The following is a 144,179-nucleotide window of genomic DNA, read 5'->3' on the forward strand; positions in this document are numbered from 1 at the left end:
GTTTCCACCTACACCTCCATCTTGGTGGAAGCTAAGTCTCAGTTCTATAGTCATAGATTCACTGCTCATTATGAGTCCTATTGCCACAATTTATGCAATTATCTCTGGCTAGCTGAACTTTTATACCTCAGAATAGCAGTCATAAGATAATGCATGATTGGATTTCTTACCTGAAACACCTTTTTTTTTTTCACAATAATTGACATACAACAAAGCATATATTTATAAGTATGTGATTTGACAACTTTGGACAGTGTGTGTGCACTGTGAAACTACTCTCACAATTATGATGGTGAACATACCCATCATCCCTAGCAGTTCCCCAGTTTCCTTTTTAATCTGTCTCTACTGCTCATACCCTCTTTTTTCTCCTAGATGATCAATGCTTTTGATTTCATCACTGTGTGATCTGGAACAGCGAAACCAGGGAAGGCCACCTGGACTTCTAACCTACAGAACTGTGACCTAACAAGTTTCTGTCGTTTTAATCCTCTATGTTTGTGATGATTTGCTTGGAAGCAATAGAAAATGAATTTAATATATATCATGCTTTAATATAATTTATTTTAAATTCACAGATCAAAGTAATACATTGCTTAGAAACAAATAAATGAGTGCAGCTTTTGAACTAATGCCTCTTACTATGTATCTCTTCCTTTCCATTCCAGTGTTAACATATTGCACATTTTATTATCATTGTCCAGAATTTCCACTAAAATATGTGGTTATTTACTTGTTTGGAAGTTTTGATTTTCTTTATATTTAGGTGTCTAACTATAAAAGATACAGTAAAAGTGTGTAAATATGAGAGAATCAAGATTGCAGCACTGATCGAAAAGGTGTATAAAAATTTATAAACAGAATACCTCAGGACATGGATACAACTAAGTATTATGTTGCAATCATTACAGTGTATAATTTCATCATGTATAATGGTAGAAATATTAATTAATTCATTAAAGCTATGGTATTTTAGGTAAGTCACTAGTAAAGGAAGCAAAGTTTAAAAGGAAAATCAAAAGCAGAGTCTGGCAGACTTGGTGAGATGAAGAGACAGAGGTCTGAGTCCAGGGAGGTAAGATGACTAGAATTTGTTGAACAGAGTTCTGAAGAAAAGGGACCAATGCATGAAAAAGAAATCTGCATATTGATCCCTTTTATTCTCTGCTTAATAGTAAGCCATGAAGCATAGAGTGAAACTACACAAGCAACGAATACTTGGGGAACTGCAAGATGAACAATTTCCAGGGATGGAAATCACTTAGGAGTGGGATATATTTGAGTTATGTTAAGAAAGATTGGAGACTTCCGCCAAAATGGAGGCACAGGTGGAGACGCCGTGCTTTCTCACACAACCAAGTTTAGAGACAACAATATATTAGCAACAGAAAACACAGCCAGAACACAGAAAATTGAACTTTTCGGAAGTCTGATAACAACAAATGTTTCGGCCTGACCGGTAAGAGGGGCGAAACCAGCAGCTGGCGGAGCAGGGTTGCACAGGAAAACTCAGTCAGATGGACTCAGGCACACAGATCCCAGGCATGGGGTTGCAAAGGGCCGACCCAGTGAGCGACCTAGTGAGCGTGAACCAGTGAGCGACCAGCGGATCCAGTGAGGGTGAAGGGCGGCGGGTTGACTGTGCTGGCGCATTCCTGCGCACATAGACCAGAGAGGGAGTGGGCAGTGAGATGGGACTGAGTGGGTCCCAGCCACCAGAGGCAGCAGAAGGGGCCACCATTTCCCAGCTCTGACCCCGCCCCCACATACAGCATCACAACCCAGCGACCTGAGCGACCCTGCCCTGGTGAACACCTCTGGCTTCGCTCCTCACCCAGCGGCGGGAAACAGGAGAGGGGGATGCCATTTCCCCACTCTGACCACGCCACCACATACTGCGTCACAACCAACGACCCTGCCCTGGAGGCCCCGCCCCGCCCCTAAGGCTCTGCTCCTCATACTTAATGGTTGCGAACAGACCAAAAATGGCTCAAGAAGATCTCAAAGCCCCAGAGCCCATAAATCTAAGTGACAAAGAAATAGCAAAACTTTCAGATGCACAGTTCAAAACACTAGTGATCAGGATGGTCACAGAACTGGTTGATTTTAGTCACAAATTAGAGGAACATATGAAGGCTAAACTAATTGAAATGAATGGCAATGCACAGGAAACCAATAATTAATGGAAAGGAAACTGGGACTCAAATCAAAGGAGTGTACCAGAAGGAGGATAAAAATGACCAACCAGAAAAGAATGAAGAAACAAGAATTCAAAAAAATGAGAAGAGACTTAGGAACCTCCAGGACACCTTTAAATGCTCCAACATCTGAATTATAGGGGTACCAGAAGGGGGAAAGAAACAGCCACCAGTGGAAAACTTATTTGAACAAATAATAAAGGAGAATTTCCCCAATCTGGCAAAGGAAATTGACTTCCAGGAAATCCAGGAAGCTCAGAGTCCCAAAGAAGTTGGACCCAAGAAGGAACACACCAAGGCACATCATCATTACATTACCCAAGATTCAAATGAAAGAGAGAATCCCAGAATCAGCAAGAGCTAAGGGGACAGTCACCTACAAAGGAGTTCCCATCAGACTGTCAGCGGATTTCTCAAAAGAGACCTTGCAGGCAAGAAGGGGCTGGAAAGAAGTATTCCAAGTCATGAAATCCAAAGATCTACATCCAAGATTGACCTATCCAGCAAAGCTTTCATTTAGAATGGAAGGGCAGATAAAGTGCTTCTCAGATAAGATCAAATTCAAGGTGTTCATCATCACCAAGCCCTTATTATATGAAATGTTAAAGGGACTTACCTAAGAAAAAGAAGATAAAAAATATGAACAGTGAAAGGACAGCAAATGCACAGTTATTAACAACCACATCTAAAACAAAAGCAAGCTAAAAGGACAGCTAGATCAGGAGCAGAAACATACAAATCAAAATCTCATGGAGGGTTAGCAACAGGGGAGTGGGAGGAGAAGGGGGGAGAAGGTACAGAAAATAAGTAGCATAGGTGGTAGGTAGAAAATAGATAGGGGGAGGGCAAGAATAGTAGAAATATAGAATCCAAAGAACTTGAGACACATGGTCATAAACTAAAGGAGGGGAATGGTAGGGGTGGGGGGTGGACGGTGGAGGGGAATGAAGGGGGGAATAGAATAACTGTAATGGCATAATCAATAAAATAAAAATTCAAAAAAAAAAAAAGAAAGAAAGATTGGAGTATTCTCACTGAATTCCTCAGGAGAGACTCCAGAAAAGTCATGACTTTGTAGTGTAGATCGAAATTGTCCCCATAGTAAAAAATATGTAAGACTAATGATGTCCAATATAATTGCTATTAGTCATGTCTAGCTCTTGAGTACTTGATATGTATCTAGTGTGGTTGAGGAACTGGATAGGTGTAGCAGCCATTTGTATATTGCAGAGGAAAAGATGTGTGAACTTGAAGACAAAGCAATAGAATACATTTAAAGCGAAGTAGAAAGAGAAAAATGGTGAAAAAATGAACAGACCCTCAGTGACCTATGGGGATGTTATCAAAAAGTCGAACATATATATAATTGGAGTCCTAGAAAGAAGGCAGAGAGGGAAGGACAGAGGAAATCATTAAAGAAATAATTCCTGTGAAGAAAAGTTTCTCATATTGATGAAAATATCCATGCTTACAAAATACTAAAAAAAAAAACAAAAAACCACAAGCAGGCAAAACATGAAGAAAATCATACTAAGGCACATTGTACTCAAATGGCAAAACACAAAGCAATGATTAAGAGAAAAATTTTAAAGCAGCAACCAAAAAAGACATTTATAGACAAGATACAACAGACTTCTTATTGCAAACTATGAAAGGCAGAAAATACTGGTATCTTTTTCAAGTGCTGAAAGTATAAGTCAACTTAAAATTTGTGTATCCAGTGAACATTTCCTTCAAAGAATACATTACAGAATACATCATCATTCAAAATACCAACACCATAACAGGTACTGTTTAGTGCCAGAGACTATGCTACACACTTTACATATATTACCTCAATTGAGCTTCATTGCAACCTTATGAGTGAAGTATCACTATTAGCATCATTTACTGATGAGGAATCTAAAGCTTAAATACATTGAGTAGCTTGGGCAAGGTTACAGAAGACTCATAGAAGAGTTAGGGTGTATGTATGTATTCAGTCATTCAGTAAAATATTCTTTTTTTTATATACTTTTTTTTATTGATTATGCTGTTACAGTTGTTCTATTTCCCCCTTCATTCCCCTCCACCCTGCCCCCCCATCCCCACCATTACCCCCCCCTTTAGTTTATGACCATGTGTCTCAAGTCCTTTAAATTCTATATTTCCCATGCTATTCTTGCCCCCCCCATCTATTTTCTACCTACCACCTATGCTACTTATTTTCTGTACCTTCTCCCCCCATCTCCTCCTCCCACTCCCCTGTTGCTAACCCTCCTTGAGATCTTCATTTCTATGTTTCCACTCCTGATCTAGCTGTCCTTTTAGTTTGCTTTTGTTTTAGGTGTGGTTGTTAATAACTGTGAGTTTGTTGTCCTTTCACTGTTCATGTTTCTTTAACTTCTTTTTCTTAGATAAGTCCCTTTAACATTTCATATAATAAGGGCTTGGTGATGATGAACTCCTTGAATTTGATCTTATCTGAGAAGCACCTTATCTGTCCTTCCATTCTAAATGAAAGTTTTGCTGGATAGAGCAATCTTGGTTGTAGGTCTTTGGATTTCATGACTTGGAATACCTCTTTCCAGCTCCTTCTTGCCTGCAAGGTCTCTTTTGAGAAATCTGCTGACAGTCTGATGGGGACTCCTTTGTAGGTGACTGTCCCCTTAGCTCTTGCTGCTTCTAGGATTCTCTCCTTCATTTTAATTTTGGCTAATGTAATTATGATGTGCCTTGGTGTGTTCCTTCTTGGGTCCAACTTCTTTGGTACTCTCTGAGCTTCCTGGATTTCCTGGAAGTCAATTTCCCTTTGCCAGATTGGGGAAATTCTCCTTTATTATTTGTTCAAATAAGTTTTCCACTGGTGGCTGTGCCTTTCCCCCTTCTGGTACCCCTATAATTCGGATGTTGGAGCATTTAAAGATGTCCTGGAGGTTCCTAAGACTCTCCTCATTTCTTTGAATTCTTGCTTCTTGACTCTTTTCTGTTTGGCCATTATTTGCTTTCTTCTGGTCCACTCCATTGATTTGAGTCCCAGTTTCCTTTTCATTGCTATTGGTGTCCTGTGCAATTCCATTCATTTCAATTAGTTTTGCCTTCATATATTTGTCTAATTTGTGGCTATGATCAACCAGTTCTGTGAGGATCCTGATGACCAGTGTTTTAAACTGTGCGTCTGAGAGTTTTGCTATTTCTTCATCGCTTAGATCTATGGGCTCTGGGGCTTTGAGATCTTGCGACATTTTTGGTCTGTTCTGGCCCTTTAAGTGTGAGAAGCAGTGCCTTGGACTCCCAGGTCGCTGGGTTGTGACGCTATATGTGGGGGTGTGGTCAGAGCGGGGTAAATGACGGCGCCCTCCACTGCCGCTTGCTGCGGGGACCTGATGGGCCCCGGTCCAACTGCCCACTCCCTCACCTGTCCGCTTGCACACAAATGGGGGACCACAGTCAACACACAGTACCGCTTCCCCGCTGTCTCCTCCACGGTCACTCACCTGGTAGCTCGCTCGGTCGCTCACTAGGTCCAACCCTGTGCCTGGATTCCGCGCGTCTGGATTCCGCGCGCCTGAGTCCGACCAACCGAGTCCTCCTGTGCAACCCCTCACCAGCTGCTGGTTTTGCCCCTTACGGGTCAGGCTGAAGAATTTGTTGTTAACGGACTTCCGAAAAGTTCAATTTTCCGTGTTCTGGCTGTGTTTTCTGTTGCTAATGTTTAGTTGTCTCTAAACTTGGTTGTGCGAGAAGGCACGGCATATCCACCTATGCCTCCATCTTGGCGGAAATTCCTTCAGTAAAATATTCTTTGAGCATTAAGTGCCAGGCATGATTTCGGGTCCAGACCACTGCAGTTGAGAAGTCAGACAAGGCCTCTTTTTTGTAGCTTACTCTCTCACTGGTGACATAGATAATTTTGAAGTGAATGATTGACATAACTTCAGCCAGAAACAAGTGCCATGAAGAAAACAGAAGGCCTGGAGGTTGGGGATCGAGACTCACTTAGGGGGCATGGATAGCCTCAGTCTGGAGAAAGCTCTCTGAGATACAGACATCTGAACTACGACTTAAAGGAGATGCCTTGTAACACCAGAAATTTGGCATGCTCGAAGATCAGAGTGCACCCACACAAACCTGTGTGGTCTAGCCTCTTGCTCCTGAGCCACACACCTGTACAGCATGTTACTGTTGTGGCTACCCTAAGCAACCGTAACACAGTAAGAAGTATTTGTGTATTTAAACAAATAAAAGGTACAGTATAAAAGATAAAAAATGGTGCACCTGTGTAGGCCACTTGTCACAGGCTGGAGCTTGCAGGACTGGGAGTGGCTCTGGGGAGTCTGAGTGAGTGGTGAGTGAATTTTGTGAAGGTTCAAGATGTGACTGTGGACTTTTTGTAAACACTGTCCACAAGCCCTTCCACTGCTTCTTTCAGACTCATAAATGGACCATCAAAGCTGTGGTCGATGGACTGTTGATGCTGCTCCATGAACAGGGATGTGGGTTGATTAGACATATTGAGAAACTGGGTGGGCCAGGCAGAGATCACAGTTAACAGTGATGATTGGGAGGGAGTGAAAGGCAGCCTGAGGATGAGTGGGAAGAAGAAATCAAGGTGGAGAGACAGAACAACATGGTATAGCTGTGGTGATGTGGTTTTGGCTGTAGGGCGTTGGAGCTGTGGTGAGGCTACTGGATTTTGTGTTATTCACAAGAAAAGGGGGAGGTGCCATGTACAGGGTGTAGAACTCGGTCCTCAATAGTTTAATGTTGGAAATTTGTTTTTGATTCCATTGATACTATCTGGCACAAAGGGCTCTGACACTGAATTAACAAAAATAAAACTTATCTATGCTTTACATCATTACTACCTGAAAGTACTTCCAAAGTACAGGGACAGGCTTGCCCCACACGACCACAGAAAGCTATTACTTTGTGGCAGTGGCACTTAATACTTATTAGGTAGCTCCTGTGGACCTGTATCCTTGCACAGGATCTTAGGTTGTCAAGAAAGAATCTACAACCATGTGTTCTGAAGACCATCAAGCTAGATTTGGGTGGGAGGCAGGGCTGTAGTGACCTGTGGATGTCGTGCTGCAGGGACAGGGGACAGGCTCCTCTGTGCTGAACCTGGTCAGTGGTGACAGACTGGCATGGATGTAGTCTGTGCACTCAAAGTTGAGATGCTATGAGGACTCTACTGCCAAGCTCCACAGATATTGCTTCCGTCAAAGAAAAAAAAATTCTCCTGAACCACATCTTTCCACTTCTTACACGTTCCATTATAATTTTATGGGACCACTGTCATATGCACAGTCCTTCATGGACTGAAGTGTCATTACATAGCACATGACTATATCATTACTTTGGAAGATTTTGCAATTGAAGCATAAAAGTGAAATAAGAATTACATAATTGAAAAATAAACATTTTGGACACAACATAACTATATAAAACACCAAAGAGTCAACTGGCATACTAACTAGAATGACTCAATGCTCTAATGGCTGAATTTAAAATATCATGAACAGCTCTCATGTAATCATTAATAGAAATGAAAATGGCCTGGCTGGTGTAGCTCAGTGGATTGAGTGCGGACTGCAAACCAAAGGGTCACTGGTTCTATTCCCAGTCAGAGCACATGCCTGGGTGGCAGGCCAGGTCCTCAGTGGGGGCCATGTGAGAAGCAGCCACACATTGATGTTTCTTTCTTTCCCCCTCCCTTCCCCTCTCTAAAAATAAATAAAATCTTTAAAAAAAATGAAGATGAAGTGAAAAAATAAAATGATTCATAATAAAAGCATTAAATGTAGAAAATGAGAATAAAATGCCTGTTTTCATTTTAGGTTGGAGGACTTCCTGACCATAAAATAATTTTTTGGTGGTAGTACCAAACAGTATTTTGTTACACTAGCCTCACAAGACTAAGACAAAAGTTTAGAAAACAATGCTCCTAGCCCTGGCTGGGGAGCTCAGTTGGTTAGAATGTTGTTTTGATTCACCAAGGTGGTAGGTTTGAGCTCCAGTCAGGGCACATACAGGAATTAACCAATGAATGCAAGAATAAGTGGAACTCTTTCTCCTTCCCTCTCTCTTTCTAAAATCAACGAATTAAAAAAATAATGCTCCTAAATTTGACAGCTTAGATGAAATGGACAACTTACTTGAAAGACTGTCAAATCTCACTCAGGAAGAAATAGATAATATACACTATTCTCTACCTATTGAAAAAAATTGATTCCAGATAAAAATTTTCCAGTAGAGGCCCAAATGGCATAACTAGTGAGTTCTACCTACTAAGGAAGGAATTATAGAAATTCTACCCACATTCTTTCATAATACAGGAAACTTCATTTTGAGGTATTATACTGATCAGACAATGGCATTAAAAGATAAAGAAACTACAGATCAGTATCCCTCGTGAACACTGATGCAAAATACTCAACAAAATACTAGCAAAAGAATCCCAGCAATATTCTAGGAATACAATGTGATTCACCGTATCGACATTATAAAGAAAAACCACATGATCATTTCAACAGATGCAGAAATAACATCTGACAAAATCCAACATCCATTCATCATTATCTCAGAAAACTAGGAATATAAGAATTTTCTCATCTTGACAAAGGCCATCTACAAAAATCCTGCAACAAACACACTTAGTGGTAAAATGCTGAATGTTGTCCCCTAATATTGGTGACAAGGGAGGGATGTGTCTGACCTCACGGCTCCTTTCCCCACCAATGGAAGCTCCAACACGAGAAGCAGGACAAGAAAAAGAAAGAAAAGACACTGGAAAGGGGAATTGGCAGGAATGGAAAGAAATAAAACATTTATTATAACAATAACCTGCAAATAATATGACTAAGCAGAAAAAATAAAAAGCCTATGTGAGGGAATTTGGTGTCGGGATACAAGGTCAATATTTAAAAACCTATTGCATTTCTAGTTATTATAAATGAACTGGAAATTGAAAATCTGAAGTAACACACAATAGCACACACAAACTTTGAGGTACTAATAATATACGAGCAAGATCAGAACACTAAAAGAACATTGATGGAAGAAATTAGAGACCTGTATTAGCAGAGTCATATGCTGCAGTCCTGGGTCGCAGGACAAGTATTAAAATGTCCACCCTCTCTGAACTGGCTTATGGATTCAAGGCAATAATCACAAAATCTAAACCGTGTTTGTTAACGAGCTGTTTCTAAAACATCTACAGAAAGGCAAAGGAACTGAAATAGCAAGACAGTTTTAAAAAGAACAACAAAAAAGTTGGATTACTTGCTTACGCAGTTGAGGTAATGCAGTATGGATGAAAGCAGACATAAACTAATGGAAGAGTTGAGAGAGACACTAGCGCTGTTAGCGTCAACTGATTTTTTGACAAAGGTGCAAGGACAATGATTCATATGTAATTTTATATGTATCACACACACTTATTCAAATGGATCAAACCTAAACGTAAACATTGAAAACTATTAAATTTCTATTGTCACTTTAAGTTGGGTGGATTCCTTTGATTATGATACCAGAAGCATAACACATTTAAAGTTGGTAAAGTGGACTTTGTGAAAATTAAGAACTTCTGTTCTTCGAAAAGCTGTTAGTAGATAAGCCTCAGACTGGGAGAAAATATTTGTAAAGCATATGTCTGGTAAAGGTTTTGTATCAGATTATACATATTAAGATCTGGTTAGAAGTAGGAAAAAGGCCCTGGCTGGTGTAGCTCAGTGGATTGAGCGCGGGCCTGCGAACCAGACAATCACAGTTCGATTCCCAGTCAGGGCACATGCCAGGGTTGCAGGCAGGTTCCCTGCTGGCCAATTCCCAGCAGGGGATGCACGAAAGGCAACCATACATTGATGTTTCTCTCCCTCTCTCCTTCCCTTCCCCTCTAAAGATAAATAAATAAAATCTTTAAAAAAAAAAAAAAAAGAAGTATGAAAAAAAAACAAATTGGGTTACTATTTTTTACTTTTTCAAATAGACAAGGATAAAACATGAGATTTTGTCCATTAGTGAGCATGAATATATGACTAATACCATGTACCTTAACACCACACTTGTGTTGTCAATAGGTTCTTGGAACCATAAATAAACAATGTGTAACAAAGCCATTTTTACTGAGGCTAATTGATAAAAACGAGCAAAGTTTCTATGGCATCTCAACCTTATAATGAAATGACATTAGTAAAAAAACTGCTGCACTTGTGATGGAATTTCCATTTTTTGAAGGGGAATCTGACAATGTATTTCTAGGAATATCCTAAAAATCTTACATATCATGGCTGGAATGTATATGCACTGTTCCAATATATAAACTTGTAAAAAAAAAATCGCTCTTAACAACAGGGACTGATTAAAATACTGGATCATCCATAAATTTTAGGCTATGAAGATATGAAAATCTTTCTTAAAGAAAGTATTTGATATAGGAAACTGCTCAAGACACTGTGTAGAGAAACATGACACTATACAGTTGCATTTACTGCAAAAAAAAAAAAAAAGGAAAAAAGTATACCCACAAGAGTATAAAAAGAAATACATACAAATGTGAATTTTTTTTCTGAGATTACTGGTGGGGTATTTTTTTTTGAACATGTATCCAGACTTCAGTAGTTTTAAAAGTAATTTAGACATCAAATAGCATAAATCTGCAACATGAAACTCCTGGTCTCCTCATAAGGAGCAACCTAGCATGGCATGTGAAGACCTGACTTTGCAATGGGGTAGGCAGACTGAGTAACCTGGCTGAAAAGGGCAGCTCAGAACTCTCTCCCATTCTATTAAACAGACATCCTAGTTAGCATTTGGGTTCTCCCTCCATTACTGGCCCTAGAGGTATCTCTCCAGGGTTATGTTGAATAGTGGTTTTACTTGGGCATAAATGTTTTGGGTTTTTCATTTATTCAGATCCCAATTTTGTTTTTAATTATGAAGCTCTTCCAGTAAAGAATGAATACCTGGTAAATGCTGTTGACTTAACTGCCGCCCCCTGGTGGCAGAGTACTCAAATAACTTGTTACTGTTCACATACTAATGAACAAGACACATAGCCAACAGGCTAGAACATTAAAGACACCTGATTTTCCCATTAAGCCCATGAAGTTTGCTCACCAAATGCCTTTTGGTGAGCAAAACAAATCTTGGCAGTGCTTTCTGTTTGCTAGGGACTATGTTAGGAGGAGCTTTTTTATATTGTTACTGCAAGCCTATAAAGTGTTTTGAATTCTTTATAGAAATTGTTGGTTATAAAGTCTAATTAATACCCAATGAAATGTTGAGAAGAAAAAACTCAACATCATTCCACCAAATACCTTCAGCATTTGAGAACACCCCATGACTTTGTAAATTCACTAAGAATCTGAGTAATACTAAATTGAGTTGTAATGTTTGGCCACATAAGCATAATTTCAGTGAAGCAGGGTTAGTTTCCTAAACTTTAGGGTTGGGGGGGGTGCGTAAAATACCATTTTAACAATGGTAAGACACAGCTAAATCAAGATCAGAACAGATACCTGAAATAGTATGTTCTTAAATATTAAAGGAAAATGACTTAGTTCTGGATTACCTAGCATATATTTTTCTTTTTGGGGGTGGGGTGGGGGAAGCTTGGTTTTGTTCTTTCTGAAGTGAACATTACTATCTCCACTTGGATTTACATGTGGTAGGAAAAAACCACACTGAAGCAGCGCACCCTAAGCAGGTAATGGGTTATATTTCACTAAAAATACTTTCATCAGTACTGTTTTAGCTCTCACATATAACTTTACAATATAAACACATTCCTCATATACATACTGTTACACGCTGAGAGAACCTGTTGTCATTTCTAGTTTCCTGAAGAAGTAACTGCAACCAGAAAGATCCTTACTTAATATGAAAGGAAAAAATGTGCATCTTTTATTACAAGACTAACAGCTTCACAGAAGCTTAATATCCACTAGTTATATAAATACGTATTGATACTTTTAACTACTGCCCAGCCACTAAATAAAAGATAAAAGATGAACAAAATGACTTTTTCATATTGTAATATTTTAAAAAGATTTCTTTTTAGAGAAAAGTGAAGGGAGGGGATAAGAGAGGAAGAGAAAAATCACTGTGTGGTTGACTCTCATGCACCCCCTACTGGGACCTGGCCTGCAACCTAGGCATGCACCCGGGACTGGGAATTGAACCAGCGACCCTTTGATTCACAGTCTGGCTCTCAATCCACTGAACCATGCCAGCGAGGGCACGTACTGTAATAAAAAATAAAAAAAAAGTTAAGAAAAGAGTGGTGGAATATACATGTTTGTAGGTGTCAAGAGAATAGGAGAATACAAGCAACTTGACAAGACTTTATTCTAAGTGTAATTTTTATTAATAAACAGATTAATCATGACCATAAGTGGCTGGGCTTAGTTTGCTACACCAAAGAAATTAAAAACTGATACTTGAGAACAGTTACAATTTATAATAGCATTCCTTTATAGAGGCATTTTAATTTTAGCAGTGTTTCTCTTAAATATAGAAAACTAAACTTCAGTGTCATGAGTGAGAATCATTATAGCTACTGCTGAATTAAAAAAGAATTTCCAAGAGCTGTTTTGGTGATGTTGCCTCAAGACCCACACCCCAACTTTATGGAAACAGTCTCCCAAAGAAATCAGAGAGAGAGTGCCCGATCAGAGACAGAGTATCAGTGTTTGATGCTTGTGGCAGGAGAACAGCCCACTTCCAAGTGTGAAGAACAAACACAAATTACGAATGCACCCAAGATCCCCAAATAAATTAGAAGTGCCATTATTTTAAGAATTATCAGACATATAATCAATGTGTTTAAATACAAATTCCAATTTAAGTCCAAAAGATACAGTAATTTTATTACATAAAATTTCTCCTGTGTGCTAAAAAATGTTTACAAGACATAATATTTGTATAAGTGTAGAGGGCGCTATGGTCGAATTGCTTCATCATTTCTCATTGAGGAGAATAGAACAGTAGGTAATGGACATATATAGAAGCACTCAGAATCCTCTAAAATTCAATGCTGTTGTATTACTGCTCAAGCAAAGCATACTACCATTCTTTAATAATATAAATGCCTACTCAATTTATATTTTAAAAATAAAGTCCATTTGTTCTCCATTAAAGCTTCTGCAAGACTGACGAAGGTACATTCTACCTATATAAAATAAGGGTTCTCGTCTTCTTTGGATAAGGTATCACCACGCAGGGAAATGTAGTCCTATACAGATTTACTCAATTTTATTTGAGGCAGCTATTGGAGTCCATTTAAGCACTTTTCAAACACTGTATCTTTAAAGTTTGTCTTTAATAGTAATAGCTTTGGAAAACCAAAAATAGAGAAAAATCATCTGTGGCAAAGTACATTTCATTTAGATTTGATAGCAATAAAATACAAAAAAAATATTTAGTGCAGTGTCAGTTTTATCTACGTATATCACTTGAGGATAGTTTTGTGTAATGTTTTATGATTGAATGACAAAAAAAGTTCTAATTTGTTAAAAAAAAGTTTTCAAAGTCTGACTTAGTATTTAGTAATGCAAAAATGAAATTAAGTACTGTAAAAAGTCTTTTAAAATGAAGCTCCATAAATTTGGCTCCCATTTACAATTTTATTAACAGATGGGTTAAGGGTAGATACAATGTATCCAAATACCCTTGTAACTATAGTTAAAAAAAAAATCCCTCTAAGTAGCATTTATAGGTTGTGAAATCCAATATATAAAACCAAACATGTTCAGAACCAATACCTCTCCTTCACCATGTAAAAGAACACTTGTTAAAAATAACAAAAACACCAATAAGACAATGGAAATTCATGTCATTTTGCCCAAAGTTATGACACAAAATATTGGCAATAAAGAGGTAGATTAAAAACAAAAAGAAAACCAGATTCTCCATTCTTTGTCACTTTTATTCAGTAGTAGTTTTTTTTTCCCTTATTTTCAGTGCCAGACATGGCAAGGAGTGATTACAGCCAACTGTTACTAAAACATTTGTTCGCAACATAGACTCCCCTTTACCACTGACCCCAAACTGACTCCTTTTGTGTGCTTTCGTTCCTTCTTGAATATACCACCACCAAGACTGGGTGGAGGGGCAAGGGTGAGAGACGTGAAGGGAAGAGTCCAGGAGGCCAGAGAGGAGGAATGCTACAAGCCACAGTAAGAATGAGCTGTATTTAATTTAAAAAAGGGGGGAGGGGTGTACCCCACAAATGATACAGTAATGAGGATACACAATTAAATCCCATAAGCATGACTGACAGCTTTCACTGTGTTTGACGTCATCACAATGCAAGGCATAGAAAGTGGAGTAAATCAATGTTGATACAGTCCAATCTAGTCCATTAGGCAAGATGGTGCAAGAAGTCATTTAAATTAAAAGTGCCCTAACCTTACCTAAATGGCTAGCAGACATGGAGAACACCACAGTGAGGAATCCACAGAGCTTTCTCCATGTAGCTATACACGTGTTGTCGAATGGCACATTGTCAAACACTGGAAAGGGGCACCACAATGGACCTCTCTCTGTTTTAGGTACATATGCTAGATTCAACTATCAACTAAGCAGGAAGTGGGCTCTTCTGCTGGGAATGCCAACCTAATTCACTTTGTCTTGAAATATATACAGATTGTTTGTAGTAGCTACAGCAATGATGTTCTCCTTGGGGTGCCAGGCTGTATGAAGTATTTTCTTGTTGAAGTCTAGGCTGTCAACACTTATTTCATCCTTCTTTCTCTTGCCACTTGCACAGACTTTCCGTGGCTTCAGAACTGTGCGGGGTTTATTGTTTTCCCGTGATGCTTCTAGGGTTATGTCTCGCTTTGTGTTCCTGTCAAACATTCTGAAGAAATTATTGTAAGATCCAGTCATGACAACACTGTAAAAGTAGACAGAACATTTAGTCAAATGAGTGAGTTTGTTTTCAGTAAAATGATTCTGTGACGAACCCGGCCTAGTGCTCCACTGGAAACAGCTATTTTAAGCAGATTTGGATTTCAGGGTGAGGCTGGTGACACCAGCCCAGAAATACAGTATGAGTTAGCTTGGTTGTTAAAAATTCTTCCTTTTCATGACTACCCAAACTATCACTAAAGTGGAAAGCAGCCTCAAGTAAAGATCTGAGCAGTACTGAGTTACCCTTGTTGAGTATCTTTACAACTACAGATTATGCGATCAACAAGACCAGCCAACTTCTAGAAATACCAACCAACAGTGGTACTCCCAGGCTCTAAAACCGCTTCCCCTCCCCAAAAGGAAGGCATGGTACAGAACTGTTCACAAGAAACCAATACTTTATGATTTAAAATATAAGGTATTTAATTGTTCACAGGTCACTGCCCAGTTTGGATAATCACGTCTTACGATGCTTATAGGAGATATGCCTCTGAGAATATCAAGTAGCATATATAATTTTTCTTAACAGAAAACCATTTTACCTGTAACACCAAAAACATTTTTAGCAATTTTTTTGGACAGTATATTTATATCAGTTTAAGGACTGCCAAATTCTTACCCTGCCCAAGACATGTTCTGTCTATCCTTCTTGCCACCCATCACTGCTCAACACTTACTAAGTATCCCAGCGAGTAAAACTTCACACATTTTAAACTGTTAATAATTTACAAAGGGTGTGATGCTCCCATTGCAACATTCCCATATGGTTTAAATTATTATTGTAAATAAGATTACAGGAAACCAAGAAATGGTTTCAAGTAAAGTAAGGCTTGAAAGCAACTCTTATTACAAACATTATACCTCATACAGGTCATATTTAGTAACATTAAGTCTCCCAAAGAACAACTGACAGCATTTTAATTGAACTCATGTTGATGTGCACACACCTGAAGGCAGGTAATAAAACTGTATTTCTTTTAAAACAATTAATGTAATTTAGACGGGCATCCCCATGTTATAGGAATTTGTGAAGTTTTATTAAATTAGAATATATGGTCTAAGGCTATTCATAAATTTTAAAAGGTGTTATTAGGCCAGCATTTGTGTAGTATTCCTGTCAAAAATGTATAATATAAATTTAATCATGAGGAAACAGAAAACACTCCAATTAAAAACTTTCTGTAAAATAACTGGCCTGTGTTTTTTAAAAATGCCAAGGTCACAAAAGACGAGGAAAGAATGAAGAATTATTTCACATTAAAGCTGACTAATGAGATAGGACAACTGTCACATATGCTTTTGGATTGGATACCGAACCCCATTTATTTTTGTCTGCAAGAGAGGACACGATTTGAGAATTGGTGAAATTTTAATGGAATCTGTGGATGAGATAGATGGTAGTGCATCAAATGGGAATTTTTCCATTTTAGAGGCTGACACTGTCATTGTATAGGTGGGGGTCTAATCTTAGGAAATACTCATTCAAGAATTCAGGGGCAATATGTTTGGAATTTACTCTCAACTGGTTCACATAAAAAGTGTGTTTGTGTAAGTGCCTGTGTGCATATGTGTGTCTGGTCTGTCCGGAAAAGCCCAACCACTGTTATTTTTCTTCTTCATTTCCCTCCGCCCTGTACTCCCTTTCCACCATCATTCCCCCACCTTAGTTCATGCCCAGGGGTCATGCATGTAAGTTCTTTGGCTTCTCCATTTTCCAACCATTGTTAATACAATGAGAACACATTGCGCAGCACTGATGTAACCTGGCAGCCAAGGACAGTGGACTGGAATGTGCATGGATAACAATGACAACTTGACTGCACTAGTCAGTGGTGGGTGGTAGATGCTAAGTGAGCATGTGTACTTTGTGGCCATCACATTCAAATTGAGTGAGTAAAGCAATGAATCTGCATCAAATTTTGCATTAAGCTTGAACATTCCTCCATGAAAATTGTTTGAGTCAGAAGGCTGCAGCTATGGACAACTGGTGTATCACAACCATGCACCCACTCATGCATCGTGTCTCGTGCAGAGTGTTTTTTGGCAAAATATCAAATCACTCAGGTGACTCAGCAACCCCCTACAGCCCACGTTTGGTACCCTAAAACTTCCGGCTTTTCCCAAAACTAAAACCGCCTTTGAAAGGGAAGAGATTTCAGACCATGAATAAGATTCAGGAAAATATGACAGGGCAGCTGATGATGATTGGGAGAAGTGTGTGAGAGCCCAAGGTGTCTTCTTTGAAGGGGACTGAGATATCACTTTTCTATGTACAATGTTTTTCATATCTTCTTCAATAAACATCTCTACTTTTCATACTTCATGGACTTTTTCTGGACAGAAAATTACCACTTCTATGAGGTATTAATATATTATCTAGAGAAATTGGTGTGTAACATTCCAAATGAAATATCTACTGTCTAAATATTGCTAGAGTTTAACAGCAGAGTAACAACCAAATGGAAATTTTAACATTTTAACTGCTGGTATGTCAAACTTATGATTGATCTGGTTCATAAAAGAGGAAAACTTAAAGGTAGTTAAATCATAATTTATAATCTAGAATTTTTGTATATTTTCACATTTACTTGACAACACACAATGTTTAATTTTGAATCTGCCAATATTGCTACAAGATTACTAAATTTATTTCAAGGAAACCTGAGAAGGGGGGGGCAATGAAGTTAGAATTGGTTAATTTATGTCAACCTTAAAAAAAGTTTGCCATATTTTTAATAAACACGGCAACCATTCCAGGAGGAGTGATGAAATAGTACATTTCTTTCTTCTAATACAGAGATTTTCAACTGGTGTGCCTCAAGAAATTTAAAACATGCAATCCCTGACTACAGTCAGGGGCACTGACCACTTTTCCCTTAGATTGTCTAATAAGAAAATGAAAACAGCCAACACAACAATAGCTGTCCAGTGTGAATGAATAAAAATTCTACTTATTTTTTGTCAGATTGGCAAAGAATATACTTTTTGGTGTGCTGTATAATTTGAATGATTAGTTATGTGTGCCATGAGATGAAAAAGGTTGAAAGTCGCTGCTCAAGTAAAACGAAATTTGAATGAGTTCAAATTAAAATCAATTTACCTATCAGAGCCATTCCAACAACATTCGAATTTGTCAAATATGCAGTCATTTTCATACAGCGAACAAAGCTTACTCCTGAGGTATTCATGCACCTGGGGAAACATAAATATATATATATTCTTAATTGACGCCCCAATTTACTGATTAAAATTAGGATATTGATTTAAAAAGTCTGCATTTTTAAAGGCATATTTAGACACATACACATACCTTTCAATCTTACTGAAACTTGATTCCCTTTGTAACAACAAAGACATTTATTCTGTTACAAACATTAAGACCCATTCAAGGAACACACATTTTACTCTCGAACAACAGAGAAACTGCCATTTTGGGCACAGCACAGGCACTCTGTAAGTTTGACTGAAGTGTGTAGGCCAGAAAACAGGAAAATGGCTCATAAGAGACTAAAGATTACAGCAATATTTGAATGTGCTGCCACTTGGTGTTCAGTCTACAAGTTGCTGATAAAAAAAAAAAACACCACCCCATACTGTGCTTTACTTCCTTTTAAAATGCCATTTTCTGGGCATAGGTGCATGTGTTGTACACAACACAACCAGGCCCTGGTTTGGTCATGAATTACACGGTTACTCTAGATGCACATCAATAAAAACTGGTATCACTTGGTATTACTTATACAACAGCAAAGCTAATGAAAAATATATATACCTTGCTTTTAGAAATACAATTCTAAATAATATAAATCTGGTATTTTAAACATATCCTGAGAAATGATACACTTCATTAACTTGGTTAAATTACAAAGGACAGTTTTAAAATACTTCTGCCATCTGAAAAAAAAAAGGATGTTATGAAGAAGTGATGAGAGACAAGAGTAGGTAGGTGCCTTCTAAATGTTAGAATTCTCTGTTCTTTATAAAACAACCTAAAGTCACCTTAACTTTAAGCATAGTGGCATGATTTGTGCCACATCTATGTGACATCAAGTAAAAATCTGTTAACATGGAGGAATTGCAATTCATATACGGTCAGGATTAAAAGTGAACACGTTAGGGTGAAAAACTAATAAAGTCAGAATTACCCTTCAATCACACACAGCTCAGCAAGATGCTTATACAAATGCACCATAAAAAGCTCAATCTGCATACACTACATCTGAGTATGATGTCACATGATTTTCAATCACTAACCTAACTCAGCACAGGCAGAAAAACTGCCAGTAAGGTCGAATTAGGTAAACTGTAATAATTGAGCCAAGTTTTGAAATGCATGTACAGGGTTTCCCAACAATTTATGAGTATGAAGCTAAGCTTCAAATCGATTATTCTCAGTGAGAACGGAGCAGTGGGGGTGAGGATCTCTAAGGAGGCAAACCAGAAATCTGGCAGTTACACAATACAAGTGTATTGTTTCGGCCAAAGAGTCTGTTATGTTTTTCTGTACAATGGCTCTAGCTGTGCTTAGTTGTAACTTTATTTGAAACAATTTTGTTAGACTGCATTGTGACAGCTGTCATATCAGTGTGCATTTAAAATAAGACATCAAAACTGGTGAATTACTGTGCAACCATTTCAATATTGAAGATGGAAGAAAATATGCAACATTTTTGGTGTATTATGATTTGTTATTTCAAGAAAAATAAAAACACAACTGAAACACAAAAAAAGATTTGTGCAGTGTATGGAGAAGGTTCTATAACTGATCGAACATTTCAAAAGTGGTTTGCAAAGTTTCTTGGTACTGATGACATTTTGGGCAACTCTTTGCTGTGAAGCTGTCTTATGCACTGAAAGTTTTAGCAGCACCCCTGGCCTCTACCCACTAGAAGCCAATAGTGGGAGACAGCTGACATACTCAAAATATCCAAATCAATAAAGTTATTAGTAGAAATAAAAAAATCTTTATTTTACAGAAAAAAAATCTTTATTTTACAGAAAAAATGTAACAGACTTTTTGTCCAACCCAATAGTTCAAAAACAGAGTAAATGCATCTCTTTGCTTTTGCTTCAACCTAATGTATATTTGGAAATTTACATTTGTTAAAGAGGCTTAAAAAGTTTGAGAAATACTATTCTAATTTTACTGAGAATATACAACATGAAGGTAAAATTTATCCATTCTTATTTCTAAAGCAGTGTTAAGTGTTTTCTACACTGTAACAACCGAGGGCCTCACACAAGGTCCGGCTGCCCCCACCCTGTGCCTGACCGTGCATGTCTTCACTCTTCTCTAGAAGAGAAGGCAGATCAGTGTTAGTAGCTGCTAACAAGTGAAGCCAGAACTGACATCCTACAACAGACAGGCAACTCCTAAAGCTCTCGGCTGGGCTTTCAAGCCCTTCTCCTTTAGCTTAAGACACAACACAATACACAGGTCATGTATCATAGAAAAATACACTTGAAACCACTACGATCCTATTCACTAATGTTATCCCCCAATACAGTTAATTAAAAAAAAAAAAAAAAAAAAAGGGATGGGTAGTAGTTGGGGGGTAAATGCAGACAACTGTAACTGAACAATTAAATAATTTTAAAAAGAAAGAAAAAAAACAGTTGTTAGCCAAAAGGCAGGACGCCAATCACTGTAACCTGGTATACCAAAGTTAATCTCTAGTTCGACTACTACTGCACACACTCCACCCAGTACACCTCTCTCCTAGGACTGGCCACTTTCCCCAACCCACACCCCACCGACTAGGCGGTCGAAGAGTACTCTTCTCACTTTAAATGTAGACAGAAGCAGGGAAAAACAAGTAATCGATATTGAATCAAATCAGTAGCAAAATTATACTTTAACTGCAAAATCACAATACAACCTATAAAGCTATATATAAATTTAACATAAGGAAAAGCAAAATACTCATGGACCTCTGAAGAAAAAAAGCCCAATTGTGAACACTGTATTACAATTAATACATAATCCAAAATCCTTCTCTACAAACATTTAAAAGTTAGTAGGGTATATAATTATTGAAAGAAGTGCCAATACCTGATATGTTTCCACAGGCCTGTTTTCCATATTTAAGTCCCAAATTTTGACAGACAAATAGTCTCTAGTCATCATATATCGACCACTATGGCTGAATTTTACATCAGAAATAGAGGAGATGATTTCAGAAAAAAAAGATCTGTTACTGGGATCTTCAGGTTCTTCAAACACTAAAAACAAGCAAAAAATAAAAATGAAAAAGGAGAAATTTAAAAGGGGCAATTTATATAATATTTTGGCTTGCACAAAGCATTTGCTGAAACAGTTCACAAATTTCCTAGGAGGCAGCTAAAAATGACAACTGTGTAAAAATCTGAAAAATGTCTCTAGCTTTAAGATATCTTCCTGAAAGTTTCTTTTTTTTTCTTTTTTCAAAGTTTAATCTAATTTAAAAAAAACCCACAACCCAACACTCTTCACCCGAGGAAATGTTTGGGGTGGGACTGGAGAGAACGAGAGAGACAGAGAGAAACATCGATGTGAGAGATGAACATCATCCACTGCCTCTTGTATGCACCCTGATGGGATCGAACCCGCAACCCTTTGGTGTACAGGACAATACTCCAATCAACTGAGCCACCAAGCCAGGACTCCCTGAAAGTTTATGAGAACAATATGAGCACAAATGAAAGAAACGTATTTAGACTTCCAGTGTCCCGCGGCTAATTTAGCAGAACTAGACTCGCTCAGGGACCTCCGCCTTTGGTGCACCAGGTGTGCAAGTTCTATGCACACCTCACCGCCACTGCCTGTGCTAGTACCACAGGAGAAACACCATCCTCACCCTTCAAATCCACACCAGCATTTTCTTTATTTAATGGCCAGGTAAAATTATCTTGGTAACAGGCATGTACCAAGTTTCATAAATTTCAAAAATACTCAAGAAAATGAATAATAATGCAACCCCTTAATTTAATCCAGTGCTCTGCAGTTTTTTTAAAGTCAAGGAAAGCTCTTCTCAGAAGAAATATTCCTAAAAAGCTCAGAACAGGAAGAAAGGAAAGAAGAGGAAGGGGAAAACAAACTGTTCTATGTGAATACAGGACTGGGGAGCCTCACCCCAGTCCCTGAAGAGCAGTATTCTGCTAAACACATACCCACTGGGCCTGGCCAAGGGATTGTTTGTTGAAGTGTCATCCCATACACCAAAAAATTGTGGGTTCAATCCCTAGTCAGGGTACATATGGAAGACAACCAATTGATGTTCCTCTCTATCTCTCTGCCCCCTCACTCCCAAATCAGTAAGCAAGTCCTTGGGTAAGAATTTAAGTAAAAATTTATTTATCTATCTATCTATCTATCTAATCTATCTATCTAGAGATATGCATCTCTATCTACCTCCCCCCACCCATTAGACATCAGCAGACTTGCCCCTGAGAAAGCCTTCTATGCTCTCCCGGTAGACAACCCATGACGAACCATGGAAGAGTCAGCAGCTTACCAAAGGTACAAGAGGCCCTGGGCACACAGGTTTAATTAATACTTGTAAACATATGAAGCGAACTCCAGACAGAGGGAAATGTCATCATTTGTAAAAAGATGAGGTTAACTTACATTTTGAATGTCTATCACAGAGGGCAGATGCCCTCATGTCACATAACCGGATCGTTCCTTTACTGCTGCTGTACACAAACGTGTTACAGCTGTTTGGATGGAACTCTGCTGCTGTAATAACCTCTGTCAGCTCTTCCATGTTGGCAGGCTTGATATCCACAATATCTGGATAGCATTTTATTAAGGAATTGCCACTTAGAAAAAAGGGCAAATGTAACTGTACATTTCTCAAATCTGAAATTCATTCGTAGTCTGAAATACAAGTTCTATGAATCACATTCTAGTGCTTAGAAAACCTAGTGTACATTCCAAACACAGCAAAAACAAAATCTTTAAGGGGAGCAAAAAGGAGAAAACTATTTGTATCACAAAGAATGGAGCTAATTTACTTAACATATAAATGTGCTTTAAAAATAAAAATATGGAAGGACTTCTGGCTGAGATGGAGGCATAGGTGGACACACTGTGCCTCCTCGCACATCCAAAAGAAAAACAACGATTTTAAAACAAAAACAACCAGAACTGACAAAAATTGAACGGTATAAAAGTCCAAAAACCAACGAGTTAAAGTAGGCACATTCATCCAGACTGCTAGGAGGGGTGGAATAGGGTGGCCAGGCGAGGTGGAGAGCAGTCATGGAGAGTAGCCACGGCAAAGTGGTGGCTGGCAGACCCAGCAAGGCGGTGGATTGTGGAACTGGGAGCAACACACCGGGCAGTCCCACATTCTCTCACAGATAAACCATGTGAAACTGGGAAGCAAGACAGACTGAGCTACCCAGGATCCCAGCACAGGGAAATAAAGCCTCAAAACACCTATGTGGGGGTTGAGGCACCAGGAGAGACTCCCAGACTCCCAGACGAGTTCGTTGGAGAGACCCACTGGATCCTAGAATGTACACAAGCTCGCCACCCGGGAATCAGCACCAGAAGGGCCCAGTTTGCTAGGGGGAAGTGGGAGAATGGACTGTAATCCAGCAGAGAGCAGAGCAAGCGCCACTGTTTCCTCTCTGATCCCTCTCCCACATTCACAACACAGCCACGTGGGTTGCCCCATCCTGGTGAACACCTACAGCTCCGCCCCTCACTACATAACAGGTACCTCAAGACCAAAAAACTTGGCCCAAATGAAACAACAGATCAAAGCTCCAGGAAAAAAAAATACAACTAAATGATGAAAACATAGCCAACCTATCAGATGCACAGTTCAAAACACTGGTGATCAGGATGCTCACAGAACTGGTTGATTTTGATAGTAAATTAGACCAAAAAATGAAAGCTATACTAAGTGAAATAAAGAAAAATGGACAGGGAACCAATAGTTATGGGAAGGAAACTGGGACTCAAATCAATGGAGTGGACCACAAGGAAGAAAGACACAAACAAACAGAAAAGGAAGAAACAAGAATTCAAAAAAATGAGAGGCTCAGGAACCTGAAGGACATTTTTAAACATTCCAACATCAGAATTATAGGGGTACCAGAAGGGGAAGAGGAAGTGGAAATCTTATTTGAACAAATAAAGGAGAACTTCCCCAATCTGGCAAAGGAAATAGACTTCCAGTAAATCCAGGAAGCTCAGAGAGTACCAAAGAAGTTGGATTCAAGGAGGAACACACCAAGGCACTTCATAATTACAGTAGCCAAGATTCAAATGAAGGAGAGAATCCTAGAAGCAGCAAGAGATAAAGGGACAGTCACCTACAAAGGAGTTCCCATCAGACTGTCAGCTGATTTCTCAAAAGAGACCTTATAGGCAAGAAGGGGCTGGAAAGAAGTATTCTAAGTCATGAAAGGGTAGATACAGTGTTTCTCAGATAAGATCAAGTTCAAGGAGTTCATCATCACCAAGCCCTTATTTCATGAAATGTTAAAGGGACTTATTTAGAGAAAAAGATAAAAAACATGTACAGTAAAATGACAGCAAACTCACAATTATTAACAATCACACTTAAAAACAAAGCCAACAACTAGAGCAGGAATAGAACCATAGAATTGGAGATGACATGGAAGGTTATCAACAGGGGAGTGGGGGAGAGGGGTAAGGTACAGAGAATAAGTAGCATAGAAGGTAGGTAGAAAATAGGGGGAGGGTAAGAGTAGTATGGGAAATGTAGAAGCTAAAGAACTTACAAATATTACACACAGAAATGCACTAAAGGGGGGAATGTGGGTGGGAGAGGGTGTGCAGGGTGGAGGGGAATGAAGGAAAAATGGGACAACTGTAATAGCATAATCAATAAAATATATTTTTCAATAATAAATAAATAAATAAATAAATAAATAAATAAATAAATAATGCAAATCTAATGAATTAGAAAATAATATAAATATGAAAAAATGCTCATGTTTACTCAATTTAACAGGCATGCTAACCAAACAACAAAAGAGGGCTTTTCACTATTTGTGTATAGTGTGTGCGTGCGCCAAGTATATAAGTTTATATGCCATGTACTTACATATGCACAGAAAATTTTCAGCACAATATGAACAATAAAAATGGGGTTTGGATAAATATTTCTACTGACTTTATACCACCAAAAAGAAAAAAATATCAAATGGATACTAAAACTCCTGTCGGTAATTTCCAGATGCCAAAGATTAATCCGTAAATCATCTGCAGATAAATATGTTTCATAATCACTATTAATAGAAATCGAGTTGATGTGATATGTATGAGCATTGGCAAATATTCTCCGTGGACTGGCCTCGACCATTAGATCCATGGGCCTAAAGACTGGCACCTGTCAATAAGACACATGAAAAACAGTCATTACGAAATGTTCTTTGCTTACAACAGTCCTGAGGGTTTAAAACACTTCATTTTGATAGTTTCTGAGGGAATATAAAACAGTATTAATATTATACAGATTTAGGTTTAAAAAGTAACTTATGTTGATCCTGAGGCTCAACTGAAAACAAAAATAATTTGAATAATTTGTCTTCTTTTACAGATAGCAATACTATTAAAATTTGACATTCTTCCTAGTTCCAATCTTTTGCTTGGAAGACATATAAAGCTATTAATGTTTATAATTTAAATTAAAGTGGCTAAAAAGGAATTAGCCCAGAGTGTGTAATTCTTGGTGGGTTTTTTTAAGCTGCAATAAAATTTGGTCCACTTCTACTTTTTCAATTTCCAAAGAAAATTAATCTTGAAAGTTAAGCTTGTAATAGCTGATAGTCAAACCATGAGAGCAAGAGAGCATGTGGGTCAGTGTGGAGCAGTTTTGTGTTGAGTCCCAAGTCTGCCCCTGGTCATGGCTGAGACTGCTATGTAGGCCAGGGTCTGTCTAACATAGGGGTTTTCTTCTCCAATCTACAGAACTGTTGATATGGGGGGCACACTGTAATGATTCCTCTCCAAGATCTGCTCAGGATACAGAATACGTAAGATGAACACAGAACACCATTCATACTTACTCGTAGTGTAGTGACTGTAGTAGGATCTCTATACCTTCCATCTTCCTCTTTCAAATTATACCCTTCTGGTCTTTTGTCTCTTTCACTGATCTTCCATAATTTTATTGTTTTATCTGGGGAGACAATAAAGTAAGCCCTGAAAAAACCACTAACACTGGTATAAGATAAACACTTTATGGTATATTTAAACATGAAATTTCATATTTCACCTAAAAAGATCCCAAGAATAAAATTCCTTATATGACTCAAAAAAAATAAAAATAAAAAACCTTAATTACCAGGTAAATAAAAAACCCATAAACAGAAATACAGTGCAGAAATATTTCATGTTAATAGAACTCATAAAATTCCATTTGATATTAAAATCAAGTCATAGCCAGGTTCTTGTCCTTTAAAACTAAATAAAGCCAGGAGAAAAATTCATATGTATATAGACACACAACTACACATACATATAAACATATACATATAATCTTAGTCATGTGCCCTGACTGGGAATTGAACCAGCAACTCTTTGGTTCACAGGCCAGCATTCAATCCACTGAGCAACACCAGCCAGGGTTAATATTTAATTTTTTAAAAAATATATTTTATTGATTATGCCATTACAGTTGTCCTATTGCCCCCTTCATTCCCCTCTACCCTGCACACCCCTCCCCCACTAAACCCCCTTTCATTTATGTCCATGTGTCACAAGTTCTTTAGATTCTATATTTCCCATACTACTATTGCCCTCCCCCCAGTCTATTTTCTACCTACCGTCTATGCTGTTTATTCTCTGTACCTTCTCCTCCCTTCTCCTCCTCCCACTCCCCTGTTGCTAACCCCCCATGTGATCTCCATTTTTATGGCTCCACTTCTGATCTAGCTGTCCACTTAGTTTGCTTTTAGGTGTGGTTGTTAATAACTGTGCGTTTGCTGTCCTTTCACTGTTCATAATTTGATCTTCTTTTCCTTAGGTAAGTTCCTTTAACATTTCACATAATAAGGGCTTGGTGATGATGAACTCCTTTAACTTGGCCTGATCTGAGAAGCACTTTATCTGCCCTTCCATTCTAAATGAAAGCTTTGCTGGATAGATCAATCTTAGATGTAGATCTCTGGATTTCGTAACTTGGAATACTTCTTTCCAGCCCCTTCTTGCCTGAAAAGGTCTGAGAAATCAGCTGACAGTCTGACGGGAACTCCCTTGTAGGTGACCGTCCCCTTAGCTCTTGCTGCTTCTAGGATTCTCTCCTTCATTTGAATCTTGGCTAATATAATTATGATATGCCTTGGTGTGTTCCTTCTTGGGTCCAACTTCTTTGGGACTCTCTGAGCTTCCTGGACTTCCTGGAAGTCTAGTGCCTTTGTCAAATTGGGTAAGTTCTCCACTATTATTTGTTCAAATAAGATTTCCATTCGTTGCTGTTCCTCTTCCCCTTTTGGTACCCCTATAATTCGGATGTTGGAACGTTTAAAGATGTCCTGGAGGTTCCTAAGCCTGTCCTCATTTTTCCAAATTCTTGTTTCTTCCTTCTTTTCTGTTTGGTCATTTTTTTTTTCTTCTTCTTTCTGGTCCACTCCCTTGATTTGAGTCCTGATTTCCTTTCTATCACTATTGGTTTCCTGCGCACTTCCCTTCATTTCAATTAGTTTAGCCTTCATTTGTTCCTCTATGTTGTGACTAAAATTAACTAATTCTGTGAGCATCCTGATCACCAGTGTTTCAAACTGTGCACCTGAAAGGTTAGCTCTCTCTCAGTTGCTTAGATTTATTGGCTCTGGGGCTTTGAGCTGTTCTTGAGCCATAATGTTTTGGTCTGTTTACACCTGTTACATATGAGAGGCAGAGCCTTAGGTGTTCACAAGGGCAGGGCTGCCCAGGTCGCTGGGTTGCGACGCTGTATGTGGGGGCGGGGTCAGAGAGGGACAATGGCGTGTGTTCTGCTCTTTCTCAGATTTCTGTCCCCTCTGCCGCTTCCCACAAACAAACTGGGCCCTTCTGGTAGTGGTTCCCGGGTGTGTGGGCTTGTGTACCCTCTAGAACCCTGTGTATCTCTCCAACAAACTCTCTGTGAGCCTGGGAGCTTCTCTGGACACCTCGACCCCCAAAGTCTTTCCAGTTGGTGCTTTCAGGCTCTAATTCCCATCGCTGGGGCCCTAGCCTGAGAAGTCTCACTGCTCGCTCCTTCGCCTGGTTTATCTGCGAGTGAATGTGTGACCGTGGTCAGCTGGCTGCCTTGTACCCTCACTGGGTCTGCCTGTTGCCACCCCACACCTGGGATCCGCCAACTGCCACCTGCGCTCCTGCATAGGTCCAGTATTTCTTTCCTGTGTGACCCGACTCCACCCCTCTTGCTGGTCTGGCTGAATGGTTCATTGTTGTTGGACTTCCATACGGTTCAATTTCCTGTGCGTTGGCTGTGTTTTTGTTACTAAAATTTTGTTGTGCAAGGAGGCACAGTGTTTCCACCTATGCCTCCATCTTGGCCAGTAGTCCAGTATTTAATTTTTAAGAGAGAACAAACAACAAAATAGTTTTATATAGCCTAATTACTATTTAGAATAAAAATGGTAAGGAATCAAAGGTCTGGATTCCTTTGTTTAAATATATTATTTCCCTATTGTATTAGGGATTCATAAGTAGCTAATAAAAACTGGAAAAAAAAAAAAGGGGGGGACAGATTACAAGCATAGGTCTCTGCCTTGGCCAGGTGGCTCAGTTGGTTGGAGGGTCCTCCCATACATCAGAAGACGGTGGGATTAATCACCAGCCAGGGAACACATCTAGGTTCGGATTCTACCCTGGTCAGGGCACATACATCTCACATCGATGCTTGTCTCTTTCAGGTCAATAACCATATCCTAGGGTGAGGATTTAAAAAAAAAAAAAAGGTATACGTCCCCAAGTCCTTCAAGACAAAATTCTTACATAATGAGAATACACAAAATGCTGTTTTTTAAAGTAAACCTTTATTTTGGAATGATGTTGAGTTACAGAGAGGTAACAAAGACAGCATGGTTCCCATAAACCCTTCACCCAGTTTCTTCTGATGTCAACACCTTATGCAATCTGGTATATTTGTTAAAACTAAGAAATTAACGTTGTACATTACTGTTAACTAAATTCCAGACTTCGCTCAGATTCCAGCAGGCTTTCTAACTTCCCTTTTCTATTTTAGGATTCCATCCAGGATCCAAACAACACTTTATTTAGTTGTCAAGTCTCAGTCTCTATCACTTGAACAATTCCTCAGACTTCCCTTATTTTTCATCACCTTGAAGTTCTGAGAACAGAGGTGAGGTAATTTGTAGGATGTCCCCCAAGTTTGATGCTTTCTCGTGACCAGACTGGAATCATGTTTTTTTTTTAAGAAAGAGCACCAGAGGTAAAGTGAGGGGATGCACAGTATGGACAGGGCTTCCTCGCGCTCTGACCACTTGGTTAAGGCAGTGAATGCCAGGTTTTTCCATTGCAGTCACTATGCTCCCCTTACCACACTGTTTTTTGGAAGTGTCACTAAGTACACCCCACCCTTAAAGGGAGGATTAAGTTACCATCCCTGCAGGATGGATCCTGTAGTATCCACCCACATATTATTTGTGATTCACCTGTAAGAAGAGTCTCTTCTCCCCCACTTATTTGTTCAATCAATGATTTATTTATACCACTATAGACTAGTGTATATTCACTTAATACTTTGTGTTATCCTAAAATTACACTCATATAAAAATATCACATTCTTAATGGTCTTTCATAAGCAAATGGGCATAATATAATTTTAAGTAGTGTGTAAAGACACATACTGGCCTGGCCACCTTTCTCTGCCAGCCGCCCTTGTGGACATCCTCTGCAAAGATGAAGTCTACAGAGAAGGGACAGTCAACCCTACTGATTTGTTATCTAGTGTTTCATTTAAACCCTATGGAATCAAGTTTCTAGTTATCTTAAAGTTCAGTGATGTGTTTTCTGTGTGCTATTTAATTTATATATTTAGATAAGTAATTATATACTCTAGAATATTTTATCCCCAAATCTGTAATATAAATGAGTCAAGCCTAAATTCTGTATTTTAGGAGAAATTGTGTCCTAAAGATGACTAGAACTCCCCCTGCCCGCCACCCAATTCCCGTAACTGTCTTATGGCCTGGCTTGTTCAAATTCATCAACCTTATTAAAGATCCAGATAAAGAAATCACAATATAATTATCAAACTTTCAAATGAGATGAAATTAGTTTGTTTCCTAATAGTATTAATGGAAAGTACTTTTAGAATTGTGAGAAAATGGTAAATATTTTAAGAAACAGACTTAAACTTTAAAGTGATAACATTTGTGACTTAAGAGGGTAAAAATACATTTTTTTAACAGCATTAACACAGGACACAGAAGTACTACATAATTTCAGGGCAGTGCTTGGGGACAAGGCAGGCTGGAAATGAAATGTTTTAACAAATATGACATAAAATTTAAAGAAAATTTTTTCATCCATATGCTCTAAGGAAGTGACCTTTAAATCTGGAGTCTCTGGCCCACAGGTGGTGACACATGACCATCCTCCATAAACAAGCAGGCGAGATGAGGGGCTGACACACAGCTTTTCTGTGAAGGGAACTGTAAGATGTGTAAGGATGTCTGTTACTTCCAAAAAATTAAGAACTTCTGCATTGTCGTGATTCCCTAAACTGTCAACTCCAATAACTAAAGAAGTGTTCAAGAAGTCCAGAAGACCACGTGCGCCTCTGGCTGCAGGCTGCGGGGTGGGACAGGCGAAACCATGCCATCACGTTTCCTCTGTTTTATATAAGCTCCAAATAGCTTCTTATTAACAAGCTGTTAAAAAGCAACCTATTTATTAGCGAATTTTGTATTATTCATGTATTCAAGACCCGTCCATGGGCAACAGGTTACGGGCAGACCTTTTTGCAATGTGGACTAGAGAAAAACTCGGAGAAAGGCAAAAGAAGTTAAGATAAAGAATAAAATCACTTGACAATACATTAAATGAACTAAAGTTGTAAGAGATGACTATAAAGTTATTTAAGTAAAAACAATCATGTAAAGCCAACTCAAGTGTGAAGTAAGTTTAGTCTTGGTGAATCAAAAATGAAATACTTGGTCCAATTTTCTACTGTTCTTCCACAGGAATTTCTAACCCTGTGAGTATAAAGACCCATTCACCATACATTTGGGAGGAGGAGGTATTATTACTCTATACTTCACAGAGAAAACTATACACACTAACAAAAAGATATTATTCAGATTTTCCCATAATTGCTTTCTCTTTTTAAAGTCATGCTTTTTAGATACAGCCCAAGTACTACTCCTCCTACCCCTTTTCTCACCCCACCATTCCCAGATATAGCAGTCTGTACAACTCCCATTCCTGTTCTATCCTTCTACACTCTACGTTTGCACACAAAAATAAAGTGGCCCTCTAACACCTGTGTTGTATTTAGTATTCATTAACAACAGTAACAATACAGACAAAAACCTACAATGCACTGTGCGGTGCTCTTTAACTTACTATTAATCAATGATTTTTCGAATTTACATAGTAGCCTATTTCGGACACAGTGCTGATTCTGTCTACAGAAAAGTACTATACTACACAGATTCACACCCCACTCCCACCCCTGGGATTCCCAGGGTCTGCCCCCACACTGAGCCTTTTGTAAAGTTCAGTCTAGAAAGGCTCTAGTGGTAAGTGCCTTGCTTATTTCAAGCCACAGAGAAGCACAAGGAAGCCAGCAAGGAAGACACAAGAACATAAGCTGGGAATTGAAAGCTACTTAAGATTTTATCCATAAACAAACTGAAAGGGAATTTGCTTTCAAATATGACTGAGAAGGAGGGGAAGGAGAAGGGTCTGAGAAAAGAGAACTGGCTATGAACTAAGAATTGTTGAAGCTGGGTGATGGGTATGTAGATCTTCATTCTACTATTCTATTTTAGCCTCTAGGTTAAAAATCCCCCTTTATAAAAAGCATGATAATTTAGCCACTAAGAAGTGAACTAGCAAATTATTAAAAGCAAATACTTAAATACGTTGAGTTGTGTAACACACTTCCTCTGGACATTTAATTCCAAAGGTAGAAACAATATAAATAGTAAAATTGTGCATTATTTGATGTCAAAGAAAAAAACAGTATCTGAAATGCTGTTTGAAATAGTTTACCATATAAATTAAAACTGAACCAATATTAGAAGCCAACATAAGTAAACAGCTCTATTTATGATGCTGTCAGAGCTATAAGCTTTGAGTCATTATTTCCTTCCTTTCTCATTTTAAATAATAAAAGAGGGGAATGCAGAGCTTATATGAAATGAGGGAGCAGAGAGCACAAGTGTCAATGGGCTGGTAAGGAAGCACCTTGATGATAAAAAAAGGGGGCGGGAGGAAACTCATCTGTGGTGTCAAGAGAGGAGCACTGTTTTGCCAAGTGCACTTTGAAGAACTAGATACAGAGTGTGATGGCACCTAAAATGGATCAAGGGGAAACTAAACATTTCCACCCGAGTTCACTGTCTGTGAATGGTCAAGAATGGTAAGGTCCAAGTGTTAAAAGTCTGCTTTTATGAACAGTTAAGACATGAGAAAATAAGAGAGGTTTCTCCCAATTCTCATGCCAGCCTCACACAAGTTTATCTGCATTTTTACAGACTGTGACTCCCCAGAACCTGGGGGTATCTCTCAGTCACTCTAATGACTCTCTTCAGCCTGCAGCCACCTAAGGATAAACCAGGTAACAGCAACCTAAATGGGGGGGGGGGGCGGAGAATTAAGAGCAACAACAACAAAAAACTCTTAAGAAAAAATTCTTAACTTATCATAAAGAAGTTTAAATTTTGGTAGAGTCATCACACAATTCTAACCCTCACTTAAAAACTTTTCCTGAGAAAACAAAATAATGTAAGAAAAAACCCTTTTCCAGCCATGAGGCTTATTGGGAAGAAAGAAGGCAGTGTGTCAAATCCAGTCTGATGACAAGGATCAAGTAAGAAAAGTGCTATTCTAGAGAGTATCCTTGAATGGAGGCCATATTTTGACAGAGTATTTTGAATTTATAGCTTGAAATATTCTTTGGAGAGTTTTGGCACACTTAAAAAGGAGGAAGAAAGGAGACTAACAGTTACTGAGCATATATTATGTACACTAGGAGTTATTATATTACTATCTCCACTTTGCAAAGGAGGGAAGTCTGACCCAGTGTTAGTAACCAGCCTGAGGCTAAGCCAAGAACTGGCAGGAACAGAGCAAGACCTAAAGGCAGTGGTGAACAGCCTGTGTGCTAAAGGAAAACCGACACCGGAAAATCTCTCTCACAGAATTTAAAAACTAAATGAGAATAAAGAAGAAAGGACAAAAAAAGAAGAGTTTATGTTCCATGTGGGAAAGAAGTATTTCTGAATTACTATTTGACCAGATCTCTTAACAACTATTCCTTTTTGAAAAGGGTGATGTGTCCTACAGAACATGTATACATGGAAAAAAAAAGTTACACTTACCATTGGTAGACAATAAAAACTGAGCAGCATTTTTCTGGGGTAACCACCTAATTTTGTTGATCTTTTCTTCTATTTCTAAACTTTTCAAGTAGTCAAACTCTGGTTCATGGCTCTGAAAGGTGCTGTAAACATTATATTCTCCTCTGCTATGAGACTGGATTTTGTTCTAAAATGAAAACAAAAATATTTGGACCGCTGTTGAGAAATATTTCAAAATAGTAAAATGTAATCAGTTCCAACATATCTTGCGAGTTCTGATTAATTCATTACCTGTATTATATATACAATTATATTGTGGATGCTTAAACATTCAAAGGGGAAAGAAGGGAAAAGCTAAATAATAAAGCCTAATGATTAAGACGAATTTATTAGGCAAAGTGACATTGAAATATGGATCAATTTAATTATTAATTTACCATTATATTTTGAACAGCATAGCCTCATACTGATAAAAATGACCTGGGAACCCTAACAAGAGTGCTCATCTAAAATGCAAAGATTAAATGAGAAGAACTTGTCAGAAACAGCTGGCTGAGGCACACCTTCTTTCTCTTGAGGCTCAAGTTCTCAGTTATTTAATGATACATTGTCCTCTTCAGTGTTCTTTCTGCAGCCTGCCTGGTGGTAATTTCATTGCTCAGAAACTCTGTAAGATGAGAAATCTCGTATATGTAATGGACCCATCTGACTCACCCCCACCAAGATGACAATTACGGAGCTCTATTACTCAGGAAGTCCACACTCAGCATGACCTGGCCAAGCTCACCCCACAGCCCTGTCAACACCTGCTCACTGTCCTGCAACCAGCCTTCTCCTGAGCATGGCACACACCGATGATTTATTTCATTTACTACCAATGAGCATGAATACGGGCTAAGTGACTGGATAAAGAGACTACTTGTGAACTTTAGTTAACACTAATACCCTAGCAAAAAGTGAGAAATCTAACCATGTAACTAACCTATCATCACATCATTAAAAATCTTTCCGTCAAAAATATTCAAAGTCTAGTTCACAGAAGAACCTATGAAAAAAATAGTTGAAACACAAGATATTATTGTCAACTATTTTAAACAAAAGTAAATTATCAAATAAAATGTTTAACATATTAATTATTATTCTCCATATAAAAAAAACTTTACTGAATCATCATCTTAAAAGTGTGACTTGGGTTGTGTTTTCCAGCAGCTCACCTGGACTGATCATTCACGGTTACCGCCATATTTGGACCCTCTGATGGCAGCACCAATCGTTACTGAACGGGGTGTTGCCACATGTTAAAAAATGCAGAGCACACCACCGACCAGGGGAAAGTCAAAAAAGAACCTCTGTCTCATTACCATACTCTTATACCAAATTAGACAACCTAATTCATTAAACATATATACACTAATAACACTTCAGGAGAAATTCCAAAAATCTCCCACCTAAAATAACTCACTCAGTCTCAAAATGTTTGTCATGTTTAATCTTCAAGAAAATTACTATAAATAGCAACTAAAATTTTAACATGCTGTGTTTTAAACTTAGCAAGAGACTATATAACACTATGTACGTTAGGTCCTACCTAGAGCCACAGATTTAATGACACAGAATCTCTACCTCGAAGTAATGTATGTATGTGAAACTTTTGTCAAAAGCAGACATAAAGGTCCATATAATTCAGATAAGCAATACAAAGAGCCAAGGACAAGCACACATCATTCTATATTAAAAATCTTGGTCCACACAGGTCATGTTTTATTTGATGATAACTAAAGAAAAGCACAAACATATGAAAACATTTCCTAAAAGAGAAAAAGAACATAATCCTAAAGAATAAAGAGTAACTACACCTGTCTAAACATGATCCAAAAACAAATCATGGAGGTGTTTGGCAGTTTCAATAGAGTGCAAGAAGCAGTTTCTTTGCAACAGAAAAAAAAAAAAATCTATCACATAAGAAGAAAGTTATGTCTAAAGGTTAGAAATGCCAGGCTGAGCCCATATATTAACATCTCTCTCCTGAGACTTCACTTTTCCTGAGATTCCACTGGAGTCTCAGTGAAGTATAGGGAGCTGTTTCACTTGGCATGGGAGTGTAGCTCAGCCCCCACTTGGAAAGGCCAGTGGGGAGCAGGTCAACACATAGGAGCCACACCCATGGATAGGTTTTCCTGTGGGGAATCAGGCCTGCATTGTACCTAGGCTGCTATGTGGCTTACTTTTGCTAAAACTCCCTCACCGTGGATTGAGGTAGCAAAGGCTTACTGCAACTTCTTAAAGTCTGAGCTAAACTTTTGATGTATGGAGTATAATGAGTGCAACCATTTTTCCCTTAACATTTGCAAATATCCTTCTTCAATTTAATTAGCAACATCTTCTCCTGTTACATGTAAAAGGTAACCACCTAATGTGAACCTGTGCATAGTAAATGAGGACCATCCTCAATGTAATGTACTCAGAAAAACAATAAAAGCCTGTCCAGGCAGGGGTCAGGGCCCTCTCTCTCACTCAGAGAGCAGCCGTGCTGTCACTTTTCTCCACAGGACTTCTGTAGTCCCTGTGTATTTGCTCACAGCCACCACAACATACACAGATCCTGCCAGCCAGGATCCGCATCAGTGAAGGACCTCAAAAGACAAAATGACAAGAACAAAGAGTGACAGCAGAGACGACAGCAGCAGTCACAAATGGAAAAGGCCATAAAACAGATGTGTGAGTGTTAAGTGACTCAAGGGACTGCAGAGAGCTGAACCACAGGCAGCAGTAGGCTTTGGAAAGGGGTGTTTACATTGTAATGATCATCAAGTCTTGTTCTCAGCATGAACTAGTAAGTACAATGAGCAAGTATTAAGAAAAGGAAACATAAATCCATGTTCACAACACAGTGCCACTTGAACAAGAAGACATCAAAGTAAAAAAAAAGCTTTTTTGTTTTTATTCTAAAAACCCTTCTACAGCCCTGCCCTAGTGATTCAGCTGGCTAAAACATTCTCTCATACGCAAAAGGCTGTGGGTTCGATCTCTGATTGGGGTTAACTGATGTTGCTCTTTCTCTAAAATCAATGAACATGTCCTTAGGTGAGGATTAAAAAAGAAAACAAAAATTCCCTTACAACCAGAGAATTATGACACATTGAGATATTATAAAATAGGTAATATTCAGATTTTCTTGCACAGCTCTTTGTATTTTCCCTTTTTTCTTAGCTAGGCATTATAATCACTAAGAGAGAGCCTACTTTCTTAACCACACAATCTACTTATGTGAAAATTTCTACAATAAATGTAGAAGTACTTTTATCCCCAACTACTCCTGCAGTAGTGTCTGGCATTATAACAGGCATTCAAAAAACATTTTCCAAATGCACAAAAATTCCAGCAAAAAGAATGAACAAACCAATGGTGCTGGTATGGTAAGAAGAGGTTGGAATTAACCTGGTAAATGGAGTCTGGTGCAGAAATGGGAAGGAACGGGTGAGCTGCACATATGGCAAACAGAAGAGTCTTGAAAACACAGCTCTTATTGACAAAACTATGACACAATGAGATGAGACACAGCTTCTTTGCATACACTGAAAATACAGTACACAAAAACTAAATTACACATTGCCACAGAGATGCAAAAAGACCCCATGAACATATAAGGGATATTATGTCACCTTAGAGCAAAGTAATGCAGACAGGGTGGTAGGTGCTCATACACAGACTGACAAGAATCCCAATGTAGCAGAGCCCAGAAATAGGTCTGAATTATGATGAAAGTGGCACTGCTGATGGAGCCAGGGGGGGTCTTACCACTGGATGCTTTTCATGCGTGACAAAATGGACCTTGACTCCTATTACCACAAACCACTCCCATAAACTGACTGCAGGCGAGTTCCATGTAAATACAAAACGTTCAATAATTAGGTTCTGGGACAACACTGTCCAAAGCAGCTTTCTGCACCGATAGACAGCCTGCATGTGTGCCGTCCAAAACGGCAGCCCCTGGTCAAGTGGCCACTTAAGCACCTGAAATGTGGCTACTGTGAGTAAAAAGCTTTAAATTTCATTAATTAAAATTTAAATAGCCACATGGAGCTAGTGACTACAGTACTAGAAAGCACAGATCTAAAAGATATAAGGAATATATATCCTTCTGAATCACAGGGTAGAGAACATTTCTTATATAGGACAGAAAAGGCAGTAAACCTAAGGAAAGCATTGATGTATCGTACTGTATTAATATTAACAACCTCAATTTGTCAAATTATATGCCTTCCAGAAAAATGAAAAGGCAACTCATAAAATGGAAGATACTCCAAATAAATATAAACGGACAAAGGGCTCATACTCAAGAAGTAAAACAAACAAAAAACAAACAAAGAAACCCCCTACAAATCAGTAAGAAAAAGAACAGCCAAATCCAGTAGAAAACACGTACAATAAATTTTAGTAGATACTTTACAAAAGATCTCCAAATGTCCAACAAACACATAACTCAACCTCAGAGTTAATAAAGTACAAATTAGCCCTGGCTGGTGTAGCTCAGCGGCTAAGTGTTGGTCTGTGAACCAAAGGGCTATTGGTTCGATTTCCAGTCAGGGCACATGCCTGGGTTGTGGGCTGGGTCCCCAGTTGGAACATGTGAGAGGCAACCACACTTGATGTTTCTCACCCTCTCTTTCTTCCTCCCTCCCCATCTCTATAAAAATAAATAAAATCGTTAAAAAAAGGTACAAATTAAAAACACGCTAAGATGTACTCATAACCTCTACAATATTTGAAATTTTAAAATAAGTGACAATATGATACATTGGCAAAGACGAGAAACAGCCAGAATTTTCAGATATTGTCCATGAGAATAAAATGGGCAAAACCCCCTTTACTGTGCTGTCTCCTACAACTGAATACCTGCACCATGACCCATTAAGTCCATGCATGTCTATGTACACCAAAAGAAAGAAAAAAAAAGAAAAAAATCAACAATGCTCATAGCATTATTCTTAATAACAATGAACTGAATAAACAAACTGAAACAACCAAAATCTGTAACACAATAGATAAGCTGCAGTACAGAAATAAAAAGAACATTTTATAGCAATGAGAGTGAGCAATTTATATCTACACAAACATAACACTGACCAAAGGGACCAGATACAAAATACTGTATGACTCCATTTATAAAAAGTTCTAAAATTTTAGGCCTGGCTGATGTGGCTCAGTGGATTGAGCACTGTCCTGAGAACCAAAGGGTCCCTGGTTGGATTCCTACTCAGGGCACATGTCTACATTGCAGGCTAGGTCCCCAGTAGGGGGTGCAATATATAGGGGCAACCATACATTGATGTTCCCTCTCATTCTCCCTCCCTTCCCCTCTGTCTAAAAATAAATGAAATCTTTTTTTAAAAAGTTCCAAAACTTTATGATTCAGCCTTTAAAAAGAACTCCCAACATATGCTACAACATGGATGAACCTTGAGAACATTATGCTAAGCAAAATAAGTCAATCACAAGAAAAAATACTGCATGATTAACTGCTAAGGTAGTCAAGCTCAAACAAAAAGCACGAATGTGGCGGCTAGGGGCTATGAGGGGGGAAGAAGGTAGGAAGTTCAGTGGGTACAGAGTTTGTCATGTAGTATCAGGAGGTGCTGGAGATCTGTTGCATAACAATGTGTATGTGGCTGGCAATACTGTTCACTACACTTAGAAACTGGTGGGAGGTTGAATGGTATTTTGCCACAATGAACAATACAGCACATAAAAAGTACTATTGAAAGAACACATTCCAATTGTTATCTAAGTAGGGAAAGGCACATGGGAGCAGGTCAAGTGAATAAAAGGCAATGTATGTATGCCCACACACCTGCGTGCACATGTTTGTTTGCTTAAAGAGAAGGCCTCACCATGACCTATAATGATAGTATGTCATGAACTCAGTATGCCCCCAAGGTTCGAACAAACAAAAACAAAAAAATAATGAAACAGTAAAATCCTAAGGTGCTGGAACTAACCAACCACTTGGAAAAAGAACTGGAATTTCATTTCTTACACAACAGTAAATTCCAAAAGGGATACTTGAATGTTTACAAATAAAAGCAGCAAAAAGAAAGCACAACAGGGAGTTTCTATGCAATGTTCAAGTTTAAAAAAGAATTTGTAAGTACAAGCAGCACTCATACCGACAAGCTTAGCAATCAGCAAAGGTACTTTAAATTATATTCCATTTCTGGAAAATACAATACTCTGAACTGGAATCTCAAAAACTTGTAGGTAACTGATAAATACGTAATAGCTAGTTGGGTACAAATCCAGACAACAGATGGCTAAGAGAGGTGGCCGGATGAATTCATGAACAGATACTAGAACTCAGGTCTTCAAACTCTCAGTACAAACTCTTCCCAAATTTTCCTTCTCTAAACCTACTATAGAGAAGATGTTTTAAAAGGTCTGAGGATGAAGTTCTTCCCTCATCACGATAAAAAAACTGATTTTTTGGTGTGATCTGTATCATCTTAGGCTTATTACTTAAAGATTTTTTCATTTGTTAAAACAATATTCAGCATTGTGGATATTCATTACAATTTACACAGTATTTACTTTTTAAAATTAACTTTTAGAGAGAAAGGAGGGGAGACAGAAAAACATAGATTTGTTGCTCCACTTGTTTATGCATTCATTGCTTGATTCTTGTATGTGCCCTGACCAGGGATTGAACCCGAAACCTTGGTGTATTGGGAGGACACTCTAACCAACTGAGATACCTAGCCAGGGCACAGTATTAATTTTTACCCACTTGACCAGGTGCATAATCTTGGAAAAGTTATCTTCTTTAAGTCTCAATTCATTTATAAGCTTGTAATAAATTGAGACATAGATAGTAAGTGAAGAATTAGATAGTAAGTCATTATTTTTGTGTGAGGATTAAGTCATGTTTAAGGGCTGGGGCAGATAAACTATTGTTGCTATACCCAGGTAAGAATGGGCAAGGAATCAGAACATGTGGGCTCTCGAGTAAGGGTTCGCCTCTTTGTTAACTGTAAGGACTTTGGATGAGTTAACCTGTTGTCTGGGTCCCCCAGTTTCTTAATAGGTAAAAGGCGATTGCATTAGCAGGTGCTGTAAATTTGGGGCCCATAGGTTATGTGATCCCCACCCTGAGATGTTGTGAACGTGGATACAGTGGAAACTTACATATTTATTTTCACTAACCTCTAGCTGAAATTCAGCATTTCTTCTGATTATGGATGTAGGCAACAAACCACAGTATTAATAACACCAGTGACTTTGTCACTATAGAAATGACATTTTAAAAATCACATTCCAGCACAAAAACACATTATTCAAATACCTTGAAGAACATATTTCAGTATAATTTCCTTCAAAATCCTATGTATTTCATGTAATTAAAACATTCTGAGAAGTCCACAGAATTTATCTGTCTACTGAAAGGAATCAATGGCACAAGAAAAGTTAGGAATCCTTGCCCAATCCTATAAATTTTACGTCTTAATTTCTATGAATGTACCATGGAGTGGCACAGAGGACAGAGAAGACTCTGGAATGCCAGTAACAGCCCATTTCTTGACCAGGGATAGTTAGTTATACAAGTATGAGTGTTTTGTGAAAATTCACAGACCTGTTCACTTATGATTCTGTATGTTTACATGCATGATCTATCTTGGGAAAAATGTTTAATAGTAGTTTAATTTTTTAAAAGAAAATATTTACTTATTATATTAAAAAATTAAAATATTTACTTATTTTTAGAACGAGGGGAAGGGAGAGAGATAAAAAATATCAATGTGTGGTTACCTCTCACGCGCCCCCAACTGGGGACCCAGCCCTAACCTGGGAATCAAACCAGCGACCCTTTGGTTCAAAGGACATTGCTCAGTCATCCACTGAGCCACACCAGCCAGGGCTAATAGTATTTTTAAATAATAGAAACTTGAGACTGTATTTTGGAGCTTTTATCATTATTCTGGTATTGGAATACTGACAATTTTAATTTTACATTTTCTATCGGGTGAAATCTCCAAGGGACTTTAAAAAAAAAAGTTAAAGTGTTGGCATCTTGAGCCTCTCCAAAATCTGATTTAGTGGTTTGAGGTACAGTCCAGGAATATGCATTTTAAATACATGCCCCATGTGATTCTAACATTTTATACTCTGAAAATCACATCAAAAAGTGAATGAAAAATGAACAGATAAGGCTTAGAAGAGGAACTTTATTTTATAGATATTTTGATTTGGAAGAATCACAGTGATATTTTCTTGAACTTCTTGCATATTCCTTCTTCGTGGCAGAGGGGCATCCAACTCTTGTGTATTTATTTCTGTATACAAAGTAAATCAATTTCTTCTTTCCACATGAATCCCTACATATCAAGATATCAAGACTCTTCATAGTCCCTTTTGGCCATACCATACTATCCCTTCAACCACTCCCCAATGACATATCTAAATTTGTTATTCTGACTGCCACACAGTAAGTAACAGGTTAAGTGAATGCTGCCACACCATCCTAAAACAGGTCCGTTCTTTCACTTAAATCTACATCAAACTAAATCAACCCCTGTGTATAATGATAGTGAATTCTGTTAAACTGAATCTTGTTGATTTTGAGCCCCATTCTAAGTCTTCACAAAGAAAAATACAATCACATTAACAATGCTATATCGTTCTTTTGTGATAAGCATGCAAAGGTTTCTTCTATATCCTGTTAAAAAAGTTTTAGGAATATCACATTAAGAACAAAAATATGAGAAAGGAGTCCTAGAAAGTTACCAGCAGTCCTAGAAAACAGAAAACAAAGGCTGTATGTATACCAATCTATAAGAATCCAGGAAGAAATGAAAATTTCTTCCACCTTTCTCCTTAATTGTTCCTTTAAATAATAAAAAAAACCCACACGCACACAAAAAACACATCCCATCACATACCTACCTTGTCAAAACCTATTTTATATGAACTATGAAAACAAGAACATAAAGATGAGTCACCTACTTTGGACATAGACTGGGTATCAAAGATTTGGACTCCTTATTGGGGTGATCACTTTGTAAAGATATAAATGTCTTATCACTATGTTGTACACCTGAACCTAACAGAATATTGTATGTTAACTATAAATGGAAAATAAATTAATTTTTAAAGTTTGGACCCTTACTGACCACATGGTGGGCATTATTTTACCCTTCTGCCCTGCTTCTACTGCAGAGAATCTGTCCAACAAAAACTACTCAAACGTATTAGTTATAAAAATGCTATTATATGACACAGGATCACCAGCTGAAATATATTTAACTGAATAAAGGCCCTCTAAATGACTACTGGAATTCTCTGACTGGGGGACAGATGGACAGGCAACAAGAGATCCCCAACAGGATTATAGGAAGGGGACCTGCCATGGCTGAAGGGTAAAAAAAGTGAGACAGAAGGCGGATTAAAGATGTAAAAGTGTAATGTGCCATGCTTGCTACTGTATGACCTGTTCTTAACGGAGGACAACAAAATGTGCAAGTGAAAAATGGTTTCCAGTCAAGTAAAGTTTTACAAGAAAACTCTGCCAAGCTTGAAGCAGGTGAGCGGATAAAATCTCAATAGTGCAAATGTCACTGTGTTTTGCAAATAGCACTAGGGCCATTATCAGAGATGAACTGCTCACTAGACAGGGAGCAATGTGCCTTGGAATGTGCTAGAATAGCTGTTGGTGGTAAGAAGAAGCTGGACTGAAATTTAGAGAACGAAGTTCTAATTGCAAAGCTTTGCTATTAAATTTAAACTAAGAAATATTAACCTGGTATTGTAAGCTTTTCCTGAAATTAATCTAAAAATTAGAACAGACCATCTCTAAGTTCTCTTCTTTTCAAAATGTAACACTATTTTACAGATACAGCACCCAGCAGAAGTAATGCCTGCTTGAGTGTGGTTGGTAGGGTAATAATATGAATATAATAATTTATAAGTTTTATTGAACGTTTTACCTAAAAATGTCATATGGTGTGCTTGAGTGTAATAGTGCTATGTTATAGAGTTACATGCTTATAACTGTATAATAAAAGATCTTATAGTTTAAAAAAAGGGGGCATTATTTGTGCTGGATGAATTCATAAAATCTAATCTGTGTTAGGCTCTGAAACAAAGGCACCAGATGAGGTGTAAGGTGCATACATTTATAATCAGTGACATAGACACTGACTGTGCTGAAAACAACACAGATTTAGAAGCTCCAGAATGAGAGGGCTTAAAAATGTAGAAAATGTAGAAATTAGCTAAAATGCACCAAATTACTATTAATAAGATCAAGTTTCAAGGTTGGGGGGGGATTCAACTGTTAGCATGATCGTTATTTAATCTATCACTTAAAATACAATAATATTGCCCCAGCTGGCATAGCTCAATGGACTGAGCGGGGGCTGCGAACCAAAGGGTCACAGGTTTGATCCTCAGTCAGGGCACATGCCTGGGTTGCAGGCCAGTTCCCAGCAGGGGACGCATAAGAGGCAACCATACATTGATATTTCTCTCCCACTCTTTCTCCTTCCCTGACCCTCTCTCGAAAAATAAATAAATAAAATATTTAAAATAAAAAATACAATGATATTTACTCTAATTCTCAAAACACATACTATTTCTAGATAACGATTCTTGTCTTCAATTCTTAAATGCAGTTAAGAATACTACATGAAAAAAGAACTCCTTTTATCCTCCTAATGGCCCTTTTCAAAATGTTAGTCACTTTGTTAATTCCTTCTTAGAGTATATATTTTAAATATTAGTTCTTTAAAATCTTCAGTGAAATATCAGAAAAGAATCATAGGACATGATTATTGTTTAAAATTGTTGGCCTTTTCCCAATGTAAGTAAAATGTGTAGCAGTTTCAGTAACTCTATGTTAGACCTTTAATTCCAAATCATAATATTAATGACAGACCTTTAGGAAAATGGCAAACTAACTGCTTAATTGCTTTGACTGTATTTACTGAACCCCTATTAAAGTAGACCTCCTGCATTAATGAGTCATTTTTTCACATTTAACTATAATAACAAACCATCTTCTTTCTTATAGAAGGTGAAAATGACCTCATTCTTAAAGTATTTCTAAATTCGTTTTTAATTAACGTAGATTTTAAAGCAACATAAAACCCTCATTAAAAATGCAGACTCTCTCAGAAACCCACAATGTAAGCCCATGTAATATCCTTCAAGATCAATTGCTTAAAAAACAACATTAATTTTAAACGTTTTTCTCCAGACACCTTTTTTAAAAAAACAAAAGCAAAGCGTAGAAAGCCACTGACTTTCAGTTGTTAAAAAAAACAAAAAAACACAAACGAACTCAAGGGCAGGAAATTGCCTATGGGAAAGGCAGTTCTAAAATCTGAATAGCAAATTAACATTCACATTTTGGTTATCAAAGCACACTGGGAAAAAGACACCAGAAATTCTGGGTTCTATCGAGCTGTTAGGGCTGTCATTAAGTAATCAAGCGATCTCTTAATACCTTGACTGTCTCATTTGTAAATTATAATGAAAGGGAAATTATAATGATCTGTAAGAATGCATTTCAACTCTAAGTATTTCAAGATTCTTAAGGTCAAATTTTTAGCTGCTTGAAAACAGGAACAGAAGACTGATTTTGCACACCCACTACCACAGAATATTTTTTGTCAGAAAAGCTTGAGCCTTATTTTTATATTTTCTTCCAACCAAAAATAATAATAAATAAAAGGAGACACATTTAGTGTATGTGCATCTTCTAATCAGACACTATGAATCATTTCTTTTAAAATTAAATTACCTACCTCACTGGGGTGTTGTGAGGATTAATTCATTAGTGTTTGTAAAGCACTTTTGAGATCCTCAGGTCAAAGGCGCTATAGAAGTGCAAAGTAGTAGTATTATTACTAGATTCTTTGCTTATTGAAGGAATTTCACAATCCTTTAAAACCTAACTCTGTGTTATGAGACATCTATTTGTAAAACCTTGTAATTTATCCACATTATTCTTAACTCTTTTTAAATATATTATAGAGAGGGGCAGAATATAGCAAAAATAATTTTAGAAGTTTAACTTTGATCTACAAATGGAGGGAAAGAGCAAGGGAAAATCTAGTGTGACAAATTTTGTTTAGATAAAATTCAGTGAGAAATCTTGTCAATCAGATTTGGAAATGTGCCTAGAGTTTTATACCCAAAACAAAACAAAACCAAACCTGCTTCAATCACAGATTCCTTTCTTCAAAAACAAAGCAATTTGCAGATCAGTCCCACTTTAAAATGGGTACTGAACTTATAAATTACATAAATATACATGCAACTGTCATTTAAAACCTTTATATTTAAATCAGAGTGACAGTATCAGTATGTACTGACACAAAATAACTGAGTGACTTTTTCTTTAAGCTGGCCTCCCACCCCTAATCACACAAGAGCAAACTAAGCAGTGAGAAGAGGTCAAACCAATTTTGCTTTATGGAGTTTTTAGAGAAAAAAAGAAGGCCAAGGCTTCAAAGCCAGTTAATATCTTGAATTACTCCACCATTCTCCACCCCCTTCTCCTGACAAATCTTTTTTACAATTAAAAGCACTGTGTTTTAAATCAAAGCAACACACATACACACACACAAAGCTAAGAGAAACATGGCTATCTATACACTGGATATTCTGCTGGATAAACAGACATTTCTTTTAAGAACTTCCAATGACCTCTGATGAGATCCTCCAGTGCAACAAAATCTCCAGTCCCAAGAGTAAACTTAAAGTTACATATTAAAAACTTGAAACACTTACCTCCTGCTCCTGTTGAAAGATGACGACTCTACCACCTTTATCTCCTGTTGCTAGTAATTCTCCAGAATGATTAAATTCTACTGTAGAAATTATATCTGCTGTATAATTGAAACAAACAAAAAAGACATTAGATTTTCTTTCCTAATTCAGAAGTGTTTTAGACATGAACATGTTTTTCCTAACATATTCCAAATCTACATATCAAGCTGTCATCAGAAATAAAGTAAAATCTAAAGTTTTTTCATGAATATTCTGGTTCGTCAAAAAAAAAAAAAAATTACTTCCCAAAATAAACCAATGTGACATTATTTTAACAAATAGTAACACACACAAAAATAAATACTAGTGGTTAATGTCACTAAATTCATGACTGTAGAGAAATCAACTTATGATACATTCTATGATAGCATCATTAAACATTAATAACTATCTTGCTAATTTTATTATATATACTTCTGATAAGCTCTTTATACAAACCCAAAGATGGACTCTAAAACTAAGGCAGTTATAACTAAAATGAGGAAAATAGTTAAGTGTAAAAATAATTTTTTCACACTTATACCAGAAAAGCTGTGTGCCATGTGCCCTCAGTGTGCACAGCTCTTCCTGTGCCTCCTTAAACACTGCAGAGGCACAGACTCAGGCCTAATGCACCCAAAGTCGGTGCTAACTTCACAGTCAAGTTCAAGTCAAGTTCAAATATAATTATCAGGGTTTTTTCCTTGTTTCTTGATACCAGAGCCATTTTTCCTAAGGAAAAAAAAAAACTAAGTTGCAGAATTGGGCATTAATATAAAGTAATACACTGTACAATTCACCATTGTTATTAACAAGTTTGTCACTATAAAGCATTATGCCAAATTAGAGAAGACTCCACCATATGCATTTTAAATAAATAAGCCAACTTTTTTTAGCAGTGAAGTGTTATTTTCTGGTCTATGTTAGCTCACTCTGAGAATTTAACAATGTAGGGACTTCTGACCAAGATGGAGGCGTAGCTACACACTCTTTGCCACCCTGCACAACCAAAAGAACAACAACAACAAATTTAAAAACAAACATACAAACAAAACCCCAGAACTGCCAGAATGTTGAGCTGTATGGAAGGCTGACAAACAAGAAGTTATGGAAGAAACATTCATCCAGACTTGTAGAAGGAGCTGAGACGGACAGCCAGGGTAGAGAGGACATGCAGCAAGGCACTGGCTGGAGGAGCAGGTGATCCCACACTTGTGTGCGGATAAACTGGGACAAACAACTGGGGAGTGAGACAAACCGTGCAACCCAGGGTTCTAGCGCAGAGAAATAAAACCTCAAAACCTCTTACAGAAAATTACCTGCGGAGGTTGGGGAGGCTGGAGAAAACTCCCAGCCTCACAGGACAATCCATTGGAGAGACCCACAGAGTCCTAGAACATACGCAACACACAGAACTGGGAATCAGAACCCAAAGGGACCAATCTGCTTATGAGTAGCTGCAGAGTGACTGAAAGCCGGCCAAGAACTGATCAAGTGGTACACTATTCCCTCCTGGACCCCTCCCCACATACAGCATCACAATGTAGTGCCATGGGTTGTCCAGCCCTGGCAAATATCTAAGGCTCCACCCCTTACAATGTTTAACAGGTTCACCCAAAGAAATATGGCCCAAATGAAAGAACAGATCAAAACTCCAGAATCAAGGGATGAAGAGACAGCCAATCTATCAGTTGCAGAGTTCAAAACACTGGTAATCAGGATGCTTACAGAAATGGTTGAGTATGATCACAAAATAGAGGAAAAAGTGAAGGTTATGCAAAGTGAAATAAAGGAAAATATATGGGGTGGGGTGGAGAGAAAATAGAGACAACTATACATGAAGAATAATGTAAAACATAATTATGCAAAAATAAAAATAAAAAACAACAACAACAACCATACCCGAAATCAACAATGAAGGGAAGGAAACCAGGATTCAAATTACAAATTTGGAGAAGAAAGAAATAAACATTCAACCAAAACAAAATGAAGAAACAAGAATTTAGAAAGAGGAGAGGCTCTGAACCTCTAGGACAACTTTAAACATTCCAACATCCAAATTGTACCGGTGCCAGAAGGAGAAGAGGAAGAGCAAGAAATGGAAAACTTATTTGAACAAACAACGAAGGAGAACTTCCCCAAGCTGGCAAAGGAAATAGACTTCCAGGAAGCCCAGAGTCCCAAAGAAGCTGGATCCAAGGAAGCACACACCAAAGCACATCATACTTACATTGCCCAAGATTAAAGATTAAAGGAGAGTCTTAAAAGCAGCAGAGGAAAGGAGACAGTTACCTACAAAAAAGTTCCCATAAGACTATCAACTGATTTCTCAAAAGAAATCTTGAAGGAAAGTATTCAAAGACATGAAAGGCAAGGACCTACATCCAAAATGACTCTATCCAGCCAAGCTGTCATTTAGAATGGAAGGGCAGATAAAGTGCTTCTCAGATAAGGTCAAGTTCAAGGAGTTCATCATCACCAAGCCCTTATTATATGAAATGTTAAAGGGGCTTATCTAAGAAAAAGAAGATAAAAACTATGAACAATAAAATAACAAACACAACAAATGAACCTAAAAAGAAGAAAAACAACGAAAACAAAAACTAAGCAAACAGCCAGAACAGAAACAGAATCAGATAAATGGACATCACATGGAGGGTTTTCAGAGGTGAAGGGGGTAGAATGGGAGCAAAGGTACAAGGAATAAGCATAATTGGTAGGAACAAAATAGACAAAGGGAGGTTAAGAATAGTACAGCAAGTGGAGAAACCAAAGAACTTTTATGTGTACAAACCATAGACATGAACTAAGGGGGGAATACTGGTGGGAGGGGTGGTGCAGGACAAAGGAGAATAAAGGGGAGAACTAAACAGGAAAACTATAATAGCATAATCAATAACATACACTTTAAAAATAATTTAACAATGTGACTGTCTATAATAAAGAACACTATAGGTACCTAAAAATTCACTGACTGATATATTTTATCAATAATCTGTCCAGCACTGCATATTATCATTTTCTTTTTGGTGATTTTTCTAACTCCAGCCTGACTTTGGAAAGCTTTCTTTGCTTTCTCCACCGTCTAGGACCAAGGCATTTTACCTTTTTGAAACTGAGAACTTACTGAGAATTACACATGCTCTACCAAGAAACTGCACACATTTATGTGCACACAAAAATATGTGCACCATTTTGGAGGGCCTGGACGGCACCTACACCAGGATCAAATGACAGCCCCGACGGCCCACCACAGTCAGAAATCAGGAGGAAAGAATGCTTACTGCTTACACATGCATGTGGAGGTAACACAAAGGTGTAAGACAATGCACTGGATTACTCTGTAAAGCCAATGATCAGTACGTACTTAAAAGCCGATCTATTAAGTACTCTGTACTGGACTTCTGCAGTGAATATAGTAAGGCGTTAAAAACATACCTAGTCCTTGCACTTAAAGCTCAGAGTACAGCCAGAGAGAGAAAATAAGTGAAGAACAATATTAGAATATACAGAGTCACATACTCTTTGAAGGTTAGGTTCTAAAATCAGGGAATAAGGTAAAAAAAAAAAATCACCACACTAAAATTTATCTTTGAATTCAAATCCCTGAGGAGAGAAAAATTCTTTCTCTTATACATCCAGCTAACTTCCTTACAACATTTAAAAATCTTTTGGCTAACCCATCAAATAAACTGGCAAACCATAACATAAAACCATGCTTTTATTTATTTTTAAAAGATTTTATTTATTTATTTATTTTTAGACAGAGAGGAAGGGAAGGAGAGAAGAGGAGAGAAACATCAGTGTGTGAGATACATGGATCCATTGCCTATCACACGCCCCCTTCTGGGGACTTGGCCTACAACCCAGGCATGTGCCCTGACTGGGAATCAAAAAGTTACACTTTGCCTCACAGGCTGGTGTTCAATCCACTGAGCCACACCAGCCAGGACTAAAACCATGCTTTCAAAGTTTTTCTGAGTTGTAAAATGTCAAGATTTCAAAAGGTCTCACCGGCAGTATCACATATAAAAAAAAGGGTGAATAAGAGGGAGAAGAAAATCAAATACTGATCTTTGAACTCTAGAATATGCTCTTGGCTTGGTGAAATGTTCACACCTGTCACCAACGCCAGGTTTATTCTCCTGTTCACGCAATGGAATAATAGGCAGAGTTGGCTCAGTACTTAAATTATTTTCTTCTCCCCAGGTCCAAATTGTTGCATTCACTTAAATTAAAGAAAGAACTCCTTGTCAGGTAGATGAGCTGTTGCAGCTAAAACCTCATAGGGGATGCGTCAGTGACACAGCGCGACCAGCCTGAATGGCTGCCCCACTGAGCAGCAGTGAAAAGCAGCGGAGAAAGCTGTGCTGCACAATGGCCTCCATTTCTAACAGGGAGGAAACCCTGACCTTTCTTAGGGTGAGCTGGACACGAGAAAAATCTGGAGGTGATTAAGTCCAAGGAGACTGTAATAAAAACATTGAGGAGTTTTGGGATAGGGGTGGTGGTGGTGGGGATTCCATACCTGCACTATTCTTAAAAGACAGTAAGAATCAGGTAACAAAGCAGCAGGCACAATAACCCTAAGTAGTGAAGACAGTACTGACTCACACAGCTAGTTATAATGCAGTCACTGAACATGTGATAGGAGAAGCATGTGTATGTGTGTATATATGCTTGGGGTTGGGGGCAGGAGAAGGAAGTAAAGAAGGAGAAGAAAAGAAGGACCAAAAATTTATTACAAGATACAACACGAGTAATAAGACATTTGCTCTTAAAATGTGTCACTTCTTTTTTTTTTACCTAGCATACTGTCAAGTATTTTTTAATTGACTATGCCATTACATTTGTTCTATTCCCCTCTCCGTTCCCTTCCACCCTGCACACCCCTCCCCTACTATTTCCCCCCTTTAGTTCATGAACACATGTCTCAAGTTCTTTAGATTCTATATTTCCCCTACTGTTCTTACCTTCCCCCCATCTATTTTCTATCTAGCGTCTATGCTACTTATTTTCTGTACCTTCTCCCCCCTTCTCCTCCTCCCACTCCCCTGTTGCTAGTCCTCCACATGATCTTCATTTCTATGGTTCACTCCTGATCTAGCTGTCCTCTTCATTTGCTTTTGTTTTAGGTGTGGTTGTTAATAACTGTGAGTTTGCTGTCCTTTCACTGTTCATCTTTTTTATCTTCTTTTTCTTATATAAGTCCCTTTAATATTTCATATAATAAGGGCTTGGTGATGATGAACTCCTTGAATTTGGTCTTATCTGAGAAGCACTTTATCTGTCCTTCCATTCTAAATGAAAGCTTTGCTGGATAGAGCAATCTTGGTTGTAGGTCTTTGGTTTTCATGACTTGGAATACCTCTTTCAAACCCTTCTTGTCTGTAAGGTCTCTTTTGAGAAATCCACTGACAGTCTGATGGGAACTCCTTTGTAGGTGACAGTCCCCTTATCTCTTGCTGCTTCTAGGATTCTCTCCTTCATTTTAATCTTGGCTAATGTAACGATGATGTGCCTTGGTGTGTTCCTTCTTGGGTCCAACTTCTTTGGGACTCTCTGAGCTTCCTGGATTTCCTAGAAGTCTATATCCTTTGCCAGAAGGGGGAAGTTCTCTTTTATTATTTGTTCAAATAAGGTTTCCACTCGTAGCTGTTTCTCTTCCCCTTCTGATGGCCCTATAATTAGAATGTTGGAGCATTTAAAGATGTCCTGGAAGTTCCTAAGCCTCTCATTTTTTTGAATTCTTGTTTCTTCATTCTTTTCTATTTGGTCATTTTTTCCTTCCTTCTGGTCTATACTCCCTTGATTTGAGTCCCAGTTTCCTTTCCATTACTACTGGTTTCCTGTGCATTACCATTCATTTCAATTAATTTAGCTTTCATATGTTCCTCTAATTTGTGACTAAAATCAACCAGTTCTGTGAGCATCCTGATCACCAGTGTTTTGAACTGTGCATCTGAAAGTTTGGCTATTTCTTCATCGCTTAGATTTACCAGCTCTGGGGCTCTGAGTTGTTCTTGAGCCATGTTTTTATCTGTTTGTGCCTGTTACGTATGAGGAGTGGAGCCTTAGGTGATCACCAGGGTGGGTCCACCCAGGTCGCTGGTTTGTGATGCTGTATGTGGGGGCAGGGTCAGAGAGGGAGCAATGGCGGTCCTCTCCGCTCGCTCGCCCAGTCCGTCCCACCACTAGCCCCCGCCTGTTTATCTCAGTGGAAATGCGTGAGCCCACCTGCGCCGTGCGGTCTCAACGCTTGCCTCCTTCACTGGTTTATCTGCAGGCAAATGCTCGAACAACCACAGCCAGCCCGCCGCGCCTCTTCCGTGTGTCCGCCTGTAGCTAGCCTGCACCTATGATCCGGGCCTTCGGCTGCCTGTGTACCACGCCAGTTGGGGATCTTTTTGGCCAACCTGCTCCACTGCTGGCTTCATCCCTCTTACCGGTTTAGCTGAGCATTTCATTGTTTTTGGACTCCGTATTATTGATTTTCTGTGTGGTTTGGTTGCGTTTACTGTTGTTAAAACTTTGTTGTTTTTAGATTTGGTTGTGCAAGGATGCAAGGTGTTTCCACCTACACCTCCATCTTGGCGGAAGTCTATTGTCCAAAATGTGTCACTTCTTATCCCAGGAATGGTTGTCTTACAATGATAGTCCCAGAGTAAAGTGATATTGACACATGTTTAGGACTGAACCAGCTTTGTAGCAAGGGTACAATACCTGATATAGGCTGAAGAATCCCTGAAACAACTGGCCAAAATATAAAGAATGGCTGAACATCAGAAGACAAGAACTGAAGATTTACACCATAAAAGTGAACCTACTTTAAATCTTTGAAGGAAAGTAGTAGTTAGTATTGGGTGAAAGGTATACAATTTTCTTAACTTGTACGAGAAATTATTTTCCTGGTTTGTATGACGGACTCTGAATAGGCACTATGTCTGTTGTTCCTTCATCCCTCCTCTGCCTGTCCCCTACCCCCGACAAAAGAAAAGAAAAACAGCATGATTTCTGGATGCTGGGCAATCTGTACAACTATGAGAACCACTAAATATATAAAATCTCCAAGTTCTCCAAGTTCATGAACAGATGCTTTTAAAGCTTTTTCGAGCTGTAAAATGCCAAGATCTCACAAGGTCTCACTGGGAATAAGATACAGAAAAAGGTAAATAAAAGGGAGAACAAAATCGAATAACGCGTACAGTTCATAAAAATCATCTAGGACTGAATTACAGAGAACACTGTAAAACCAAGATTTGACCTGTGTGTGCTACTACTGCATACTGGTGGGCCAAGAATGGGTTACTGGGTTTGCCTGGATTCTGTGGAGCACCTAGATCTACAATCTCCAGTTGTGAGCAACCTGTTTGTCCCCGTGTGCCATATAAACATTACTGTTTTCTGGTGCACCATAACGTGCAAAAAGGTAAGCGCATGGCTCTAAAAATAGCACTTACACATGATGCTATATCCAGATAAGACTGGCCAAATACTAGTATCTACGTAAGTCTATTTCTAGAATATATTCTTCTAATGCTTTGATTCTCACACCATTAAAAAAATTCAGATTAATGACTGCAGACATTCTACAATAGCACTGTTCAACAGAACTTCCTGTCACAATGGGAGAGTCCTATGTTTGCACTGTCCAAAAGAGTACTTACTTACTAGCCACACATGGCTCCTTAATTTTTTATTTCAGTCATCTATGCCTAGGAGCTGCCACACTGAACAGCCTAGGTCTGAAACATTCCAGAGTGAACAGTGACTCATGAAAAAGCCAGGAATGCTAGAGCTAAGAGAATATTGTCCCTTCCAATAGTGCACTCCGGGTAAAATTAAAACCTACACACACAGACTACTGCCCCAGGGAGGAAGCAGGCCGAAAATAGTGTGTTTCACGAACATTTAGAATCCTGGATACTGAAGTTTTAAAACAAATCATTAATGAAAATGATAAGCACTTGAGAATACTTTACTCTTGAGATTAAAGTAACTAGAATATGCTTTTAAAAGGTGAAGACATCAGCCTCACTGTCAGGGCCCCCTGCAGACCTCGAGACTCAGTCCCATCTAACACGTCGGCTGAACCACACTCTCGAAGACCACCAACAACAAACAGCAACAAGCACCAAAGAAGAAGAAACTTGCTCTTTCAAAAATAAAAACAAGAATCTCTCTTGTGACCAATAAAAATGTTATTTTATGATGAAAAAAGTGCCTCTGTTAATCTTATAAAAGAACATTTTAATATACTAAAAGGAAAGGGCTCCCTTTTGGAACATTAGTCAAGTCAAGTCAAGAAACTTTAGACACACATGGACTTCCAAAGTGTGCAACATAAAAGCGGCATTTAAAAGGCACCCTCATCTGCCTGGTGTAGCTCAGTGGATTGAGCGTGGGCCTGCGACCAGAGGATCATGGTTCGATTCCCAGTCAGGGCACGTGCCTGGGTTGCAGGCCAGTTCCCAGCAGGGGACGCATGAGTGGCAACCATACACTGATATTTCTCTCCCTCTCTGCTTCCCTTCCCCTCTAAAGATAAATAAATAAAATCTTTTAAAAAAATGTAATTTTTATAAAACATAAGAAAAACTAGTTGCTAGTGGTGGGGTAGAAAATGTAGAATTATTGCCTCTCATTCGGAAGTACAGTATAACACAGCTTAAAACAAAGACTTTTTAAAAAAGATTTTATTTATTTATCTTTAGAGGGGAAGGGAAGGAGAGAGGGAGAGAAACATCAATGTATGGTTGCCTCTCATGCGTCCCCTGCTGGGAACTGGCCTGCAACCTGGGCACGTGCCCTGACTGGGAATCGAACTGTGATATTCTGGTTCGCAGGCCCGTGCTCAATCCACTGAGCTACACCAGCCAGGGCCCCACCACTGATTTTTATAAATGATGTTCTATTGGAACCCAGCCATGCCCATTTGTTTATATAGTCTTTGACTACAGGGTTGATAGCTGGGACAGACAAAGTATTTACTATCTGGCCCTTTACAGAAAATTCTGGTTAACCACTGCTCTTGTGTATTAACTGTATATTAACATTAAAAATAACAAAAATGGTTTACGTGGATACAAAGCACACACTGTACACACTGGTATGTACAACTAGAATGTGCCAAGCACTACGCTAAATGAGTGTTTACATATTTTATCATCTAATCCTTACAATAACACTATTATGTAGATATAATTTTTAATTTATACATGAATATAGGGAAGTCCTGAGAGATTAAGTAACCTGCCCATTACACCTCTACTAAAAGTCAGAGCCAGGATTCAAATTTAGCAGGCACGGGCAATCACACGGGGCAGGCAACAGCACAGAATTGTCTATGTCACTGAAAAATGAAGAGAGGGTGGCCAGTGAGGCTCAGGTGGTTGCAGCATTGTCCCGTAACTGAAGCACACAGAGCACATGAAAAATGAATAAAGTAATAATGTGTAAATGCTCAGTTTACTGCCCCATTTTCATTGCCAAAATGCCTGTGTTCAAGAAAAGGGTCGAACTATATCGACTTTACACATTTTCTAATGACCACATGTCTACTGCCTGTCTCTGTTTTTTCAACACCTGCTACATTTAAGACCTGGTTCTTTTATTTTTCAGAATGTGATTAGGCTTTAAAACTAAATAATATAGAAAAAACTTAAATGGTTGGAACCCATAAAATTCTATAAGTATTTTATAAATATTACTGCAGCAAATAAACTCTAATAATTCAGACATAATCTGCCTTATGCAACCCAAGACAGCATAAACATTAAAATAATAAAGAGGTTCACAAAAATTCTATGAATAATAATTCTTACTTAAAATTCTGCATTCTGGATATTATCTCAGAAGAGACCACTCTGGTGAACAGAGCAAGGGTCTGTAGACTTGCTATAAACGCAGTTGCCCCTAGTGTGGTATTCTAGAAACACCTGCAACTCTCGTTTCTGGAAGTAAATGAACTTTTAGCAAGTGAGCCATACTAAATCTTATCTTTTACAGATAACATCTGATTTCCCACCAAACCCTAACAAGTAATGAGTCTCCTCTCCTGTTTGTTCTATTTCAGTAAAAACAAAGATTAACAAACACTAAAATGAACCGTATAAACAAAGGTATACAAAATGTAACCAAGAGAAATGTGCAGCAACCTGGCACTTCCTTTCTAAAAGGCTGAACTGGAAAAAAAAAAAGTAAAAATTAAAACCCTGGAGTTGGCCTTCTGTGCTGGCCAACAGGGAATAAGAGAATCTGGATTTATCCTCTTACTAGGAATGAATAGAAAACAAACAAAATGTAGGGAAGAACTTTTTTCACACAATGGACAACACGGAGTGCAAGACTGGCAACCCTTCGAGAAGGAGAAGGAAGTGAGAGCCCTACATCTGCCCCAGCTAACTGACTGGACAGGTGGTGAGTCAGAGAAGCCCAAACCGGGACCAGTGAGTTGTGGACACAGACACTGGGGGTAAGGGAAAACCAAAGAGCCAGAATATGTGGGCAGGGAGTAGAGAGAGAAAGCTCAAGGGATCACTTAGAATCTTTGGATGATGGATATGAGGATATGTGGTTGACAACCCACCAGCGCTAGGAAAAATCATCAGAAAGCTCATGAGGGCTTAGAATACAAGGGGAGACCTCCCCCCAAATGGAAATATCTTCTAGAGGGCAGGCTCACTAATACAGGCTCCCTCCCCCCGCTAGGTGAGTGTTCTAGGAACCCATCTATATCAGTGTAACAGCTGGTCGTGGTGTGAGAGGCTGCATTTAGCATTAGTGAATTTTTTTTGAAGACTCTTTGAATGTTTGCCCATTTAAAGAGGGGTGATTTGCAAGCACACCTGCCCACACTGAGTGAGCATTCAGCAGTTTCTGACCAAAACCAGCATGACCCGTGTGTTCCACCCCCCCATTCATCCATTCTCACCCCAAGCAACTTTTTGTTTCCCCAGATAAAAAAGTCCTTAAGGGAATGTGGAAGAGGTGAAACAAAACGGCAGAAGTACTAAAAGGCATCGATGAGTTCAAAAACTGTTTTGAGCAGAGGAAAAAATGTCTCAATAGGTGTACTGCATCAAACAGACAGTACTTTGAAGATGGCTTAAGTTTAAACATGTAAGAACATAACAATTTTTCATAAATTCTATTTTGGGGGTCCCCCTGTAGTTGGGGCTCCTACCCAATGAAATCAAGAAATATTATTTAATGAGGCATCAGGTAGAGTCCTCCAAAGAGTATCACATGCTGATTAGTAGGACTAATCAGCACTGAAGACTGAATTTGTCCTAACGAGCTTAAAAGGAAACTCTAAAAGGATCAAACTAATCTCAAGTAACTTAACTATGTGCTAAAACAAAATCCAACACTCAGCAATGTAAATCTCATGTCTGAATCCTATCTAAAGTCAAAGCAGAAAAATATGACCCATAAGCAGAACAAACCAGTTGAAATACAACCAGAAACAACAAAAATGACAGAATTAAGGTCTGAGCAGACAAGAATCTTAAAATAGCTATTGTACATGTGTTCCATATGCTCAAGAACTTAGAATTAATCATGAACATGATGAGAAATGGAAGATAAAGAACATCTACAAGTGAAAAATGTACCACCTAAAATAAAAAAATACACTGCCTGCCTTGGTGCACACCCCAGTCTCTCCTGGGCACCTCTAAGCCCAGCACAAGCAGCAATCATCTGCAGATTGCTTTGTAGCTCTTGCCAGGTGGCCTTGGACAGAACACAGGAAGTGGCTCACCTTGGCCTGTACCTCTTGGCAGGTCCCAGAGCGGTGGACAATTTCAGACCACATCGAAGCATCACCACCCAACCACCACAAGTAACATACTCATAGGACAAGTTCAGCAGGCACCAGAGCCCCATTTAGTAAGTCCTGCTCTGTGGAGTGGGTCCCTGCACAGCTGATCAATCCTCCACAGTGGTCAGCCAGTCCTTGCAGCTGATCAGCCTGGGGATAAATCCTTCCCACTGATGTACCAATAGCAATCAAGGCTCAGCTACAAGAGGAAGGTGTACAAAGCCTACACAAGGGGTACCCCATGAATGTCCACCTTGGGTGATAGGGGAGGCCGTGCCACAGGACCCTATAGAACACCTACTACATCAGGACACTCTACCAGCCTGGGAGACACAACAGCTCTACCTAATACATAGAAACAAACACAGGGAGGCTGCCAAAACGAGGAGACAAAGAAACATGGCCCAAGTGAAAGGACAGATAAAAATTCCAGAAAAAAAAACACCCCAAAACTATTTGGTCATTTTTTTCTTCCTTCTGGTCCACTCCCTTGATTTGAGTCCTAGTTTCCTTTCCATCACTATTGGTTTCCTGTGCATTTCCCTTCATTTTGTTCCTCTAATTTGTGACTAAAATCAACCAGTTCTGTGAGCATCCTGATCACCAATGTTTTGAACTGTGCATCTGATAGGTTGGCCATTTCTTGGTCGCTTAGAGTTATCTGCTCTGGGGCTTCGAGTTCTTCTTGAATCATGTTTTGGTCTGTTTACACCTGTTATGTATGAGGAGCGGAGCCCTAGATGTTCACCAGGGTGGGACAACTCAGTTGCTGGGCTGTGACGCTGTATGTGGGGGCAGGGTCAAAGGTGGTCTCCTCTGCTGCTCCCCACCTCTGGGGCCTGCACAGTCTGTCTCACTGCTCGCTCCTTCGCTGGTTTATCTGTGCGTGAATGTGTGACTGAGGTCAGCCTGCTGCCTTGCGCCCTCATTGGGTCAGCCTGTTGCTACCCCACACCTGCGATCCGCCAATGGCTGCCTGTGAGCCTGGGTTGGTCCAGGGGAATCTTTCCTCCTCGACCCCACTCTGCTGCTGGCTCTGCCCCTCTTACCAGTCTGGCTGAATGGTTCATTTTTGTCGGACTTCTGTACAGTTCAATTTTCTGTGTTTTGGCTGCGTTTTTGTTACTAAAACTTTGCTGTCTTTAAACTTGGTTGAGCAAGGAGGTACAGTGTTTCCACCTACACCTCCATCTTGGCCGGAAGTTCCAGAATAAAAACTAAATAAAATGGAGACAAGAAATCCACTAGATGCCGAGTTCAAAATACTGCTTATAAGGATGCTCAATGAACTTAGTGGGGAACTCAATAGCATAAATAGGACCCATCAGAAATGAAGGATACACTAACTGAAATGAAAAATAATTTACAGGGAATCAGCAAAATGGATGAAGCCAACAATCAAATTGGTTAATTTGGGATATAATGAAGCCAAAAACACCCAATCAGAACAGCAAAAGAAATAATAATAATAATAATAAAATAGGGTTAGTGTAAGGAGCCTCTGGGTCAACTTCAGGCATACAAACCATATCATGGGCTCCAAAAGGAGAAAAGAGAGCAAGAGACTGAAAACTTACATGAAAAAATTATGGCAGAAAACTCCCCTAACCTGATGAAGGAAATACACATGCAAGTCCAGGGAAGCACAGTGGGTGCCAAACAAAATAAACTGCAAGAGGCCCTCACCAAGACACATCATAATTAAAGTGGCAAAGGTTAAAGACAAAGAGAGAATTTTAAAAGCAGCAAAAGAAAAGCAGTCACCTAACAAGGAAGCTCCCATAAAGCTTTCGGTTGACTTTTCAACAGAAGCTTTACAGGCCAGAAGGGACTGGCATGAACTATTCAAAGTGATGAAAAGCAAAGACCTACAACAAACATGACTCTACCCAGCAAACCTGTCACTGAGAATCGATGAACACATAAAGAGCTTCCCAGACAAGAAAAAGCTAAAGGAGTTCACTACTAAACCAGTATTATATAAAATGTTACAGGGTATTCTTTAAGGGGGAAAAAAGATAAACAGTATGAACAATAAAATGGCAATAGATACATATCTATCAACAATGGAATCTAAAAACAAACAAACAAATGAACAAACAAAAAGAGACCCATAGATACAGAGAACATTTTAACGGTTGCTAGATTTGGGGGCGAGGGGGGTTGGATGGAACAGGTGAAGGGAGTAAGTACAAATTGGTAGTTATGGAACAGTCATGGGGATGTAAAGTGCAGCACAGAGAATATAGTCAGTAATAATCTAATAACTATGTATGATGTTAGGTTGTTAGATGGGTGCCAGATTTATTGGGGTAATAACTTAGTAAGTTATAAAATATCTAATCACTGGGGTATACACTTGAAACTAATATAATGGTGTATGTCAACTGTAACTGAAATATGAAAGTGATTTTTCAAAAAATGAAACATACACTGGATGGGATTAATAGATCAGGCACTACAGTAGAATAGATCAAGAACTTGAGGGCCTAGCAATGGAATAAAAGAAAAAAAAATGAAGCAAAGGGCAGGGGGAGAACAAAAAACCTGACTTGCAGGATAATACCAAGTGCTGTAACATTTTTTCATGGAGTCCCAAGAAAAAAATGGAGTGTATTTGAAAAAATGCCCAGTATTTATGTGCTCAAGCACCATGGCACTGCAAGAAGAATAGTCAGATCAAGTATATAGTAGTGGCAACGCAGAAAACATCAACAACAGCCTTGTGCTGGTGATGTGACTTTACAAAATAATAAAAAGGTCTTTGTAAAATTCCAATATTTCACAGCATAATCTTCCCCTGATTTACATAGTAAACTTAAGCATATACATTAAACCTATGCAAAAAATACTTAATAAAACAAAACTGAGTTCAGTTTTAGGCTTAGAAAATAAAAAGTTTTCCATTACTATGAACATTTGGCAGAAGATTCTGAGTCATGCAGATGAGAGGACAATTTTCTCTTGTTCAAGATTGTCCTACAAACTGTCAAATAGCTAGCACACTTGGTCCATGACCAGTAAGTGGCAAATCACTAGCAAAATTACATAAAAAGAGTTTAATAGGACAAGATTTTATTTTATATGAGTATACCCATATAGAATAATAAAAAGGTACATAGAACTCATAATATGCTCAAACAGATTTTTACTTTATGTATTTAAGGCTTATTAGAAATAGAACTGAAAAAAAGTCATATACTATTTCCAAAGAGCTATGCAATTAAAAAAAATACACGAAGCCAGAGTACCTTTAAGTTTTCTTTTTTGTATCCTCATTTGAGGACATACTCACTGATTTTAGAAAGAAGGGAAGGGAAGGGACAGAAGGAGAGGAAGGGGAGAGAGCGGGGTGGAGAGGTGCAGAAGTACTGAGACAAGAGAAACATCAATCAGCTGCCTCTGGAACACACCCCAACTGGGACCAACTTGCAACCTAAGCATATGCTGAGACCAAGAATCAAACCTGTGACCTTTCAGTTTACAGGATGATGCTCAACCAACTTAGTCAAACAGGCCAGTCCCTTAAAGATTTCTAATTATCTAATTATAAATTTAAAGACCATATTCTCTAACCACAATAAAATTAACTAAAGAATAATAACCATTGGTTCTCAACAACTACTTGGTAATAGTCATAAAACACCAAGGGCAAAGAAAGAAATCAGGACTTCTGGCTAAGATGGAGGCGTAGATGGAAACACTGTACCTCCTCACACAACCAAATTTAAGGACAATAAAGATTTAAAAACAAAAACACAACCAAAAAAGACAGAAAATTGAACTGTACAAAGTCCAACAACAATAAACCATTCATCCAGTCCGGTAAGAGAGACGAAATCAGCGGCTGGCGTAGAGGGGTCATGGCAGGGAAAAGTAGTGGCTGCCGGACCAAGTGTGTAGGTGGTAATTGGTGGATTCCAGGCGTGGGGTGGCAACGGGCAGAACCAGTGAGGGCACAAGGCGGCTGGCTGACCATAGTCACACAGTCAGGCACAGATAAACCAGGTGAAAAATGGACAGCGAGACAGACTGCGCAATGCAGGACCCCAGCACCAGGAAATAAAGCCTAAAAGTACTGATTGAAAAACTTTTGGGGTTTGAGGTGCTGGGAGAGACTCCCAGCCTCACAGTTCATTGGAGACACCCACGGGGTCCTAGAAAATGCACAAGCCCACCCACCTGGTAGAACTAGCACCAGAAAGGCATAATTTGCTTGTGGGAAGCGGCAGAGGGTGCTATAATCAGAGAAAGAGCGGAACAAACGCCATTTCTCCTTCTCTGACGCCGCCCTCAGTCACAACCCAGAGACTGGACTGACCCACCCCAGTGAACATCTAAGCTTTCGCCCCTCATCCATAACAGGAGCAAACAAACCAAAATATTATGGCTCAAGCAGAAAAACTTAAAGCCCCAGAGCCAATACTTTTGCTAAGCGACCAAGAGATAGCCAACCCATCAAATACACAGTTCAAAACACTGGTGATAGGGATGCTTACGGAATTGGTGGCATCTGGTCACAAATTAGATGGAAAAAAAAAAGAAGGTTACACTAAGTAGAAGACTTACACTAAGTGAAATAAAGGAAATTTGGACAGGAAACCAATAAATAGTGATGGGAAGGAAACTGGGACTCAAATCAATAAAGTGGACCAGAAGGAAAAAAAGAAACAACCAAACAGAAAAGAATGAAGAAACAAGAATACCGAAAACAAATATTAAAATATTAAATATATCCAGAAACCTCCAGGACATCTTTAAACATTCCAACATCCAAATTATAGGGGTACGAGAAGGGGAAGAGGAGCAGCAACAAGTGGAAAACTTATTTGAACAAATAATAAAGGACAACTACCCCAAGCTGGCAAAGAAAATAGACTTCCAGGAAATCCAGGAAGCTCAGAGAGTCCCAAAGAAGGTGGACCCAAGAAGGAACACACCAAGGCACATCATCATTACATTAGCCAAGATTAAAATGAAGGAGAGAATCCTAGAAACAGCAAGAGAGAAGGGGACAGTCACCTACAAAGGAGTTCCCATCAGACTGTCAGCAGATTTCTCAAAGGAGACTTTGCAGGCAAGAAGGGGCTGGAAAGAAGTATTCCAAGTCATGAAAGGCAAGGACCCACATCCAAGATTGCTCTAATCAGCAAAGCTTTCATTTAGAATGGAAGGGCAGATAAAGTGCTTCTCAGATAAGGTCAAGTTCAAGGAATTCATCATCATCAAGCCCTTATTATATGAAATGTTAAAGGGACTTATCTAAGGAAAAGAAGATCAAAAATATGAACAGTGAAAGGACAGCAAACTCACAGTTACTAACCACCACACCTAAAACAAAAGCAATCTAAGAGAACAGCTAGATCAGGAGCAGAACCATAAAAATGAAGATCACATGGAGGGTTAGCAACAGGGGAGTAGGAGAAGGAGAAGGGGTGAGAAGGTACAGAGAATAAGTAGCATAGAGGGCAGGTAGAAAATAAGACAGGGAGGGCAAGAATAGTATGAGAAATGTAGAAGCTAAAGAACTTGTGACACATGGTCATTAACTAAAGGGGGGAATGAGAAAGGGGGGGTGCAGGGTGGAGGGGAATGAAGGGGGGGGAGAAATGGGACAACTGTAATGACAACAAAAAAAATAAGAAGAAAAGAAAAAACCAGTATTGAAATAAAAATATTTTTAAAAGATTTACAGTAACTTAAGTACATAAACAGTTAAAATAGCATTGCTTTTGTAAAAAAAGATACAACGATCACTACGAACTAACCAACTTAAACTGAAAGAATAAAAATACTGACATAACAAAACCACAGGTGATAAATGAAGTCTTTTAGCAAACTCATGTAAATTGCAGAATATGTATCAGATGTATTTATATATATGGTTTCCATAAAATCACTTAAATTCAGATTAAAGGATGAATGAAAATTAGTTTTACTCTTTTTTTAAAAAAATTACACAAACCTCTCTGTAAACAAAATAGATATCACTCTTAAAAGTGAGACCCACTTCTGATGAATCCACTGTGATTATTTTAGCATATATCCTTCCAACGTTTTTAAATGTGTACTTTACATGCTCACTACAAAAATAACACATTTGTATTGAAAAGGAATATTGTCTACCTTATATCAATGAGTTTAAACAAAAGTTACAAAGCATGTTTGATTCTATTTGTATGTTAACAAAATCATCAAAGCATCCTGGAATTAGAGTTCCATGGTACTTGCCTCCATGCTTGATATCTACTAGTACAACAGTAACATGAAAACTTACAAATGAACTTCTACGTGGTAAAGAAAGTAACAAGATACCACTACACACCATTCAAATGACTAAAAATTTTTTAAATAAGGACAATCCCTAGTACCGACATTGAACAACTAGAACTCTCAGACAGCTGACAGGACTGTTAAACGAGGCAACCCAATTTGGGGAAGAAAGTGTAGCAGTTTCTAATAAAGTTAAAACAAACACCATGTGACCGAACAAAGTTATTACTAGATATTTACCCAAGTCCAACAAAAACTTATGTACAAAGGAAAATCTGGATGCAAATGTTCATAGCAGCTTCAATGTATAACTGCCAAAAACTACACATGATCCAAGTGATCCTCAACTGAGGAATGAATAAAAATGTGGTATATCCATACAGCGAAATGCCATTTAGTAATAAAAGGAACTACTGATACAAGCAATAACATGGATAAAATTCAAAGTGCATTATGCTACTAAGCAAAAGACCACATTTTAAAGGCTACATACTATGTGATTCCATCTGACATCTTGGAAAAGCTGTAACTAGAGAGACAGAAAACAGATCAGGTGTTGCTAGGAGCTAGAGACTGACTACAATGGGACATGGAACGTTTTAGAGTAATGGAACTGCCCTTTCTCTTGAGTGGTAGTAACATGCTTTTTATCGAAGCTTGAAGAACTATGCTGAAAAAGATGAATTTCACCCTCTGTAAATTATATTGTAAGAAAACAGAATCCAGACACTGGAAACTCAGACATTTCAAAATCCTAACTGGGTGTTTTATTTACTAGTTACATAACTCTTCCTGCTCTAAAACTTTCAAAGGTCCTCTAAGGAGTACCATAAGATTTTGGGTAATCTTGGCACTCCATCTCCTCCATAATACGAACGCTGAAGTATACCATCTTACTTTCTAGTACTATAGCTTTCACCAAATTCTCAATTAAGGGTAAATACTTTGTACCTCCCACATATGACTCTTAGCTCAGATATACTGTCTATCTTGCCCAAAATACCTCCTCCCATTCCTTCAGCCCTCCTTTACGTTGCTCTTTGAGGGGAAAAAGGAAATAAAATTCACATATCTCTGGAGCAGTAGTAACACATAAGAAGGGTAATATAGATCTAATTACAAAAAATGTGATTTTTATACAATAACTAAATAAAAGACAAGTCCACCAGGAAAAATGACTGTATTTCTAAAATCAGTTCATATAACACAGGAAGACAATTCACAGAAAAATACTAGCAGAATGTAAGGAAATAAGCAGTCAAATAATTTTTAAAAAATTTTAAGCTACAGGAAAAATACAAATTGTTCAAAAGACTGATATTACCTACATTGTAGATAATACATTTACCTTGAAAAATTATTTCACAATTTGTATCAAAAGCCACAAAGTATTCACTCTGTTGGAACTTTTGTCAGTTCCAGAAGTCATCCTACTGAAATAAAAATTTTTTAATGTATAAAGATGCCCAATAACGTCCTTAAATTATCTCAACTGTTAGAGATTGTAACAAACATCAAATGTTCTTATTCTATCAATATCCCTTTACATTTTGTTCTAATTTTTCCTGAAATCTTCCTACCTTTTCACACCCTTTTCTGAAAGCCTTGGCCTTTTATTAACCATCACTCAAGTATCAGATACCTGGGGATGTAGTCTAAGCTCTATTTAAATAATAATTTGACCAGGAGTAAGCCAGTTAATGTTTATGAACTTGAGTTTTCTCATTTGCAAAGAACCATAAATGATCTTTGTCTTCAGAGAATTTCTCTTTCACAGAACATGTACATTTCACAGAATATGTTCATTTACATGTACATGTAAATGAACTCCACATTTCTAGGGGAGCAAGAAAACAACTGGACAAAAACAACATGCCTTTATTGGAAAGCTAAAGACCTGAAACTACAATATATTGCAAATACTGTGTAACTCTACCTGTGTGCACAAATCTCTGCTCGAGGTCTCACCCTGACAAAAATGGGTCCCACATTTGCTTCTTTTAAACCTGGAATTCATCAGCAATCGTGATTTAATGCAAAGTACTTTTAGTAAGTTACAAGCCAATCAACTGTGAGATTAGAACAGAACCAAGACAACAAAGCACGATCCTTTCTCTTCAGCTAAATTTGCACAACAGCTTCACCAGCAAACCCACGTACTGCAGCCTCCTCAAAACACGTTTACGAGATGGGATCTTCCCTGCTTTTATACAGAATGCATATACACTTAACAGAAAAGTTCCCAATTTTTCAAATATCACTGAGCAAAACTGATACAGAAGAGCTAACTGAGCTGAATCCTTCGTGTTTTCTGTAAATTTATTTTAGCATAGTTTTAGACATACAGAAGAGTTACAAAGATATCACAGAGCATTCCAGTCCACCCCTCACCTAGTTTCTCCTACTGTATACATCTTACAGTACTATGGTACATTTAGCGCAACAAAGGAACCAAAAATAAAATATTATTATTAACTATAAACTCCAGAGTTTATTCAGATTTCACTAGTTTTTCCCTGGTGTCCCTTTTCAGTTTCAAGATTCCACATTACATTTAGTCATCATATCTCATTAGCTTCCTCTAGTCTGTGAGAGTTTGCTTGTGATGACCTTGGCAGTTTTGAAGAGTACTGGTCAGGTACTTTGCGATATGTCTCTCAAACTGGAATTGTCAGGTATTTTCTCATGGCCACACTACAATGATGGGTTATTGGCAAGAAAAGCAAGGTGAAATGTCATTCTTACCACATCATATCCAGGGCACATCCTATCAATATGACTTACTAGTAAGAGCCTAGATTATCTGGCCCAGGTACAGCATGCCAGGTTTCTCCACTTAACATTACCTGCCCTCACTCTCCCACTGAGGTCCCCACCCCACCCCAGCCCATGTAAGGTACTCTGGAAGGAAGTGCAGCCCACATTCAAGGGATGGGGGTGTTAAGCTCCACTCTGAGTATTTATATAAATAATCTGGAGTTTTTCTGTATGGGAAATTATCTTTCCCCCCAGTAATTTATTAAATCACTTAATCAGTATGAACTCATAGATATTTATTTTGTACACTATGTAATTTAATATGTCCAGATTTGGCCATTGAAAGCTCTCTCAGGTTGGTTCCTAGGTCCCTTTGCCATGCCTCCCCCCATTGTTCTGCTTCTTGAGATTTCCAGAGCTTTAAAAACATGTGTAACTTTCATACATTCTTAATATTACAAATTAAATTATTTTTAAAAATCTCTTATTTATTTTTAGAGAGAGGAGAAAGGAGGGAGAAAGAGAGGGAGAGGAACATTGATGTGTGAAAGATACATTCTATCAGTTGCCTCTCCCAGACCCCCAACTGGGGACCTAGCCTGCAACCCAGGCATGTGCCCTGACTGGGAATCAAACTGGTGACCTTTGGTTCACAGGCCATGGCTCAATCCATTGAGCTACACACCAGCCAGACAAGATTTCTTTCATTCTATAGTTTATACTAAGTTTTAAGAAATGAACTCTCTCAGTAAGTTCTGAAGAGGATGACTGTGACAAATATTCTGTCTTGGAAGAATATTCTGCCAAACAAAGTGCTGAAACTTCATGAGATAGATATTTAAAGAGGAGGAAGTTTCCTCCTCTTTAACCCCTTTTAAAAGGTTAATATGTACAGTTAACCCCTTAGAAGTTCTGACACACGCCTGCACGCTGGATTTCATAACATTAACTTTTGGGTACTCGCTGCACTTTCCTCCCGATGGTGGGAAGGGAGGGTGAGAACACACTGTAGGCGCCCTGATCGCTTTATCTCTGTCAAAGGCAAGGGCCTGCTGTCAAAGCAGGCTGGCCCTTCTCAGCTCAGAAAAGGATTCTCACTTGAATCTAGTGTGTTTCAGGTTCAGGGCTCCCATTAAGAAGCATGCTATTTTGTTTGGCCACGATCCATTTTCATGACCTTTTCGACTTTATTAGTTTAGTATATGTCCTATGCGACAAACTTTAGGACTGGCCCAACATAGCTAATTAGAATATGATTAACCCAAATTTCTTCTCCAAGGCAACTAATTACTACCTAATATAAGAAAACACTTTACAGGACCATGTATCTATACAATGTTAATTTGTTAAAGAGGTAAGCTAACTTCAGGTATAATTTCCCTATGAATCACTATGATGCTCTTTTTTAACTGCTGACCTCTAGAGGGAGCTCAAAGTTCTTGTTACTTTTTCCCAAGTATCAGGACACTCATGTGGCATATTCAAAATTTAGTAACATATCATTATGGTACCAAAGAGCAAGTTAAATGTGTGCCGTCGTTTTAGGAGTGCATTATTCCTCAGACGTGAGAAGGCTTAACCTGCTCACCAGCTCTGGGGTAGGGCAGGCCACAGACAAATCTCTCTCCCAGACTCCTGAGACTCTCTTCTAGTGCTCCCTTCTCCACTTGGCAATGAATAGGTATACTCTTTACTGCAGCCTGAGAGGCTAAAGGAAGGACAGATGTAGTCACTGGAGGCAAATGCTCCTTCTTGCCGACCCTTGGTATTTTCTGTATAGCAGGCCAGTGCAAGTCTACTTTCCTTATGTCAGACATACACACAATCTAGTATTTGTACGACACCCTAGTACAAAGTGGAGGTGAGGCTGCTCGTATCTGCTCAGGAACTCTACTCTGCAACCACCCTCCCCTCTGCCAAGGACAGTTAATACCCCTGTAACACAGCTTGGGCCACATCTGTAGAGAAGCTGTGCAGAAAATGACAAGTAGTCAGACTGCCAAATCCCTTCACCTGTCCATATGATTCTAAGGAACTAAGTCCCCTAAAGACTCAGTTTCCTCCTCTTTAAATATCTACCTCATGAAGTTGCCTTGAGGGCCAAATACGCAATAAATACAAAGAAATGAATCTTGTATGAGGCACATGGTAGGCACATTAACAAGCTCAACACACTGGCTGGGGTTTGGGCTTTGTTACAAAGTAGAAACAAGCATTTAACCTCACTTGTTTCTAGGCTATTCAAATCAATCTAGTCTAGGTAACAAGTTCTCCAAACCCTCCCGCTTAGCTCACAGGAGCCTGAGGCTAAAGCCCAAACAAGAAGTGACAAATTTCCACAATGAAGTTAAGTGCTAATGGCCCTTTCTAACCTTTTCTAAACCTCTGACCCTGAACTGAAACAAGGTATGTGATAAGCTCAACAAAGACCACTCACTGGCTATATAGATGCCCATACAGAACCTACATTGTAATGTTGCCATGAGAATCAGGGTCCATAGGGTAATGTCCAGAGATGTGTTCTGGAACCAGTCTCCCTTCTTTTTAACTTGTTCCTGGATAATCTGATATCATGTTTGGATAAAATGGAATGGAACCATACCCTCCTGCAACAAAGAACAGAAAGATAAATAGTTGCTAATACATTTGGTCTAAAGGTGTGAACTTAACAAACAAGCCTTGGTGTATTAATGTTACATATAATGTTAAAAAGATGAACTGTAAATAAATCACTCTCAAACTAAAGTTATCACCTTTGTCACATGTTCACCAATTTTTAATTGGCTCGTAATTACTTCCACAAATCAAATTACCTCATTAAGTTTCCTTATCAAATATAAGGAAACTTATATTTGTCTCACAGAGATCAGACAAAGAAGCAGTACTGCACAAGTTCCTGTACATTTATCTCTGCAGGCCTTAAGGCATTTTTATAGCCAGAATGGGTATCTGGTTAGTAATAGCTGCCTAAAATCTTTATAAACTAAGTTTGTTTGGTCTACATTATAAGAATGAGAAAGCACTTCACTGTCTATTCGTCTTGGTAGGGGTCACACTCAAGTCTGTTTTCTGACAGGATTCTTCTACCTCACTTACAAACTGGGTAAAAAGTGGCAGAACTATTCAGAGAAAGAGGCAGGGGTCTCTAAGTTATGTTACAGAAAAATCTCATCAACTTTATCCCAATGGCAAAATGAAGTTTTAAACATGAGTAAACCAACTAGATGTGCTCTTAGATTACCGCCCCACCCCGCCCCAGAAATGAAAGGGACTGGGAACTGGAAGATGGGTAAGGAGAAATCTGGAAACCAACCTGGGGTTACTCTGAAAATCCTAGTACACAATGATAGCAATATAATCCAGTATGGTACAGCAACAACATTATCATAATTACCTAATGTTTAAAATGCACTTTATTGTAGTTAGGTATGTAATCATCACAAGAAACCCATGAAGTTGGTTGTATTAACATATCCGTTTAACAGGAGAAGCTAAAGCATAAAGACAAAAAAAGGGGACAGAAGTGTACAGATTTTAATACACATTTATAAAGCACATAAGGCAAGGCTTAGTAATTGATAAGGGGTGAAGTGCTAAAGATGAAAAGCAGTAACATCCAGGTCCTCATGCTAGATGAATGTACTTGATACAATTAATAAATATTTACTTTATATTAAGCTTATTTAACAGCATCTAAATGACAGGTACAACTTCAGGTCAAAAAAAGACATTAATATTCATTGGCTAAATAATACAAAAGAATGTATGAGATTTGTCCAGAAAAAGTCCAGCCATTATTAATATAACAAGAACAGTTTGTGTGTCATGGATATAACCTGGCAACCAAGGAGAGTGGACTGGAATGTGCATGTGTGAACAATGGCTTCACTGTACTAGTCAGTGGGGGTGATAGGTGCTGTTGAGTGGGCATGTGTACCATGTGGCTGTCACATCAAAAATGAGTAAGCAGACTTCCGCCAAGATGGAGGCATAGGTGGATGTGCCGTGCCTTCTCACACAACCAAGTTTAGAGACAACTAAATATTAGCAACAGAAAACACAGCCAGAACACGGAAAATTGAACTTTTCAGAAGTCCGTTAACAACAAATCCTTCAGCCTGACCTGTAAGGGGCGAAACCAGCAGCTGGTGAGGGGTTGCACAGGAGGACTCGGTTGGTCGGACTCAGGCGCGCGGAATCCAGACGTGCAATCCAGGCGCAGGGTTGGACCTAGTGAGCGACTGAGCGAGCGACCAGGCGAGCGGTCGCGGGGGAGACAGCGGGGGAGCAGGGCTGCGTGTTGACTGTGGTCGCGCATTTGTGCACGGGTGGACAGGCAAGGGAGTGGGAGGTTGGACCGGGACGGCCGCAGCCAGCAGCAGTGGAGGGCGTCGCCATTTCCCTGCTCTGACCCCACCTCCACATACAGCGTCATAACCCAGTGACTCTGAGTGGCCCGGCCCAGGTGAACCACCTAAGGCTCTGCTCCTCACCCAGCTGTGAGAAATAGCAGAGGGGGTCGCCATTTCCCTGCTCTGACCACGCCCCCACAGACAGCGTCACAACCCAGCGACCTGAGAGTCCAAAGCACCGCTTCCCACACTTAAAGGGCCAGAACAGACCAAAAATGTCGCAAGATCTCAAAGCCCCAGAGCCCATAGATCTAAGCGATGAAGAAATAGCAAAACTCTCAGACGCACAGTTTAAAACACTGGTGATCAGGATCCTCACAGAACTGGTTGATTATAGCCACAAATTAGACAAATATATGAAGGCGAAACTAATCGAAATGAATGGAATTGCACAGGACACCAACAGCGATGAAAAGGAAACTGGGACTCAAATCAATGGAGTGGACCAGAAGGAAGCAAATAATGGCCAAACGGAAAAGAGTCAAGAAGCAAGAATTCAAAGAAATGAGGAGAGGCTTAGGAACCTCCAGGACATCTTTAAACGCTCCAACATCCAAATTATAGGGGTACCAGAAGGGGGAAAGGCACAGCCACCAGTGGAAAACTTATTTGAACAAATAATAAAGGAGAATTTCCCCAATCTGGCAAAGGAATAGACTTCCAGGAAATCCAGGAAGCTCAGAGAGTACCAAAGTTGGACCCAAGAAGGAACACACCAAGGCACATTATCATTACATTAGCCAAGATTAAAATGAAGGAGAGAATCCTAGAAGCAGCAAGAGCTAAGGGGACAGTCACCTACAAAGGAGTCCCCATCAGACTGTCAGAGGATTTCTCAAAAGAGACCTTGCAGGCGAGAAGGGGCTGGAAAGAGGTATTCCAAGTCATGAAATCAAAAGACCTACAACCAAGATGGCTCTATCCAGCAAAACTTTCATTTAGAATGGAAGGACAGATAAAGTGCTTCTCAGATAAGATCAAATTCAAGGAGTTCATCATCAGCAAGCCCTTATTATATGAAATGTTATAGGGACTTATCTAAGAAAAAGAAGTTAAAGAAACATGAACAGTGAAAGGACAACAAACTCACAGTTATTAACAACCACACCTAAAACAAAAGCAAACTAAAAGGACAGCTAGATCAGGAGTGGAAACATAGAAATGAAGATCTCAAGGAGGGTTAGCAACAGGGGAGTGGGAGGAGGAGAAGGGGGGGAGAAGGTACAGAGAATAAGTCGCATAGACAGTAGATAGAAAATATATGGGGGGGGCAAGAATAGCATGGGAAATACAGAATCTAAAGGACTTGAGACACATGGTCATAAACTAAAGGGGGGGTAATGGTGGGGATGGGGGGTAGGGTGGAGGGGAATGAAAGGGAATAGAACAAATGTAACAGCATAATCAATAAAAAAATTTTTAAAAAATGAGTAAGCAGAGCAATGATCTGCATCAAATTTTGCATGAAGCTTGAACATTGCTCAACACAAGCTATATGGATGATTCAGAGGCCACAGCTATGGGCAACTGGTGATCAGCAGCTTCATCACCACAAAATGCCTGCTCAGGTATCACGTCTCCTGTAGTTTTTTTTTGTGAAACATCAAATTACCCAGGTGACTCAGCCCCCGCTATGGCTCAGATTTGGTGTCCTGTGTGACTTCTGGCTTTTCCCAAAACTAAAATCACCTTTTAAGTGAAGAGACTTCAGACCGTGGATGAGATTCAGAAAAATACAATGGGGCAGTTGATGGGGATTGGGAGAACTGTATAAGGTTCCCAAGGTGCCTACTTGGACAGGCACTGTAGCATCAATGTCCTATGTACAATGTTTCCTGTATCTTCTTCAATAAATGCCTCTACTTCTCATGTTACCTGTCTGGATACCTTTTGGACCGACCTTGTATATCATGGGTGATTTCACCAAAAGTCTTAACCAAAGAAATACATCATAAACTATTGTAAAAAAAGAAATTTAATAAAAAGTTGTGTTCATATTTCCTTTTTTATCATCCTTGTCTTGGTTCTGGTAGGCTAGTTTGCTCAAGGTGATAATTTCCTGATCTTGTTTTCAATTGTATTTACACTACAATTCGTGTTTCCATTTAAAAATTATAATAATTTCTTAAATGATTTGAAGTTATTTTCACACAATTCTATTTTCAAAGATGCAATTTATTTCATGAATCTCACTGAAAAAGAGAATTAAATATTTAAGGTTTTGTTTTTCTTCACTTGCTTGAACTAAAAGTTTATTTCTCTAATTCTAAAAAGCTGTTACATTTTATAAATGCTGCTCTATATATTATTGGGTTGTTGTGTTCACTCTTAAGAGAGTCATTCCTTTAACAAATATTTTATTGAATATATACCATACACTAGACAATCTAGCTCATGCTAGTACTTCTAGATGCTAGGAATACAAAACTAAGTAAGAGACAACAAAGTCCCTGCCCTCATGGATCTCATATTCTAGTGATGGGGGCACATTATAACAATAAGGAATATAAAATGTATCGGGTAATGCTAAGTACTATGAAAATATAAAAGACCAACAAAGAACAGAAAGTAATGGGGAAGGGTGGATTTCAGGTCCTTAGGCAAAACCCCAAAGGAACAGGGAATAGTTGTCTGAATTTGTAAAGGAAAGTATTCAAGCAGAGGACCTAAGCAGAAATGGGTTTGCTAAATTTGGAAAGAGTAAGGCAGAATAAGGTGGTAGAGGAGATGGAGCATTTCAGCAGAGGCCAGAACACTGTAAGCCATGGTGGAAGGACTGTGGATTTGTTGTATGAGTGGTAAGAAGCCACTGGAGAGTTTCTAATTTATGTTTTAAAGTGATTATCTGTTGTGTGAACACAGTGCAAACATGTATTCATAAATTATTGCAGTGGCCTAAGAACTGTTCATAGGTTATTGCAGTGGCCTAAGTGAAAGATGATGATGGTCTGAATTCAGGCAGCAGCCAGAGAAAAATGGATGAATACAGAGTATGTTCTGAAGACAGTACTAGAACTTGCTGATGCACAGAGGATGGTCCAAGGTTTTGGAATCAAGCCCTATGAAGGAAAGGCAGTAACATTTACTGGGGAGAGAGACACCTGAAAAGAGGGGTAAGAAAGGAGCCAAAAGTTCCATTTCCCCATCTTTTGTGCTGATTTCAAGCAGACATGCAAGGAGAAAGATCACAGAGGCAGCAAGACAGATTCCATAGCAGTTTAGGGAAAAAAGAAGAGATATAATTATAGTATTATCAGCTAACAGAAGGCATTTAAAAACTAACTACTTTCCTAGTGAGTGATTGCAGATTTTTTTAAAAATAGGAAAAGAAAAGAAAAAAGACTATGGCTGGTGTGGCTCAGAGAATTGAAGTGTCATCCCATACACCAAAAGGCTGCAGGTTCAATTCCCAGTTAGGGTGCATAGGAAGGCAACAATGAATGTTTTGTTCTCACATTAATGTTTCCCTTTCCCTCCCCCCCTTCCTCTCTCTAAAAACAATGGAAAAAAAAAAAAGTCTTCGGGTAAGAATTAAAAAAAAAAAAAGAGGAGGCAGTCTGGTCTAAAGACTGAGCCTTGAGGCTCTCCCACATTTAAGCACTAAGAGGCGGAACCAGCTGAAAAGACCATGGGGGAACTACTGAAGAGGCAGAAAGAACACTTCTGAAAGCCAGGCAAAGACAAAAGCAGGCAGTGATGAACTGTGTCAAAAAATGCAGAGAAATCAAATAAAGTGAGCTCTGAGAGTTAAACTTGGATTTGGCGACATAAAAGATTTTTGGGGCGGTTTCAACAAAAGTGGTTTCAGTGGACAAGTATCCTTAAAATAAAACCTGTTGTCTGTGGCTTCGTTTTATAGTTGTGAGCAGCAGCAGCAGCAGCTCTGGAGTTCAGCTGTCTAGATTGCAATCACTGTTCTGATGGTCTGAAGTTGGGCTTTTAAAGGGCATCCTGTACATATCTTCCATTCATGAAAAATTTCCTTCATTTGTGCCTTTGGTTATGCCGGAAACGGAGGGCTGAATAAAACAACTGTGAGGCTGACTCATCAGGGTTCTGAGTTGCTGACTTCTCAGTTGGCTGGATGTAATAAGAGTAGTATTTTTTTTTCCAAGAAAGTAACTGAGTAATATACTTTTGAGTCATTGAAAGCCTGAAAATGCCATTTTCTGGCCTTATGTGAAGGACAGTTTCCTCAGTTTAGGATTCTTAGGTTGCAATATCTTTTCGCTCAGTTTTTTAGGTGCTACTCCATTTATTTTTTATTACAGTACTGTCTAACAAAATGTTCTGTGATAAAAGAAATGTTCCATTCTGCACTGTCCAAACATGGCAACCTCTAGCCACATGTAGCTACTTATCCAAGTACTTAAACTGTGAGCAGGGAAACTGAGGAAATGACCACTCGCTAGCTGGACAGTACAGTTCTAGCATACAGAAGACAAACCTTACCTGATACACCTTCCTATGCAAGTAATCAGTTTCTTGTCTGGATATTTATATTATTTATTTCTATATCCTAAAACTTAAAATCCCAGTAGGCATGAACCTCATTTTTGCTAGTTACGCACTTTAGTTACCTATAAAAGAATAATATTAACAGGCCCTATCACACAGGAGTTGTAGACAATTTTAAATGAGCTTTAACTTGCCAAATACTTGGCACATTAATACGTGCTCAATAACTCAGCTATATTCCATGAGCCATTTTGATCTTATTCTCTCTGGCTCTGGAAAACTTTTAACTGTTTGACTTTATCTTCCATTTCCTCTGACCTCTCACTCTAAACTTTTATTACACATTGGATCTATTCTTTGTGTTTCTTATATTTTTGCCTTTAATTTTTATCTTATGAAATCTCTGAATTGTGGGAATATTTCTGAAGTCTCTAAAGAGTCAGTGGTTAAGAATTACAAATTTCACTTAAGAACCTTCTTGCCCTCTGACTTTTTCTTCAAATACTCATGAATCCCCTTGGGAATATTAATTAGCTGTTCTTTAAATTTCAATGTTCTCTTGTTTGTGCAGTAAGCCTGCCGCATAGGAAATCACCTGCTCACACTGATCACCTTCTTTCAAACTACTGAGTCTATATGTGTCTGTCTTTTTGTGTATTGTATTCAACTTTAAAGAGGTCTATGACTATGAAATATTGGGACTTTTACTGGGTTCAATCAGAAAAAAATTAAGAATGAAGTTCAAATTTGGGGGGGCAGGGACAGGGGATGATTACACTGTTACTTCCTATATTATACTCAATTGCTGTCCAAGAAATAATCCCAAATTTAATAGTAGCTTGAAACAAAAAATGTGTTATCTCAGTTTCTGCAGATCAGAACTGTAGTGTGGCTGAGCTGGGTGCATCCAGCTCAGGTTCTCTCACAAGGCTGCACTGATGCCTCCATCACCTCAAGATTTGAAAAAAGAATCTCCTTGTGATTCACACTCACACACACAACTGTTGGCAGGCACCAGGCCTTTACTGGCTGTTGGCCAAACCACTAGCTCCTTGCCATGTGAGCTTCAAAGGGAAGCTCACAAAATGGAAGCTCGTTTCCCCAAGAGCAAATGAGAGAGAGTGACCCAACATGGGGCCAGAGCCTTTTGTCACCTAACCTTAAAAGTGGCATCCCATCACTTTTACCACACTTACTTGTAGAAGCAAGTCACTAGGTCTGGCTAGACACTCAAGGGGAGGGAATGACACTCAAGAACATGACTAGGAGGAGAGAGAGAGTACCTGGGCACCTTCCGTGGGCTGCCTGCACACTTCCTGGGTCAGCTTATAGATCCAGCAATATGGAGTCGGGCTGCAGGGTTGAAGGCCAAAGAAGGTGGCTTGGGAGCAGGGAGTTTCAACTTTGTGCTTCATGAGTCTCCCCACTGCAACCACTAGTTGTCAGCTTCTCTTCACTAGTTATATTCCCCTTGGTTAAAACCATTTGGAGTCATTTTGTTTTTAATCCTTGATTCAAAGCACAAAACATGGACCACCCTCGATTCTATTTCTAACCTGTCAAAGTAGGTCCCTTTACTCACACCCCAGGAGAGCTTTTCAATCACATAAATGAACACCAAGCCAGCCAGTAAGGACTTACTATATTTCTCATTTGTACCTTTTCCTGCTGAAATTCTTTTTAGTTTAGTTATTGGCACCCTTCCAGGTTCCCACAGAGACTGAACTATCCCCATTATACCGCTGGTCATTTCAATGTGAGTTCGTCTGATTTAACACACAGGCTTAGACCACCACCCTTCACCAGAAGTCAACATTGATATTTTTTTTAAGTAAAGCACTTAATACATTTCTTTAAAAAACTATTTTGATAAGTATGACAGGAAATGCTTGTTGATATTCCTAGCCACAGAATTCAATTTTATGGTTAGATAAAACAAAGGTGTTTTAACCTACACTATCAATTCCCAGGATACACTCTTTAAAAAAAAAAGAAAAAGCAATGTTTCCAAACTTAGTTGACTCTGAGATATGACTAATTATCAAACTTGATAAGGACAGAAACTTTAACAATGTACTTACAATCTTAAAAGGAATCAAATACATTTGTAAAAAGTGGGCCCCAGCATTGCAGAATGGACATATTTATTCAAACACAAACCTTTAGTCAGAATACCAACAGTATTCTAACTCACAAACCAAAGTATACAATTTTGATTTAATGGAAAAAAAAAAGTCTTTGTCCTATACTCTATTACTCTCTACCCCATCCTCATTCCCCATGAGAAAATTTATTCATCCTATTTCTTTAGAACAGTAATATAGAGTGCAGGGGAGAATCAACGAAATCTAACACAAAATGTTAACAAATCTTCTGATCTGTTACTCTAGTACAGGATACCTAGTCCACTGGTAACTGGGATTCAGGGGTTTTGTCCTCTGCTGATAAATACAAGGGAAACAAATAAGAAGAGACTCAACACAAAGCCACCAGGTACTGCTACACGGGATCCAACCTACATAGGCAGCCACATCCTGTACAAAAACAGTGGGCCTCAGGATTCAACCCTGTGTCTTATCACATTTCTTAGTCAAAGAAAAAGGATTTTCAAACAGCATTTTACTTAAGGAATAAAATTAGTTTGAGATACAAAAATCAACACAGAAAAATCAGTTGCATTTGTACATATCAGCAATGAACAATCCAAAAAGGAAATTAGTAAACAATCCCTTTTACAAAAGCATCAAAAGGAATAAAATTAACAAAATAAAGACTTACACACCGAAAACTACAAAGCATTCCTAAAAGAAATTAAAAATACAAATTAAAAAATTCTTCCTAAAATTCACATGGAATCTCAAGGGACATGAAAAGTCAAAACAATCTTGAAAAAGAACAGGGTTGGAGGTCTCATGCTTCCTGATGTCTCACTACAAAGCTACAGTAATCAAAATAGTGTGGTACTGAAATAAAGACATAAATATAGTCCAATGAAATAGAGTCCATAAATACATGTTCTATTCTACTTCAAATATGTCCAATGTGGTTTTTTTTGACAAAGTCTTTTCAACACATGGTGCTGAGGAAACCAGATATCCCATATGCTAAAGAATGAAGTTGGATCTTGACCTTACACCATTTATGAAAATTAACTTTAAATGGATTAAAGACCTAAAATGAGACCTAAATCCGTGAAACTTTTAGAAGAAAACACAAGAAAAAAGCTTTGTGACACTGGATTTGGCAATGACTTCTTGATTATAATACAAAAAAAAAAGCAAAAAAAGAAAAAATATAAATTTTAATTCAACAAAAAATCAAAACTTTTGTGTATCAAAGAGCACAATCAAGAGTGAAAAGAAAACCCATGAAATGAGAGAAAATACGTGGAAATCATGTATTTTATACCAGATTAATATCCAGAATATATAAAGAATTCCTACAACTAAATAATTTAAAAAGAGGCAAAGAACATGAACAGACACTTCTCTAAAGATATACAAAGGCAAAACATGAAAAGATACTCAACATAACTACTAATCTGGGAAATGTAAATCAAAACCACAACGAGAAACCATTTCACATCTATTGGAATGGCTAGTATAAAAAAAATAGTAATAATAACTTGTGTTACTATTAACAAGTTGGAGAAAGTGGAACCCTAGTGCACTGCAGCCACTACGGAAAACCATATGGAGGTTCCTCAAGAAGTTAAATGTGGAATTACCTTGTGATCTCGTAACTGCACCTCTTGGTATACTCGTATACACAAATGAATTCAAAGCAAGGACTCGAACAGATACTCAAACACTAATGTTCAAGACAACATTACACACATTAGCTCAAAGGTGGAAGCAACCCAAATGTGCATCAACAGATGAATGGATGTACAAAACAGTACATACATACCATGGATTGATTATCCAGCTTTAAAAAGGAAATTCTGACACATTCTACAACATGGATGAACTCTGAGAACTGTTATGAACTGAACGTTTGTATTTCAATTCATATGTTGTGATCCTAATCTCCAGTGTGGTACTGGGAGGTGAGCCTTTGGAAGGTGATCAGATCGTGAGGGAAGGTGATCAGAGTCTTCATGAAATGGGATTAGTGCCCTTACAAAACAGACCCCACAAGACCCGAAAGAGTTCTCTCATCCCTTCTGCCATCTGAGCGCACAGTAAGAACCAAGAAGCAGGCCCTCATCAGACACAGAATCCGCCAATGCCTGATCTTGGGCTTTCTAGAACTGTGTGAATTGCTGTTTAAGCCACCCAGTCTATGACAGTTTGTTATGGAAGCCTAAATGGACTGTGACAAGGACATTATGCCAAATGAAATAAGCCCATCACAAAAGGAGAAATACGGCAATTCCACTTTTATGAGGTACCCAGAGGAGTCAGATTCACAGAGAAGACAAGAAGGAGAATGGGGATTGCCAGGGGATGGATGGTAAGTGAGAGACCAGGGAGATACTATTGAATGGTAATGCAGTTTCAATTTGGGAACATGAGAAAAGTTCCAGAGATGGATGGTGACGTAAGTACTTCGTGCCATTGGCCTATACATTGGAAAATAATTAAAACAATGTCTTATGCTATGTACAGTTTATCATAATAAAAAATTTATCTATCTCCCATAACAAAAAATCATTAACTCCCACAGTCCCAAGTAGGGAAATTAAATCCAGGGTTAGTTAATTCACTGGTTTATTTCATCCAAGATCCAGGTTTTCTCATCTTTATCTGACAAAAGACAGTTATAGGGCTGGGAATCAGGGTTCTCACTGTGGGACAAAAAACATAGGGGGGAGGTAAGGAAGAACCCTTTGGTATTCAACCCAATATTAGCAGACCAGCATAAACTGATATTTAAAAAACTTTACCAGAGATTTCAATCATATACAAAAATAAGTATACATAGAAGAGCAGAGTTATCATGTTTCCAGTACCTGGTTTCAGCAATTATGAACTCATGGCCAATGCTGTTTCATCTATAAAGTCACCACATGTTATTTTATGCACATCCCAGGTATCAAATTATTTCACCCATAAATATTTCAGATGGTAACTCTAAAAGACCGTTTAAAAAATATTTTATTTATTTATCTTTAGAGAAGAAGAGAAGGAGAGAAGGAGAGAAACATCAATGTATGGTTGCCTCTCATGAGTCCCCTGCTGGGAACTGGCCTGCAACCTAGGCATGTGCCCTGACTGGGAATGAGCCACGATCATGTGGTTCGCAGGCCTGTGCTCAATCCACTGAGCTACACCAGCCAGGGCTAAGAGACCATTTTTAATATAACTAAACATTATCATTACTTTTTAAATATTAAATATACAGTGTATATTTCAATTTCTGAGCGTCCAAAATACTTTTTAATTGAGTAACAATACAGTAAGGTTTTCAAACTATTATTTATTGATATCTTTTAAATCTTTTTAAATCTATATATTTCCTCCTCTATTTTTTTCTTGCAATTTGTCTTCTGAAGAAACCAGGTACTGTATGTAGTTCATCCTATATGAACTCATAATTTTAAAACAAAATCCCCAAATCCTTTTAATTTACTAGTTCTGCCCAGAAAGCAATGGCAGGGCCCAGAAAAAACCTACATTCCAGTAGTAAATAACACAGCACATAAAATGGTTTCTAAATACCATTCTCTACTAACAGAAGCCATAGATACTTAAAAAAAAATTTAAATCCAAGTCTGGACACTAAAAATACAATCTGAATCATCTTGTGTCAGAAAAATAAGAAGTGATCAAGCACTGACTGAGACATGTATACAGGAAGGATATGATGAAGCCTGTCATTTGGCCAAGTTCAGGACAATTTGAACTTCAAAAGGAACAGTGGCATCAACAGACTATTAATACATAGAATTAAAAAAAAAAGAAAACCTATCAGTCCACAGTGATATTAAAAAAGAGAGGAAAGACTAGGAGATTAGAAAATCACTCTACAGATGATGTATTATAGAACTGTACATCTGAAAGCTGTAATTTTGGTAATCAATGTCATCCCAATAAATTCAATAAAAAAGAAAATGACCATTCTGAGGACACCAAAGCAGAATGCCTTAAGTAAAAATCACCAATTAATGTTTAATAATCACAAAGGGGAAAAAAGGGGTACTTTTTTTGAGATATCTGGCAAACAACACTACATGACCAAGTGATCAAACTAAGAATCATCAATAAGACAAATTTACATGGTTTCATGCACCTGGAAGCACACATTATGTACACTTATATAATGTCTTGTGAAATATATTTAAGCTGGAATTAATTACTTAACCTGGATTTAAAACAGTTGATGAAATCCAGAAAGTGTTATTTTATATATAAGATAGCAAGTCTTGACTCTTTAAAATCAACCAAATGCTCTGCCTGGATCCTGGTTTGAAAAAATATTTTAAGGACAATTTTTGAGCCAGTTGAAGTTTAAATATGAATTGTGCAACAGAAAATATTTCTGAATTAATGCTAAATTTCTTGGGTATTATAACAGTACTGTGGTTGTGGTAAGAGAATATTCTTCTTATTAAAGAGATAAAGGCTGAGTGACTTATGGATAAAGAACCATATGCTGTTTCCCACTTACTTTCAAAAGATCTGGGTCCACAAGTGCAGGTATGTGTACAGACATAAAGCAATGTGGGCAAAATGTTTACAATTGGTGAATATAAAGAACAGCTACTGCCATATTTACTTTTCAACTTCTTTATGGGCTTAAAAAATTTCAAAGTTAGAAAAGGGAAGAATAAAGGGAGAGAATATACCAGCTCCGGATATATTCTCATACACTACAGCAAAAAAAGAGACTCTCTCTTCCTTGTGTTTCTTTTTAAAGGACTATAATGCCTTTCACAGAACTACTCAACCCCCTGGCTTCTGCCCCAAACAGACAGAGCTCTTCAAATTTCACTATATAGGTCTAATAGTACCTGTCTGACCTCCTTTCATATTTAGCTTAGCCCTAAAACCATGAACACACCTATAATTAAACAAAATGCCAAACTGGGCCCTGGCCAGGTAGCTAAATTGGTTAGAGTGTTGTCCTGAAATAGGAAGGTTGAGGGTCAATCTACAGTCAAGACCATACAAGATGCAACCAATAAATGCATAAATAAGTGAAACAACAAATCAATGTTTCTTCAAAAAAAAAAAAAGAAAACCAGACTAGCCTTCTCTCACCTAGCCAATATAGCATGTTTTTCTCCAAACTATTACTCAGACTAATTAATTAACCCCCCCCCCCACTATAGCCAGGCTACAAGGAGCACTCAAAATTCAGAAAGGAGTACTCATGCATCTTAACAGGGAAATATAGGTCTTTTCCAGCCCTATCAAATAAGACATAATCAAACTAAAGTTGAAGATTTTTAATTTTTACTATTCTGTTACTATTCTAAAGCCTATCCCATTCTGTGTCAAGCCAACATTTTACCTGACAATGAAAGTTACAATGACATTTTAATTTCTTTATATCTTGAAAGAAATTCCTAATGGGAGGTACAGACGAGGTAAGAAGGAAGCCAACAATCCTGAGTAAAAGTTCTAAAAATTAAAAATGGCTAGCTACCCTGGCTGGTGTAGCTCAGTGGATTGAGCACAGGCCTGCGAACCAAAAGATCGCGGTTAGATTCCCCATCAGGGCACACGCTTGGGTTGCAGGCCAGTTCCCAGCAGGGGCCAGTTCGCAGCAGGGGATGCACCAGAAGCAACCATACATTGATATTTCTCTTCTCTCTTCCCTTCCCTTCTAAAGATAAATAAATTAAATTTAAAAAAAAAGTATTTACACTTAAAAAACTTAAAAAAAATGGCTAGCTATAAGAGGGACTAAGTGTTCCTGCAAAGTGGCCATTTCTCCCTTTCTCTAGTATTAGAATCCCCCGGTATCGACTCTCCCCCAGCAAAACGACACAAAGAGTTTTAATAGGAAATAAGAGGCTACATTTGTGGCCCCCCCCAAGGCCACGTGACCAAGTTCTGAACAGGGAGATCTGCGTGTAAAATCTCCATGTCACATCCTTAAAAAGAAGCCACTTGAGCTCCTTTTCTGTCTCTCTCCCACAGGCTGAACACAGGTATGAGCCAGATCTGACAATGCAGACAACAGCAACACACTACAGCAAGACAGAAGAAATCTGGGATGCTGGACAATCTTCGCCAGAAGCGGATGATCACTTCAGATTCCACTGGCAGGCTACGTGAAAGAGAAATAAACTTAATTTTGAGAACCACTGCACGTTTGGGTCTTTTACAGCAGCTTGGCCTGTATTAATTAACAGCTTGCGCAACTCTGGGTACTTTTCTGGGCCTCATTTTATTGATTCACAAAACTGGAAAGGTTGATGAGTCTTATTAAACTTCTTGAGCTTACTGTAGCTCCTTTTTTAAAAAGTATTATATTTAGTACAGTAAAAAAATTAGGTTTCAAATATTTAAAAATGGTATGACATGTGGAAAAAACTTGCATAATTTATCCATCAACAAATAATTACAAAAAGCCAAGTAAGTGCCAAATACTATTATGTGCCTAAAATTATTAAAGCTGCTAAGAACAAAATGGTAGAATAAATAGTCCATTCCCTCATGCATGAAATTTAACATCTGAGAGGGAGCCTAAAAGAAACAAGCAAGCAATAAACGAGATTTCAAGTAATAATAAGGGTATTGAAAAGGGGAAAAGAAAAGCAGATACATAGAATATACTTTGGGTTTGGGAGGGGAATCAGTTAATTTACACAGGGTAGTGAAGACCATGCAAAACCCCGAGTAAAGTATATTCCAGGTTCAAAAGGGCAAGTTCAACATCTTCAGCAAGAACAAGACAACATATGTTCCTAGACCACCAAGAAAGCCCCTGTGGCTTGAGGTATTAGTGAGCAAGGGAAAGAAGGAATATAATGGATTTGGGAGGGAGAAGAGGCAGACTGGTTACACATACAAATGCTATGTTATTAACGTCAGGGGATCAGTGCTTCCGATGAAAAACAGACAAAAACTATTACTCCCTTAATTCTGTATCTTCATTTCAGAAACAAATAATATTCCTAATAGAAAATTATGATTTTAGATGCACTGCAATCAGTGACTATAATCTTACATTTAACTTTAAAATGTCTTTACTCTGAGACAAGCATTTTAATTAATCTAACATTTATTTTATTTTTAAATATATTTTATTGATTATGCCATTACAGTTGTCCCATATCCCCCTTCATTCCCTTCCCCCTGCACACCCCCTCCCCCACCATTCCCCCCTTTAGTTTATGACCATGTGTCACAAGTTCTTTAGATTCTATATTTCCCATACTATTCTTGCCCTCCCCCTGTCTATTTTCTCCCCACCATCTATGCTAATTATTCTCTGTACCTTCTCCTCCTCCCACTCCCCTGTTGCTAACCCTCCATGTGATCTCCATTTCTGTGGCTCTACTCCTGATCTAGCTGTCCTCTTAGACTGCTTTTGTTTTAGGTGTGGTTGTTAATGACTGTGAGTTTGTTGTCCTTTCACTGTTCATCTTTTTTATCTTCTTTTTCTTAGATAAGTCCCTTTAACATTTCATATAAGTACACATCATTTAGATATAAAAAACAATTACCATATTTTGCCACGTATAATGTGCTCCTGTGCATAACACACACCCATGGTTTTGGCCCAAACTTTCAGAGTAAAAAAAAAAAAAAAAATCATTCGTTTTAATTTTTAAATTCAATTATTTATTTATATTTGAAACAAAATCAATTATGATATTCCAGGGTATTATATTGCTCACAGATATCATTATTGCCCTCTAGAGTTACAACCTTAATGCATAAGCATAAATAAAAGAATTACAAACATTTATATAGATACAGTAGTAGTACTACCCATGTTTAATGCACACCCTTATTTTTCCCTCAAAATTTTGGGCAAAAAGGTGCGCATTATACACAGCAAAATACAGTAAATCTACTTTCATATAAAAATTATGAATATATATTCTGTGAATTCTTTCTATGGCAGAGAAACTGATGACCAATTGTGCCGACACATAATGGAAACAGAACTCATTATAAACATTTTATTGAGAATACACTTGTTAAACATGGAGATTTAAAATACTTTCATTTATCTCTCCCTGCCAAGACCCCACTAGAAGGACAGTAACTGAATAAAAAACAGTCTGAGACACTAAGACCAAAGGTAACATGCAGGAAAGCAGCAGAAGGAACCTGAGGACAAATGTGCTGGGAAAGAGTAACGACTGAAAGAGATCCCAGTTAGTGCTGGTCCAATGAATGAAAATGACCCACACCAAGGCACAGCATTCAGAGAGGAAAAAAGGAGTGAACAGAATGGCATCCATCAGGCTTCTCAAATTCAACAGAGGACACCAGCAGACAAAAAAAAAAAGTCTTCTAAATTCTGAGAAAAATGATTCTAACCTGGAAGTGTGAAAATAGAATACAGACATCTTTTCTAGACAGGCAAGGTCTTGAAAACTGTACCACCATGCACTCCTTCTCACGAAATGTTGAATGCTGGGCACCAGTAAAGAAGGGAGTAAACCAAGAAAGAAAGACATGGGTTCCCTGAACAAGGAGATCCAACAAAGAGGCCAAAGGATTCCCATAACAGTGATGTAAAAATGCTAAGAATGAAAAAAAAATCCAAGGATAACAGCTATGCAATAAAAGTAGCAAACCTACAGGCCAGACTGAAGGAATACGGAAGGCACAGAGCTCAGGGCAAAAATAAGACTGATAGAATAGCTCCAGTGTTTTAACACACTGACAGGAGATGTGAGGGTGATTTAGTGACAGATTTACAGAAAATGAAGGAAGTAACTCCAGACTGAAACAACAGGAGGGAGAACTTGGGTGGGGGTGGAGGGGGTTGATAAACTGATAGATTATCTGATTCTTGACCTCATAGATTCTTTCTATACTGAAAGATACAGAAAGAAAATAGCAACGGTACAGCGAATAAACAAAAAATGGAAAAAGAAGGTAATTAGTGATCTAGAGAAAACTATCGTCACAGTGACCAGTATTTATACGGACATAATAGTGGCTACTCTTGTATTAGTTTACTATGGCTGTTGTAAGAATTTACCACAAATTTGGTGGTTTAACACAACACAAGTTTATTCTCTTACAGTTCTGGAATCCAGAAATCCAAAACCAGTTTTACTAGATTAAAGGTGTCGACTAAGTTAGTTCCTTCTAGAAGCTCTAGGGGAGAATCTGTTCCTTGCCTTTTTTAGCTCCTGCAGGCCACCAAGGCACCCCTTGGCCTGTGTGACCCTTTCCTGGCATCATTCCACCCTCTTGCTTCTGGTTTCACATCTGCTGCTTCCCACTTAGATCTTATCTTTCCCTCTTTTCCTTTACAGGGATCCTTGTGATTACATTTAGAACCTAAGAGAAAATAATCCCCCCAAACTCCCCCATTCAAAATCCTTAATTTTACCACACATCAAGTCCCTCTGCCATATTAGGTATTATTCACTAGTTCACAGGATTGGATGTGGTTATCTTTTCAGGGAGGGGGCATTATTCAGCCTACTACAACTCTGAACATTGGCTTAAACAATATTTATGGTATAAAAAGACTGAGAAAACGGGAGGAGCAGTGCAAGGGGCAGAGAAGAGCCGAATTTTTAGTTACTATTACATCTGAAGATCTAAACTGATTTTTAAAAAGCTGCTGGAGCATAATGTTTGGAAGTAGGAAAATAAATACAAGAAGGAGCTATAAAGAGTTCAGGGAAGGGGACTCAAGTTCATGGTAGATAAGAGGGATAGAAAACATAATTTTACTCACAAGCATTTTAAAACTACTGACTTGTTATAAACTACATGCATGAGCTATACAGATAAAATCAAAATCAACCTAAAACAAAACTAAGATTAGGTAGTTGGGGAGGGAGAGAAATCCTGATTGGAGACCAAACAGGTACTTTTCAAGACCAATGAAGCAAACAAAATCACAAACATAAAAATGAAAAGGTTACTCATTTATAGTTATTAAAAACCTGTGTTAGAGGTTACGAAACAACCAATTAGGGATTTCCTAAATTCATCCTTTTTACAGCTCTGGGGGATAATCTATTTAAAAAGGCAAATTCCTAACAAAAGAAAACCCTACAGTAGGATCTGAACTAAACTTGAAATGCAAACACAGACTTAACCTAACAATTAGGAATGGCTAACAAGTAGTACTATGATGCACGTTACTCTTTTAACTAGTACAAACCTCCCCAGGAGGTGTTTATTCCGGTATTGAACAAATATTAACTGGTGTGAGAAGAGCACAATGGATCTATCTAGTCTGCCACAAATGCTGAGTAAAAGAATTAAGACACTCCCTGCCTGTTCCCGAGTCTCCTAAAACAACTCATGAGCTGCCCGGCTGTTCCAAGTGCAGACTGAAGACCACCAGGGTGGCGGCAGCAAGGAAGACCTCACTGGAGGTGGTTACAAATCCAGAATCACAAGCTCCACCAGAGACCTGCATGCAGAATCATCATCTGCATTATAACACGATTCCCAAGAAATTCATAAGCTTGAGAAGTACTGGGATTGGGCTAACACGCCTCCTTTGACAAAATGAAACACTGCACACTTCTGAATAAAGAATGAAGGGAATGAAAAAGGGTCTACATTAGTAGAGTAAAATTTGCTTTCTCTTAGGAATTCTATAGAATTTTTTTTTTTACAGATTTTATTTATTTTTAGAGAGTAGAAGGGAGGGAGAAATAGATGGAGAAAAACACCAACATGTGGTTGCCTCTCGAGTGCCCCCAACAGACATGTGCCTCGACTGGGAATTGAACTGGCAAACCTTTGGTTCACAAGCCAGCACTCAATCCACTGAGCCACGCCAGCCAGGACTTCCTGTAGAATTTTTTACGGGCTCTACGATATATTCCGAGGCCTGCCCAAAGTCTGGTAAAGAAAGAATTCACAGAAATAGGTGAGTGGTGGAGGTAAGAGTAATAAGAAAGTATTTATAATGTAAAATAGTATTGCACTTACAATATTGTAAGGCAACAAAAAGTGGCACCGGGCTTTTGAAAGCCTTGGCAGTTCTGGGTCAGCACTACTGGGATTTTCTTGAGATCCCACCTTCAGATGCTCCCAAACTCCTACCTTCTAAGGGAAAATGAAAACTAACAGAAAAGGATGCTTTGAGCACTATTGCATGTTTAAAGTCCCCCTTGTTCCCCATTTATATTATTCTTGAGAGCAGATGTAGAGTATACAATCACAGGAAAGAACAAAACACTGGAGGAACCCAAGAAAAATGAAAAAACAAAACAAAGCAAAAAGGAACAAGCTGAAACTTTGGTTGTCACACATTAATTTTAAATTAGTCAAATTTGGTAGTCAAAATGTGAGACCCCAGCACACCTAATTCTGATGAAACTTGTCTTTCTACTTCTCTCCTTGGGTTTCCCAAACTCCTAACCCAACCAAGCTAAGCTCTTTTCATTAATGCAACACATACTTACTGTAAATGCCTAAAACCCTCTCCAAATCTCAACTAATAGTTGATCTTGATTTGTGGATTCCAAAAGGCTTTTATTCTTCTGTTAATTGTTAATCTGTTATTTCTGTTAATCATAAATTAAATAACTAAATAACCGCATCAACAAAATTTTGAGTGATTAGAATGAGCTTCAACTAAGTACTCATCTACATTTAACACAAGTTAACACAAGTACTATTAGTTTCCCCATTTACAGATAAGAAAGCACACAGTAGTTCTCATGTCTTCTTACCCTCTGCTTTTCTTAGCCTGTCAAAAACAAAAACAAACAAACAAAAAAAGTCACTCTATTTAGAAAACTTTTACCCTCTACTCTGGCCTCCAAATTATTTCTTCTTCAAGCTTTCATGTAACTTTCCTCTGCTATAAACGGGGTGGAGGAGGGGGAAGGGGCCTCTAGTATTACAAATGACTAAAACAGACAAGCATCCCCCAAGAACAAAGGATATGCACAGAATCTTCACCCAAAAAGACAGTCAAATAAAGAGGTGGGAAAGATTTTTCTGAATGGTAACACTGTGCCCAAATATGTCCACGGGTCAGGAAATGGGCGTTCCCACTCACTGCTGGGGGAAGTGAAAACCACTACCAACTTTAAGGCAATTTGTTAAATACATACAATAAGCCATTAAAAAAAATCACATTTTTTGACCAGCAATCCCACTTATAGAAATACCCTAAAGTAATAACACAAGGATGTTCATCACAGATTTGTTAACAGCAAAGACCGAACAACCTAAATGTCCAAATTAAGCTCACTAGATATCCAATTAAATATCATACCACCATTATCTTAGATGTTAATGGGGATAAAAACATAATACAAAACTTTATGTGTAATGGCAGCTGTGAAAATATTCACCCAAGAAAAAGAACTATAAACTGTAAAGATCTATATAGCCAAAACTTTAACAGATGTCACCTGAAAATAGTAAGATTATATGTGATTTATTTTTTTCTTACTTATAGTGGTTTTTAAGTCAGAAGAACCAAGGTTCAACCCCTGGTTCTCCCACTTACTGTGTGACCTTGATCAAGTTACTTTCTCTAATGCTTGGTTTGTCTATAAAATGAATACAGCAATAATACCTATCCTCAGAAACTGGTTGAGAAGATTCAGTGAGATAATGCAAGTAAAGTACTTTCTTGAGCACTTATTTTTAAAGTATATCATATTTCTTTATTTTCCTTACAGAATTAAAATTATTCATATTAATAAATCACTGCATGGCAAGAATTTAATGAAGCTGTATTCTCATCAATCTGAGAATGCAAATCATGACATTTTGGTACCTGAAACAATGTTAAGAAGATGCCCAAGAAATATGGTTGAGTTAGATAAGGTGGACGTGTGAAGAAAAGGACCTATGCTTAATGAACAGTCAAAAATATACATTAGGGGCCCTGGCTGATGTAGCTCAGTGGATTGAGTGTGGTCCTGTGAACCAAAGGATCACGGTTCGATTCCCACTCTGGGCACATGCCTGGGTTGCAGGCCAGTTCCCAGCAGGGGACGCACAAGAGGCAACCATACATTGATTTATTTCTCTCCCTCCTTCCCTTCCCATCTAAAGATAAATAAAATCTTAAAAATACACACACACGTGGGAAAAAAAGACATATTATGTCTTAGGCATCTAGCCTACTCTACACTGTCTAGTACAGCCCTAATTAAATAATTACCAAAAAGATCTGGTCATTTCAGACACCATCAGGAACAGTAAGATTGAACTGGAGAAATTTCAAGGTCTAATTTAATAAGGGGTAAGTCACAAAATCCAGATATTAATGAACCAAATTGTTATTTTAAAAGACAGTCATATTGCTGATATTAGTTATGACAATTTTACTTAGCTTTGGATTTAAAATCCACTAACTGCATACATGGATGCACACCCCAAACATGTACCACCTCCTCAGCAATTACTCAGATTGAAGCTATAAAAACCACAGGCCAGTTAAAAGACAGTGATAGCCACTTAAGTGAATTCCTTAGACTTTCTCTATGGCAGAGCTTACAGATGATTTCTGGAATATATTTTCCATCTTTCAATATGAAAGATGAACATGTTCTGGTTAAGTGAAAATATGCAAGTACAGAATACATCTGGAATAAGAAGTCTGTGACAGTACCTCCAGGAATACTAACCTGGGAGACCAATAAGAGGGAAACACAATTTCACTGTATCCCTCTTGTACTGTTTCAATTTACCATTGTGTGTGTGTTTAATCCTAGTAGTAAAGTATATAAATAACTGCTTTTATATTTGGTTTGTAAAAAGCATGTACAAACTAAATTTGGTTAATACAGCAGAGAAAATCAGATAGAGGTGTGGTCTATGTGTGAGATGGAAGTACTAAAAAACCAAAAGCTTTTTTTGGTAAATGCTAAGGTTTTTATTGGCTCTAGAAACTCTAAGAAAGGGAATCCTACCTTGTCTCTCCTGTTTTTTAATTTTTTTATCTCACCGGAGAATATTTTTTTTATTGCTCTTGGAGAGAGGAAGTGTGGGAAGAGAGACTTCAGCTGGCTGCCTTCTCTTACGCACCCTGACCATGGATGGAACCCTCCTCAACCTGGATATACGTGCCTGGGTTATGTGACCTGACCTTTCAGTCCACAGGACAGTGCTCCAACCAGCCAAGCCACACCAGCCAGGGTTTGCCTGTTTATTTTTTAGTTTACTATTATATATATTTTTCAAATTCAGTTACTATTTCACAGAATTGAACAGAACCATCATCACAATCTAATTCCAGAACATTTTTTACCACTCCCTACAGAAATGCTACCCACTAGCAGTTACTCCCCTTATTCCTGGCCTCCTACCAGCCCTAGCAAATCTACGTTCTCTTTCTTTTTTTTATTTTATTTATTTATTTTCAGAGAGAGGAGAAGAAAGGGACAGAAACATTGATGTGTGAGAGAAACATTGATTAGTTGCCTTGTTTGCCCCCAACTGGGAACCTGGCCAGCAACCCAGGTATGTACCCTGACAGGGAATCAAACCAGTGATCTTTCATTTTGCAGGCCATTGCTCAATCCACTGAGCTACACCAACCAGGACTACTTTTTATCTCAATATTTTGCCTATTCTGGACATTTCACATACATGGAATCATAAACTATGTATGTGGTCTTTCATGACTGGCTTCTTCATTTTGCAATGTATTCAAAGTTTATGTTGCAGCATGTACCAGCACTTTGTACCTTTCTATGACCGCATAATATTCCACTATATGGATATACTACCTGTTTTTAATACATCATCAATTGACAAACAAATTCGGTTTCCACTTTTTGGCTATTACAATACTGTTGCTATACACTAAACTTTTGTGAACAGCCCTGGCTAGCGTAGCTCAGTGGATTGAGTACAGGCCTGCGAACCAATCAATGGGTTGACACATTCTATAACTATGCTTCATTTATAAGGACCTGAGAGGTATATGGGATTCTTTCATTTAACCCCCTATAGCACCATCTTCAACAACAACTTAGAAAAAAGAAAATAATTTACTACTCACATTCTGGTATTATCTGTGAAATTTTTGCATGAGATTAGTCAAGGATCTCCTAGTGCCATGAACAGCATAATACCAAAAGCCACAAAGTGCTACAGAAAATGTTTATTTTAATAAAATTGACCTTCTTAATATACCTAAAGTGAAGGAACCATGTCTTCTATTTCCTCCACACTCTCCATAGTGCTAGGCATTACACACATGTGTTGACTTGTGGATGAATAACTACAGGCTCGCTTTAATCGACCCCCTCCTTATAAAAACCAGAGATTTAGAAATAGTATTTTCAAAAACTGAACCATACAGAAGCAACATAGGAACATACATAGTTTTACTCACTCATAACTGTAGGTCAACTTCGCTCAACTTCTTTGAGCTTCAGTGTGCTCAGTTACAAAATGACAATGTCTACCTCAAAGGCTACTGTAAGAACTGCAACCCTGATCATTCCTTATCGACAATTTCATTACAAAGAAATGTAAGGCAGTTATCAATTTTCCTATAATGCTGAAGACTTAATTAAAACACATGAAACATACTGCTGTCTTTATTTGCTAATATAAAGAGATACAGTAAGGAAAAGTGACTTATAAAAGATCTATGGAATTTTCTGTTTTTAAAACCAGAAACAGTACAAGTAAGGTGAAACTTTGGTCAAAATTTGGGATTGTGCCCATTTTATCCTAAAAGAGCCTATCAAATAAGGCAATCCAGTTCTAATTGTCAAACTATTAATCTAGGATAATAGATTTGTCTTACAGCAGTACCAGTCTATGTTCTTTAATATCCTCTGATATGTTACTTTCATGTTCTGCCTAGGGTTCTTCCTACCTATCTCTAATCAATTACAGGAAGTACAATCCTTTAGCTGCTCCTTCTCACAGAACCCCAGCTTACATAAAAATACAAGGAGTACACAATAGCTAAGAGGTGGAAGCAACCTAAATTAAATGTCCATCAACAGATGAACAAAATACGGTATACACATACAACTTCTAAAGTAAGTCTTGTCACATGCTACAACATGGATGATCCTTGAGGACAAAAAAATCCCATCACGAAAAGACAAATGCTGTAAGATTTCACTTGCATGAAGTATCTAAATTAGTTAAATTCACAGAAAGAGAAAGCAGAATGCTGGGTATCAAGAGCTTGGGGAGGGCAGAATGGAGAGGCGTTTAATGGGTCCAGCTTCAGTTTTATAAGATGAGAGAGCTCTAGAGATCTGTTTTACAACTGTGTGAATATAGTTAACACTACTGAACTGTAACTTAAAATGGTTAAGACAGTAAACTTTATGTCAAGTACTGCATTAAAATATTACGAAGTTAAAAAAATATTTCACCTGAGGAATTAGTTCTGCTGCTAGAAAAAATATAAATAACTCCTTATGTGAAGGGGAAAAAACCTAGGCGCAATCCTATCTCTACTACCAATTTCTGTAATAAGCGTTTTTGCATGTTGCATCTCTAAATAAGGATTATTTATTGCCTACAACAGCCTGTGTGTCTTGAAATAGAGCCTTCTCAATCTCTTCTATTAGCCACAAGAAAATATTAAAAATTCATCTTGTGCTATCTTAGAAACATATCCATTCCAGGCCCATAAAACTGTTACCTGTGAGAAGCTGGCAAAAAAAAAAAAAAGAGACACAGGATAATGCTAAAAGGTTCTATTTCTGCCCTGGCTGGAAAGCTCAGCTTGTTACAGCATTATTCGGATACGCCAGCGTAAGAGATTCCATTCCTGGTCAGGGCACATAACAAGAACCAGCCAATATACGTAAACTAAGTGGAACGACAAACTGATGGCTCATTCTCTCTCTGTCTCTCCCCACCCCTTCCCCCTTCTCTCTAAAATCAATTTCTTAAAAAAGTTCAATTTCTACTTTTACACAGAACAGACCTGAAACTCTAAAATAGCAAGTTCCAGATCTTTAGAAAAATTTTAAAAACTTCCCACCAATCCCTGTTACCTACTTTGGTTTCTCTCAATTTATATTCCTTCTAAATGAAACAGAACACAAGCAACTGGTTAAAAATCCAATATGTTCCTCCACAGTTTTTACCTATGGTTGAAGTGACAATAGTTTAATTTTTAAAAATTATGAAGGGGATAAACTAAAGCTATCGAGCCCAACACTTTAGAGAAGATTCCTTTCCACAGGCAACACATTCATCTCTTTAATGTTAGATCAGGAAAAAAAAGTATTAAGGTAAGTCCTAAGAAACAATACCTTTTAGTAGGCTAAAAATTATCATTAACATGTAAAAAAATCCCCACAACTCCTCCAAATTTCAGTAGGCATATAACCACAGGCAAAATTTTAGATTAAAGCAGAGGTTCTTAAACAGGGTACATTGGTTGGTCCATGAACCCCCTTGAACTGGATAAAGGAGATCATTCATAGACTTCAGAAGAGAAAAATCCCAGTTGACATCTGAAAAGTCAAGGAAGTCAATCAACAGAATGCACAATTATAGGAGAATTTAACCCTTGATATAGTGACGCATGGAAGCATTCAATAGTGATTTGCCAAGGACTCCACATATGCCATGGTCAAAGATCTAGATGACATTTTAATCAAATACTGCTAATATTAACTAAAAATAATTCATATTAATAAAAATAGCTTTCTTTTAAAATTAAACCCAATGTTTGAATATGGAAAAATATTGGTACAGCAAGTTTTAAAAGTCCTACATACTTTGACAAAAATTTTTTAAGTACAGAAAATAACCATGAGAATATTGAAAATACTAAGCAATAAATAATTGATGCTGCATTCTTAGAATGGGAAATTCAGAGACTTTAAAATAGAATTATATTGTACTTTAAAGTAGAATTTAAAGAAATACTATTCCTTCTCTTTCCCCTCTTTTTAGTAGTTAAAAGAGCTGGGAAATAGAAAATGTTATGCCTTTCTTTCAGGGGGGAAAACAACAACAACAACAACATCAAACTGCACACACTGGGCTCAAAACACAATGTCAAGGACATCAACTCTTTTCTAATGACAAGGCAGCCAACCCAGAAATGGCATTAGACTAGGCTCTGAGGAGGAGTTCAGTAATCTTACATTAACTATTAATGACAGTTGGATGTAAGCAGAGAATGGGAAATGCCTTAAAAAGCTAACGTATTTTGGCAAAATATGTACTGGTATTTAATCTAAGGGACAGTTAAATTTAAAAAGACATATTTCAGTCCTAAAGGTATCCTTTGGATCAACAAATGAAAGAGTTTAAGGCAGATCTAATTTGGTATCTAATGAACAGAAAGGGAGTAGACTGAATCAGTCTCAAGTCTTAGGAAAGCTTTAAGACATTCATGCACAAAAGCAGCACACTATTCTATTCTGATCACTTGTCTTGTGCTTTATGCATCTTTCCATGCATTTGTACAATGAAATCTATTAACAAACTAAACCAACAGTTGTCAGGTATTTATTTCTGCATAGCAGGATTTCCATTACATTTACTGAAATCAGAGGATGCCCCAAACCTTTACATTGTAAAATACATATTCATTTAAAATAGTAATAATCAGACTTACACGTTAACAAAGTTATGAAAAATAACTATGAAAAGAATGACATTGTTTTACATTTATGCAAAGTCTTTCCAATGTCTGATTTAACAGAAGATGCCTTGCTCCTCTTAATTGCTTCTGCATTCAATATACTATCCTTGTGCTGGTTAAATGTATGAAGAAAATCTAGCCTCATTCAGGGATATAGTTGGAAAGAGAGGAGTACTTTAATAGGCTTTGCAGGTAGTTATGGGTATCTCTCTGATACTACACCAAAATTTCCATATGTAGTAGTTTCTTAAAGGTTTTGGAACCTGAAACCCCATTAGTTGTCTGTTACATTAAAATCCAATGTTCTATCTTGCACTTTTACTTACGCATGATTTTTTAACATCACAGGCATTGGTCATTTGTAAAATACTGATTCGGTTATACAGATCTTCCAAATGCTGTCATTATCAAAAATCATAGCCATTAATATTACTATTGCCCTGGCTGGGGTAGCTCAGTGGATTAAGTGCCAGCCTGAGAACCAAAGGATCACAGTTTGATTCCTAGTCAGGGCACATGCCTGGGTTGCAGGCAGGCGAGTTCCCAGCAAGGGACGCACAAGAGGCAACCATACATTAATATTTCTCTCCCTCTCTCCTTCCTTTCCTTCTCCTCTAAAGAGAAATAAATAAAATCTTTTTTTAAGTGCTCTTTAAAAAATATTACTACTGATCTCATCTGAAAAATCTTTAGGTACTTGGAAATTATCAAGCTCAGGATGGCAGAAACCAATTTCTAAAATTCTAATTTTTCACTGGAAAGCCCAAATGTATCATGGGCAATAAATACTGTCTGTTTAAGCAACAGATTCACTGTTCATTTGAAAAAACATCTGCCAAATATCCAAGTCTCAATGACCACAGTTTGACAGTAGTTCCTACTAGTAAAAATCATGTTTAATGAAAAGAGCAGTTATTTCAGTTTGAAACTCAAATAATGATTTACGTGAATGCATGTCCTCCAGACAGCCACTGTGCTTCTGGTCTGTAGCAGAAGTGCTTTAGGTATACTTCCCCTTCTGTCTGTCACACAGAAGCAGATACATGCACTCCACAGTCAAGGTTTAATGAAACCAACAGTTTTTACTGTTTCATTAAGGACATTCTTAAATAAAATTAGCATTTTTTAACTGCCAGTACACAGTGATGAAAGATGACCATGACTAGTTACTGGTATTATTCGGTGTTAAGGCTTTGATTCATGTTCAAGATACCAACAGATTCACTGAGGTTGCTTTTGTACCATTGGTGCAAATTCATCTTTGTGTTATTATGAAATTAGTTTTAACTCCATAAACGTTTTGAAAGAACTAAAGGATCACTCAGACCACACTTTGAAATGCAATAAATGACAGCCATTTTATCCATGGTTATGGCTCCTTTCTAACCAGAAAAATGCACATAAGTACAAACACAACACAATTTTACATACAACTTCAAAGGTTCACAAAGCCCATTTATAGAATGTTCTAGCTTCAGAATTTCACTAGCAGAAAATTCAGGAGGTCTCCAAATTGGATTCAATTACTTCAACACAACAATAGTCTACTAGGCATTATAAACTGTTATAACCAAGTCAAATTCACACAACCTTGAACATCTTCATGTGAACTAAAAGAAGCAGCTCAAGTTCTGAAATAAATAAAATTACATGAAGTAAAAGGTTTGATTAAGAATCCCAACTCCACCACCTGCTCAAGGATGCAGTTACTAATAGCCTACTTTCTCATCTGTAATACGGAAAATCAACAGTGTCTACTTATTTCATGGAGTTTTTGTGAAGATTAAAAATATATACATAAGACTCCTACCCTGGCTGGTGTAGCTCAGTGGGTGGGGGCACATGCCTGGGTGGAGGACCAAGTTCCCCTGTGTGGAGCATGCGGTGTGCGAGGGTCAACCAAACATTGATGTGTCTCTCCCTTTCTCCCTCCCTTCCCCTCTGTCTATAAACAAACAAACAAACAAATAAATAAGTCTAATTGTGTATGTATGTATGCATATATGTAAGACCCCTAAAACAATTCCTGGCACATAGTTAAGCACTCAATAAATGTTGGCTGCTGTGATCACGTGGGATGGTCATGCCATCTCTTCCTGACACTGACACTATAGTGGTAAAAATTAAACTCAATTACATACAAACAATATAATTTATATATTACCCAGCATTTATTTCTCTTTCCTTCTACTAAAAAAGCAACTTGCAGACCCTTGATTCTCAATTATAATTTCCATTACCACCTAAGAAGAGATTGCTATTGAAGATGTTAGCTAAAACATCTCTAACCCTTCAATTTTCCTATTTAATAGCATAAGAAACTTACAATATAGTTTATCTTTCTTCTCACAACTCAACTAAACTAGGCAATGTATGTGAACAAATACATAATACATGGGAATCTCTTTACTAATTCAAACAACCTTTCATCATTCTGCTTATTTCACAATTTTCAAGGATTTTAAACTTAGTTCAACAGGAGAGCATTAAGAAATAACTAAGTTTACCGCCCTGGCTGGTGTAGCTCAGTGGATTGAGCGCGGGCCTGCGAACCACACGATCGCGGTTCGAGTCCCAGTCAGGGCACATGCCTGGGTTGCAGGCCGGTTCCCTGCAGGCCAGTTCCCAGCAGGGGACGCACAAAAAAGGCAACCATACATTGATGTTCCTCTCCCTCTCTCCTTCCCCCCTTCCCCTCTAAAAATAAATAAATAATAAAATAAAAAAAAGAAATAACTAAGTTTAATTTGTTTTTTGATTATTTAATAACCTGAGAAATATTCTTTCAAAGCCATTACCTCATAATTTTTATCAAGAAAGAAATAAGAAAAAAAGTAATATCTTAAAAGAAAACAAGGATAGTGCCTAATACTAAATAAATATGGTCATCCATGTTATTTTATGGGCAAATTTATACTACCTTAAGTAATTGTACTGCATAAAGTACTAGACTTCTATTACTAGTAATGCTAGTGTTAAAAGAAAGGAGTATCACATGGGATACAAAGTAAAAATGTTAAACAAGACCACTGCTTTGGGTCATTAGGTTTTGGAATATAGCTAATGTGCCAATATTTGAAATCTACAAATAGGATTCTACCATTTTTTTTCTAATTGACCCTAGTGCCTAAATCTAACAAACATACTACTCTAAGAAACATGTAGCATTACATTACATACAGAATGGATTTAAAACCATTACATATTATGTGAAACTCCTAACATTATTTGTTTCACAAAATTTTATTTATGTCCTTATTTGGGGAATATGTCCACTCTAGCACTGAATTTTTTTCTGAGAATCATCCATAAATGTCTAAGTCCTACCAAAAATAAACAGGAAACAGTGTTGAAAAGATGCAATGTATCTGGATCCAAGGTTCATAAAAACAGGCTGGATATAAAATCATATTCTAAAATAATTCCCTATGAAAATTTAAGACCATCAAATATGAAAATAAAGAAAATTATATTTACATTAAAATTAAAATAATATACTTAATACTTAACATATTAATATTAAATTAATGAGAATTCTAAGCCTTGAGTAACTAAGTCCAGAAAAGACTTATTTTTTAATTAAGGGTCCCAGAGAGTCCAACATCTCAAACAATTTAACTTAGCAGTAGTAATAATGTTAGGCTGTCTCTTTCTAAAACATCTTTGAGAATTAACAAGATTAGAGTAGAAGGAACAGTAGAAATGTCCTATTCCAGTCTTGTCATCTGAAGGTTAAACATGCTGGAACCCAGAGGAGTGCTTATCTAAAGTGATATACACTAGTCTTTTACAAGGATAAAAACCTAACTCTTGACTTCCTTCTATTACTCAGCTGTATCTCAGCAATCCAATTATAAAGCCCACCAAGTAAATAAACGAAACGGATGCTGGCCAGAAGGATCACATCAGCTTTCCTTTCTCCTGTTCTTTGATGACCTCATAATAATAGTAGCTTTTATATTCTTTTATTCAACAAATCCTGAGCACCTACTATGTGTCAGGCATTGTTCTAAGCACAGCAGTTTTTATATAGGATGTCCAGTATACCATAAAAAGATACATTAGTCCTGACTAAGCTTATAGTATCACAGTAGAAGTTTGAGATATTAAATATCACAGGTACAAAATGTTATTAAGGAAGATTTTAAAAATATTTCCAAATAAGGGAGACAAGGGATTCCCGGCTTTAACTTGAAGGGCAGATAGGCTTAAGATAAGACTTGTGGGAGGAGTGTTAGGCATTCCAAGGAGGGGACAACAAAACACAAAGACCCAAAAATAAGTGAAGAGGACTTGTTTGGAGAAAAACATCCACTTTGCTGGACTGCAAATCATACTACCAAATAAACTTAGAGATGCAGAGGCCACCCTGACTAGTGTGGCTCAGTGGGTTGAGCAACATCCAGCAAAGAGAAAGGTTGCTGGTTCAACTCCCAGTCAGGGCACATGTCTGGGTTGCGGGTTAGGTCCCCAGTTGGGGCTCATACAAGAAGCAACCAACCAATCAATGTTTCTTTCCCTCTCTTCTCCTCTCTCTAAAAAATAAAAAATAAAAAGTAGAGGCCACAGTGGTGAAGGGTCTGAAATATCTGAAAGTAATTCATCATCCTGTAGATGTAGTGACCATGAAAGATTTCTAAGGAAACTGCATTTAAGGTTAACTTAGAAGAAAACAGCACAAGAAGCAGGGAATCATTTGGAAGTTGGTGCAATCCTGTGAAGACATACTGAGACTTGAATTAGGGTGAAAGTAGGTATATGGAAAGATTAAAACGTTACAGAAGTAAAAAATGATATGTTGTGACAACCACTGCAAGCGGGAAGCGAAAGACAGACAATTTGGAGCTTTGATGGGAAAGAACTCAGGATATACCATTAACAGAAAATAGGCAAACTAAACTAAAGGCTGAGCTAGATGTAACCTGTTTAGAGATTGGTATAAACGGGGCGGGGGGTGGGGGGGAACGTACTGATCTTGTTTCAGAAAAGCAAATCTTCCCTTAGTAAAATAAACAGAATAGACTATGATATGTAAAGTACAGCATGGAAAAACACCCAAATTCAATCAGTGTAATTTGAAAATTGGATGCTTTTTATACTTAGTACATTTGTATAAACACAGGTACTAAAACAGGTCATATTTTAATTATAACATACATACCAAGCCTCAGCATGTTAAGATGCTAGAAATGCACTGTATATTGAAGTAATATTTAACAACCACAGGAGAAAATCAGTTGACGAATCAGTAGCAAAATGAAGCTAAGCTGTAGAAGAGAACAAATGATCCATTCTACGCACCACAGTTATTTGGTCCAGTAAGGTAAGTCTGTAATCATCAATTTCTTCCAATTAAATAAAACCCATGTGTCAAATTTGAGAACCTATCTGTACCACTGCCTTCTAAAATGAGCCACAAGGGTTTAACTGAACTGACATTGTCCAGAATGAATGGTTGGTTCAATGAAAAAGGACCAACTTACCAACCTAGCTTCTGGAATGTAAAGCTTTTTATTCATAGTTTCAAAGGCAGGGCTGAAGGGGACCAAAGTTTTGCCACCCCAAAATATTCCTTTTGGAATATTGACTTTGAGCTGGTAGTTAGGAAACAAAAAGATTCGGAAAGAACCTCTGACCCTTCCTTTACTTGCCTAGAGGAATTCAGATAGAAGACTAGGCTTAAAGGAAGGGAGCAATACTCTAGCATCATCACAGAGACCAACTGTGGCAGACAGACAAATCTAGCAGCAAAGCCTGTTGGCGGAACTTCCCTCTGGGTACCATGGCTTGTGACTGGCCCAGCAAGATTGTTTCCATGTCCACTCTCTCATCGGCCTGTAAATTGTTTATTTTCCCTTTGAAATCCCAGACCTCTGACCACCATTTTCCTTGGTCCAGAATGGCATGTAAACCTCAACGGCCCAATGCATTTTGGTCTCATTTTCTTATGCCGCCTCCTTATGTACTTCTGTTATAAATTTTGGACATTTTCTCCTATTTTAAAAGACAAATGAACAGACTTAAAAAAACATCCTTGTAGTCTTTCTGCCTTCCATTTAACAAGAAAACTAGGAGCTCCTTCAAGGGCAGGATTTATGTTCTAAGACAACTCATAGCCCCAATGCTCACTCAGGTTTCAGGCAGCCCCCAAAGAATCGCTGATCAAAGGAATAAATGAAAATCCACCAAGGAATGTTTTTCAAGTATACACACTTTCAAAACTTGGTATTATATAACAGCACAGAGCTAATGATCCAACGTTGGAGTGCCTACTATTCAACAGGTACTGGAGTTACAAAACGAGTAACACAAGACTCCTCCCTTGAATTTAGAATTCATTTCTCCAAACAAGTCCAACACCAAAAGTTTCACCAGAAAACCTTGATTTGCCCTATTTGTGTGACCATCAGTGAGTCTCTTAACTTCTTCAAGGTTGTTTCTCATGTGAAATACAGATGAGGAGGATTCATATGAGAAGATGTGAGAGGGCCCTGTGCGAATCACAAGCACCATGTAGGCCCACTGACCTGCCACAGGGCTCACCAAACTTGGATCTAACACATCATTAAAAGTGACACTAAGCATATGCAACCATTCTAGTGGCTCAACACAAAGCATCATCTTACCATCACATGGAAAGATCCTCAAAACAACAGTACTCTAAATCAGAAATAGGGTGTTAATATGAGGACAATATAATCATGATAAAATTACTTATAAACTTTTGCTAGACGATTTTTAAAAATTAAAAGTACGTTTTAATTCACCTGAGTTTTGTTGGAAAACTCCTACTGTAACTTAAGACAAAGAATATGATTAAAATTCAAACTTTAAATAATACTGCTGAATGATGAAATAATGCAACCACTTTTTAAAAAATAATGCCTTCTCCACCTAAGACATCTCAAATGAGCGTAAAAGCCCAATGTTTCAAAACTTTAAACTTTTGAAGTATACTAATAAACAAATTTGGAGGAAAAATTAAGACTTAAGTACTTCAACTGACCAAATCCAGCTTCTAAATTTACAAGAGTAAGCTTCCCCAAAGGCATGTCACATATCCACAGCCCTGTTTTCTTACTCACCTAAATTAATCCTCACAAGAAATAAATACGCCACTGAGCCAGAATTTCTTCAAAGAGTATGTCAATCAACCCCACATTCTCAAAGATAACGTTAAAAAAAAAACACTAAAAAGCTTCCCTCAAAAATAAAAGATGTTAATATGCTTCTGAGCCAAATGTCGACGTCACCCATTTCAACTTAATTGTTTAACAATGATGTACAAACATGAAAATGCATCACCATTTACTTGTGCACGGAATTTACACAGCAAGGAAACGTTTATCATATGAACCTTGGAGTCTTCTTTTGATGGTTTTATATATATCATCTACTGCTCCTTTCACTTAATTCAGAGAAAATTAATAATGAGATATCAAGAATACAAGATTTAAGACTATTTTCCAGAAAGATGACTTTTAAAACTGTTCTTCTATTGCTTGGATGATACAAAATGTTCTTAACAAGACTCATCTGCAAAGAACTGCTCCAGTATTCAAGCTTTTGAAGATTCTATTTTCAAAATTTGCATTAGTAAATGTTCTCTTACCTTCAGCTACATCGTCATCTACTGCTCCTTTCACCTGAGAAAAACACCACTGAATATCATTCCCTCCTCCAGCTCCTGGAAAAGAACACATACCAATTAAAACTGCATTCTGTTCATGTTTACTCTTGTAAACACTGAGATGGTATCCATGGTTGGCGTACTAATAGCCTAGTACTGCCCACATATACAACCAGTACCCCAGCACACTAACTTGAAAAAAAAAATTAGTTCCCAATAGTTGGTACTACTTTAGGACAAAAAAGAGATTCCAGGCATGAAATATTAAAAGGCCATATACTGTCAGAAACATTATATATGTGTTCAAAACTTCCCTTCCATTTTCCCTACCCCTCAAATACAGTAAAAGCCTTACTTATATATAAGCAAGACCTACCAGAAGAAAAAAAAAACAAAACCAAAAGTCAGAGTTTTCCTTTAAGTGTACAAAGACTCTGCAGAAGATTCAGTAAGATTAAAATACCACTGAAACGTGGAAGGAGGAGAAAACTTCAGGAACATTACTGCCTGGGTGAGGAGTGTAATGATTCGTAGGCAGCCTGTCACCAAAGTGCACAGACAGCAAATACAACATGCAACACCCATTTCTTGCATTTCATTCCCAGCAAATCAGTGACTCCACAGAGAAAAAGCCACAATGAAGGCTGGTGAAGAGATCATCCAGGGAAGCTTGTTTTGCCTCCCTTTATCTTATCCCTCAGATTTCAAAGGACCTTGCAGAAATTAATTTTGCTTATTTATCATCATCTAGTGCAAAACAATTTTAAGTTTAACTATTCAACAAGGCCAAAGAGCAACTTGTGTATAGCAAGCCGTAAGTCAATCCAACTTGTTAACTTTGTCAAAGGCTTTATCTATCCAAATATTGAAAAATCCAGAATTGTTTTGGTCCCTGAATGTTTCTATTTCACTTTTAAGTACTGAGGAGGAAATATCCTGGATCTATGGAGAAACTGAACCTAGGCGTAGTACTGATTCTACCAGATTATTTAGCCACACCACAATGTACAAAACTAATCCCCCAAGAAATTACCTTTCTCTTCCTTCACTCAACATTCCTTGCTTAACATTCTAACCTGTTTTTCTCTATGCATCCTCCCCCTCTCGCAAGCTTTTACCTACATCTCTCTCCTCTTGGCTATTTATATCACTGAACTCCACAACTATTTTAACTAACTCAAATTGAAACCCTTTCAGGAAAAGGACATCTGCACAAGGCTAACATGCAAAACGGAAAGTTGAAATCACATTTTTCATGCAACTTGCTCTATCAAAGGCCTTGCACTCTTTGGACATAAAGGGTAACAAACGAAAGAGATGGTTCGAGACCAAAAAAACCTCAGGTTTATAGTCTCAAAAATATACGTACACATAGTGCGGGGGGGGGGGGGAAGCACGTTATATTTTAACTTGTAACGCACTCTTCCTGCTCAGTGCAAAATATATTTGTATAAACACCCAAGAAGGCTTGCAGCAGGGGGAAAAACAGTAATTAAATGAAGAAAGGTCCGCCAAAGAGCCGGAGGGTGGGGGGCGGCTGGAGGTTACACCAGGCTCCAAAGGAGTAGGGACAAATCTGCACTCGCCCCCACCCCGCCCCACCCACGCCTTACCCCACAGCTCGCCGGCACACACCCCACCCCCACCCGTGCCAAGGTTCCAGCCTTCATTTTAAAAGCCATTTCGATTACACAGCGACCACTCGCCGCACCAGAATCCTCCCCACTCCCACCCCACCCCACTCGACCAAATTCCCCGAAATCCGAGGGGCGCCCCGAGGCTCTACGACAGGCACAGACGGTCGCTAGGGGGTGATGGAGGGAGGAGGAAGGAAGCGGTGCCTTGTCAGTGGCCGAGGGTGATTTCTCCTTTACCTGCCATGTTGCGCTGCAAATGGTGACCCTGCTGGGTTCCTCGGGGTCTCTGCTTCCTGAACTCACCCCCCTCACCTGGGGATGGGGGGGTAGAGAGGGCGGATGGCGGCGGATGGCACCTGTGGGGGTTGGGGGCGGGGGTCCGGGGAGAAGGAAGGAGGGGCGGTCAAACGAGCCAGCAGGATGGTGGATTTCACTCTGGGGCTTCCCCGCTCTTGCTTTTTCTCCAGCAGTGGCGGCGGCAGCTACAACAGCGACGGCGGCGGGAGCAGCAGGGGCAGGCGACTCCACTTTCAAAATGGCGCCGGCTGGCCTGGCCAGTGACGTCACCCGGGGCGGAGCCGCCGGGCCGGGCCGGAGGGGCGGGGCGGGGCGAGGGCTGGGCGGAGAGGAGGAGGAGAAGCGCGGGGGTGCGGCGGGGCGAGCTCTAGGCCCCGCCCCTCCCTCCCTCCCTAAGCCCCTAACCCGGGTCAGGCTGCTTGTCCTGGCTGGAGTGGCTTCGTTGCGCCCGACCTAGCGTGCTGGTGGTCTGGTCTCTCGCAGTGCCGGGGTGCCCGCTTTCCCGGTCTTGCTGCATATGGGTGTCCCAAACCCTCGCTCTAGTGTCCGTACTCCGAGGCGGGCTCAGCTGTCCAGCTACAGTGCTCGCTCGCGGGGAGTCTTGCGAGCCTGTCTCTTTTGAGCGAATACCCGTATTGCTCCTTCAAACAGTGACCCTGTGCGTTAGCCCAGAGGCAAGTGAAAAAAGGGACAGTGGTGCAAACTCTCTCCTTGGCCAAGGTGAAAGTTCGCGGAGCCAAGAAGGACGTAGCTGGGCTGGTTCCATCTGGGTGACCCGGGGACTGAGGTGAGAGTCCTTGGGGCCTGAAAGCGGTTAAGAATGTTTCTAAACAGAAAAATGTATTTGCTAATAGCAGAATATGGCCGAAAAAGTGGCCTGTTCTGTCCACCTAAAAGTGTAGAAACAGTGAGTAAGATCTGCGCTCTGAAGCCAGGCTGCCAAGTGCCGATTCCACACAGGAGGTGATGGTAACAATCCTTCCTACCTTATAGGATTGTTTCAAAGACTAAATGACTTAATTCAAGTGCATGATAAATGTTAACTTCGGTTATGATTAGATTTGAATTGAAAGCATCTTCAACAGAGTTAAGAGGTATAAGGAAAAAAATACGCAGGAAACTAGTCATCAGCAAGATGGGACGTGCACTTCATCGAAAAATGTGTTCATGATGCAGTCTCAATGTACATCTCACTGAATCTCCAGGATACTCCCAGGAGAGAGACATCCACGTTTTCCACACGAAAAACAAAACAGCCAGAATTTGACCTTAAAGTCAAAATGAGTGATAAGGTATTTGAAGACCACGGGGAAGTTTACAATATTTACATCTCCTGTTTATCATGTCCATTTTCTACCTTTTTCTGGATCTCCAGAGAATTCTATTGTAAAGTTTCCAAATTCCTCCACAAATGAAAACCTGCAGTGTTGTCTTACTATTCCTCCATTTCTACATTAATATTTTTTACTTTACTAATGGGCAAACCAAAACCGAAAATCCACCCTGTATCTGTCATCTTCCAGCTACCTGTGCAAACAGGTACAAAACTTCAATGCATTTGTGTGCTGTAGGTACTTCTATTTTGATTAATTTCATAAATGTACTTCTCTGACCATGCCTTTATTGTTTCTTTCTCCTTTCACTAGTGAGGGCTCTCTGCCTTAACCAGAACTCTGAGGGGACAGAAGAGAGAGAGAACAGACCATTAAACTGGGGACTGGCACCCCAATCCGCAAATCATTTTTCTTTCTTATACTTCAGTTTTTGCCATGTGTAAGATACGAATGTTAACACATCCTGGAAAATGATTTGACCTGCATAAATGATTTATTCTTAGAAGCCAATAAAGCTTGCCTAAAACTGCGATGATTATAACAAAAGTTCATATAGCACGGACAATGTACTGAACACTATTCTAAGAACGTTGTATAGAGTCCTGAGAAGAACTGCTGATGAGATGAACTAAGATGGATATAATAATCAAAGGCCTGTGCATCTTGGTACCCAGCTATGAGTGGACCTGGCACTTTTGAACCTGAGCAGTCATTTCAGCCCACCATAAACTGCCTCCCTTTCTTCTGAATGGCCCTTAGGAAGAGAGAACAGCATACCCACTAGCCCAGAGGCAACGATTGCTCTTGTCTGTCTTTCTTCCGTAGCTTACATTCTATCTTCTATCCTCTTCACTAAGGCTTCTGTCCCTATGGATTCTGTTAAGGTCATTAACAATCTCCATGTTATCAAATCCAATAGTTACTTTTTTAAAACATTTTATTTATTTATTTTGAGAGAGAAGGGAAGGAGAAAGAAAGGGAAAGAGAGAAATATACATGTGAGGGAGAAACATCTGTTGGTTGTTTGGACCATGGACCTGTTGTAACCCAGACATGTGCCCTGACTGGGAATCTAACTGGCAACCTTTAGGTTCACAGGCCAGTACTCAATCCAGTGAGCCACACCAACCAGGGCCAATGGTTACTGCCTCGGTATTATCTTTCTCTGCTTCCCAAAGGCAGTTGAAATGGCTGATCTCTCCATGCCCACTGAGACCCTTTTTTTCCCTTGATATGTGATTGGTTTCCTTCCAACCTTTCTAGCCACCCATTTCATTTTCCTTGACTGGCTCCTCCTTCCAGTCCACCCTCTAAATATTAGGGTGACCTTTCTCCCTAGCCACTGTCCTGGGCCCTCTTCTCTAACTGCACACTCTCCCAGAAAACCTCCTATAGTATTTCCAGATATTAACAGATGTAAATATCATGTATTTATCAGTGGCTGCCAAATTTAGATCTCCAGCTCTATCCTCATCCCAGAACTGCTGACATAAACACCTACCTGCCTACCTGACAGTTTTATAGATTTATGATAAGCATGTCAAACAAGCACCACCAGAACGCAAGTCTTGATTCCATGTCCCCTGCACCACAGCTTAGACTATCCCTCTGCTGGGAACAGCACCATCCCTCACCCCAGTGTTCCCCCATGCCCACCCCCTTTCCTTCCTCAGCAGGTAAATGGTTATTCCAAAACCAATTTAGATGTAACTGCCTCTAGGAAGCTTTCACTGATATTTTTTCCCATTGCTTATCCACCTGAAGCTGAACTTGTTGCCCTTCCTAAGTATTCTCGTAAAATCTAATATACTTCTCCCTTACTGACTTATGTTTAAACTATGTAAGTATATGTCTGTCGTTAGACTCAGTGCTTTGGAGGTAGGAAGTATGTCTTATTTATCCCCATATCATCATGCACAGAGTTTGCTGGATTAATGGGTAATTGAATAAATCTCTCTGGCTTGGGAAGAAAACCAGTGGAATGCTGGCTTGTTAAAGCTCACCATTTCATAAATATTTTTACTTACCCTTCTTATCCCTGGAAAAAAGAGGCATTTTACAAATTATCTTGGTCATTCTGATCCACACTTGTTAGGCCATAGTTGGTTAAATATGTATGTTGTGTATAGATAGATTCACAAGAAGAAAACCCTCTGTGGGTTTTCCTGGTGAAGTCCTAGAGAGTCTGTAAGTCCTGGAGGTGTCCTACTTCCAATTCAAACTGAGTGGCACCAAGGACACCCACAATCTTGCCAGCACCATAGAGCCCCTAAGACTCACCTGTGGATTTTTGCAAGACAGCTTTTTAAAGTATATTACATGGCAAAAAAAGAATCACTTGAAAGTTTTTTTCTTTTTTCTTGGAGTCCAGATGCACACAAACCTTCATCTACACTGAATAAGAAGTGACATTGTTTGGATGCTCCTTTCCTCTAGGTAGTTAGGACTTGGTAGGGGAGGAGGGTATCTAGGAAAGATCATGAAGTCAAGGGTAAAAGAAGTTCCTGTTTAGAAAGTGATACATGTTGGCAAACTACTACCCTGCTTTCTGACAATGGAGCAGGTTCAAGGGCTTTATAAGGGAAATTATAAGAATATTTTTATGTACTTTCTTCATATCTACAAACTTGGCCTGGTAGTCAGTTTCCCAAAACTCTACAAAATCTAGACTATAGTGACAGTTCACTCCACAATGTTCAAGCTGTAGAACTCGCCATCAAATCACCAAAAATCCTACACTAGAAGGATGTAAGTGTTTAAGAAAAATGGCAGTGAATCCACCGGGTAGATTGTTATGTAATCAAACTTTTGTTAAAAAAAAAAAGAGGAAATTGTTTGTGCTTTAGGTACAGGATACAAAATGCAAATACAATATTAAGAAAACCTGATATGATCACAAGTGTGTACAACAAAGCATGTGGAGCCAAAAAAGACAGGAAGGAAATGTACAAAGGTGTTCCCAGAAATGTCTCTGGGCAGTGATACAACGGGTATTTTTTCTTTGATATTCATGTTTCTCCAAATATTCTATAATTAACATATAGTAAGGGAAAAAATAAACTTAATTTTAAAAGTTAATTCTAATGTTGGTATTAGAGTATGATGATAAAATCTATGGTATAGATTTTTCACATTAAAGTTGTAGTCCATTATAATGGTATATACAGATGTAATTTAATCTTTGGTTTGACTATAAAACAGAGAAACATTCTCTATTTTGTTTTTTCAACAGTACGCATAGGTAACAAGGAAGGAAAGGTTAGTAAATTTATGCCATTATCTTCTGTATATAAGTTGCAACCAAAAATCTTGTTTTATTTCTTCATGGGAGGTAAAGTCCATAAATTTATAACCTGAATTTACAATCTATATCTATTTGTTATAAAATGAAAACTTGACTTGAAATTAAACATTATCTCTGAAATCTATTTTCAGTGTTCTTATTAAGTGATCTCAAATGACCTGCAATGTAGGCAAACTATTATCCGAACCACCTATCTGATTGAAGTATGTACAAGTCTACTTCCTCACTGCAGATTTTTTATCTGGCATTGGAGTTTAGCTCTGACCCTGGTATGTGTCTTATGCCTAAATAACAGAAACGTATAGGCTCCGGACTGGAAGGAACTTTAGGCACTAACTACCCCAGTTCTCACAATGGATGCCTTCCTATGTTCACTTAGCCTCTACTTAAAAAAACTTCCATTCTATAGTGAAGTTTTGCCACATTTTGCCGTATTTTCTTCACAATTTAAAACCTATTTCACTGCTATTCCTTTCTCTTTTTTTCTTCCACAACGATGCTCTGCTCTCACTCATGGCACTGGTGTGCTGCAGCCAACTCACGGGGGCTCTCAAGAGCTGATTGTTCAAGGACTAAGAATGTTGTGAGCTGGTTGTTAAAAAATAATTATTAAAAATTAAAATTTAAAAGCATATGATTAAATTGTTTATATTACAAACAAAGGACATAAATCCTCAAATCTCATCACTTCTTAATTATTTCCACTACATTTTACTATTTTCAATGCTCTGGAGGTTTTTCACGTGCATCGTATCTGTGGAGCAGAAATCAGTCACAATTGGGTATATTTACACCTCGGAAATCAGCAAATGCCAAAAGTCAGGGCTCCCTCCCCCACCCTCAGGAAAGCTGGTTGTTAAGCCTTTGCCAGCAGATCTCTGCCCATGAATTCATGCACCTCAGCAAAAGTAAGTCTCTGCCCTAAGATTAGACTCTGCTTTCCCTTCTAATCAGCTTTTTACCCTACAGCATTTCCTCCCATTGACACCAGCCAGGTATGATGACCATCATCTCCATGATGAATCTGAACTTTTTATTTTAAAACTTCAGTTTTAGGATGTTTACTAAAATAAGCCCACACCTTGGATGTGAACCTTTGTCTTCCATGGAGATGGTGAAATGGTGAGGTAGAATGAAGACTGACCAACCAATGTCAAAAGAAACCTATTCTCTCAAAGGTTGTCTTGAGCTGCAATAACGATTGACCAGATGTGTTCGAAAGTGTTACTTACTCATTTCTCACCATGCTGCCAGTTGCATAGCTCCCATACTTCCCCTACCAGAAACCAGTCCACATCTCTGCCCCAGTGTTTGATAATGCACTTTCGGATTTACTTAAGCATTTGTTTGTGTGCTTTAACCTTACTTTGGACCTCCATTACGTTAGGTTTGTGGTATCTTGCCATTATCCACTTCCTACTCACATCTAGCTCAGGGCATTCTGCTGCAAGTCATGAGAAATTCTTCAGTGCTAATGGTTCTTTCAAGCCTCACAGCTGGACGTTCTGTACTGTCTCTCATTATTTCGCTGGACTCATTTACAATACTGGCGAAACAGTACTTCTGTGATACCCTGCTTATACGCATTTCCTTCCTTACACAAATTTTTAACCATAGAACCCTGGACTCCAAATACTAGATCCTTTGATGTGCTCCACCAGTCCTTCTATTCATCAGTTTCCCACTAACTATTTGGATAAACTATTATGTCTGGTACATTAAAGAATCTAGGGGTCCATTAATATTAATTACTGAATCCTATTCTATTATATCCAAGCCTAATAAACGTTGCTTCTAAGCCCCTCAGAGCAGCAAACAGTTTGTCATTTAACCAGACAGAAAATGGCCTTTGATACTGACACACAATTCACAGTCCCATCTCAACCATAGCACTTTCAAATTCGAATCTTGGTCCAGTATACAGTCCGCCTTAAGCACTGAGAGCCCCTGAAGTAACTGGCGGGAGGTGTGCCAATGCAGGTCCTCCTGTGTTCACCTTCCAAATTTTAAAGCCCTGCCCACTTCTGTTTTTACCATAGTTCAGGGTTCAAATCTCTCCTTGCAAAACATTATTATTCGTGACAACAAAATCAACAATAATATTTTGCATTGGGGCAGTATACTAGCTTTGTTTGTCATGTATATATATTATCTCAAAGATGTTCACAAGAGAAGTGAAAACACTGGGGTTCTAAGTTGTTATTAAATACGGATAGATTTTTGTGGTCACCCAGCTAGTTAGATAACGCTCTTTTCATGAACTAACCAAGCTGATTATTTCTCTACTGTTCATCTTGGTACGATACTCTGATCCAGTGCACTTATAGAAGATAGGTTCTTCAAAACATACTTTTTTTTTAGAGGGAGAAAGAGGAAGGGAGGAAGAAAGAGAAGGAGAGAAACATCCGTCAGTTGCCTCTTGTAGGTGCCCTGACTGGGGACTTAACCTGAAACCCAGGCATGTGCCCTGACCAGGAATTGAACTGGCAACATTTTGCTTTGTGGGACAACACTGTATCAGATGAGTTACAGCAGCCAGGGCAACACATATGTTTTAAAAACAATCAAACTATAACTGGCCAAGTATTAATAAAATTTCCTTGGAAAATATGTAAACTCTCCTATGAGGCCTCAAAACATGGCCTGCTATGATTGTACCTTGCATCTTTAGGAAAGACTACCTCCCCCCAAATAAGGTTATGAATGCTTCCCCAAATGCCTGAAGATGGCTTGGAGACAATTGAAAGCTCAATGATTCAAATCCGGCTTATACTTAATAGATCTGCAAAAACCTCTCTGACATGGTATGTTGGTAGCTTTGCAATAAAAATTTAAATTTATTAACTTCTTAATTTGGAAGGCAATAACACTACGACAAAAGTTGAACTTCAAAATTGCTTTCAGCAAGGGAAATTAGATGAGGCATCATTACTCTGTAAATGCTATTTGAGGCACCCACCTCCACAATCTAACCTCCTCCACCCCAGCGAGGTTCACAATCCCTACCAAGTTGCAGAACAAGAAATATGTGATTCTTTTGAAAGTCACATGAGAATGCTATTGAGTGTCCTACCTAGGTTCCTGTCAGAGTCCTTTCCAACCTAAAGATTTCTGTCCAGCACAGGTACCCACCTGCATAATTTAGCCTCTTTAATCACCGTGGGCTTCCTGATGCCAAGTAACTCATCCAGGAGAAAATACTGCTATGTGTCCAGAAAGAGAGGTTAATAAAAATCAAGAACACGATAAGGTAGTAAAAGCTCCAACAAAATTGAGAGACAGTGCCACGGCTACAGTCTCAACATGTCTAAGAATAAATGGGGTGAAGTTTCTTCCATATAGCAGAAGTCTACAGTAACAGCAAATGAACTGAAGAGTACCAATGGTTGGAAAGCTACTAAATTAAGATCATTGAATTAACCAGCAGCTGTGTTAGGAAATCTGAAGATGAGGCAGCAACAGTTGGGTGAGTGTTGAAGTACTGATAACTGGAATCTATAGATTTTACAGGGATGGCGTTCCCTTGACTGAGTCCTGCTGCTGATTGATCCCAATCTTGATTAGAAAGGAGTCCAAAAAGCCAATCTCAAGAGTTTCTAATAGGAATTCATTGCATATTAGTACAAAGAGATAATAAAGTGGCTTACCAAGCATCTCCACGTCTGGAAATTGCCTTGGATCCCTTGGGAAAAAAATCCTGGTAGTGCAGGAGAGATACGTGATTAAGGCTGCCCCCCGCCACAAGACAGCACTCCTCTCTGGCAAGGAAACCACACTCTGTTCCTGCACCCCCCACCACCACGTTTCCCCCCCCTTTAGTTTATGACCATGTGTCTCAAGTTCTTTAGATTCTATGTTTCCCATACTATTCTTGCCCCCCTATTTTCTACCTACCACCTATGCTACTTATTTTCTGTACCTTCTCCCCCCTTCTCCTCCTCCCACTCCCCTATTGCTAACCCTCCATGAAATCTCCATTTCTATGTTTCCGCTCCTGATCTAGCTGTCCTTTTAGTTTTCTTTTGTTTTAGGTGTGGTTGTTAATAACTGTGAGTTTGTTGTCCTTTTACTGTTCATCTCTTTTATCTTCTTTTTCTTAGATAAGTCCCTTTAACATGTCATAGAATAAGGGCTTGCTGATGATGAACTCCTTGAATTTGATCTTATTTGAGAAGCACTTTATCTGTCCTTCCATTCTAAATGAAAGTTTTGCTGAATAGAGTAATCTTGGTTGTAGGTCTTTGTATTTCATGACTTGGAATACTTCTTTCCAGCCCCTTCTTGCCTGCAAGGTCTCTTTTGAGAAATCAGCTGACAGTCTGATGGGAACTCCTTTGTAGGTAACTGTCCTCTTATCTCTTGCTGCTTCTAGGATTCTCTCCTTCATTTTAATCTTGGCTAATGTAATGATGATGTGCCTTGGCGTGTTTCTTCTTGGGTCCAACTTCTTTGGGACTCTCTGAGCTTCCTGGATTTTCTGGAAGTCTATTTCCTTTGCCAGATTGGGGAAATTCTCCTTTATTATTTGTTCAAATAAGTTTCTCACTGGTGGCTGTTCCTTTCCCCCTTCTGGTACCCCTATAATTTGGATGTCGGAATGTTTAAAGATGTCCTGGAGGTTCCTAAGTCTCTTCTCATTTTTTTGAATTCTTGTTTCTTCATATTTTCCTGTTTGGCCATTATTTTCTTCATTCTGGTTCACTCCCTTGATTTGAGTCCCAGTTTCCTCTTCATCACTATTGGTTTCCTGTGCATTTCCCTTCACTTCAATTAGTTTAGCTTTCATATGTTCCTCTAATTTGTGACTAAAATCAACCAGTTCTGTGAGCATCCTGATCACCAGTGTTTTGAACTGTGCATCTGATAGGTTGGCTATTTCTTGGTCACTTAGAGTTATCTGCTCTGGGGCTTCGAGTTCTTCTTGAATCATGTTTTGGTCTGTTTGAGCCCATTAATTATGAGGAGCAGAACCTTAGGTGTTTACCAGGGCGGGGTTACCCAGGTCGCTGGGTTGTGACGCTGTAAGTGGGGGCGGGGTCAGAGCGGGGAAATGGCGGCCCCCTCTGCTGCCTCTCGCCGCTGGGGCCTGCTTGGTCCTGTCTTACTGCCCACTCCCTCGCTGGTCTATCTGTGCACGAATGTGGGACCACAGTCAACCTGCCGCCCTGCACCCTCACTGGGTATGCCGGTTGCTCACTGGGTCGCTCACTGGGTCGTTCACTGGGTCCGCCCGTCGCAACCCCATGTCTGGGATCCGTGGGCCTGAGTCTGTCTGATCGAGTTTTCCTGTGCAACGCCGCTCTGCCAGCTGCTGGTTTTGCCCCTCTTACCGGTCAGGCTGAAGAATTTGTTGTTATCAGACTTCCGAAAAGTTCAATTTTCTGTGTTCTGGTTATGTTTTCTGTTGCTAATATTTTGTTGTCTCTAAACTTGGTTGTGAGAGAAAACACGGTGTCTCCACCTAAGCCTCCATCTTGGCAGAAGTCCCAAAGGAAAAGTTTTTAACTCAGGAAGATAGGAGCACCACCTGCAGAAAACTGACCTCCAGCTCCACCATCGCTAACTAAACAGGGTGTAAACTGGAAAAAGGGGAGATCTGTCTTTAAATAAGCAATAAAGTTACAGAAATCAAAACATTGCCTTCTCACAAAGGAAACATAATGAAGGGAGGAGAAATAGTGTGCTCCCCGGGAAGCAAGACTGTCTGGGAAAGAGAGTTCACTCCGAGAGGCTCCCTGCCATATAGGTAGAACCCACTGAAACTCCGCAGGAAGGGAAGTGGACAGCCAGGTGTAGGAGGCACATCTGAGACTCCCACCACGGGGGTGTTCATGCAACTGTTCTCTCAAGAGTCCCTGCATTATCCTACAGGAATGCTAGCATGCAGAGGCCAGACTGGAAAGAGAGAATCACAGGAGTTAGAACCAGGCAACTTTTCTTTTGATTGCAACCTTGGCATTCTCAACTGGAAGGGCTGGCAGATGAGCTGAAGGTCACTGAAAAGCTTATAAAAGCCACTGTCCACACAGAAGTGTTGGCGATGGTAGAATTAATTATCAATAAGGTGACACAAGAAAGATAGCAAATGGGTTTTAAAAAGAAATAAGTCCATATTTGTCTATTGCCCTTTTTTGCTCTCAGAAGTGTCTAAGTTGAGATCCTAACACGTATAATCACCTTATTAATGAGTTATGTGAGCTTCCTCAGCTCACCTGGTCTCTCCTGGCAATGGCAGCTCCCGTCAGCCTGGCATCACAGAGGATGAGAGAACACTCTGAATTCAGGTGACCCGGGCCCATTCCTGACCTTGCCACTACCAGCCAAGACCTCAGGGTGGGACATCATGAACCTGGGTTGCTTTCTCATCTGTAAAGTGAAAGAATAACACTTGAGTATCTCAGTGGTCTCTGCTAGCTCTAAATTTATGACTCTAAAGAAAAAAAGAAACCTTTTTTCCCTGCCTACTTAATCCCACCTACTCAGCCATCTTCACCTTGCCTTCATGTCCTATAATAAAAGGAACATCACTCCTTAGATGTTTCTGCCTCATCTCTGGACTTCTTCACCCGTGCAGATTTAACTGAGTTATCGACCTCTTTAAAATCAGCTTTAAAAAAATGCCTTGGCCACCACCTCCCTCTTGTCTTCTTCTCTTTTGGTAAAGCACACTCAGGAGAGCACATGGAGTCTAACAAGCCAAGGAGGCTTGTAGACACCACAAGTCTACAAGGAGGCTTATATTTTTATTTCTGCTTCTTTTTCTTCCCATAACCTCTGATTAAAACGAAGCCTTTCTTATGTGGTGATTGAACAGTACATTTTTTTTATTGACATACGAAATGACATGAGGTGCAAGCCAATTATTAACTTAAAGAGGAAAATGTTATACCCCACATAGAAAGGACACCGGAAGGAAAACACAGGGCCTGGAATGCCCGGGTTATCTGAATTGTTCTCTTAATCCTGGAGAGCCAGTGCAGAAGTGTTTCTCAACCTTGGTCAACCATCCATGTCATCTGGGAGCCTTGCGGATGCCTTGCTCTCACCCTCCAGAAATCCCAATTTAATTGACTTGGGGTATGACTTGGGCGCACAGTGGAAATTTTTATAGATCCACCTATGATTCTAACATAGGGCCAAGGCTGAGAACTATTGCAAGAGGAGGAGTTAAAAATATGATGGCAAAAATAATTAGATTCCCAGGGTTTGAGGTTTGTCTTACAAAGGTGTAGCCCTAGAATTTGGCATTTGAAATGATCATCATGGAGACAAGCCTCGAAGAATTCTGGAAAGAAGATTTATTCCACAATTTTCTTTTTCTAGTTCTCCCATGTCCATAGCAGGGGAACCTCACTTGAGATCAATAAAGCCCATGACATTGCATGCAAACCATTCTATGTGTATGTGAATGAGCACTATTTCGAGCAGAGTGTCCATAGATTTCATCAGATTTTTGAAGGAGCCCATGACCTAAGATATTAAGAACTACTAATTTATTAGAAAGAAAAGGATTACATGAGATGGCCCTGGCCGGTGTGGTTCAGTGGGTTAGGCATCGTCCCACAAAGTGAAAGGTTGCTGTTCTGATTCCCAGTCAGGGCACATGCCTGGGTTGTGGGCCAGGTCTCTAGTTGGGGGCATGTGAGAGGCAAGAGATCCATGTTTCTCTTGCATATTGATGTTTCTCTCCCTCTTTTCCCCCTCCCTTCCCCACTCTCTAAAGAAAATATATATTTTTTAAATTTTTATTTATTTATTTTAGACAGGGAGTTAGTGAGGGAGAAAGAGAGAGAGAAACATCAATGTGTGGTCGCTTCTTGCTTGCCCCCTCCTGGGGACTTGGCCCACAACCCAGTCATGTGCCCTGATTGGGAATTGAACCAGTGACCCTATGGTTTGCAAGCCAGGACTCGATCCACTGAACCACACCAGCCAGGGCTAAAATCTTTTTTTTTTTTCTTTGAAGAAAAGATCATATGAGATGAAATAGTTAGGATAGCAAATATTCTTATATTAGTAGAATACTGTCTCTTTAAGGTCAGTCCCTGGGAGTCAGTGCTCCCGGTTAAAAACTATCACTCATAATTGTATTTTCATTAGACCCTCCTGCCAATGGGATGGGATTAACAGATGCCCAACAGTACCCAACAGATGTGTCCTGTGAAGCATCCACATGGCCAGTTTTTACCCTTGGGACTCAGTGAATTGGGCACTTTCATAAGGAAATGACAATAGCAACAACCACAGCAAATATTTACCTTGAACTCATGAGCAGCTCCAGATACTGATGTACGCCCTTGACATATATTAACTGCTTTATTCCTACAACCCTGCAAGATAAGTGGAAGCACACAGAATGTAAGTAACTTGACAAAGCCTCACTGCTCCTAAGGGGCAGAACTGAGATTCACACCCAGGTAGTCTGACTCCAGGATCCAGCCTTCACTAAGAGTCAGAAATGAGAGAGCTGACTGGACAATTGGTCATATATGTTTAGAAACACTTTCACTGCTGCAAAGTAAGTGCTCTTTTTCATCCTCATTGTTATTACTGGGCTATAAATTTAAGGTGACAATAATAGAATTACATGTATTCGGTGACAATATTACAGTTGTGGGAACTGAAGTATGATGCAAAGAAATGGGTCTATTTCTAGTTAATTACCAAGAGTTTCCACTCACTTCAAAGTTGCTGCTGAGAATGTGACCTCTTTCCTAAGTGTTCATAGGAGACAAGTTTTTGAGGAAAGACAGAATGATTACTCCAAACTTTGGAGATGGCAAACAGGCTGCTTTGGCTTTTCTCGGAAGAGTCATTCCCAGCCCTCTCTGTCATTGGGTTGAGTCCCTCTGCAGAAGGTCCAAAAGTGCAGTCATGAAATATGTGCCATTTTATACCACCCCCATCAGCTGACACTCCATGACTGATTCTAGGCTACATCCAAGTTCTACTGGTTACCGTAGGAGCAACCTCCCCCAGGGCATGACTGAGAGATGGGCTCTGCAGGTCTGGATCTCAGAGAAGGAAGAACTTGGGTGTCATTTATGGTGAGCTTCTGGTCCTTCCCAAGAAATAGACTCTATGGCCGAATCTAAAGTATCTATGCCTTCTGTCATAAAAATGGGTGGAAAGTGCGTGTCTCTTTCGTTTGGTCAGCCTGAGCTTTGCAGTTTGGAACAGCAGTGTGAAGCCCTGAACTTTCTTCTGCTACTCAATGACATGCACCTGCTTTGCCAGCTACTCACCAGGAGACCTCTGTCCAAAGCCTCTGTGGCAGCAGCGTTGAAAGATATGCTTTCCTTGGTCACAAAACAGGGTACGTTAGGGTACCATGCAACCATATCACTGACCTTTTCTGCCTGTGTTGACACCAGAAGTCACACAGTGACATGAACAGAGCCTGGGGGAATGGAAAGTAGACACGTGACTTTTCCTCATCCTGGAGGAGTTGAATGTTTCTGTGTCTGAGCTGTCCAAAGTTGACCTGACCGGCCTTGATGTTGTGCATGGCGCAGGTTTTCTTATTCTTCAGTAACAATGTAAAAACAGCAATATTTTTCATCAAAGTAGAAAAGGGAAACAAAGAACTACAAACGCACTGGTATAATTCATGGATGATCACAGCCTCTTCACTGTCTCACCCCCACCAGACTTTCACTACTGTGCTTGTTTACATACCTGCTCACAGGCTTTGCCTTTCTTTACGCACATGTTCCAACTCTCCCTCTTGACCTCCATTCTGAGAGATCAAATGTGTAGGTCTCCCTCGGACTCTAACCTCCTCGTCTAGATGTACAACAGATAAAGTCCATAACATTTACCTTAGTGAGGTCTATGTTTTGTCCTGTACCAGCATCATCTGGGAGAGAGAGAAAAAATATCGGTGGGGCACGGAAGCGATCTTTTGTCATCCGATTAGTGTGTCTCAAATGCAAACAGAACTAATGGGCCAGCTAGCTAGCTAGCTACCTAGGACATCAACCTAAAACGTTTTTTTTTTGTTTTGTTTTTTTTTAAATATTTTATTTATTTTCAGAGAGAGAGGAAGGGAAGGAGAAAGAGAAGGAGAGAAACATCAATGTATGGTTGCCTCTCATGTGTCCCCTACTGGGAACTGGCCTGCCACCCAGGCATGTGCCCTGACTGGGAATCAAACCGCGACCGCATGGTTCGCAGGCCCGCGCTCAATCCACTGAGCTATGCCAGCCAGGGCAACCTAAAACGTTTTGTATTCAACCATCACTGGAGTAAAGTAGAAGGATTCCAGCCACTGAGGCAGGTTTCTGACCTGACTGGAGAAATACACAAAATTGGCCTGGCTACCACAGAAGAAGAGAGTGCCTTTGAAGAAATGCAAAACCTTTCCTGGTGCTTGTGCCCTGGGTAACTTTAGCCTTTTGTGGCACATGCATGTGAGGTCCTGGGGCTGCTTTATTCAGGTCCTGTCTCAACCTTGAAGTAATGGATGACATCGTGTTGTTTACCCAATACCATTTATTTTTATGTAAATTTAAAACCATGCTATGTGCCCCTTAAGAAGTTGTCTTGTTAAGAAATGCAGAAAAAATCCCTAGTCTGTCATAAATCTCTTATTTGAATGTAAACAGGTATGCAATGTGTATTTATTTCTTTAAAAACTAAATTCTTTTTTTTAATTAATTTTATTTAGTTATTTTTCAAGTACAGTTTTTTTGTCTATTTCTCCCATCCCAGCCTCCCCCACCCCTTGCTCCCCACCTCCCTCCCATTTCCACCCCCCTTAGTTCTCATCCCTGTGTCCTTTCTATTTGTTCCTCCAAATCCCTCCCCCCTTTTCCCCTTAACTTCCCTTCCCTCTCCTCTCTGGTCACTGTCCCCTTGTTCTCTATTTCAGTGTCTTTGGTTTTTTTTTTTTTTCTGCTTGCTTGTAAAAACTAAATTCTTAACAAGCAAGCAAAAAAAACAATGACACTGAAATAGAGAACAGGGGGACAGCGACCAGAGGGTCGAGGGGAGGGAATTTCAGGGGAAAAAGGGGAAGGATTCACAGGAACTAGTATAAAGGACACATGGACAACAACTAAGGGGGGTGGAAATGGGAGGGAGGTGGGGAGCATGGGGTAGGGGCTGGGATGGGAGTAAAAGACAGAAAACTGTACTTGAAAAATAATTAAATTAAACAACAACAACTAAATTATTCTCTCACCCTGGCTGGGTAGCTCAGTTGGTTAGAGCACTGTCCCAATACACCATGGTTGCAGGTTCCATCTCCAGTCAGGGCACATACAAGAATCAGTCAATGAATGCATCAATAAGTGGAACAACAAATCGATTCTCTCTCCCTTCCCCTCCCTCTCTCTCTCTAAAAATCAATAAATACAAATGAAAAAGTAAAAAATAAAAACTGTGTTCCTGTCTAAACCCACTAAATACATGATTTTTAAAAATACGTACTTTTAAAGGATGCATGATGACTAGTCTACTGGAGGCACTGTTTATTTCAATCAAATTCTATACATTCACATTGTATCAGCCTAGTAAGACACTCTGATGACCTGTTGTTTTTTGAAAACAGTCAAATGACACATCAAATCACACTCTTCTTGAGAACGTTAGAAATACCTGGTACAGTAACATCCACATTGTGTCCTGTCCCGGAATCGTCTGGAAAGCTTTTCTCTTTTTTTAAGTACAAATGTATAGGTCCTAGCTCAGACCCCCTGAGTCAGTCAGGAATGGACTCCAGCAATCTGTACCTTTTTAAACCTGGCACAGTTCTGCAGTGGTCCATTGGAGAACCAGCATTTGAGAGCCACTGACTGATCCCAGTGACCCAGTCTCACACAGATGAAGAATGCACCACCCAGGAAGGTCCTAAGGCCTTCATTTGACACAAACCTATTGAGTGCCTGCTTTGTGTCAGGCACTATTCCATATGCAGAGACTACATCAGTGAACAGAATAGGCCAAAATCTAATAGTTCGATGGCTTGTTCAAAGTAATTCATTACACAATTATTATGTACTTACAATGTATTTTGTTAAACTAAGTTCTAGAAATATAAAGATAAAAGAGGTATTATCCCTGCCTTCGGAGGAGTTTATAGTCTAATGAGAGAGACAGACATGGGAACAGATAATTACAACACTGTAAGATAAATCCTAGCCCTGACCTATGTGGCTCAGCTGGTTGGGTGCAGACCTGCAAAGTGAAAGGTTGTGGGTTTGATTCCCAGTCAGGGCACATGCCTGGGTTGTGGCTTCGGTCCCTGATTGGGGCACATGGGAGAGGGAACTGATCTATGTTTCTCTCTCACATCAATGTTTCTCTCTCTCTCTCTCCCTCCCTTCCAGTTTTTCTAAAAATAAATAAATGAAATCTTTAAAAAAAAATAACTCCTGTATAGTAAAATATATGCAAGAAAAAATATATGGAAGACAAGACAAAAACAGTAGTGAGAACAGAAAGGATTAGAGGCCATTTTTACCTACAATGTTTTTAACTTCAATTTCCATTTTTAGGCAGTTTTAGTATTCTGCTAGGACAGCATTTAGTTAGTTACTTGAGAACTACTGATGAGATGTTAGGCTGGAATGCTGAGTCACATTTTTGGTGTTACTGAGGGAATGAAGACACAGGATTAAACCACAAAGGACTGCTTAAAATTCAGTGCTAAACTGGTGAGGTGCTGATGAAAGGCGCCGGTAAGGCAAACAATAGTGTAGGTGGACTGATTGGGGGTGGGGGTGGTCCGAGATGGGAGGGGCTTCCTTACTTGTCTACAGTGCTCCAGGCACTTCACACCTGCTACCTTATTAAATTCACATTGGAACCTTCAAGTCATTTTTTTAAGTTAAGAATCCTCCCTCCTTTCATAGAGGCAGATACAGTGGTTCAGACTGGCTGGGCAACTTGCAAAGATCACCCAGCCAGTCAGTGAGAGAACTGGCATGCAACCTCAGGGCTCCAGGACCCCAGCCTCGAGCTTCTCCCACTCCACCTCCCAGGGGTCCTGCACTTTATGTGGCGCCTAGGCTGGCTTTTGCTGGTCTCACAAAGCTCTGAATACTGCCCTCTGCATTTAGTTTATTACTTTTTTAATTGACTGGAAGTTGCATTTGTGAGGAGATCAAACAATGCAGGGGTGCCCCAAACCTCTGAGTGTGGAGCTTTTCTAGGCAATCAAGTCATGACCCAGGCAGGGTTCAGCCAGAGGAAAGCACTGTTTGAGGAACCAGGCCCCCAAGATGGCCAGAGAGAGATAAGACTGCTGACAAATGCTCAGTGAGGAGCGGCCACTGCAGGGGCCTGCTCCATTCCATTCCATTCCATTCCATTCCATTCCATTCCATTCCATTCCATTCCATTCCATTCCATTCCATTCCATTCCATTCCATTCCATTCCATTCCATCCCAGCAGGAAAATGTGTCACTTCCTCCCGGCTCCTATATCGTTTCTCTGCGTGGGAGGAAAGGAAGGGATCCAAGCCTTGAAAGAATTTAGAATAGGTCCGGGTGGGGTGAGGGAGGAGGCCAGTCAGAGTGGAGGAGTAGGATTTAACCGGCTCTGGCTACACCCTATTTAAAAAGCCCAGCATATTTTTATTTCTTGGCTCATTCTCAGCCTACCCTTCTAACTGCATCCTCATCCTTATTTTAATTCAGTGCTGGAATCTCAGCACATTTACTCCTCCCCCACCTCCTTCTTCTATGCAAAATTTCACTCCTCAATCTTTGCTGCATCCATTTTTCTGCAAAGCTGAAACGTTAAGAGCTGGCTGAGTGCTTTTTCCCTCTACATAGCCCCACCTGATAAAAATGTGTACACACACATACAGCACACCTAATGCCTGATTCCCACAGAATAGTTACTTTTTTGTGTGTGCTGGTTTAACAGCCATACTCAACCATTTCCCCCTCATTGTCTTATTGGAAATGTAATGGAAAGAAAAGAAAAAAAGGGGTGCATTTAAACCAATTTGAGTTTGTAATGGGGCTACCATATTTGGAGATAGAAGAGCTTATGTGTTTAACTTTCTCTCTGCAGATGAGAAAGCTGCAACCCACAGAGACTTATTACAAGTCTCCCACCTGGTTAGGACCCAGATGGGAGCGTGAGGCCCCTCAGTGGACTTTGCACTACTGTCAGACCGGGTCAGAGGCACCTTCCTCACCCAGACGTGTCCAAAGCTCAGGTTCTTTGTTCCGTAATTCACACATGTGCATCACTGCACCACTAGGGCTTCTGTGGCATCAAGGGGCCTTCCTGGAACCCTTCTTAAATCACTTTGTTCCTCAAACAGCCCTGAGAGCCGGGCTTGCCATCCAGGTGCGTCTTGTTTCATAGGCAGTAACTCCTCTAACCTCTCGCATTCTGTGACCACACAGACTTTGGCAAAAATGAGTTTCCTTCTTTGCCATGTTCCTTATTTGGAAGGAGCTGAGCTTTCCCAAAACATGTTGGGACAATTCTAATTGGCAAGATGTGTGTCAATACTTCTAAGCTCACTGGCCAACTTGCATTGTTCACTTTTCAAAGTGGTTCCAGGAGAGGAGCTGGTTCCCTTCCCAGCCCTCACTCGATACCACACACACCCAACCCACGAGATCAGAAGGGCTTGTGCAAGGAGAATTTCCTGCTCTGCTGACTCATCTCCCGCAACGAGATGGAAGACACACTTATATTCTCTTTTCCAGCTTTTAAAGGGAAATGGGAGTCTTACGAGCTCAGATCTCTTAGAGATGAAATCAAGCACAGGCAATGAATGCCTGGCACATAGTAGGACTATCAATGAACATTGACTGCATTTATGATGTCCTGAATAGCTGACTCAGAGTGGTAAGCATTCGGATGGGGTGCAAGGGGTAGAGTAGCCTCAGGGGCTCTGTGTTTCCATTTTGGAAGGAGACTCCTGACTCTTGGCCAAGAGGACAGTTTGAAGGGGCCACACCTGCATTTCACTTGTGAGTGGGTCATAATGCAGCAACCAGACTTGATATCCCAGATGCTTTCTTTTTTTTTAAATTAAAAAAATTATTAATAGATAAGAGGAAGGGGGGAAGGAGAAAGAGAGGGAGAAACATCGATTTGTTCTGTGTATTCACGCACTCAGTGGTTGCTTCTTGTATGTGCGCTGACTAGAGATTGAACCTAAAACTTTGGTGTAGTGAACAATGCTACAACCAACTGAGCTACCCGGCTAAGGTCCAGATGCTTTCTGACTGAGAACAAAGGCATTCTTCTTCCAGCCAAGGCTAAATAGAGGGAAGGATGATTCAATTCAGCGTAGAAAACAAAAGGAAATCCGTCAATAGCATTTACATTTGGGAGTCAATAGAGCCAGACACTTGCCAAACAAGATAGGAATTAAGGGGCAAAAAAGGACCCTGATAAGATTTGTGCATTTCATTGTATGTAAATTTTACCAAAAAATTATATATATACACACACATATATATAAAATAATGGAGTAGGGGGTGGGGAGTGATGAGTACATGAGGGTCCATTATGATATTATGTTTACTTTGTAAATATTTGAAATTTGTTATGATAAAAATATTTTAAAGACTTGGATCCTGGTTTTGGTTCTAATTTTCATTAGTTGTTTATAATCTTTATTTCTATTTTCCAACATCTTCTACAATACAAGGATAGCTGTATGTACCACTTCTTTTTTTAAAACTGTATCTTTGTCCATTACCATCAATCCCCCCATACCCTCTTCCACCTGAATGTATCACTTCTTGATAACGATGGTCAGGGTGTTTGTAAAAACCAAGTCTGTTAAAGTCCTTGCCAATTATCTTGTTCTATTGATTGATGTGTGGCAGTTAGAAAAGGCTCATGCTTACATTACTATGATAAAGGTCTTCTGAGCCCATTCGAAGAAAAAACTGGAGCCATACAAAGGTTATGACATTAGAGTTTCCCTCACCCAAAACTGTCCTTTGGAAGTTATTGTTGTTATCATAGGAATTCTATGGAGATGAAACTTCATAATTTCATACAAAGTTTTTAAAATAATTTGAAATTCTAGGCCAGGGGGTCTTAGACTTTAGAAAAGATTCACTCAGAACTCTACATTTCCAACTAGCCTTTCAGGAAGGAACTCCCTGGGGATCTTGTTGAAATCCAGGGCTGGGGCCTGAGATTCTGCATTTCTAAGCAGCTCCCACGTGCTCTGGTCAAGGACCAAATTTTGAGGATTTGGGGGTTTCTAACTATGCCTGGAAAATTCCTTTGTCCTACTGTAAATACTGGCAGTATAGGTGTAAAGAGTTCTAAGAACAATTTCATTTTTTTCTGGGTTCTACAATCTAAAGGTAAAATAAAATCATCAGTGCCACCCAGCTGGTGCCTCCCAGGTATAAAATCACTTTTGTGTCAACATACAGCACCAGTTTTTTCACTTCACTGCTGTTCTCCAGTGACAATTGATCTCAAAAGATCTTTTTGAGTTTTTAGCCACAGCTTTTTGTGGGCTAAAGTTGAACTAACAGGTAACTTTCCCACTATATATGTGTGTGTGTGTATAAATTTCATACACACACACACACACACACACACATATGAATGAAATTTTGGGCCCCTTTCAGGGAAGGAAGAGATTCACTTTGCATTATTAATTAAAGTTTGGGGAAACATAAACAGCATCTCCTTTAATAGTTGAAAGAGCACCTACTCAGTAATCCAAGTTATACCATGGTGACACGCAATTATTTTGAGCTGAAAGTATTTGAGAGTTAACAGATCGGAAAGGGGCTTTGTCTGAGCAGCCTACCGTGCCCCCCAAACACACACCCCTTCTCTAACAAAAAGCAAAAACTTCTGGGAGTGAGGCTGTCAGAATTCCCAGTCTTCCTGGGCAGTTTCACTCCAAGGAAGAAGACCTAGAATGAAGCTACCATAACCCCCGCTTAGGGGGGTTTCGTGAGGAAAGAGGAGGACACTCACCCGCATAATCGAAGGTTATCACATACTAGCCTATCGCCCCTTTTGTGCTCCTGCAACCCTGTTGGTTTTTCATTTGCTCTTCTCACAGGAGGTGGTTTCTACCTTCTGTCTCTTCCCTCTTAAGTTAGGTTTACGAACCCCTAATTTCAGTTATTAAACTGAGCGCCTTTCTCTGTGATCTTTCTAGTATGTGAATAAACTCTTGCTAGTTTGGCTTTTGTTAATTTCATTCACAGGCCTCCAAGAGCTGACATAAGAAGAATCGTTCTTCCCTGACACCAATTTGTAATACCTCGTATATGATAGAAAACTCTTGATGGAGAGCGTGTATTACTTTTCTTTTTCAAAAATTTTGATAAAATGCACATAACAAAATTTACCATTGTAACCATTTTTAAGGGTACAGTTCAGCATTATTAAGTATAGTCACATTGCTGCACAACAAATCTCCAGAAGTCCTTCATACCGCAAAAGTAAAACTCTATACCCATTTAAAAATTCATTTTCTGTCTCTAGGAATCTGATTGTTCTGGCTCCCTTGTGTAAATGGAACATCACAGTACTTGTCTGCTCATATCTGACTTATTTCTTAGCATATGAGTGTGTCTTTGAGATCCATCCATTTGAAGTTTTGTAACAAAATACATTCTCATTCATAGAGATATTCTGGACTCAGTGTTCCATGGTTTCCTGTGTCAGATTTCATTTTTGGAAGAGGTTTTAGCTTCAGTGTGTGTGTGTGTGTGTGTGTGTGTGTGTGTGTGTGTGTGTCTCTGTGTGCAGGTGTGTGTGCATGTCCATGCCTCCTGCCTGTCTGTGCAGTTTGTTTTGAGTTTCTTGTCAAGGACGGTGCTTCACCATCCGAAGGGGTTTAGGTGATTCCTGTCATCTTACCTCACACTATTCCTGTTAAGTCATGAAGCTAAAATAAACAGACATTTCAGGAGCAGTGAGTTGCTGTGTGAAAGTCAGACCTCTGGGCTGTTTGTGTGGCTGAATTGGCTCCAACGCTGCTCTAGGAACATGCAGTCTTGGTTTCAGTCCTGAGTGGGTCAGCTTTCTGGTGTGTCCCATGTTCGTTTCTGGCCCTTTCTTCCGATTCACAAGGGGGTGCGTGACTGCAGGAGGGCTATGTATGAAATCACGTGAGGCCCGTGTCCTGTGGGCTCTGGGACAGTGGCATCATCGCTATGAACAAGAACACATTCATGTCCCTGGCTTTCTCCCAAATGTCCTTTGATTCCTGCCAGAAGGAACTGAGAAAAAAAAAAAAAGAAACTCCATCTTCCTGGAAATTTTCTTATTTTTATCTCCCTGAATGCTGATCCTCTGAGGCAAGGCCAGAAGTCCCCCCAAGGGGACTGTGACAGAGGGCTGTGGGAGAGGGCAGACCTGGAGTTCTAGCCCAGACACTGCCACTCATGTCCCTAATGAGAACCCACTCGTGGCTATACCCCAGTGCTCGGGACAGGCTGGGCATGTGGCAGACACCCAATACCTATTGATTAAGAAAAATGATTGCCTTGTCCCACGTGACCCTGGACAAACCAGTTAACTTCCCTAGTGGCAGTTCCCCATCTCTGTAAAATGGAGTAACCGGCTACAGCTCTGTTTTTCCTCTCAGCTAAGAGTATTCCTTGATTTGAGAAAGAACTTTCTAAATTTAACTGTTATCACTTCTATGTCAGCATGTTCTGAGTAGGAATAAATACCAAGAGAACAGTTTTAAAACTTTATCTCCCCAAAGAAATAAAATTGTTTTTTTCCTTAGGGCAACACTTTGGAGTGGGGGGTTGGGGAGAGAAAAGGAGCAGAATTTTGGAGATTAGTCATCAGCCTAGAATAAAAGTCTATAGATGCTTGCCCGTCACTGCCTCAGGTCACTTTGGGACATCAGGAATATCTTGGTAAGGAAGACAGAAAGATGGTCTATTAGAAAAACTCATTACAGAAGAGAAGAATCGATGATAAAACTATCCATATTACCTAACGAGGTTGATATGTACTTTTAAAAGACCACCATGCTTTTTACAGATTATTAAATGTGTCAGTGACACAGAATTTTGATAAAGTTGTGCTCAAAACAATTTTACTTAAAAGGAAAAATTTAAAAAGGTTAAGTTTTCTTTCTCTGATGAAGTGCCGGTAACTTGTCACTGCTGCTCCCTTACAACAGGGCGATGAGACAGCCTATCAGGTCCTATTTTATAGCTGGGGCATTTCCGATATAGGCAGGTTGGATATAAAATGAAAGTATAATTGCATTGTTGTTCAAATGATGTTCTTTTGACTCCTGGAGAAGAGTGTGTACTTGTTACCAAACCCTAAGATGGATATAACAGAGCTAAAGTAAAGACATTTAGTGTAACAGGGGGTCTGGCCAGATCACTGGGGAGCAGGGGAACCCAGGTCTGGCATGAAAGACTTTGCTCCCTGGAATGGGTGAGGGAACCCTGAGACAGCGAGAGAGCCTGCATTCCCCAGAGAAAGGGGGAGAGTCGCAGGAAACCCCAAGGCAGTGAATTGAAGATACAGCCATACCCCTGGGTAGGGACGCTGTGTCTCTGCGTGAGTAGAAAACTCTCCTACCCACATCTGAATCATGGCAGCTGGAGGAGAGGCAGAGACAGTATGTGGGCTGACGCATGTGGTGGACCTTAGCCTGAATTGGCTGACAAGTGGACACTATCCAGCACGTGGGATTTTAGGGCAAAAGGTTTAAAATGGAGGGTGTGCAGAATCTTGTCTCGTTTTTGCATTCCCTTCACCCTGTCTGGTGGGGGGAGATGGGTATTTGCAGCCCTTGCTTTGCTCTGCTTGCGAGATCAGGAGCAGGCTCAGAAGGGATGTATGTACCCTGGCGGTGGCCGCCGGTGGGACTCTGCAGCCCCACACAGCACAGTGTATGGGTCCTGGACCGCTTCATTCTCTTGCTCTGAGAGCAGTGCACAGATGCATGGGCTGGGAACATTTGTTTGCCTGGGGGTGTGAGCAGTTTTAGGTGTGGGTTGCAGACAGAGCCCCCATCATGACCAGCTGCAGTGACCTGGCAGTGCACCCTAGCCCTGGGACAGGGAGGAAGCTCTGGCGGGGCAATGGAGATGCTGGTCCCACAGAGAAAAAGACCTGGAGCTGGAGAGATGGAACCCATCAGTGAAGCAGCCTTGGACTCCAAAAACGATAGATAAGAATGGAAGGCAGTGTCTCTAGGCATGGATTTGGATTTCAGTGTTTTGGGAACAAGGGAATTTCTGGGTTTTGCAGAAGAGAATGGCTTGGAGCAGGGAAGCCCCCAGCTCCCCCAAATTGGGCAAGCTGTTAATAAAAAAAACTTTATCCTTCCTCACTAATGATTGACTGTGTTACTAATGATTCCTCACTGATGCTTGCCTGGTAACATTAGGAGCCCTGATCTGAGCACTCTGTCTTGCTGTTTAATTGTCAAACACCTTCATTATTTAAAAGCTATAGAAGGAGGCACAGACTTTTGGTGGATGGATAGTCAAGGCACTTAGCACAGACTCTGTGTCTGGGGAAAAGAGACTGAAGTCATGGTTGAGAAATGGAAACTTAGCTTTCATAATACACTTCTTATTTATGATTTTTGTAAAACTACATGTGTATAGTACATTTTCAACCTTTGCAAAGAGGTATAAGTCATTATTCAAGCCTTCAGGATAAAGATTGGTTTAAAAACATGGATTAAGTTGCATAATAAAGCATAATGAAACTGTATAGAACAAAAGTTGAAAAAGACATCATAGCACAGTAAAAGCAATGTTGGAATAGCAGTCATGAAGAACTCTACTCCTGTCCAGTTTGGTCATCTTGACAGATTATTTCTCTTTTTTAGTCCTCAGCTGCCCCACGGTATAATGGGTTGGTGTGGGTCAGTGGTTCTCAATCCTGGCTGTATGGTAGATAGTTTTTAAAACCAGTATTCCTTGCCTGTAGCTGGTGTGGCTCAGTGGATTGAGCTCTGGCCTGTGAACTGAAAGGCTTCTGGTTCGATTCCCAGTCAGGCTGTAGGCCAGGTCTCCATTTGGGAGCATGTAAGAGAAAACCAGTCAATGGATCTCTCACACATCAGTGTTTCTCTATCACTTTGTCCCTCCCTTCCCCTCTCTCTAAAAATAGATAAATAAAATCTGAAAATAAATAAATAAATAAACAAACCCAGTGTTCCTCAGATTCCACTCCTGATAGATTCTGATTTAATTGGTCTGAAGACGCTGTTTTATCAATGTTTCTCAAGTTTTAGAAAATTATTTCTCCCCTAAAGGGCCATTTTAAAGAATATTTTTTCTTAATTGCTCTCTCATAAAGTTTTAATACCACCAGGTAGACCATCTATCTGCTTACATACTGTATGTATATCTGTGCTTTTTACATAAAAAAGTAAGCTTGTTTTTACCTATGTTGAGAATTCATGGTCTAGATCCACACTGACATCCCCTATCAGCTTAACAATTATGTAATTCTCTAAGATGAACTTCTATGGAATAACATAAGAAAGAAAGGAGCAGAAGGGTATGCTGTGGTGCAAATTCCAACATGGTTTACACTGCCTTTTGAGAGTTGGTGGCATACCCCTACATGTGTGTCTTGTGCCCTGTTGGGTTGGACCTACCTTGGTGGTTAAAGACATTGCACTCAATGAAGGAAGCAGATGGACGTGGGGAGGGAGTTTCGGCCAAATATCGAGAGGGTCCAGCTTGCCCACAGGAAGTACCTGACCCCCAGAGCCATGCAGCAGCGGATGGCCCTGCCTCACAGGAGTGTTCTACGGACACTGGGGGGGGGGGGTGTCAAACAGGGGCCACATATAAAAGAGAACTCCAGAATTTTGTAGGGAGTTTGAGCTAACTAACGTCTGACACTCTTTTAAACACAGTCCTATGCCCAAAACAAATGTAAAAGATAAAAAAGTCACACCTCTCTGGGACTTCTGTGGCTGATGATATGCATCAGGTCACAGGTGGCAAACACAAGGCCCTCAGGCTGAATCCGGCCCTCTGTCTTGTTTTATCTGGCTTGGCACCTTGTTTCTACCTGGTGGCAGCACCAAGCTCCTTGCCCCGAGTTAAAGAGTAGTTACATTTGTACAGTCCTAAAATGACATTCGGCCCTGTGAAAGCAACCTCGAGGCTGATGTGGCCCCCAGTGAAAATGAACTTGACACCCCTGCGTTAGACGGTGTTAGCCACTTCCACTTATACTGGGATTCTTTATAAACACGTCTCTGGTCCTATACTAATAAAAACGGTGTGAGATGATGCCAGCTGCTGCCCACTTAGTGGGCATGAAAAATAACAGCTACAGTACTAGAAGAGTGTGGAATGACCTCCAGTAAATGTTTTAAATTAAGTCTTCTCATTATGAAGGAACCTTTTGTACAGTCTGGACCCCTTCCAGGAGCATTTGTTTGCTTTAACAACAGAAACAAAAAGCTCGGAAAAGCCTAAAAGCTCTAGTTATGCACTTATAGATACACATAGAGTCCAAATTTTAGAGGTCAGGTTTGATCTGAGATACTTATCTGAGATGTCATTTTGTCTGATATTGATCCTAAATGCCAAGACTTCCCTTCCTTCTGGCTGAACTGTAGCTCTATGCTCCTCATCTCATTTCCATCTGAATGCACCCAGGAAAACTTTTTTGGTCTAAACTTGAAGATTCAGAATCAAAGGAGAGAGTGGGTGGTAGAAGGGAGATGTCAGCCTAGAAAATGAAAAAAAAAAAAAAAAAAAGGAGGTAATAAACAACAATAATGATAATAAATCTGGAAACTCAGGTTCACCTGTGTGTCTTCAAGGGTCTCACAATGCAGTTGGTAAGCCGGTTCATTTCTGTGAATAGTTAAGTAATGATAGAAGGTATCATTAAATAGGAGATACAGGCAATAAGAAATTTAAGCGTGGGCGTGCTCCCTGAGAACTGGTGTCAGAGACATGCAGGAATGCTGGGGGTGGAAATACCTGCATAGCTACAGGGCAGGAATAAAAGCCAGCTGGAGATAGAAAAGGTACAAAGTAAGTTCGATTCAATGATTCAAGAGAAGTTTAGAATGAAGTTTCTTCTCTAAGTTTCCGTCCTTCCAGCCGCTGCTTCTGGAACTCTCCCTCTGCCTGATAGTGCAAATCCAGAAGCAACTGATGCGGCATTTGCACAAATGTACTATGGCCTCCAGATGGAAAGAACTCTAGTGCTCAAAATGAGAGTCGTCAGCTACTCTGTGGTAGGAAAAATCTAGAAAACGTCACTGGGTAAGGGATGCATCTCTCCTTTGCAGGGAGTGCCCGATGTTCACCTGTTCAGCACAGTGAAGAGGAAGCCAGGCTGGATGAGACATTATGCCACTGACAGAATCAAGATTACATGCCAGACATGGTGTATGTGGCGTAAAGCAATCCTCTCAGATTCAGACATGTTAACCCAGGTGAGGCTGACATCGTATTTTACACAAGTTGCTCACAGGGACTTTGATGCTTTTTCTTATTTATTTGTTTGTTTTTTATTTTATCTATCAGAAAGAGAAGAAAGGAGGGAGAAAGAGAAGCAGAGAAACATCAGTTGTTTGCCTCTCATATGTACCTTGACAGGTGACCAAACCCACAACCCAGGCGTGTGCCCTGACTGGGAAGAACCAGTGACCTCTTGCTTTGCAGGACAACATCCAATCAACTGAGCCACACTGGTTGGGGCGAGGCTCCAGTCCTTTTGTTGGCTGAGGTGATACTATTGCTCATGCTTATGGACTGTAGCTGGCATTGGAGGAGACTTGTGTTTTGATGATGAAGCTGGATTAAACATGTCAAAGACATAAAGTTGTTTTTTGTTCCTGTTCACAAGCTTGGCCATTCCAAAAATCCAAAGGCTCTTATGTTCCCCCTCTGCAGTTATGTTGACCCACCAGATTTCCCCTCCCCACTGGTGACAACTGTGATATTCGGTCTCTCTGTGAAGAACACAAAAGCACCAATCTGTGTCAGATTCTCGCACTGTGGAACCAGCCACCCCGGCCCCTATTTGAGTGTTGATGCTCTCACTACATTGCAGGAAAAATCTTTTTCTTTAAAGATGGGTTCTTCTGGTGGAAGCTTTTTATCAGGCCATTTATGTCACTGGAGCCAGAAGTCAACTTTTTCTTTTTAAAAATGACAAGTACTGTTTCATCAGTGGTTGAAAATCACAGCCAAGCTACCCCAAGAGCACACATGGGCTGGGCTTCCTTGACTATGAAAAGGTTTGATGCTGCTCTTTTTAATCCACTCATTTACAAAACCTACCACCCCTTCATGGATAAACAACAGTGGAGGTGAGAAGAGAAAAGATCTTGGTTATCCACACTGCTTGTGGAGAAGTTTCCAGGAACTGGGTCTGGAAGTGATGCAGTCTTCTACTCCAAAGGATATAATTGTATCTTCTAAGGATGTAATCAACTTAAATATGACAAACTAACCAATTATGTCACCAAAGCCTGGGAAGCAATAGTGGTTTTGGTTGTTAGGAATAGCGTGCATCAATTTATTCTAGCTCCTTATGTATTTATTGCACGTGGGCTTGGTGTCTAACATGCCTTTATATAGTGGTATTTAAAATAAGAAGGTAAAGTTTATATACAGACCACAGAATAATGATTATGATAAATATGAACTGAATTTTAATAACACTTTTCAATTTTGAAAACCTTCAGGGTCTAGTCTCTTCATTTTCAATTTATACCATTAAGTTTTAAAATAGAAACTTTCTAGGGCCGTGAGGATAGCTTTAGAAGAATGTGCAACAAACTGGCTTCTAAAATCCTTGGACTGAAAATTTATAATTATCTCCCACCCCCAGCTGGCCAAAAGTTAAGAAATGATGTTTCGATGACCACTACATTTTCAGCAAGGGCATCATTTTATTTATCTTATATTTTTAATATTCTATTTATTTGTTTTTAGAGAGGGGGAAAATAGAGGGAGAGAAAAATGGGTGTGAGAGAGAAACATTGATCGGCTGCCTCTTGTACATGCCCCGACTGGGAACCGAACCTGCAACCCAGGCCTGTGCTCTGACCGGGAATCGAACCTGTAACCTTTCTGTTTATGGGATGATACTCCAACTGAGCCACACTGGTCAGGGCAAATAGGGAATCTTTTTAATTAGGAGTAAAAGTAAAATACACTTTAGAACTTAAAGAAAAATGACAAATATCTAAGTAACATACTTAAACAGTGATAAGACAATTTTATTCTGTTTCAGGATTGACTTTCTTAATAGTACACATAAAGTGTATGTAAATGAAGACTTTGAAAGGAAAAAAGGCCAGCTGGATCAGGGTTCTGTCTGGGTCCTCTAATCCTGTGTCAGAAGCAACAGTTTCATGTTTGACTTATTTGGGATTCGGTCTCCACTTCTGTGTCCACCCCTGGGCCTGCGGCATCCTCAGCCTCCCAGAGACCGGCTGTGGCCTTTGATGGTAGATGTCCCCCATGAGGTACTCCCAGGGCACCCGTCCCCAGGACGCAGCATGGAAAACGTGAAAGCCTTTTGGAGGCTGTGCGTTGGCCAGTTTGTCTGGAACAGGTGGTTGTGGTAGTTTGCAGTTGAGCTGGGAAGGGAGCTCAGAGTTCTCCTGAGGAAGCTTCTGATGCCAAGCCAAAGACACAGCTCTTGGCCTGTAAGGCTCAAAGGTACAACAGAACTGAGCCTCCACCCCTAGGTACTGTAAAGAAATAAAGCACTGGGGAAGGAATGTAGCATTAACTGCTGACACCCAGGACCCCTTCCTAGTTGTTGCATTTTTCTGCACAACTTTGTAGTCAGGCTTTTGGGGAAGGAAAGGGGCCAAAGTCTGGTGTGTTAACTCAGTTCTCCTAATGTGTGGGACAAGTCCACATTTTACTGGATTTGTACAACCATAGACACTCAGGGGGAGAAGGAGCCTTCATGCCCTTTTACTTTATGCCTGCATCCATTGTTTAAAAATCTGCAACATCCAGTAACAGGAATCTGGCCTAGGCTTGAACCCTTGCAGAGTCAGGTGGCTGCCTACTTCTCAGAGGGTGAACTGTAATCTCCATCGGTTTCAGAAAGCTCAGCTTCCGGGGAGTTACACAGTGAACCTCTTATCCTTCCCCACAGACAACCCAGTCTCCTGCCCTCCATCCCCCCCAGGTTTTCTCTCCTCGTCCCCCTCACCTTTCCAGGAGAGCAGCTGCATGTGCTCGAACACTGCTCACATGATCTGATTTCTGAGTCTCCCCACTCTCGTTTCGGTTCTTGTACTATCGTTCATTATAAAGAATAATATTCTAAGGGTAAGAACTGGAGGAAGCATTTACACAGGTGTAAAATTTTTTACGTCGTATAATATACACCATAAAATTCACCCACTGTAAGGTGAATTTCAGAGGAGATCAGGCATGTTCAGTGTGGACGGCTATAGACTGTAAGGTGAATTTCAAACACTTCCATCCCCTTAAAGTTTTCCTTGTGCTGATCGACAGTCACTTGCCATTCATGCCCCAGCTCTAGGCCACCTTCTACCTTCTGTCTCTGTAGTATTGAGGGTTTTTTTAGGGTTGCTTTTTACATAATTTTTTTCTATCAGCCATTGAAGAGCCCATGGAAACAATTTGCATTATAGAACATTCCTTTAAGATGGTCTTTTTGCCTATAGATGAAGATAGGGTTAAAAATTCATGAATGATTGTTCCATAATGGACTGTTACATAATTTATCTTCCTAATTGCTAAAGAGTCATCCAAATACTAGGACCAGAGGCTCCTGAAAGATCCCTGAGAGCTGCCGTCCCTGCATAGAGGGCTGAATGGGCTGTTGACCCAGCACAGCAGCGCAGCGCTTTGTGACACAGTCTGGTACCTGGAGTCGGGTCATGGAGTGAGGATGAAGACGCACACAAGGCCCTCTCTGCTCTCTTCCATCCTCTCTGAGAACCTCCAAGCTCAACACTGCCTTTGTTTCCATCCCCCTCCATGCAAGGAAGGCCTTTCCTCCTCTCCCCAACCCTGAGTCCAATCCCCGTCCTTTCAGACCCAGCCCTGCTCTTGAATGCCTTCCAACCACAACTGGAAAAGTTACGCTCAAATTCCATGGATTTCACGGCACTAGGCCCAATCACCACACATTTTATGACACTGTCAATGCCTTAAGAGGTCAACCTTGTTATTAAATCCCCCTCAGAGCTCCTACAGCTTTAGACCAATGGGCTGTCTTGACCCCTGGCCCCTTATTTCTCCCTCCTTTGAGTCCCCTGAGGCCTTTGAACTTTATTATTTTCTGCCTTACTTCATATGTTGTGAGTGTGTCATTGTGCTGCAGGTGTCCCATGCGCTGTACCTTACTCACCACTGTCTTCCTTGGAGCCTGACATAGTGACTTGTATATCATAATTGCAATAAAATAATGACAACCGTCATTTGCGTATCACTTTGCAGTTTCCAAAGTCCTTTCATATCCATTCTCTGATTTGACCCCAAAGCCATTCTGTGATAAAGGTATGACTATTACACCCCCTTCACTGACAAGAAACCAGTACCCAGGGTGCTGCTTCTTAGATTTCTGATACAAAGTACTGTGCTCTGCTACAGTTCCCCCGCCCCCCACCTCACAGCTCAATAAATCTTTGCTGAATTGATTTAATGCTAGTTGACTGGTAGCATTGGCATGGATAAAGGCACAGGAAGTAAGAGGCAGGATTGGATTGTTCTTTGTTGTAAATTTTGTTGCTGTTCATGTATTCATTCAGTGAAAAACATTGAGGTTCAACTTCATCCCAGTGCAAGAAACCAATTAAGCACTGGGAGTGCACAAGAACATTTTGTGGCTGTCCTCAGGCTGTTCACCACATGGTGAAGGACACCCAGAAGTAAACCAACAACTGAAATACAAAAATGTATAGTGTTAGGGCTGTGGGAACCTCGAGGGGCCTTGGGGTGAGTCAGCCTAGGCATGTTGGCCAGGGTTTCTCAGCAAAGGCACCTCCTGAACTGAGTCCTGAAGGGCAGGCAGGAGTCAACCAGGGTTTTTTTTTAAGATAGAAAAGGGTGTACCGGGCTTGGTGGATGATAGCCCTGCATACTGTGGGGAGCTGGGGTGGGCAGTAGGGATCCGATTTGCTCCAGGACAAATCAAAATTTTAGCAGGATAGGAGGCAGGGTAGTCCAGCGGTTTAAAGCTTTCAACATCAGATGCACCTGGATTTGAATATCACTTCGGCCATTAATTAGCTGTGTGACTTTAAACAAATCACATAAATTCTTTTTTTTTCTTTCTTTTTCCTCACCCAAGGACATTTTTTCACTGATTTTAGAGAGGGGAGGGGTAGGAGAGAGAAAGAGAGAGAAACAAGGATGTGAGAGAGAAACATCGATTGGTCGCCTCCTGTACTTATCCTGAATCGGGATGGAACCCAAAACCCAGGCATCAGCCCTAACCCCAAATCAGACCACACAGCCTTTTGGTGTGCAGGGCGATGCTCCAACCAGGGTAAGTCACTGAAGTTCTTCCTTAGACTTCTAGCTTCCTAATATGTCAAATAGGTAAGAAGCCTTCCCTCAAGGACTGTTGTGAGGAAGGCAAAGCACTCAGCGCCAGTGTCTCATGCATGGGGATGCTCCATAAATGAGAGGAGACAAGGCTTCCTGGGAAATTGCGGTGTCCTCTGTGCTACCCCTGGAGATAGGAGTAGCACCGACCAGCCACTACCTTCTGCCTCTGCCTCCTCTGAGAAATGCAGCACCCCTGGCCCCCTCACCCTCACAAGGCAGAATCAAAATGCCCACCTGTGGCCTGGAAATGCCCACAGCAGCCAAGAGAGGAGGCGGAAAAGTAGGGGGATGATTAGAATACAGAAACACAAGCTGAAGCAATGAACAAAGTAGAAAGTATAAAATTGAGATTAAGGACAAAAAGAGTAGGAGAAATGGGGTGGGAGGGGGGATCTATAAAGTTCAAAAACAGAACACTCTTTTTCCTCTGAGTTTGAGGAAACTTTTCAATAAGTCTTCCCTTTCTTTAGACGATAACATCGATCCTGTGGTTCCAGGCTTTGGGACCTCGGGTCCCTCTTGAGCACTTTCTTTGGTCGGCTTACGGACCCAGTTTGCAAAGTGGGGCCATGTGCAGCATCTCACTGAAACCATGACTTTGTGTCATTGTGACAACCTGCCTGCTGCATTTCACAGGTGAAGAAATTGGCTTAGAAGCCAATTCTCTGATTTGAAGTGAATCTTTACGAGGTTCATCCTGTCGTAGAGGTTCCTGTAGAAATATCCTGCGGTTACCAAACAGGGCACACAGGACTGATTCCTAGGCAGGAATATTCTTTGAATCAGGACAAAGTAAGCATGTTCCCACCCATCACTGCTGAGTTCACGGCTCTTTACACACATCCGTTACCAAAGGCTTCAGCAGGGTAAACTGTCCAGGCAGCACTCAGACACTAAGGCCTGCACTTGGCCTGTGTGCTTGAAAAACCCCTCCTCATCAGAAAGATTGAAAGGTTGTCCCACTTTGGCTGGTTTTAAATGTGCTTTCTCAGCTCTATTTCTGTTGAAATATTTTTCCAGTTTTAATGTTAACATATAACATCGTGTAAGTTTTAGGTATGCCACGTGACAGCAAAATGTTTGCCACAATAAGATGAGTTAACACACCCTTCACCTGATGTAATTACTATTTGGTTGTTACAGTGAGATCATTGAGCTCTACGCTTAGTTTCCAAGTACACAATACAAAATATTTTTAAAAGAACAATTTATGGCTTGAACAATTTAGGAAATTTTCCTGATTCGGTCCCATAGACACCCTGTAGAATCATCTATCTGCCAGAAGCAGGAAAAATAGGAGCTTTGTAGGCGTGCACACTGTTTTATTTCTGTGGCTGATATTGTATGTAAGACTCAGTGCCTTCTAAAGTAATTTACATGTGTGTCCATATAATCCTCATGGGAAGTCTAGAAAGTGAGATTGTTTTTCTTTCATAGAAGGTAAGAATTTTTCTCCACTTACAGGTAAGGAAACTGAGGCCCAGAGAGGCTGTTACTTCTTCTTCTTTTGTAATAAAAAAAAATCCCCACCTGAGGACATGCTTACTGATTTCAAAGAGAGGGAGAAAGAGTGGGAGAGAAACACCAATGTGAGAGAGAAACATCAATAGCCCACCTCCTGCATTCACCCCAACAGGGAACTGAACCTAGGACCCTTCAGTTCATGGGACTATGCTCCAATCCACTGAGTCACACCGGTCAGGGCAGAGGCTGTGACTTCTTCAACGTCCCAGATGTTTATGTGGCAGCGACAGGATTTTAAACAAGGCCTATTTTTTCTCCATTCTTCGTCTCCCAGAGAATTGAGCTCTTGGTTAGAAACTTCATGTTATTCTCCTACTGTTCTTTGACTTTCTGCCTTAGAGTTCACCAGAGGGCATAATGATTAATTTTTAAACATAAAACTAACTTTTACTGAGAAGGTGGCATTTGGCAATCACTGCACTAGGCACTTTTTACATGGTCATTTATGAGATTGCTGATGTTTACTTCTGTTCTTTCTTTGTGTTGGTCACTGTAACCAGTTCCAAATGAGACAGAAGCACGTTGAGTAGAACTAGAAGCTGACCAGTTCCCCTCTCCTCCCAGAACACTAACCCCTTTTAATGGATTTGTGGGTATTATCCAGATACTTTTCTTCACATCTGGAAATTTGTGTTGAAGACAAATACAAATATATCATGTTATTTCCATTTTACAGATGAGGAAACTGAGGTTTAAAGAGGTTGAGCTATTCCCTAAGATTGAACTGCAGGCCAATCATGGAGCTGGAATCAGAATCTGGGTCTCAGCATGCCGGCCCTGTTTCAACCCACCACCTCCCGTACGAGCCTTCACAGTCCCCACTCTAGAGCCAAAGAGAACGTTGCTCTTGGGTCATTTGTCGGCTTGATTCGGACACATGCACTGCTGTCTGAGGAACTGCTTAGAATACCCCGTGGACATTCAGTTTGTCTATTTGAGGGAAGAAAGTACACATTCCTTCACCCTGCTTCAACCACAGTGGTGCCGAGAGAACTAATTAAATAGTGTCTCAGGGCATGCTGAGCTCCCTGGAAAAAGGCCCTGAGCAGACACAGAAGGCACTGGTGGGGACACACCGTCCCCTCCTGCAGACAGGCCGGCGGCCTCCTCTGGAGAGGCGCAGGTCTTGTTCTAGGGTTTCTTTCCAGCTGACTCATCCTGTGACCTTGAGGAAGTTCCAGTCTCCTGCACCTTTTTTTCACACTTGGCTGTAAAGTGCTTCATAGAGCTTCACTTTTATGAAAGTTTTCACCTCAGGTCTTTGTTAAAACGTTCGTTTCTCCTGCAGTGTGCACCCCCATCTCTTGTGAAATTATCCCTGTCACTCAAGCACCTGCTGAAATACCACATTTCCATAAAATTTGCCTGTATTCTTTCAACTTAGCATTATCTCTCTCTCCTTTGGACTCTCTGAACACTGTTTATCTTCTCTTAATCTCATATTCTGCCAGCAAATTTTTTTATGTAAACCACATTCTCATAGTAGATATAAATTTATTAAAGGCCAGAACAATATTTTATTTCTATAACTCCTTAAGCTACCAACGTAGCACAGTACATATAGTAGGTGCCCAGTAATTAATTGCTGAATGAATAAATGAATGGATGAAATATTTGTAGAGGAAAAACTTAAAGTAGCAGTAACAGTCTGATGAAGCCTAACATCACAAAGTGTACCAAAGAAATTTTGCTGATAAGTGCTGACCTGTTACATCCCCACCCATCCACCAGTTCTGTGAACAAATAATACCCTGAGCATCTTCGGGTGCAGGATACTGCATAAGGTGCTTCTGCAAAGAATTTGGCAGGTTCTCAGCACATGCAGGGAGCCCTTGCTGCTCTGGTTCTGGCTCGGGCCTCTGGACAGAGTGAAGGAGCAGTGCTTGTATTGAGACACCTAGGTTCTAGTCTTCCTTCTGATTCGTGTTAGCTCTGCAGCCTTAAGCGAGTCACCTCATAAACCTCACTTTTGGCTTGTGCATAAAGTTGGATCAATAAAGAGGGGATAATACCATAGTGCTTGCATGTCAAGTACGGTAGGGAAGGTGGAACCACAAAGTGAAACTTTTTGCCTTCTCTAAGAGCATTATAAAAAACAGACATATTGATGTATAAATATACATATATGTATACATGCAGATATATTTAAATTAAAGAATGCAATGCATCATACCTATCCAACAAATTATAGACAGTGACGTCAGGTGCCTCACACAAAGCTCAGTAGGTCCAATAACACAAACTTCACACTGCAAACTGTACATGACAATTATTTATTGTAGGTTTTTATAGCAAAAACTAAAAAGTATAAAAAAACCCAAGATTCTAAGTTTCACTGTAAAGCACCCACTATTAACATGGTTCTAAGACATGAGCTTTCTGGCCATTGTCACTGTGCTTACAGAGTGTCACACACTTGCAATCAATGTGTACATTCTATTTGTTCTATTCTAGTTTTATTTTTAGGATTATTTCAAATAGACCTTTCCATATATATAATTTTACCAGTAGTATTATTACTCTATTGTGCTCTCTATGTATCTAATACAACAATTTATTTAACTCTTTCCCAATTGTTGGTAATTTGAGCAATTTTCAAATTTTCATCATTACGCACGACCTATTTTTAATCACGTCCAGATTCCTACTGGCTACCTAACACATTCTTGGCTTGGCTCCCTCTACTGTCAGTTGATATATACCCAAGAAATGCCAACTCATTTTATTATTAGCCCGAGCAAAACAGAATTAGGAAGGAACTACAAATGTGTTATTTTTAAAATCAGATTTGGTGTTTCCAAGACGGTTTGTGAGCTACGTCCTCTGGGAAAAGGGAGCTTCGGACCCTGTGCCACAGCTCTGGTTTTGAAGGGAAGAGGCGCCAGCAGTCCTCCCTGTGCCAGGAGCTGTAGACAGGTAGCAAACGCGTCCTGGAAACCTCCAAGATGCCAGGAACTGTCTCAGGTAGAGGGAAAATGTATAGTCCTTACCCTCAAGGAGCTTATAGTTTAGCAAAAAATCAAGACCAATAAGCGAGGAATGACAATGTAGGGTGACGAGTACTGTCAGATTCAGGGCACATGTAAAGGAGCAGCAGAGCAACACTAGTCTCGTTGGGGCTGCTGGGGACAAGTGTCTTGGAAAACTGAGGCCTGAGGCCTGAGGACCCATGGGCGTAAG

At 39.4% G+C, this 144,179-nt stretch overlaps 1 protein-coding gene across 4 annotated transcripts; it reads right to left on the reverse strand.

Moving 5' to 3' along the window:
* Positions 1 to 14,088: 14,088 nt before the first annotated feature.
* Positions 14,089 to 106,594, reverse strand: PPP2R2A (protein phosphatase 2 regulatory subunit Balpha). 4 transcript variants are annotated; one of them, XM_037167093.2, is made up of 11 exons: positions 104,395 to 104,472; positions 70,643 to 70,739; positions 69,716 to 69,854; positions 46,377 to 46,474; positions 33,615 to 33,780; positions 26,124 to 26,236; positions 25,267 to 25,444; positions 22,702 to 22,866; positions 21,148 to 21,317; positions 18,196 to 18,287; positions 14,089 to 15,078 (listed from the first exon to the last, which is right to left on the reverse strand). In XM_037167093.2, exons 3-11 carry the CDS (start codon positions 69,729 to 69,731, stop codon positions 14,799 to 14,801), a joined length of 1,278 nt encoding a protein of 425 aa, XP_037022988.2. In that variant the 5' UTR covers positions 69,732 to 69,854; positions 70,643 to 70,739; positions 104,395 to 104,472; the 3' UTR covers positions 14,089 to 14,798. The 4 variants fall into 4 exon arrangements, with proteins under 4 accessions (XP_037022988.2, XP_037022987.2, XP_037022986.2 ...); XM_037167092.2 differs by lacking the exons at positions 69,716 to 69,854; positions 70,643 to 70,739 and adding an exon at positions 106,287 to 106,594 and having other exon boundaries at positions 46,377 to 46,471; positions 104,395 to 104,469; XM_037167091.2 differs by lacking the exons at positions 69,716 to 69,854; positions 70,643 to 70,739 and adding an exon at positions 106,287 to 106,594 and having other exon boundaries at positions 104,395 to 104,469.
* Positions 106,595 to 144,179: the final 37,585 nt, after the last annotated feature.

This window comes from Artibeus jamaicensis, unplaced genomic scaffold (assembly GCF_021234435.1).
Source record: "Artibeus jamaicensis isolate MK-2021 breed Jamaican fruit bat unplaced genomic scaffold, CSHL_Jam_final contig_477, whole genome shotgun sequence".
Lineage (NCBI taxonomy): Eukaryota > Metazoa > Chordata > Mammalia > Chiroptera > Phyllostomidae > Artibeus > Artibeus jamaicensis.

Coding starts and splice junctions, on each gene's coding strand:
- PPP2R2A (XM_037167091.2), bottom strand. Junction 46,475..104,394: donor AGATGACGATGTAGCTGAAG/GTAAGAGAACAT, acceptor TCAATTATACAG/CAGATATAATTTCTACAGTA. Junction 18,288..21,147: donor GGCCTGTGGAAACATATCAG/GTATTGGCACTT, acceptor ATGTTTCCCCAG/GTGCATGAATACCTCAGGAG.